Source organism: Aplidium turbinatum, chromosome 2 (genome assembly GCF_918807975.1).
Source record: "Aplidium turbinatum chromosome 2, kaAplTurb1.1, whole genome shotgun sequence".
Lineage (NCBI taxonomy): Eukaryota > Metazoa > Chordata > Ascidiacea > Aplousobranchia > Polyclinidae > Aplidium > Aplidium turbinatum.
The window spans coordinates 24,135,092-24,279,270 of record NC_137473.1 but is presented as its reverse complement, the minus strand read 5'-3'; the positions used below and the strand labels follow the sequence as shown (position 1 = coordinate 24,279,270).

The following is a 144,179-nucleotide window of genomic DNA, read 5'->3' as shown; positions in this document are numbered from 1 at the left end:
TGTGTGTACTTTTGTGATGCTGCTGGCTGGAAGGACTGTCAGTTTTAAGGTAGGTCGTTTTGCCTTTGTAAAAACAATACTTAGTATTCTATTTGAGAAGTAAGTACTGTAAATTTCAACAACGAATTGCAACAGTTGACAAGGGTTGTATGCTTTGCACCTGAAAACACATGCGATTGTATTAATTAGTTGTATAGCAGCTTGATGTAGGCACAGCTGTTTGCTAATATGAACATTTCTTTTCGTTTTTTACATTTAAAGTTACATAACCATTGAAAACCTACCTATTGAAGACAACATCTTTGATGATTTTAATTGTTGCTTCACAACAGTTGTTTGTGTTGCTTCCCCTGGTGATGCAGCTATCTTGACGAAAGGCATGACACCATTGGTCACAGCGGTAAACCATAATCTCTTCGTGGGAAAATTGTAACATAAGATTCCCAAATCCGTTTGTCTGCATGCAATGACCGAACAAGAAACACGCCTTTGAAACGTCTATTCAGAATTGTATTTCTGTAAAAATTAGCCCGCGGCTATCCAAAAATTGGGGCGCAACGCGATACACCACTAAAAACTGTCACTACAGAACAGATTACTTGGATAAAAGACGGAACTTTTGTCCAGCTAGCAAGCACTAAGCCAACAGTTAAATGTGCGGCCAACTTTCAAGCAACCATTTCACGAATGAATCAGAAAAATTTGTGATAACTCAAAGGCACGTCAGCAGTCAGTGTGACGCAATAATGAAAGACAATTATGAAGTCATCCAAACACCTGCTCCAGAGGCTGATGCAATATTTCATATTTAAACAGGTTTCAAACTGAAACAGGTTTAAACAGGTTTGACACAAGTCCATGAACGATGGTGCAACTTTGGCACACTTTTTAGGAATAATTCCATGACGTAATACGCTAAGATTCAGTAGACCTAAACGGTTTTTATACGACGTTTGATTATGTGAACAATTGTCTGGAACATGGCGGCCCCTAGTTATGACAGTCTGACATGGCATAACTAAAAAAGAATTGACGACAATTGTGAGCCAATGAATAAAAACACATGATACACAAATTGTTTGAATTACTCACGTTTAAGTTAATACGCAAATACAAAGGGCGTGCAAAGAATGAACAGCAATAAGAATAATACACGACGATACATGAAATTGGTACCATAGGTACACGCTAAAATGACGCTATATACAATGGTTGCGATAATAACCGACTGTTCCGGGCTCAGACAAGGGTCGGCCACCGCAGACAAAACCAGGCTCAAACCCTAACACTTAGGTGTTCTTTACGGGGGCGAGGCACGAAATATCCCTCAACACGTAGTCTACTTTCACTTTCCCCGTACTCTCATCATAGTTGCAGACGGCAACTTTGGCTCTACGAACCACAGGCTTCCCTTTCCTAATTTGTGGAACTACCTCATGCACCCTCCCAAGTTGATACTTCCCACGTTTACCAATGTCTTGGAGAGAACCCACCACTACAAGTTGACCAGGCTCCAAATTCTCGGCCATTTTCAGCCATTTTTTCCGGCCCTGAAGATCTGGCAAGTAAAAATCGATCCATTTGCTCCAAAACTGCTGAGAAAGTGACAAATTGAACCGATAATCCTTTCTTAGTTGGTCACGATCATGTGGTTGCCCAACAGCACAGTATGGGTCTAAGTATGGGGTCAAAAGTGAGGCAGGGTTGATGACAGTAAAATCCCTAGGCTCGTCTCTCAAAGGTACCAAAGGGCGTTTGTTCACGATCCGAAAGGCACTGCCTGTGTACGTAAGCAGTTCAATAAAATTGGGCTTACGTATTGAAGAGTCTAAAATGTGAAAAAATGCAATTTTAAATTGTTTTACCATTGCTTCCCAAGCGCCACCTTGCGCTGGAGCATACGGAGATATAAACTCCCAGTTTATCTGCTTCTGTCTCAGGGCGTTGTGAAATTCAGTTGATTTTATCAACTCGGGTAACTTCTTAGATGCCGCCTGAAAGGTGCTTCCATTATCGGAATAGATAGCATTAACCTGCCCACGTAAATCTGTAAACCTTGTAAAGGCAAGTAAAAAATCACTCAGCGACAATGACGTAACCAGCTCAACATGAATAGCGCGAGATGCCATACATGTGAATAAGAGTCCCCAAGCTTTTTTGTGACTCCTACCTTCAACAAAGGTCAATGGTCCAAGATAGTCTAAGCCGCAATCAAAAAAGGGGTTTTCTATGCGCAGTTGTGCGAGACAAAGGTAAATCAGACATGAGCTGCCTTATAGGTCGCGCTTTCTCAATCGCGCATACACCACAGTCATTAAGATACCTCTTCACGGAGGCATTACCATTAGCGATCCAAAACTTCTGTCGCGTGGACAACAAAGTGTGCTGTACTCCACAGTGCGCATTTCCATTATGATGCGACAGTACAACAAGCCTAGTGAAGGGGTGTTTCGAAGGCAAAACAATCGGATGCTTTGCTTCAAGAGAGATTTGTTTTTTGTTTGTTTGTTTGTTTGTTTATCTTTATCCTGCATTGCGGGAAAGCGGACTTGAGCGCTATGCATCGGTGTACGCCTTCCGACATACACCTGACCCACGCTGCAGCCGACGGCAATGTCTGTTTTTCGGTTGTCTACTTTACTTATGACTTAAATTTGGTACTAGATCTCAGGAGAATTACTTAAGCGCCCTTCAATGCGGATTACACCAGCATCATCTACACAAGGTCTGTACTTTTTAAGTGAACGCAATTCTTTCAAGCGTTCCTTCTCACGTTGCGAAGCACCAACACTACCCCGCTTTATCACTTCCTCAAGGGCATCCGGCGATCGCTTGGTCATTAAACGCACCACATCGCCATACACGCTCTTTTGAACAAACTTCACAGCCAACTCTAAAGCACTGTTAAGATAAGATGCGTCCAGTTTTGGCTTCACAAAGCTACGCTTTCTCGTTTTACAGCACAAAAATTCAACAAAAGCAACCAAATAAGCGATTCTCTTTTTCATAACATACAAAGAAGGTGCGGCCTCGATCAATCTGTGAAGACCACCCTGTCCAACGTCAAGCGACTCCTCTTCGTCACGAAGATATAGGCTATGGACAGGTACTGGAGTGGCATTTTCTACAGATGGAATTTCCTCACACTGGTAGAGAAGACTAGAACCATTTAACCACAACTCTCGAAATTCTTTCTTTGTAATAAGATTTGGCCTTGTGCCAACATCAGCTGGGTTCATATCGGTAGGGCAAAAACGCCAATCCTGGGCTCCAGACAACAATAAAATATGCTCAACTCGACGCGTAATAAACTTATTCAAACGTAAATCAGGGTTTTTAACCCACTGCAACACAGTCCGAGAATCACACCAAAAATATTTAATGCAGTCGGGCATCTTCAATGCCTCGTAGGCCTGCTTCACGAGTCTTGCTGTATTCAAAGCGGCAACAAGCTCTTTCCTAGCTATCGGCCAAGAAAACTGATTTTTTACAACAATGGTAAATTTACCCAGAACGAAAGACACACTCGGAACTCCGTTAACCAGTCTACGTAAGTAAACAACAGAAGAGAAAGCTTGATTCGAAGCATCACTAAACCCATGCAATTGATATGAAACAATATCATCCGGACTGCACACACCAGAGTTTGCAAAATGCCATCTCGGTAACGAAAAATCCTTAAGCAGGTCCAAAGAGCGAAGCCACGACTCCCACTCTTTAACAAAGCTATCAGGGACCTCGGTGTCCCAATCAAACTTGTCTATCGCCAATTGCTGAAGTATAAGGCGTGCTTTTAGAAAAAATGGCGCTCCAAAGCCTAGCGGATCAAAATTTTGTCCAAGCTGACTGAGCATACTTCGGCGCGTGTGTTTAGCTAAGGGCTTTAAGGAACATGCGATACGCATCTCGTCAGACTCGGTTTGCCACACACAACCCAATGTCTTCGCTGATGGCAAAGTCATATTTTCAGTCTGAAAGTCAATGTCACGAATCAAAGGTGAAAGCATCTCATTATCTAAATTTGACAAGACAATCATAGCCTCCTTGTTAGCACTCCACTTAACAAGTTTAAACCCACGGCTATCAAACAAAGCAATTGATTCATGAGTGATTTGCTGAGCTTCCTCTAAGCCAGCGCTTCTTAACCGGGGGTGCTAGCACCCCTTGGGGGTGCTGGAATAGACTGTAGGGGGTGCTAAATGCATGCAGTATAATACCAAAAAATGCCATTTTACTTTTCTGCATTTTTTCATCTTTCTGCCAGTATCAGCAGTTGTCATATCAATGATTGCTGTTTTGAAGTAGCCAACATGATTTGCTGTTATTGTAGTCATCTCCCAGTCAAGTACGCAAATTGATCCTGAGTAGATTGTGCGAACTTACCTGGTGGGTGCTTTGTTGTAATATTGTTGCTCACCTCTCGCTTCTAAAAACCACCATGGCAAAATACATTCCCACAAATCACTCGTATCCAGAGAATGGATACAGCAGCCCTTCTTGGCAGACATGAGTGATGATAATAGACTAAAACTGATTGACATGCAGGTGAATCAGAGTTGTTGGACAAAATTTCGTCCTTCCGCTTCCTGATTTCTGGTGTGATCAGTTGACAGCATATCCTGCATTGGCACGAGCAACACTAAAATTGATTGTTCCATTTCCGACTACCTACTTGTGTAAAAAGGCGTTTTCCACTATGCTCCAAATAAAAACAAAGGAATCGCCTTCAACATGGGTTGCTCCACGATATGAGAGTGGCTTTGACCAACACGAAGCTTCGAATAGAGAAATTGTTCACACATAAGCAACAACAGAAATCCCATTGATACATGTGTAACTATAGTTACCCAGCTGGATAACTTAAGTATGCTTAAGTTTGTCCATGTTCTTTCACTATTCTCGGGTTTTCCTATTTCTTTTATCACTAATGACGATAGTAGTTTTGAAAAATAAACAAAATGATCAATTTGTACATCGCTTTCTTTTCAATAGTGCAGGCCAAAGTTTAATGGCGGCGCCAAAATTTTGACATGCTTTTTGATCGCTGGCGGTATATTTTGTATTTTTTGTCGCCTAACAAACTGTGCTGTTGTTTTAAGAGGGTTGAATCACTTACATATGATTATAATTGAATTTCTGTTGGTGAATGAAAGTCAAATACCAAATCCTGAGTCAACTTCGTTAAAACAACAGCACAGTTTGTTAAACAACAAGAGACTTCATTACAAAATATATCGTCAGCGATTTGAAGGCATGTCAAAATTTCGGCCTCTACTAAACTTTTGGTCGGCACTGTAGTAGTCGTATGTCAACAATAGTTAGGGGGTGCTAGACTGGTCAGGCCTGTTTACAGGGGTGCTAGAGTCCGAAAAGGTTAAGAAACGCTGCTCTAAGCTATCAGTCGAAAATATAAAATCATCCATGTACATATTATCTGCAATATTGCAGAGAGTTAGTTCACCAGCACTGCTGGGATTTTGCTCGATCATTTTCTTTATAGCCAAGCAAGCGATATATGGGCTACTCTTTATTCCCCAAGGGTGTACACAAAAACGAAAGGGTACCATCCTACCACTTTCAAGGTCATCATCTTCAAACCACAATATACGAAACAAATCCTTTTGCGACTCAGGTAACATTATTTGAAAGAAGCATTTAGTCACATCAGCCATGAGACCTAATCTACCAAGCCGAAATCTAGCCAAGACATCTACCAGAGGGTTTAACAAGTCAGGACCAGAAAACATTACATCATTAACACAAGTTCCTCGAAATTCAGACTTGCCATCGTAAGCAATGCGCTTTTTTAATTGTGACGTAACAAAGTATGGTAAATACCATTCAAATCCCTTGACATTTCCTGCTTCACCAGCACGCTCAATATAGCCATTAGATTTAAGATCTTTCATGGTGTCAGTAAGGAAATCACGAAGTTCAGGTTGTTTTAAAGCTTTCTTTCTTAAAGCAGCAGCTCTATCTGACGCCAACACAAAATTGTTAGGTAGATCAATATCTTCCTTCAACGGAACAGGTATCTCAAATCGACCATCTTTCAACTCAATATTCGGTTCAACAAGTTCTCTAGCCAAAATGTCATTGCGAGACAATTCACAGGTTTCATTTTGCAAAGTCAAATCCTGAATGACTTTATTCAGGTCTGCTATTTCCATATCACGAGACTCAATTTTACGTTGAAAGCTAGAGATGACATCCGACTCTGAAGACGTTTGCACTCTGCACACTTTAGCAACGCTTTCAACTAAGGGTGACTTACCACCACAAGCCAACCAACCGAGAGGAGTGAGTAAAGCATGCGGTTCACTACGATTGTCACCAACACGCTCTTCTTTGGCCCACATCAAATAAGCGTTGTCGTTGCCAATCAGTACATCTACAGTACTGCAATCATTCAAATGAAACATATTCACGTCATGAAAATGACGAAAACCACTTAAATCCTGCTTATGAGGTAAAGTGTTAACATCGTCAGCCCAAGCTGGGTTAACCACCGAAGTTATATCACAAAACAGTTCATTCGTCTCTAACGACTGAATGTTGAGTTTAACAAGTTCAGCACAAGTAGGTTTCTGACCAGCCAGAGTATCCATTTTAAACGACGCTTTGTCATACGGTTTAACGCCAAGCTCGTACACCAAATCACTCGAAACAAAGGTCAACTGCGAACCAGGATCATGCTGACAATACACCAACTTCGATTTGCCAGTCATTGGATTCAAAACACGAGCAGCAGTAATGCGGTTAAAGGCTGCTTTAACATTTCCAATCTTAACATTACGCACAGGAACTCTGGCACCAGCATCATCTTTACCGACCAAATCCAGAGAATCACGTGACGTCACATAAAAATCATGCAGAAGAAAATAGTGTTTCCTATCGTTGTTAGGACCACACTGACGACAGTTGTTTGCATGATTACAGTCCCTAACCATATGCTGGCGCAAACAATTCAAGCATTTGCCAGCTTTCACAATAACATCTCTCCGATCTTTAGGTGTCAAGCGCAAAAATTCTTTACAATTAGACAAAAAATGATATTCAACTTGACCACGTGACGAACAACAAATGCATGCCGGTAGGTTTTTACGTCTGGCTTCACCACCGCGCGGTGCGCCAACAGCAGTCGAGTACTGCGAACTCCCTGACATCACATTATCATGGGGTTTTACCGACGTCTGCCTGACCGCACATGAAGGCAATTTTCCTTTGCCAAACTTTTTAAAATGCTGCGACTCACCAGAATCGCCCATTAGCATAATGCTAAAATCAGTCGACTTGCGCGTTTCCTCCCGTACAACAAAATCGAACAAACTCTGAAAAGTAGGCTCATCAGTACCACCATACTGATCACCTAAAAAGTCAAGATAACGCTGCTTAGCGTCAAACGGGAGTCGCTTAGCCAAATCCAAAACAAAACGTCCTTCTAATTTATCACGCTGACCATAAGCTTGCGCGTAAAGCAGACACTGCGACAATTCATCTTTAAACTCTTTCAGATCACTGGAAGATGTCGAAGTCAATTTGCTACCATAGCGATACTTTCTAATTTCCGGTTCGGCGAAAAGACCTCCACGAACTCCAAAACGCTGGGACAAGCGAGCTAACGACATTTCTATCCTGTCTTCTTCTGACAAGCCAGGAGTGTCGGAAACCAAATTAGCAATCGTTTGCGCAGCTGTTCTAACACAAGCTGCTTGCAACAAAGTTAAACGAGTTCCTTTAAAGGGCGAAGCTGCCATTAAGGCCGTAACACGATTTTTAAAGAAGATAAATGGCATATTATTACCATCGTAACCAATCAAGGCCGCCTTATCGAAAAACGTCCTACTATTTTGGTATTCAAAAAAGCAATCCTGTTGTTGAGAACTCGATTTAGCGGGAAAAGACAAGCTATATCCCTTAAGGGGCTGAGGGGGCTCAGTCACATGCACAGCCCGATCACGATCCTCACAAACGTTAAAATCAGGAGACGCGTTACGCCTCTCACAATCACCCAAATTACGTGTAGCTGGGCGATCAAAAACTAACGGCGCAGAAAACTGTGAAGGGGGCAAAACATTACTGCTAATGGCGGCCCCGTGACCTGCATGCTCTGGGGGAGGAGTTCGGCTATAATTCGCAGGCCTTGGCCCTACAGCCTTCGGAAGACCCTTAGCCGCGGCCCCAAGACCTCCTGAAACGGCTGGAAAACGTGTGGATTGCACTGGTCCACTTACAGATTGAACAAGCGTCTGGAAAAGGTTATGTTAATTAAACTGTGATTGATGTTCACTTCTGCAATGCCTAGAAGATCCCTTCTTAGAGCTACGCCGGGAGCCCACCTCTGATCGATATTCAGCTAAAGCTACCTCCTTACGTTGTTCAGCCCTCAACTGGGCGTCTTTGAGTGCGAACTCAGCAGCTCTCGCTTCGGCTTTCGCGGCAGCCTCAACTCGTATGGCCTCAACTCGTATGGCCTCAGCTCTCGCGGCGGCCTCAGCAGCTCTCGCTTCGGCGTCAGCTTGTATCTGGAGCTCCTCTCGTCTCAGCTGTAGGTTAATTTGTGCAACTATCCGTGACAAGCTCTCAGACATCCTAGTGCTTACATTTGAGGCGCTATCCTCAGGATGTATGTCAGCATCCAACCTATCTGAGAACTCACTTACTTTTTGTTCGAAGTTATTTTTCAACGAGTTAAATTCGGGATCTACCCTATCACGAAGTTCTGCCAAGATTGCAGAGTTAACAATTTTAGTCAAAAGAGCATGGAAATGCCGTAAATCCTCTTCCAAAGTAGAGAACTTAGATTTAAAAATTAACAGTTCCTGCTTATCACTCAAAGAACCTAGGGCTACAGAAAGTTCCCCAATTTGAGTCAAAATGTCCCGTCTAAGATGCCGGGCCTCTCGAACTGACTTAGCCTCATCGTTACTGGGTCCCTCCCCAGAATGGCCTTCCCGACCGCAAAGAACATCATCAGGCCTAAACTCAGTCGAGTCGACGGCGGTCGAGTCCCTGTCGCCACCGAGTGTAGACATATTAAATGTTGGGACTAAATTTAACAATTAAAAAGTTAAATTACACAAACACACAAATTTAAGTTATAAAAAACTTAACTGTAAAGACCGTAAAAAATACAAAAAAGAATTTAAATGCACGATACAGTAGCTGTACGAGTATGAAGTCTTAAAGTCCACAAAACTTGCTTGGATTCTTCCACTTGAATCTTCAAGCACAGATCGATTGCCTTTAATCTTCTTTCTTGCCAATGATTGTCAAGTTATTTTTCTTCAGTACCAAACTGAGAAGAAATGTCTTTACTTTTCTTTGCTTCTGTAAGAGTGTAGACTACCAACCAACAAATCTTCTTTTATTATTTCTTGTACTTCTAAGTAGTTCTTCTGCACTAGCTGACAACAAACATGTCTTTTATTTTTTGTGCCTTCAAGTGCTTCTTGGCCTACCAGCTAACAAAAACGTCTTTTATTTTTTATGTCTTGCCTGTGCTTCCGTACAAACACTAGCCAGAGAATCGTCTTTTATTTTTTATGGTCACAGCGGTAAACCATAATCTCTTCGTGGGAAAATTGTAACATAAGATTCCCAAATCCGTTTGTCTGCATGCAATGACCGAACAAGAAACACGCCTTTGAAACGTCTATTCAGAATTGTATTTCTGTAAAAATTAGCCCGCGGCTATCCAAAAATTGGGGTGCAACGCGATACACCACTAAAAACTGTTACTACAGAACAGATTACTTGGATAAAAGACGGAACTTTTGTCCAGCAAGCAAGCACTAAGCCAACAGTTAAATGTGCGGCCAACTTTCAAACAACCATTTCACGAATGAATCAGAAAAATTTGTGATAACTCAAAGGCACGTCAGCAGTCAGTGTGACGCAATAATGAAAGACAATTATGAAGTCATCCAAACACCTGCTCCAGAGGCTGATGCAATATTTCATGTTTAAACAGGTTTCAAACTGAAACAGGTTTAAGCAGGTTTAAACAGGTTTAAACAGGTTTGACACAAGTCCATGAACGATGGTGCAACTTTGGCACACTTTTTAGGAATAATTCCATGACGTAATACGCTAAGATTCAGTAGACCTGAACGGTTTTTATATGACGTTTGATTATGTGAACAATTGTCTGGAACAACCATTGCTCTCTTCTCATGAACAGATTGGTATCTAAATACCTAAACGAAAAGAAATCACAATTCACAAAGGGGTTGACTGATTGACCCTGAAATTCTTTAAACTAGTAAATTAATGTACCTCTTGAAACCACGGTAGTGAAGACGTGCACATAGTTCCATCAATGCAGAGCATGACTCTGTGTACTGAGTTTGATTGCTGCTGTACAACACCTTTTTGAAACCTGCCATTAAGTCTTGTCGGTGTTCTTTCCCGATGTTATTTTTGCTTGCAAAGAGCCACCGCCAAACAGTCTGTAAAGTAATTTGTGATGTCATGTAATGACTTCACACTTCACAGTGGGTATTTTACAAAACTACAAATGAAAAAGAATCTTGTAATGAAACAAGACAACATGTGATGTCATGAAAATGTATTTGGAAAGAAGTGATATATATGAATTAAGTGCAGTCGAAATTGTTTAATCATTAACAATTAGGTATGCTATTAACAGATTCGAATGCATTATAGTTTGGGTCAAAAAACGTTAGAAACACCTGATATATACAGTCGGCCGACTTTGCATCAACTGAAGATGCATAGACTTTACTTGCCTAAATGAGATGTGGAATCCACAAAAACCATTTCACACGATTGTTGCATTCCATGAACACGTTCCATCAAAGGGGTTCCATCGTTCCATCAAACACGTTCCATCAAACAACCACACAAACAAATGAACCATTCCCAAATTCCTTTAATTGCACTTTTGATTGTAATGTTTCTGCAAAGTCTTTGATGCATTGAAACATTTTCTCGCCTGTGTATGCGCCACATGATTGTTGGCGCCATAACCTCCACCAGTAATACACGGAGTCACGCTTTGGGTTCATGCGGCTGTTAGCTATGTCAGACAAACTTCCTGCTGCAGAAAGCTTTGACTGCTCTACTGACAAAGCTTCAGCAGCAGTAAATCCACTTTGAAAATATCTAAAAAAAGTTGCTTTCGTATCAGGCAGAATTTTAAGTTGCTCTAATGCAGCACATGACTCCAAAGTGTGGTTGTGTTTTTCCTTAAAAGTAACAAAACAAGGAAAAGAGGACACCATTGGATCTTTCTTTTTGGTATCAGTTGTGATGCGTTTGATCTTAACACTCATCTTTGTAGGGCACCTATTAAAACAAACAAAAATGGAGCATATTACACATGAAAAAATGAAATGGAAGCAGGGTATGCTAAATTCCCTTGCAATTATCTTCATCAACTAAATTTTTACATACTTTTTTATTCTAGGCTAATATTGCGAGCTATTCAAATTCAGTGAAGGTTCTATGACCTTTGATTGTGAAAACTCTAAAAACTATTGTAACAAAACTCAACACTAAAAATAGGCAAGGATACACAAGTGATTATAGCCTACAGAACTACATAGGCTAACTGTCAACAACTTACTTTGTGTTGACATTTTGCACTCCTTTGTTGAACGCCTGGTTGTGCTGACATAAGTAGTCTTTTCTAAAGGCAAATCTTTTAACATTAGGGTACGTTGTCCTAACATTCCATGCAGTATTTGAGCTTTTGCTGTACTCCTGCAACCAACTTTTCCACTCCTCTTCCTTTATTGCCTCTACTCGTACCTCCCTCGAATCCTTATTGTCGCTCAAAACTACACAGTTTTCATAGCTAAACGACATATTTCACACAAACCTCACAAGCTGTGGCACTTTCTATTCAGGAGTGCATTCAACCACTGCTTTTGCTTTTCGCGCAGACGACCTTTTACTACTGCCTTCTGATTGGTCAGAGAAACATCATTCTTTCTCGGAAAAATTTTCTCCTCCTGGGAGAAGTGTGAATCGCTTGCTGCTTTCTGATTGGTCAATTTCGCCTTATGGTGCCGTCCAACAGTAGATTTTACAAATACGCACACGGTACACCACTAAAACTTGTCACTACAGAACAGATTACTTGGATAAAAGACAGAATTTTCGTCCAGCTGGCAAGCACTAAGCAAACAGTTAAATATGCCTCCAACTTTCAAGCAACCATTTTACGAATGACTAGAATATTTGCGATATCTCAAACTCACGTAGACAGTAACTGTGACGCAATAATGAAAGACATTGTCACGCAATTCAAACAGGTGTTGAAAGTCGATGATGCAATTTTTCATCAGGTGTTACGAACGATGGTGCAATATTTGGACATTTTCTAGCAATTTCCATGACGTAAGATGCCAGCTAGTGTTACGGACAATTTTCACCAAATCAAACGTCATATAAAAACCGTTATGGTCTACTTAACCTAGCTGGCATCTTACGTCATGGAAATTGCTAGAAAATGTCCAAATATTGCACCATCGTTCGTAACACCTGATGAAAAATTGCATCATCGCCTTTCAACACCTGTTTGAATTGCGTGACAATGTCTTTCATTATTGCGCCACAGTTACTGTCTACGTGCATTTGAGATATCGCAAATTATTCTAGTCATTTGTAAAATGGTTGCTTGAAGTTGAAGGCATATTTAACTGTTTGCTTAGTGCTTGTCAGCTGGACGAAATTCCGTCTTTTAACTAAGTAATTTGTTCTGTAGTGACAAGTTTTAGTGGTGTACGGCGTTGCATCCCATTTTCGACAGCCAGGTGGCTAATTTTACAGAAATACAAATTTGAATAGACGTTTCAAAGAAGTGTTTCTTTTTTGGTCATTACATACAGACGAACGGATTCGGGAATCTTATGTTACAATTTTCCCACGAAGAGATTATGGTTTACCGCTGTGACCATAAAAAATAAAAGACGTGGCTTGTTAGCTGGTAGGCAAAGAAGCACTTAAAGTAAAAAAAAAAAAAGACGTTGCTTGTTAGCTAGCAGGCCAAGAAGAACTTGAAGCAAGAAATAATAAAAGACTTTACTCTGTCTAGTGTTTGGTACTGAACAAAATAATTAAAGAAGATCTTGTTTGTTGGTAGTCTACAGAAGCAAAAGAAAATTAAAGACATTTCTTCTCAGTTGGTGCAGAAGCACTTCAAGTAAAGAATTAAAGGCATTTCTTTGTTGGTTCTGAAGGAAAACAACTTTGACATTAATTGGCAAGAAAAAAGATTAAAGACAATCGATCTGTGCTCGAAGATTCAAGTGAACGAATCCAAGCAAGTTTTGTGGAACTTTAGGACTTCATATACCCGTACAACTACGGTATTGCGCATTTAAATTCTTTTTGTACTTTTATGGTCTTTGGAGTTAAGTTTTTTATAACTTAATTTTGTGTGTTTGTGTAACTTAATTTTTTAATTGGTAAATTTAGCCCCAACATTTAATATGTCTACACTCGGTGGCGACAGGGACTCGACCGCCGTCGACTCGACTGAGTTTAAGCCTAATGATGTTCTTTGCGGTCGGGCAGGCCATTCTGGGGAGGGACCCAGTAGCGATGAGGCTAAGTCAGTTCGAGAGGCCCGGCATCTTAGAAGGGACATTTTGACTCAAATTGGGAACTTTCTGTAGCCCTAGGTTCTTTGAGTGATAAGCAGGAACTGTTAATTTTTCGATCTAACTTATCTACTTTGGAAAAGAATTTACGGCATTTCCATGCTCTTTTGAGTAAAATTTTTAACTCTGCAATCTTAGCAGAACTTCGTGATAGGGTAGATCCCGAATTTAACTCGTTAAAAAATAACTTCGAACAAAAAGTAAGTGAGTTCTCAGATATGTTGGATGCTGACATACATCCTGAGGATAGCGCCTCAAATGTAAGCACTAGGATGTCTAAGAGTTCGTCTCGGATAGTTGCACAAATTAACCTACAGCTAAGACGAGAGGAGCTCCAGATACAAGCTGAGGCCGAGGAAAGAGCTGCTGAGGCCACAGCAAGAGCTGCTGAGTTCGCACTCAAAGACGCCCAGTTGAGGGCTGAACAACGTAAGGAGGTAGCTTTGGCTGAATATCGATCAGATGTGGGCTCCCGGCGTAGTTATAAGAAGGGATCTTCTAGCCATTCCAGAAGTGAACATAAATCACAGTTTAATTTACATAACTATTTTCAGACGCCTGTTCAACCTGTAAGTGGACCAGTACAATCCACACGTTTTCCAGCTGTTTCAGGAGGTCTCGGGGCCGCAGCTAAGGGTGTTCCGAAGGCTGTAGAGCCAAGGCCTGCGAATTATAACCGATCTTCTCCCCCAGAGCGTACAGGTCACGGGGCCGCCATTAGCAGTGATGTTTTGCCCCCTTCACAGTTTTCTGCGCCGTTAGTTTTTGATCGCCCAGCTACACGTAATTTGGGTGATTGTGAGAGGCGTATCGCGTCTCCTGGTTTTAACGTTTGTGAGGATCGTGATCGGGCTGTGCATGTGACTGAGCCCCCTCAACGCAGTGTCGCAGTGTCTTGCTTACGATGGCAAGTCTGAATTTCCAGGAACTTGTGTTAATGATGTAATGTTTTCGTGTCCTGATTTGTTAAACCTTCAGGCAGATCTCTTGGCTAGATTTCGGCTGAGTAGATTTGGTTTCGTGGCCGATATGACCAAGTACTTTTTTCACATTTTGGACTCTTCAATACGTAAGCCCAATTTTATTGAACTGCTTACGTACACAGGCAGTGCCGTTCGGATCGTGAACGAACGCCCTTTGGTACCTTTGAGTGATGACCCTAGGGATTTTACTGTCATCACCCCTGCCTCACTTTTGACCCCACACTTAGACCCATACTGTGCTGTTGGGAAACCACATGCATCTTGTGTTTTTATTCATTGGCTCAAAATTGTCCTTAAATTCTTTTTTTTTTAGTTATGCCATGTCAGACTGTCATAACTAGGGGTCGCTTTGTTACGGACAATTTTCACCAAATCAAACGTCATATAAAAACCGTTATGGTCTACTTAACCTAGCTGGCATCTTACGTCATGGAAATTGCTAGAAAATGTCCAAATATTGCACCATCGTTCGTAACACCTGATGAAAAATTGCATCATCGGCTTTCAACACCTGTTTGAATTGCGTGACAATGTCTTTCATTATTGCGTCACAGTTACTGTCTACGTGCATTTGAGATATCGCAAATTATTCTAGTCATTCGTAAAATGGTTGCTTGAAGTTGGAGGCATATTTAACTGTTTGCTTAGTGCTTGTCAGCTGGACGAAAATTCCGTCTTTCAACTAAGTAATCTGTTCTGTAGTGACAAGTTTTAGTGGTGTACCGTGTTGCATCCCATTTTCGACAGCCAGGTGGCTAATTTTACAAAAATACAAATTTGAATAGACGTTTCAAAGAAGTGTTTCTTTTTCGGTCATTACATACAGACGAACGGATTCGGGAATCTTATGTTACAATTTTCCCACGAAGAGATTATGGTTTACCGCTGTGACCAGCTAGGTTAAGTCGACCATAACGGTTTTTATATGACCTTTGATTTGGTGAAAATTGTCCGTAACAGATATACAGGCGATCTCTTTGTAGGTTAATTCAGTCACTTTCATTCCAACAGCAGACGTCTTTGTAACTAACGTTTGGCAAACTGGTGCTGGTCACAGCGGTAAACCATAACCCCTTTGTGGAAAAATTGTAACATAAGATCCCCGGATCCGTTCGTCTGTATGTAATGACCGAAAGAAACACTCTTCTGGAAACGTCTATTCGAGAATTGTATTTCTGTAAAAATAGCCACTGGCTGTCGAAATTGGGTGCAACGCGATACACCACTAAACTTGTCACTACAATGCAAATTACTTGGATAAAAGACAGAAATTTTGTCCAGCTGGCAAGCAGTAAGCAAAACAGTTAAATTTCATGCGACCAACTTCTTCAAGCAACAATTTTAAAATGACGAGAATAAATTACGATATTTCAAACGCACGTAAGCAGTTACTGTGACGTAATAATGATAAGCAATGATAAGTTATTCAAGCACCTGTTCAAGTTTGGCTTACACCTGTTCAAGTAAATAATGATTTAACGATGATGTAATGTTATGCTGCAGCTGCAATGTTTTACAGGTCTTGCAGCGATTCGGCAATCTGCTCATTTTTTATAAATATTCCATTACGTAATACGCTAAGATTCAGTAGACCTGAACGGTTTTATATGACGTTTGATATGAAAATTGTCCGTAACAACTGGACAGCCATATCAATGACCAGGTTGAATGGATTTGCAAAGATATCAAAGCATGGTGTAGGGTGTTAAACTGTTGGTCACAGCGGTAAACCATAATCTCTTCTTGGGAAAATTTTAACATAAAGTTCCCGAATCCGTTCGTCTGTACATAATGACCGAAGAAACACACACTTGAACTTCTTTTCAAACAGTGTATTTCTGTAAAATTAGCCCGCGGCTACCGAAAACGAGGGGGTGCAACGCCGTACACCACTTAAACTGTCACTACAGAACAGATTACTTGGATAAAAGACGGAACCTTTGTCCAGCTAGCAAGCACTAAGCCAACAGTTAAATGTGCGGCCAACTTTCAAACAATCATTTTACGAATGACCAGAATAGATAGCAATATCTCAAATTCACGTATGCAGCACTGTGACGCAATAATGAAAGACAATTATGAAGTCATTCCAACAGGTGTTTAAAGCTGATGTAATATTTCCTGTTTAAACAGGCCCAAACAGGCCCAAACAGGTTTGACACAATTCTTATGAACGATGGTGCAATTTTGGCACATTTCCTAGCAACTTCCATGACGTAATATTCAGTAGACTTGAACGGTTTTTATATGACGTTTGATTAGGTGAACCATTGTCTGGAACATAGCAGCCCCTAGTTATGACAGTCTGACATGGCATAACTAAAAAAGAATTGACGACAATTGTGAGCCAATGAATAAAAACACATGATACACTAATTGTTTGAATCACTCACGTTTAAGTTAATACGCAAATACAAAGGGCATGCAAAGAATGAACAGCAATAAGAATAAACACGACGATACATGAAATTGGTACCATAGGTACACGCTAAAATGACGCTATATACAATAGTTGCGATAATAACCGACTGTTCCGGGCTCAGACAAGGGTCGGCCACCGCAGACAAAACCAGGCTCAAACCCTAACACTTAGGTGTTCTTTACGGGGGCGAGGCACGAAATATCCCTCAACACGTAGTCTACTTTCACTTTCCACGTACTCTCATCATAGTTGCAGACGGCAACTTTGGCTCTACGAACCACAGGCTTCCCTTTCCTAATTTGTGGAACTACCTCATGCACCCTCCCAAGTTGATACTTCCTACGTTTACCAATGTCTTGGAGAGAACCTACCACTACAAGTTGACCAGGCTCCAAATTCTCGGCCATTTTTAGCCATTTTTTCCGGCCCTGAAGACCTGGCAAGTAAAAATCGATCCATTTACTCCAAAACTGCTGAGAAAGTGACAAATTGAACCGATAATCCCTTCTTAATTGGTCACGATCATGTGGTTGCCCAACAGCACAGTATGGGTCTAAGTATGGGGTCAAAAGTGAGGCAGGGGTGATGACAGTAAAATCTCTAGGCTCGTCACTCAAAGGTACCAAAGGGCGTTCGTTCACGATCCGAACGGCACTGCCTGTGTACGTAAGCAGTTCAATAAAATTGGGCTTACGAATTGAAGAGTCCAAAATGTGAAAAAATGCAATTTTAAATTGTTTAACCATTGCCTCCCAGGCGCCACCTTGCGCCGGAGCATACGGAGGTATAAATTCCCAGTTTATCTCTCTCTGTCTCAGGGCGTTGTGAAATTCAGCTGATTCTATCAACTCGGGTAACTTCTTAGATGCTGCCTGAAAGGTACTTCCATTATCGGAATAGATAGCATTAACCTGCCCACGTAAATCTGTAAACCTTGTAAAGGCAAGTAAAAAATCACTCAGCGACAATGACGTAACCAGCTCAACATGAATAGCGCGAGATGCCATACATGTGAATAAGAGTCCCCAAGCTTTTTTGTGACTCCTACCTTCAACAAAGGTCAATGGTCCAAGATAGTCTAAGCCGCAATCAAAAAAGGGTTTCTTATGGGCAGTTGTGCGAGACAAAGGTAAATCAGACATGAGCTGCCTTATAGGCCGAGCTTTCTCAATCGCACATACACCACAATCATTAAGATACCTCTTCACGGAAGCATTACCATTAGCGATCCAAAACTTCTGTCGCGTAGACAACAAAGTGTGCTGTACTCCACAGTGCGCATTTCGATTATGATGCGACAGTACAACAAGCCTAGTGAAGGGGTGTTTCGAAGGCAAAATAATCGGATGCTTTGCTTCTAGAGAAATCTCGGGAGAATTACTTAAGCGCCCTTCAATGCGGATTACACCAGCATCATCTACACAAGGTCTGTACTTTTTAAGTGAACGCAATTCTTTCAAGCGTTCCTTCTCACGTTGCGAAGCGCCAACACTACCCCGCTTTATCACTTCCTCAAGTGCAACCGGCGATCGTTTGGTCATTAAATGTAACACATCGCCATACACGCTTTTCTGAACAAACTTCACAGTTAAGTCTAAGGCTCTATTAAGATAAGAGGCGTCCAGTTTTGGCTTCATAAAGCTACGCTTTCTCGTTTTACAGCACAAAAATTCAACAAAAGCAACCAAATAAGCAATTCTCTTTTTCATAACATACAAAGAAGGTGCGGCCTCGATCAATCTGTGAAGGCCACCCTGTCCAACGTCAAGCGACCCCTCTTCGTCACGAAGATATAGGCTATGGACAGGTACTGGAGTGGGGTTTTCTACAGATGGAATTTCTTCACACTGATAGAGAAGACTAGAACCATTTAACCACAACTCTCGAAACTCTTTCTTTGTAATAAGATTTGGCCTTGTGCCAACATCAGCTGGGTTCATATCGGTAGGGCAAAAACGCCAATCCTGGGCTCCAGACAACAATAAAATATGCTCAACTCGACGCGTAATAAACTTATTCAAACGTAAATCAGGGTTTTTAACCCACTGCAACACAGTCCGAGAATCACACCAAAAATACTTACTGCAGTCGGGCATCTTCAATGCCTCGTAGGCCTGCTTCACGAGTCTTGCTGTATTTAAAGCGGCAACAAGCTCTTTCCTAGCTATCGACCAAGAAAACTGATTTTTTACAACAATGGTAGATTTACCCAGAACGAAAGACACACTCGGAACTCCGTTAACCAGTCTACGTAAGTAAACAACAGAAGAGAAAGCTTGATTCGAAGCATCACTAAACCCATGCAATTGATATAAAACAATATCATCCGGACTGCACACACCAGAGTTTGCAAAATACCATCTCGGTAACGAAAAATCCTTAAGCAGGTCCAAAGAGCGAAGCCACGACTCCCACTCTTTAACAAAGCTATCAGGGACCTCGGTGTCCCAATCAAACTTGTCTATCGCCAATTGCTGAAGTATAAGGCGTGCTTTTAGAAAAAATGGCGCTCCAAAGCCTAGCGGATCAAAATTTTGTCCAAGCTGACTGAGCATACTTCGGCGCGTGTGTTTAGCTAAGGGCTTTAAGGAACATGCGATACGCATCTCGTCAGACTCGGTTTGCCACACACAACCCAATGTCTTCGCTGATGGCAAAGTCATATTTTCAGTCTGAAAGTCAATGTCACGAATCAAAGGTGAAAGGATCTCATTATCCAAATTTGACAAGACAATCATAGCCTCCTTGTTAGCACTCCACTTAACAAGTTTAAACCCACGGCTATCAAACAAAGCAATTGATTCATGAGTGATTTGCTGAGCTTCCTCTAAGCTATCAGCCGAAAATATAAAATCATCCATGTACATATTATCTGCAATATTGCAGAGAGTTAGTTCACCAGCACCGCTGGGGTTCTGCTCGATCAGTTTCTTTATAGCCAAGCAAGCGATATATGGGCTACTCTTTATTCCCCAAGGGTGTACACAAAAACGAAATGGTACAATCTTTCCACTTTCAAGGTCATCATCTTCAAACCACAATATACGAAACAAATCCCTCTGCGACTCAGGTAACTTTATTTGAAAGAAGCATTTAGTCACATCAGCCATGAGACCTAATCTACCAAGCCGAAATCTAGCCAAGACATCTACCAGAGGGTTTAACAAGTCAGGACCCGAAAACATTACATCATTAACACAAGTTCCTCGAAATTCAGACTTGCCATCGTAAACAATACGCTTTTTTAATTGTGACGTTACAAAGTATGGCAAATACCATTCAAATCCCTTGACATTTCCTGCTTCACCAGCACGCTCAATATAGCCATTAGATTTAAGATCTTTCATGGTGTCAGTAAGGAAATCACGAAGTTCAGGTTGTTTTAAAGCTTTCTTTCTTAAAGCAGCAGCTCTATCTGACGCCAACACAAAATTGTTAGGTAAATCAATATCTTCCTTCAACGGTACAGGTATCTCAAATCGACCATCTTTCAACTCAATATTCGGTGCGACAAGTTCTCTAGCCAAAATATCAGTGCGAGACAATTCACAGGTTTCATTTTGCAAAGTCAAATCCTGAATGACTTTATTCAGGTCTGCTATTTCCATATCGCGAGACTCAATTTTACGCTGAAAGCCAGAGATGACATCCGACTCTGAAGACGTTTGCACTCTGCACACTTTAGCAACGCTTTCAACTAAGGGTGACTTACCACCACAAGCCAACCAACCGAGAGGAGTGAGTAAAGCATGCGGTTTACTGCGATTTTCACCAACACGTTCTTCTTTTGCCCACATCAAATAAGCGTTGTCGTTTCCAATCAGTACATCTACAGTACTACAATCATTCAAATGAAACATATTCACGTCATGAAAATGACGGAAACTACTTAAATCCTGCTTATGAGGTAAAGTCTTAACATCGTCAGCCCAGCTGGGTTAACCACCGAAGTTATATCACAAAACAGTTCATTCGTCTCTAACGACTGAATGTTGAGTTTAACAAGTTCAGCACAAGTAGGTTTCTGACCAGCCAGAGTATCCATTTTAAACGACGCTTTATCATACGGTTTAAGACCAAGTTCGCACACCAAATCACTCGAAACAAACGTCAACTGCGAACCAGGATCATGCTGACAATACACCAACTTCGATTTGCCAGTCATTGGATTCAAAACACGAGCAGCAGTAACGCGGTTAAAGGCTGCTTTAACATTTCCAATCTTAACATTACGCACAGGAACTCTGGCACCAGCCTCATCTTTACCGACCGAATCCAGAGAATTACGTGACGTCACATAAAAATCATGCAGAAGAAAATAGTGTTTCCTATCGTTGGTAGGTCCACACTTACGACAGTTATTTGCATGATTACAGTCTCTAACCATATGCTGGCGCAAACAATTCAAGCATATGCCAGCTTTCACAATGACATCTCTCCGATCTTTAGGTGTCAAGCGCAAAAATTCTTTACAATTAGACAAAAAATGATATTCAACTTGACCACGTGACGAACAACAAATACATGCCGGCAGGTCTTTTCGTCTAGCCTCACCACCGCGCGGTGCGCCAACAGCAGTCGAGTACTGCGAACTTCCTGACATGACATTATCATGGGGTTTTACAGACGTCTGCCTAACCGGACATGAAGGCAATTTTCCTTTGCCAAACTTTTTAAAATGCTGCGACTCACCAGAATCGCCCATTAGCATAATGCTAAAATCAGTCGACTTGCGCGTTTCCTCCCGTACTACAAAATCAAACAAACTCATTGGATTCAAAACACAAGTCAATTTGCTACCATAGCGATACTTTCTAATTTCTGGTTCTACGAAAAGACCTCCACGAACTCCAAAACGTTGGGACAAGCGAGCTAACGACATTTCTATCCTGTCTTCCTCTGACAAGCCAGGAGTGTCCGAAACCAAATTAGCAATCGTTTGTGCAGCTGTTCTAACACAAGCTGCTTGCAACAAAGTCAAACGAGTTCCCTTAAAGGGCGAAGCTGCCATCAAGGCCATAACACGATTTTTAAAGAAGACAAATGGCATATTATTACCATCGTAACCAATCAAGGCCGCCTTATCGAAGAACGTCCTACTATTTTGGTATTCAAAAAAGCAATCCTGCTGTTGAGAACTCGATTTAGCGGGAGAAGACAAGGTATATCCCTTAAGGGGCTGAGTGGGCTCAGTCACATGCACAGCCCGATCACGATCCTCAAACACGTTAAAATCAGGAGACACGATACGCCTCTCACAACCACCCAAATTACGTGTAGCTGGGCGATCAGCAACTAGCGGCGCAGAAAACTTTGAAGGGGGCAAAGCATTACTGCTAATGGCGGCCCCGTGACCTGTACGCTCTGGGGGAGGAGTTCGGTTGTAATTTGCAGACCTTGGCTCTACAGCCTTCGGAAGACCCTTAGCCGCGGCCCCGAGACCTCCTGAAACAGCTGGAAAACATGTGGATTGTACAGGTCCACTTACAGATTGAACAAGCGTCTGGAAAAGGTTAGGTAAATTAAACTGCGATTGATGTTCACTTCTGGAATGCCTAGAAGAGCCCTTCCTAGAGCTACGCCGGGAGCCCAACTCAGAACGATATTCAGCTAAAACTACCTCCTTACGTTGTTCAGCCCTCAACTGTGCGTCTTTGAGTGCGAACTCAGCAGCTCTCGCTTCGGCTTTCGCGGCAGCCTCAGCTCGTACGGCCTCAGCTCTCGCGGCGGCCTCAGCTCGTATGGCCTCAGCTCTCGCTATGGCCTCGGCTTGGATCTGGAGCTCCTCTCGTCTTAGCTGTAGGTTAATTTGTGCAACTATCCGTGACGAGCTCTCAGACATCCTAGTGCTTACATTTGAGGCGCTATCCTCAGGATGTATGTCAGCATCCAACCTATCTGAGAAATCACTTTCTTTTTGTTCGAAGTTATTTTTTAACGAGTTAAATTCGGGATCTACCCTATCACGAAGTTCTGCTAAGATTGCAGAGTTAAAAATTTTACTCAAGAGAGCATGGAAATGCCGTAATTCCTCTTCTAAAGTAGATAAGTTAGATCGAAAAATTAACAGTTCCTGCTTATCACTCAAAGAACCTAGGGCCACAGAAAGTTTCCCAATTTGAGTCAAAATATCCCGTCTAAGATGCCAGGCCTCTCGAACTGACTTAGCCTCATCGTTAATGGGTCCCTCCCCAGAATGGCCTGCCCGACCGCAAAGAACATCATCAGGCCTAAACTCAGTCGAGTCGACGGCGGTCGAGTCCCTGTCACCACCGAGTGTAGACATATTAAATGTTGGGGCTAAATTTTACAATTAAAAAATTAAGTTACACAAACACACAAAATTACAGTAGTTATAAAAAACTTAACTGCAAAGATCGTAAAAATACAAAAAAGAATTTAAATGCACGATACCGTAGCTGTACGAGTATGTGAAGTCCAAACGTCCACAAAACTTGCTTGGATTCTTCCACTTGAATCTTCAAGCACAGATGGATTGCCTTTAATCTTCTTTCTTGCCAATAAATGTCAAAGTTATTTTTCTTCTGTACCAAACTGAGAAGAAATGTCTTTACTTTTTAGCTTAAAGTTCTTCAGTTGCCTACCGAGAAGAAATGTCTTTAATTTTCTTTGCGTCTTTAGACTACCAACCAACAAGATCTTCTTTTATTATTTCTTTGCTTCTAAGTGCTTCTTAGCCTACCAACTACAAACTTCGTCTTTTATTTTTTATGGTCACAGCGGTAAACCATAATCTCTTCTTGGGAAAATTTTAACATAAAGTTCCCGAATCCGTTCGTCTGTACATAATGACCGAAGAAACACACACTTGAACTTCTTTTCAAACAGTGTATTTCTGTAAAATTAGCCCGCGGCTACCGAAAACGAGGGGGTGCAACGCCGTACACCACTTAAACTGTCACTACAGAACAGATTACTTGGATAAAAGACGGAACCTTTGTCCAGCTAGCAAGCACTAAGCCAACAGTTAAATGTGCGGCCAACTTTCAAACAATCATTTTACGAATGACCAGAATAGATAGCAATATCTCAAATTCACGTATGCAGCACTGTGACGCAATAATGAAAGACAATTATGAAGTCATTCCAACAGGTGTTTAAAGCTGATGTAATATTTCCTGTTTAAACAGGCCCAAACAGGCCCAAACAGGTTTGACACAATTCTTATGAACGATGGTGCAATTTTGGCACATTTCCTAGCAACTTCCATGACGTAATATTCAGTAGACTTGAACGGTTTTTATATGACGTTTGATTAGGTGAACCATTGTCTGGAACAACTGTTTTATTCGCATCAACAGCGCACGGGTACAAATAATTGACACGGCGAGAGAGCACAAACAAACATAGCCAGGTCGAAGACTTTCAGAAACCGGCCTGCCACACCCCGCGGCGGCGGGGAGCGGCGTGATTTAGGGGTGACGATGCACCCGGAGGGGTAAGTCCACCAGCTTAGGTCGCGGGGGCCAGGCTGGGGAATCGAGGTACCTGTGGAGGGAGAGTGTGGATCGAAAACGTTACATGACCCGTCCGCATATTTAGAATGGCGGAGCGGGCCAGGGAGACAGGCTCTTTCTGCATTGCCCAGAAAAATGGCCTGCGACGGGCCGGGCGACCCGACGCGTGTGGACGCTGGAACCGGCAGTAATTGACCGCAGGGCGACGCCCACGTCTCCCTCACGCGACCTCGGCGCAGGTGCTTGACTCTTATATCCGGTCTGCCAGTAGGCAGAGCGGACAAAATTGGGGTCTACCACAAGGAAGAGAGTCAACTATTTAAGGATAATTTGGCTCTCGTGGCAAACAAAATTCAAATAAAAATGTGGAGCAGAGGCTCGATTAATCAATAGAAACAAAAAGTATAGGTGGGAATGTAATACATACTCACTGGAGAAGAGTAAGCTGTGATTCGGCGAGCACGGATGTGCACTGGCCATACGTTGAGGCAGGTTCGCCCAGCTGGGTCGGGGAGGCTAGCGATCGAAAACAGAGGCACTGATAGGCTACATTACCAGGAAAAAGTAGAAAATTGGGGTGGAAATTTTGAGGCTGCATCGAGTTGATCAGGGGATCGTGTTGATCAATGCGTTGAAAGCAGAGCGAGGTTGATCCGAGCGGGCAAGAACAGCGTTACAAGGCGAAGGCAGCGTAAGATAATTCGAAACAATTGATTGATTAATACATAGAGATATAGTGATGATTGAAGTTACTTAATTGCTGTTAAACCAGTCTCAATTCACAATGTACATTAGACATTTTATTCCTTTCCTTTGTTCATTTTTGAATGCTTGGGTTTGATGAGACTGGAGCATTATAAAAAAGATGACACTGGTTTATAGACATAAGGTGATGAATTTTAAGACTATTGATATAAGGTTATGACGTCTAAACGGTTTGCTGTCTTGCGCGCTCGGATACTTACTGCAACGTTTCTGTTATTGGGGAATAAGTTTCTGATCGCTGAAGTCGTCTTTTCTATGACGTAGCCCCTCCACAAGTGAGCCCGGCGTTCCAAGCTTTCCAGACTCGGAAGGATCCTTTGATTGAGAGGGAAGCCACTTTTCTAGCCACCTCTGCTACCCCACGAGAAGGAACTCCCAAGGCCGTCAGAGCTCGAGAGCTTGTCGGGGCATAGCTCTCGAGGGAGCCTACGACGAACGGAAGTGACAGGACGTCCCTGCAAGGGCGCTTCCTGTCTTCCTTTATGTTGACACATAACTCGCCGTACTTGTCGTGTTTCCTGTCGGCGGCTTTTCGAAGAGAATCCGCGCCGTTGTCGAACGGACATGTGACGGACATGTGACGTTTTGAGTGCTCAACAATTTGGATTCCGTCAAAATACATCCACTGCAATGGCAATAAGCACGCTGTATGACGATCTGTTAAACAATGTGAACAAAAATTTCTATACCTGTTGCATATTCCTTGACTTGTCAAAGGCATTTGATACAGTTGACCACAACATACTGACAAATAAACTTCAACATTGCTACGGAATACGTGGCACTGCTCTTGAGCTGATGAAAAGTTATCTTACTAATCGATACCAATATACCAAAGTGTCTAATTCTGCTTCAAGCTTGCAAAAAATCCTTTGTGGAGTCCCTCAGGGTTCAACATTGGGACCCCTTCTCTTCCTAATGTATATTAACGATCTTCCTTTAATGTCTAAATTTTCTACCGTGCTTTTTGCGGATGACACATATCTAGCTTTACGTGGTGAAGACTTGGAATCTTTACAAACAGAAACCAATACTGAACTACAAAAAATTGATGCTTGGCTACGAAGAAACAAACTCTCTTTAAACTACTCTAAAACAAGCTACATTTTAATAAACAAAGTACCTAAGCGTACTGTTGAAACTAATTTCAGGCTGTGTATAAACCAAACAGTGATTGAAAGAATGAAAACAGTTAAGTACCTGGGAATCCATGTCGATGAAAATCTAACCTGGTCGTCACACATTAAACATTTGTCGCTGCAGTTGGCTCGATATTCCGGAATTTTTTATCGCCTTCGTAACTATGTGTTAGAGGAAACATTGCTTATGTTATATTATAGTCTAGTATATAGTCGTGTTCAATACGGTATTACTATATGGGGTACTGCAGGTAAAACACTAATCAAGGAAGTTGACGTAAGACACAATAATATTATTCGCGCAATCACTAGAAGTACAAAATTCAGTCACGTCACTAGCTTATACAAATCTTTGAATATTTTACAACGTGAAGATATTTACAAACTCGAAATTGCAAAATTTATGCATAAAGTTTCCAATAATAATCTACCGCCTGTATTGCAAGATCGTTTTATAAAACTTGATAATATTCACTCGCACAACACTCGACAACTAAATAAAATGAAGTATTTTCTTCCACAAATAAACAAATCCGTGGCACACAATCTTCTGACACATCGGGGTACTAAATTGTGGAGTGAATTGGATGAATGTATTAAAAGCAAACACCTTGCTTTGTTTAAAAAACTTTATAAAATTACCTTGTTAAGTTCTTATTAAATCGTTAAAATCGTTCAGTTAAATTATTTTATCTCATGCAACCTCGTATTTGTGTTCTTAAACGATATGATTCATTATATGCTCATGTTTTCCCAGCTGGTCTTGATTCAATATTCTACAAAACCTTAGATATTCAATTCGATTTCGAAGCTACTGTTCCATCCATCATTATGTTTTATTGATACAGTTATAATGTCTGATGCTGCAATGTAAGATGACTGATGACAGGCAGCACCTTGACTGGTTAACCGCAAGGTTGTTCGGTGCTGCCAGACCTTTCTATTGCCATATTTTGATTTGTATGTAATTGTGTTTCTTTATATCGAGTCGTATTAGAAAGGCAAATAAAACAATATCTCTCTCTCTCTCTCTCTCTCTCACATACGACCGTGACACCGTCAAGGCGTTGCAAGACGATGTCAGGACGCAGATCGGCACCGCCCGCTTCCACGTGCTGTGGAACCGTACTATCTATGGAAAGCCCGGGTTGCCATTCGGCAAGCACGTGCCCCACGATCTCCCTCAGTACTGAATTGTGTCGTTCCGTGACGACAGTCATCACGGTAGGGCAGTGATTCAATATGTGGGGGAGAGTCTCTTCCGCTTTCCCCCACGCACGACACATGGCAGGTAGGTAACGGCGGCCATGGCTTGGTTTTGATTTAAGTGGCATTAGATTCAATCTAGCTTTGTACGCAAATACTCGGTCCGCGTGATCCAGGAGCTCCGGGCGCCGGGTCCAGGAATTTGAAAATCCGGACAGGCAGTGGGCACTGACCGTTTTGCCTTGGTCAGGTTTGGATTCCCACTGTCTCTTCCACCACAAGTCATTGTGTTGATGGAGGGTCGGCACCACTTTTTTCCTTATAGGAGGGGTGATTGTGGAGCTCCCCGCGGCCAACTCAAGGCCGCCATCCGAGCGGGCGGACCAACGTACGGTCAGGCGACGGGTGGCCGCCGGGACACGGCCCCACAGGCTCTCGCCTGTAGGGCACGGTCTAGAATGGGCGCCGTCAGGAGGGAGTCACTATTCAGATAACTGGCCAGGTGGTCAGTCGTGGGATCTGGAGTGCCGAACCTCAGACAGGCATGACGCCTAAGCTGCCCGAGAGCTACGGCAGAAACAATGCTGTCAGGTGACGTCAGCATCTTGAAAGCATGAGCTACCGAAAGCGTGTCACTTTCGCGACACAAGTTCGTGATGCCCAAACCTCCCAATGCAGGCTTACAGTAAAAGAACGCGCTGCAGGCCCACTTGGGAAGACGCCACGCCACCTTCAAACACCGCAAAACCAGTCGGTCAAGCTTCAGAAGCTCATACTGTCTAAAGCGCCGCACTCGCAGATGGTATGACGCGGACGGGAGAATTATAGAAGTGAGTGCCAGAAGTTTCTGGCTTAGGGTGAGGAAAGATTGCATTAACGAAGAAATGTGTTTCTCCAGAGTGGAAATGAAGGGTTGGGTTAGGGATGCGTCCGAGGCATAACCGGTTCGAGCGCCGAGGTATTTATACGTCTCGCCTTTGGGGATGACTCAAATTTCCTCCCCGGCAAGGGAGAAAGGTTTTGGGTCGACCCGCAGACGGGACACCGACACTTTCCCATAGGACAGGGTGCCACACTTGCGTGGGTTGAACCGTAGCCCGGACCAGAAAGAGAAGGGTTCAGTAGCAGATAGGAGAGAGATCATCTGCTGGCGATCGGAAGAAACGGGACAGATGTCGTCCGCATAGGCCATACAACGTACTTTAATATCTTCTTTGGCAGGAAGGTTGTAGCCGCAATCCGTTTTGTCACGGAAGCCCCTGAGGAGCACCTCGATGACCAAATTGAATAGCAGCCCCGACAACGGGCAGCCCCGACGGACGCCCAGCCCCACAGGGATACGGTCGGTTTCACCATTGCCGCAGAGGACGGTGCAGGTGTTGTCGACGTATATGTCTGAGATGCACTCAATAAGGTCTGTGGGGGCGTGAAAATGACGCAGGACCTCGGCTATGCATTCGTGCCGGACACTGCCAAAGGCGTTTCGAATGTCCAGAAACGCAACCGACACAGCCTTTTGCGTGACTGTGCATCCGAGAGGATGGTGTCGAGCATGAACACATGCTAGGCTAGTCCTTGCAATTTAGACTACTTTATATTTTTCCAATTTGTGGTTTAAGCTGGTCTCTTCATCAAAGCATTTTCTATCACTCGGACACTGGAAAAATGACAGAATGTTTTTTGTCTCTTTGAAAACTTGAAACCGTTGTAGCTGTATCTGATACATTAGGCTATAAACATTTGAGTTATGAGGCAACAACATGTTTTAAAAAAAGTTTGAATGAGACTGTCCACCAGGCAATTAGTTAAATAAAAAGATACGTCCTTCTGGTGCAAACTGAGCTAAATTATTACAAAATGTGTAACGTGATTATCTGCTTTTATACCGACGTTTCGTCAAGTCAGTTGTGCTTTTTGACGAAACGTCGGAATAAAAGCAGATTATGATGGTCCTGGGTTCTGGGCAGATGGTCCTGGGCATGACAGAAAACTGCATCCGACGACAGGTTTTTCTAAATTGAGGATAGTGGAGCTACCTCTTAACTATCGTATGCTCTCAGGCCACCCTTGGGCAAGGTGTAGCACCTGATAGCCTCCTTATCTGGGTAACGGTCTGGCACGGTAGCAGGGTGTCAGTATTTCAGAGTAGCGGAGGAATATGAGTCGGTAAGAAACTCAATGTCAACGGTGCCTGGAAATGATGGCAAGCGGATGAATCCATTAGGATCAACGGTTGGCGCAATTAACCAACATGGTACTGCTAAGTGCGTTAGTTCTGGGGGGCTGACGTACCTTATTAGCCCCTTTGTAATGTCATGAGTAAACACAAGTTGAATAATCCAGATCTTGGCAAAAGAAGTGCAGAGATACACACGAATCACTTTAATTTAGCCCGGTGGAGCACTTGTGGACAAACAGGCAGGACTTCATCGTCAATCAGTGACTGTTTGAAATTAGGGACTTGGAATGTCAGAGGGCTGAATGAGCCTGGGAAGCCTGAGTGTGTGATACAAGAAAGTGAAGAGTTGGACCTTGATATATTAGGAATTTCCGAAACTTTCTGGTCACAAGCAGGAGAGTTCACAACCAACATACCAACAAAATTAGAAAATTTCAAGGTGATATACTCCGGAGGGATTAAGCGCAGGAAAAGTGTAGGCTTCATAATGAGACAAAATGTAGCAAAATCGATGATATTTTATGATCTAATATGTGAAAAAATAATTTGCATGAAAATAAACACACACCCTTTCAACACATTGTTAATACAAGTATATGCACCAAATGAGGATGCAAGCGAAAAGAACAAAGATACTTTCACGAAAATTGGAATGAAACAATAAGAAAGTATAAAAAATCAACTGATCAACTGGTAGTACTGGGAGATTTTAACGCTAAAGTTGGTGATGTCACATATGAAAAAATCGTGGGCCCATTTGGACTTGGAACACTAAACGACAATGGAAAAAAACTGATAGACTGCTGTGAAAAAAATGATCTGTTTATAGCTGTTACGGACAATTTTCACCAAATCAAACGTCATATAAAAACCGTTATGGTCTACTTAACCTAGCTGGCATTTTACGTCATGGAAATTTCTAAAAAATGTCCAAATATTGCACCATCGTTTGTAAGACCTGATGAAACATTGCATCATCGCCTTTCAACACCTGTTTGAATTGCGTGACAATGGTTTCATTATTGCGTCACAGTTACTGTGTACCTGAGTTTGAGATATCGCAAATTATTCTAGTCATTCGTAAAATGGTTGCTTGAAAGTTGGAGGCATATTTAACTGTTTGCTTAGTGCTTGCCAGCTAGACGAAAATTCTGTCTTTTATCCAAGTAATCTGTTCTGTGGTGACAAGTTTTAGTGGTGTACGGCGCTGCATTCCATTTTCGACAGCCAGGTGGCTAATTTTACAGAAATACAAATTTGAATAGACGTTTCAAAGGAGTGTTTCTTTTTCGGTCATTACATACAGACGAACGGATTCGGGAATCTTATGTTACAATTTTCCCACGAAGAGATTATGGTTTATCTCTGTGACCATAAAAAATAAAAGACGTTGTTGTCAGTTGGAACTTAGAAGCACAAAATAATAAAAGACGTGGCTTGTTAGTTGGTAGGCCAAGAAGCACTTAAAGCACAAAATAATAAAAGACGATTCTCTGGCTAGTGTTTGGTACGGAAGCACAGGCAACACATAAATAATAAAAGACGAAGTTGTTAGTTGGTAGGCTACAGAAGCAAAGAAATAATTAAAGAAGATCTTGTTGGTTGGTAGTCTACAGAAGCAAAAGAAAATTAAAGACATTTCTTCTCAGTTGGTGCAGAAGCACTTCAAGTTAAAAATTAAAGGCATTTCTTTGTTGGTTCTGAAGGAAAACAACTTTGACATTAATTGGCAAGAAAAAAGATTAAAGACAATCGATCTGTGCTTGAAGATTCAAGTGAACGAATCCAAGCAATTTTTGTGGAACTTTAGGACTTCATATACCCGTACAACTACGGTATTGTGCATTTAAATTCTTTTTGTATTTTTATGGTCTTTGGAGTTAAGTTTTTTATGACTTAATTTTGTGTGTTTGTGCAACGTAATTTTTTAGCCCCAACATTTAATATGTCTACACTCGGTGGCGACAGGGACTCGGCCGCCGTCGACTCGACTGAGTTTAAGCCTGATGAAGTTCTTTGCGGTCGGGCAGGCCATTCTGGGGAGGGACCCAGTAACGATGAGGCTAAGTCAGTTCGAGAGACCTGGCATCTTAGAAGGGATATTTTGACTCAAATTGGGAACTTTCTGTAGCCCTAGATTCTTTGAGTGATAAGCAGGAACTGTTAATTTTTCGATCTAAGTTCTCTACTTTGGAAGAGGATTTACGGCATTTCCATGCTCTTTTGAGTAAAATTTTTAACTCTGCAATCTTGGCAGAACTTCGTGATAGGGTAGATCCCGAATTTAACTTGTTAAAAAATAACTTCGAACAAAAAGTAAGTGATTTCTCAGATAGGTTGGATGCTGACATACATCCTGAGGATAGCGCCTCAAATGTAAGCACTAGGATGTCTACAAGTTCGTCTCGGATAGTGGCAGCTACACGTAATTTGCGTGATTGTGAGAGGCGTAACGCGTCTCCTGATTTTAACGTTTGTGAGGATCGTGATCGGGCTGTGCATGTGACTGAGCCCACTCAGCCCCTTAAGGGATATAGCTTGTCTTCTCCCGCTAAATCGAGTTCTCAACAACAGGATTGCTTTTTTGAATACCAAAATAGTAGGACGTTTTTTGATAAGGCGGCCTTGATTGGTTACAATGGTAATAATATGCCATTTATCTTCTTTAAAAGTCGTGTTACGGCCTTGATGGCAGCTTCGCCCTTTAAAGGAACTCGTTTGACTTTGTTACAAGCAGCTTGTGTTAGGACAGCTGCGCAAACGATTGCTAATTTGGTTTCCGACACTCCTGGCTTGTCAGAAGAAGACAGGATAGAAATGTCGTTAGCTCGCTTGTCCCAGCGTTTTGGAGTTCGTGGAGGTCTTTTCGCCGAACCAGAAATTAGAAAGTATCGCTATGGTAGCAAATTGACTTCGATCTTATCCAGTGATTTGAAAGAGTTTAAAGATGAATTGTCGCAGTGTCTGCTTTATGCGCAAGCTTATGGTCAGCGTGACAAATTGGAAGGACGTTTTGTTTTGGATTTGGCTAAGCGACTCCCGTTTGACGCTAAGCAGCGTTATCTTGACTTTTTAGGTGATCAGTATGGTAGCACTGATGAACCTACTTTTCAAAGTTTGTTTGAATTTGTAGTACGGGAGGAAACGCGCAAGTCGACTGATTTTAGCATTATGCTAATGGGCGATTCTGGTGAGTCGCAGCATGTTAAAAAGTTTGGCAAAGGAAAATTGCCTTCATGTCCGGTTAGGCAGACGTCGGTAAAACCCCATGATAATGTGATTTCAGGGAGTCCGCAGTACTCGACTGCTGTTGGTGCACCGCGCGGTGGTGTGACCAGACGTAGTGACATACCGGCATGTTTTTATTGTTCGTCACGTGGTCAAGTTGAATATCATTTTTTGTCTAATTGTAAAGAATTTTTGTGCTTGACACCAACAGATAGGAGAGATGTCATTGTGAAAGCTGGCATATGCTTGAATTGTTTGCGCCAGCATATGGTTAGGGATTGCGTTCATGCAAACAACTGTCGTAAGTGTGGCCGATTTCGGCTGAGTAGATTTGGTTTAGTGGCCGATATGACCAAGTAGGCCTACTTTTTTTCACATTTTGGACTTTTCAATACGTAAGCCCAATTTTATTGAACTGCTTACGTACACAGGCAGTGCCCTTCGGATCGTGAACGAACGCCCTTTGGTACCTTTGAGTGACGACCCTAGGGATTTTACTGTCATCACCCCTGCCTCACTTTTGACCCCATACTTAGACCCATACTGTGCTGTTGGGAAACCACATGATCGTGACCAACTAAGAAAGGATTGTCGGTTCATTTTGTCACTTTCTCAGCAGTTTTGGAGCAAATGGATAGATTTTTACTTGCCAGGTCTTCAGGGCCGGAAAAAATGGCTAAAAATGGCCGAGAATTTGAAGCCTGGTCAACTTGTAGTGGTGGGTTCTCTCCAAGACATTGGTAAACGTAGGAAGTATCAACTTGGGAGGGTGCATGAGGTAGTTCCACAAATTAGGAAAGGGAAGCCTGTGGTTCGTAGAGCTAAAGTTGCCGTCTGCAACTATGATGAGAGTACGGGGAAAGTGAAAGTAGACTACGTGTTGAGGGATATTTCGTGCCTCGCCCCCGTAAAGAACACCTAAGTGTTAGGGTTTGAGCCTGGTTTTGTCTGCGGTTGCCGACACTTGTCTGAGCCAAGAACAGTCGGTTATTATCGCAACAATTGTATATAGCGTCGTTTTAGCGTGTACCTATGGTACCAATTTCATGTATCGTCGCGTATTATTCTTAATGTTGTTCATTCTTTGCATGCCCTTTGTATGTACGTATTAACTTAAACGTGAGTGATTCAAACAATTTGTGTGTCGTGTGTTTTTATTCATTGGCTCAAAATTGTCCTTAAATTCTTTTTTAGTTATGCCATGTTAGACTGTCATAACTAGGGGTCGCTTTGTTACGGACAATTTTCACCAAATCAAACGTCATATAAAAACCGTTATGGTCTACTTAACCTAGCTGGCATCTTACGTCATGGAAATTGCTAGAAAATGTCCAAATATTGCACCATCGTTCGTAACACCTGATGAAACATTGCATCATCGCCTTTCAACACCTGTTTTGAATTGCGTGACAATGTCTTTCATTATTGCGTCACAGTTACTGTGTACGTGAGTTTGAGATATCGCAAATTATTCTAGTCATTCGTAAAATGGTTGCTTGAAAGTTGGAGGTATATTTAACTGTTTGCTTAGTGCTTGCCAGCTGGACGAAAATTCCGTCTTCTATCCAAGTAATCTGTTCTGTAGTGACAAGTTTTAGTGGTGTACGGCGTTGCATTCCATTTTCGACAGCCAGGTGGCTAATTTTACAGAAATACAATTTTGAATAGACGTTTCAAAGGAGTGTTTCTTTTTCGGTCATTACATACAGACGAACGGATTCGGGAATCTTATGTTACAATTTTCTCACGAAGAGATTATGGTTTACCGCTGTGACCAATAGCAAACACATGGTTTGAACAAAAAGTAAACTCAACGCATACGTGAAGATCGCCAAATGGAATCACAAAAAATCAAATAGACTACATTTTAATGAGTAAACGACACAGGAATGGGATGATCAATGCAAAGGTACGAACAAGTGCAGACTGCTATTCTGATCATAACGTGGTGGTGTGCAAAATAAAAAACAAATTGAAAGCATTGATGAAGACAAAGAAACGTTCATTGTGGGATGTCAACAAGCTAAAGGACCACAGACAACGGGAAAATTTTAGAGAAGAACTGGACAATAAACTTGCAAAGAAATGTGTAGAAACGGACTGGAATAAGATGAAAATTTGTATAAAAGAAGTTGCGGAAAACATATGTGGAAGGCATTTGTTAGAGAAAAAGCAACAGTGGATGACGGAAGAAATACTGAATAAAATGAAAGAAAGACGAAATCTGAAAAGAACATTGCTTGTAAAAAATGCACTTCTGTACAAAAAACTAAACAAAAAGATCCGACAAATGTGTAGAAAAGCAAAAGAAGATTACTGGGAAAAAAAGTGCAAAGAGTTGGAGCATTTAGATGACATGAGATTAAAAGAAATGAAAGGTCAAACTCCAGCTGCAAAGATGGGGCTGATCGATAAAGATGGACAAGTAATACAAACTCAAGAAGGAATAACCAACAGATGGCAAGAATATGTGTCAGAACTATATGATGACGAACGAGAAAATATAGAAATTTTACCAGCAACATCTGAAGTTACAAAAATAACGGAACATGAAGTTAGAGATGTCATAGAAAGACTCCCAGATGGAAAATCAACTGGGATAGATGAAATTCCTGCGGAACTTCTAAAACAACTGGGAGAAGCGGGATTGCAGCACATGACGAAACTAATAAACAAGATATACAATAGTGGTGAAATTCCGGATGACTTCACTAAGAGTATCTTGATCCCAATACCAAAAATAACAAAAACAATGAAATGTGAAGAACACAGGACTATAAGTCTGATTTCACACGCCAGCAAAATTCTACTACACATTATCAAAAAAAGGATAACCCCAATAATACAACAACAAATTGATGAAAATCAAATGGGACATAAAAAAGGATACGGAACAAGAAATGCAATCTTCCTTCTAAGAACAATTGGCGAACGGAGAATAGAAAAAGGAAAACACACTTACATTGCATACATAGTTTACAGCAAAGCATTTGACAGGATAAAACATACCAAATTACTGCAATTGCTCGAAAAATTTAATGTCCCGTTCTTAGAAAGAAGACTTATAAAAAACATATATTTTAAACAAACAGCAGCAGTTCGAAGTGGTAGCAGTCTCACAGAATTTTTCCCGATATTCAAAGGAGTTCGGCAGGGATGCATACTCTCACCAATATTATTCAATTTGTACAACGAAGCAATAATCAAGAAAACATTAACAACACTAAACAAAAACGGAGTAAAATTCAATGGTCAAACAGTAAGCAACATACGATACGCAGATGACACTGTCATACTCGCCGACACAGAAGAAAAACTACAAGAAAGCATGGACAAAATCAATGAAATCAGTAAAAAATACGGAATGAAACTCAATTTGAAGAAAACAAAGACAATGCTCATCGAAAAAAGCAATGGAAATAATAAAATAAACATTAAGCTGGAAGGAGAACAATTGGATCAGGTCACCACATACACATACCTAAGGTCAGTGGCGTAGCAGCCACCTGGCGGTTCTGGCTCTGCGCCAGGGGCGGCAGGCTGCAAGGGGGCGGCAAAATGAGGCTGCACAGTGCACACAGCAGGAGAAATGAAGTAAGGCAAAAATAAATAAAGATGACGAGGTGGACTTTTTGGAGTTAGCTGTGAAAATTGACAGATTTAAAAAGCTAGAAGTGCGAAGCAGTGAAACCACGTTTGATCGTAATGCAACAGCGTTTGATGTTTTACAGTGGTTAGCTAAATCACTAAGTGGAAAATCTTTAAGTGGAAAAATAATAGGAAAACGGTCAAGAAGAGCTCAAAGATTTACATTTTTGCACAATTTTCAATCACAAATCAAAAACCCTACTAAAATTTGGCAAGACGCACGAGATCGTTCAAACTGGAACATCATTGTACATCGAGGGCTGTATCAGCCATGATACCTACAGAAAGAGAGCTAAATCACACCTACTTGATTCGACACCATATTTATGCTTGTGTCTGAAACTTTATCTTACCATTGGTGTTTTAATTGCGAGCTGTGAGAGGAGTTTCTCAAAGCTCAAAATGATAAAGTCGTATTTACGTTCTACCATGAATGATGATCGGCTATCAGCTCTATCGATTCCTTCTATAGAAAGAGACTACGTTCAAAAACTTGATTTGAAGATATTATCGCTGATTTTGCTTCGGCGAAAGCTCGAAAAGTTCAATTTTGAGGCGGCTATTGATCTTTCATTTGCCTAACATTTGTTGTCCATTGTTTGTCTTTTATTTTTGGCCTTAACGCTGAGACAGTGAGGCTTCTTTCTCAAGCATTATAGAACTTCTGAGACGCGGCACATTATTTGTAGGCTAATTATTTTTATTGAAAAGATTGCTTGAACATGAAACTATTTCAAAATTTGCTGCAGTCTACTTAGGGCGGCATTTTCAACGAAAGCCAGGGACGGCAGCATATGCTCCTACGCCACTGCCTAAGGTCCCTCATTACACAAGATGGAAGATGCACCAATGATATAAAAAGAAGAATCGGTCAAGCAAAAGCGTCATTTTGGAAATGCAAGGAATTTTTAAGAGGAGAAATAAATTTACAATTAAAACTGAGACTTCTATCTTGTTACATCAAACCAGTCATGTCATATGGAAGTGAAAGTTGGACCGACAGCAAAGAAATTCACAAAAAAATTAATGCTTTTCAACTCTGGTGCTACAGAAGAATATAAAAATATCATATACAAAACACATTACAAACGAAGCAATTAGGAAAAGAATTGGAGTGCAAGATACATGTGGTCACAGCGGTAAACCATAATCTCTTCGTGGGAAAATTGTAACATAAGATTCCCGAATCCGTTCGTCTGTATGTAATGACCGAAAAAGAAACACTCCTTTGAAACGTCTATTCAAAATTGTATTTCTGTAAAATTAGCCACCTGGCTGTCGAAAATGGAATGCAACGCCGTACACCACTAAAACTTGTCACTACAGAACAGATTACTTGGATAAAAGACAGAATTTTCGTCCAGCTGGCAAGCACTAAGAAAACAGTTAAATATGCCTCCAACTTTCAAGCAACCATTTTACGAATGATGAAAATAATTTGCGATATCTCAAACTCAAGTAAACAGTAACTGTGACGCAATAATAAAAGACATTGTCACGCAATTCAAAACAGGTGTTGAAAGGCGATGATGCAATGTTTCATCAGGTCTTACGAACGATGGTGCAATATTTGGACATTTTCTAGCAATTTCCATGACGTAAGATGCCAGCTAGGTTAAGTAGACCATAACGGTTTTTATATGACGTTTGATTTGGTGAAAATTGTCCGTAACAAAGCGACCCCTAGTTATGACAGTCTAACATGGCATAACTAAAAAAGAATTTAAGGACAATTTTGAGCCAATGAATAAAAACACACGATACACAAATTGTTCGAATCACTCACGTTTAAGTTAATACGTAAATACAAAGGGCATGCAAAGAATGAACAACAATAAGAATAATACACGACGATACATGAAATTGGTACCATAGGTACACGCTAAAACGACGCTATATACAATTGTTGCGATAATAACCGACTGTTCTGGGCTCAGACAAGTGTCGGCCACCGCAGACAAAACCAGGCTCAAACCCTAACACTTAGGTGTTCTTTACGGGGGCGAGGCACAAAATATCCCTCAACACGTAGTCTAGTACTTTCACTTTCCCCGTACTCTCATCATAGTTGCAGACGGCAACTTTAGCTCTACGAACCACAGGCTTCCCTTTCCTAATTTGTGGAACTACCTCATGCACCCTCCCAAGTTGATACTTCCCACCAGTGCCGGATTAACCATTAGGCAAAGTAGGCACGTGCCTACAGGCCAGTCAAAAATCCAGGCCACTTTAAAATCAGTAAAAATTTGGTCATGTTTTCAAAATAATTATTTTCTAAACTAATAAGTATTTATCTTAATAGTTCTATTTTTCCAGATGAATTAAAGGTTACAAAAATCGTTAAAAAAAGACGAATTGAAACATGTTGCCACTTCCTTTTTGACGTTTTTAAAAATTCACATTTCCGTTGGGTGACGCAACGAAACAACGACCAATTGAAGAGTGCACTACAGAAACGTATCGATGCATATTGCATGGTGCTGCAGAGGTTTGGGGTTTTGACCGAGTACGACTCTATGTCTGTTACAGACATCGATGTTGCAGGTTTAGTTGGTGTGTATTCAAAGGACCTGTCTTCCGACTTCCCATCAGAATTTCGTCAGTTTATGTGCTGGTATATAAAGAGCAAAGATGCGATGAAACAGCAGCAAGCAACAGGAAGTGCCCAGAAGATGTTTAAAATGCTGCACACTACTGGTGTTTATAATGCATTTCCGAACACTGAAGTAGCACTTAGAACGTATTTGTCTCTAATAGCTACGAATTGCTCGGGGGAACGCTCGTTTTCACAACTCAAACGAATTAAAGACGTTGAACGATCAACAATGTGTCAATAACGTCTTGGTACACTGGCACTTTTGTGTATTGAAAGCGATCTACTCCGTAAGATTGACCTACAAAAACTAGTTAACGCGTTTTCAATCGCAAAAACGCGCAAAGGTGATAATTAGTTAGGCATATGACCAAGTTTTTGCACGGTACCCTGTATTATAGTTGCAACAACGATCTTTGCGGCAATGATTTGACAACACTGATAATTCTAATTTTTAGTTGGCAACCCTGATTTTCGGGCCACTTATAAAATGTGCCTACAGGCCAGCAGACTCTTAATCCGGCACTGCTTCCCACGTTTACCAATGTCTTGGAGAGAACCTGCCACTACAAGTTGACCAGGCTCCAAATTCTCGGCCATTTTTAGCCATTTTTTCCGGCCCTGAAGCCCTGGCAAGTAAAAATCTATCCATTTGCTCCAAAACTGCTGAGAAAGTGACAAATTGAACCGATAATCCCTTCATAATTGGTCACGATCATGTGATTGCCCAACAGCACAGTATGGGTCTAAGTATTGGGTCAAAAGTGAGGCAGGGGTGATGACAGTAAAATCCCTAGGGTCGTCACTCAAAGGTACCAAAGGGCGTTCGTTCACGATCCGAAGGGCACTGCCTGGTACGTAAGCAGTTCAATAAAATTGGGCTTACGTATTGAAGAGTCCAAAATGTGAAAAAAGTACTTGGTCACATCGGCCACTAAACCAAATCTACTCTCGAAATTCAGACTTGCCATCGTAAACAATGCGCTTTTTTAATTGGGACGTCACAAAGTACCATTCAAATCCCTTTACATTTTCTGCTTCACCAGCACGCTCAATATAGCCATTAGATTTAAGATCTTTCATGGTGTCGGTGATAAAATAACGAAGTTCAGGTTCTTTTAAAGCCTTCTTCTTTAAAGCAGCGGCTCTATCTGACGCCAACACAAAATTGTTAGGTAAATCAATATCTTCCTTCAACGGTACAGGTATCTCAAATCGACCATCTTTCAACTCAATATTCGGTTCAACAAGTTCTCTAGCCAAAATGTCATTGCGAGACAATTCACAGGTTTCATTTGCAACGTCAAATCCTGAATGACTTTATTCAGGTGGTAGCCACTTTAACAAGTCGAAATTCTGCCACTAAACTTGACTAGAATGAAACCGCCAACCAATCATAAGCTACGGTTTAAGTGACGTAAAAAATGGCGAAAAGAAGATGATAGAAAGCATATTAAGTGATGTATTTTTTTTCAGCTGGTTGGCTTAGGAGTTAGAGTTAGGGCTAGAAAGTAGTCATTTCTTTGACGCGGGTTCGATTCCCACCACTTTTATTGCTCTTTTTCTTCTGTAATTACCAAATAAAGTTCAAAACAAGCATTAACTCTCTGGATGAGCGCTAGAAGGGTCACAATTGGACGGTAGCCTCTTATAACATGTTCTGATTGGTGGGAGGTTGCATTATAGTCATTCGCAGTGGCAGAATTTGACTTGTCAAAGTGGCTACCTATTCAGGTCTGCTGTTTCCATATCACGAGACTCAATTTTACGCTGAAAGCCAGAGCTGACATCCGACTCTGAAGACGTTTGCATTCTGCACACGTAAGCAACGCTTTCATCTAAGGGTGACTTACCACCACAAGCCAACTAACCGAGAGGAGTGAGCAAAGCATGTGGTTCACTACGATTCTCACCAACACGCTCTTCTTTGGCCCACATCAAATAAGCGTTGTCATTGCCAATCAGTACATCTACAGTACTGCAATAATTCAAATGAAACCTTATCACGTCATGAAAATGACGGAAACTACTTAAATCCTGCTTATGGGGTAAAGTTTTAACATCGTCAGCCCAAGCTGGGTTAACCACCGAAGTTACATCACAAAACAGTTCATTCGTCTCTAGCGACTGGATGTTGAGTTTAACTTGGTTAGCACAAGTAGGTTTCTGACCAGCCAGAGTATCCATTTTAAACGACGCTTTATCATATGGTTTAACGCCAAGTTCGCACACCAAATCACTCGAAACAAAAGTCAACTGCGAACCAGGATCATGCTGACAATACACCAACTTCGATTTGCCAGTCATTGGATTTAAAACACGAGCAGCAGTAACGCGGTTAAAAGCTGCTTTAACATTTCCAATCTTCACATTACGCACTGGAACTCTGGCACGAGCATCATCTTTCCCAACCAAATCCAGAGAATCACGTGACGTCACATAAAAATCATGCAGAAGAAAATAGTGTTTCCTATCGTTGTTAGGGCCACACTTACGACAGTTGTTTGCATGAACCCAATCCCTAACCAAATGCTGGCGCAAACAATCCAAGCATTTGCCAGCTTTCACAATGACATCTCTCCGATCTTTAGGTGTCAAGCGCAAAAATTCTTTACAATTAGACAAAAATGATATTCAACTTGACCACGTGACGAACAATAAAAACATGCCGGTATGTCTCTACATCTGGCCACACCGCCGCGCGGTGCGCCAACAGCAGTCGAGTACTGCGGACTCCCTGAAATAACATTATCAGGGGGTTTTACCGACGTCTGCCTAACCGGACATGAAGGCAATTTTCCTTTGCCAAACTTTTTAAAATGCTGCGACACCAGAATCGCCCATTAGCATAATGCTAAAATCAGTAGACTTGCGCGTTTCCTCCCGTACTACAAATTCAAATAAACTCTGAAAAGTAGGCTCATCAGTGCCACCATACTGATCACCTAAAAAGTTAACGTCAAACGGGAGTCGCTTAGCCAAATCCAAAACAAAACGTCCTTCCAATTTGTCACGCTGACCATAAGCTTGCGCGTAAAGCAGACACTGCGACAATTCATCTTTAAACTCTTTCAAATCACTGGAAGAGATCGAAGTCAATTTGCTACCATAGGGATACTTTCTAATTTCTGGTTCGGCGAAAAGACCTCCACGAACCCCAAAACGCTGGGACAAGCGATCTAACGACATTTCTATCCTGTCTTCTTCTGACAAGCCAGGAGTGTCGGAAACCAAATTAGCAATCGTTTGCGCAGCTGTTCTAACACAAGCTGCTTGTAACAAAGTCAAACGAGTTCCCTTAAAGGGCGAAGCTGCCATCAAGGCCGTAACACAATTTTTAAAGAAGATAAATGGCATATTATTACCATCGTAACCAATCAAGGCCGCCTTATCGAAAAATGTCCTACTATTTTGGTATTCAAAAAAGCAATCCTGTTGTTGAGAACTCGATTTAGCGGGAGAAGACAAGCTATATCCCTTAAGGGGCTGAGGGGGCTCAGTCACATGCACAGCCCGATCACGATCCTCACAAACGTTAAAATCAGGAGACGCGATACGCCTCTCACAACCACCCAAATTACGTGTAGCTGGGCGATCAAAAACTAACGGCCCGGAAAACTGTGAAGGGGGCAAAACGTTACTGCTAATGGTGGCCCCGTGACCTGTACGCTCTGGGGGAGAAGATCAGTTATAATTCGCATACCTTGGCTCTACAGTAGGGTGAATCGTTTTTCTACTTTTTTTCTTAATCGCTTGGTAAGAGCGCGGAAAAGCTGTGCACTGACATTTTAAGCACAACACAAAAATAAAATTTCAAAATTTTTAATATCTTGGGCTGCCCCAAAGAAGTTGAGATATTAGAAAAAGTGGAAAATTTCCAAAAAAATTATCATTTGTTTTAATTTTTACTCGCTTATTAAGAACGCGGAAAAGTTGTGCACTGACATTGTAAGCACAACGCAAAAATAAATTTCCGAAAAAATTGGTATTTTGGTGTGTCCCAACAAAGTTTAAAATTCAAAAAGAAATTGCAAATTTTTAAAAATTTCATTTTTACACATTTGCAACTGCGAGGGCAACCCGCGAATCATTGTGTTTACGCAGAAAATCAATATTTACTGTCGTGTAATTTGCGTTGTATGCTACAGTAGAAACTCCTGCCGCGTTCCACGCATAATGCCTTTGGCCAACGCAACTGTTCAGTTGGCGCTCCCACTCTGTTTACTTGCTTGTTATGTTGAGGTGCGGTTCAGGTTGATAATCTTATTGTCTGAAGTACTAAGCTTAATTCATTTGTTTATATTTATTTAGATGTTCCATTTAGTTTGTTAAAGCTAATATAAGCTTGTGTAATAAAGTATGTATTAGTTCACGACATTTACAAGTAGAATTACAAGTACATATAGGATACGCAAACCTTTTAAGAACATAATCTAAAATCTTGTTTTGTATTGAGACGCGGCATGTCTTTCCTGGATTGTAGCCGACTTCTGATGAATCCATCGTGCTGGTTAGCGGCACCACATACCGCAATAGAGGCCTCCGCTTCCGTGACAACCTTAACACCTCGCTCGACTGCTTGCGTGTGGCAAGGGAAATTAAGAAAATGTCTTGTGTTGATGTTTTTGACCAACCAAAGTTCTCTGTTGTCATTTTTGTCGTTATCGGTTTGCCAGCATATCATTATCAACATAACTGACAGCAGTAAAATTAAATTTTGGCAGTTTGAAGCGCCGGATGTGCAAACGGGAGTTTCTCGTGCAAACAGTAGGATACGGCGTATTCCCAGCTCACGCATCTGTGATTCTTTGTCAAACAGCATTGATCAAAGTATGTTTTCGCTGTGGCCAGAAAATCCACTTTTTTGAATGACAGGATCGACAATGGCCTTTACTTTATCCGACAGGTAGCCTAGTGAGATTTGCTGATGGTTTGACATAGATGAACAGCACCACTGATACAGAGTGAATCGCACTTTGTTTCGAACCACATAGGAGCATATACCTTCATGACAAAGGTAGCCAACGTTTTTCAATTATCAAAGGGTTCTGTGGTCCCTAAGCTATATACAGTGCAAGTGTAGGCTTACAACCGTAGAATGCGATTCTCTGCAGTTAGCCAGCGTGAGTGATTAAGCTTACCTGGACTTCTTGTGGCGAGTGAACTGGAAATTTCTCCTGTACAAACGCAATGACAAACGTCCCAGAGGTATCTTTGGTCCGTGCTTAAATCGGTCACACACATATGAGGAAAATTACTTGGTATTGACTCAAATTGTCGGATAGGCATTTTATCACATGTAAAGCCTTTCCAATCTGTCCGGAATAACCACGAGGACCAGTTGCACTGCCATCCAAAAACTCAAAAAGATGCCGCAGGGGTAATTTGTTTGCGTGAAGTTGATATAATAACCATTGCAACAGTTTTTGAAACTCTAATTCCAACAGTCGGATAACATCGCCTGCATGACCCGTATTTACCACAGTACCATCACACCCCACGGCTGTTATTAAGCTGGTGTCTGCTCCTCTATCATGAACTGCTGATATTATGGAGTCGGCAATGCTTCTGGCTGTTCCTGCGGCTGGACTTAAATACTGAGATCCAGGTTCGGCGATAATACACATATGCTCTTTAACAACAGATCTTCTGTGAGACACCCCATGATCGTCTACGTCAATCGTTAGTGTCTTGTCTTTTCTGCCATCAAAATACAAATCGAGTAAAACGTCCGACCTGGACTCTTGCAATTCTTCTCGATTTCTACTTTTTGATCTCCGAACTTTGTTTCTATCAATAATAGCCTACCAGTTTCATCAGCACTAACCATTACCATACCTACGTCGTGCAATGCAGCAGACGCTACAGGTCAGGTGGTTTAGTATGGTGGGACGAAATTAGAGTCATGGTCGTCGTCATGAGATCGATTTGCGATCCGTGTAGCTGCGTGAGAGAGATACAGCTTGAAACCTGCAGTAGTGCAGTAAGTCAAGTGTGTGCTGTGTTACCTCCACATAACACAAAAAAGGCCCGCACTAAGCGGAAGGCAGCAAACGTTGGTGAATATTCATGTTATTAAATAAGATACAGACAATCATGAGATCAGCAATGCTAAAGAAATATTGATTTTCGAAAATTTTCTGAAGCGATTAAAAACTAAAACAAAAAATAAAATTTTGGAAATTTTCCTCTTTTTCTAATACTTCAACTTCTTTGGGGCAACCCAAAATATTGAAAATTTTTTAATTTTTTTTTGTGTTGAGTTTACAATGTCAGTGCACAGCTTTTCCGCGCTCTTAACAAGCGATTAAAACTTAAAGCAAAAAATAAAATTTTTGGAAATTTTCCAATATTTCAACTTCTTTGGGGCAACCCAAGATATTAAAATTTTTGAAAATTTTTTTTTTGTTGTGCTTACAATGTCAGTGCACAACTTTTCCGCACTATTAATAAGCGATTAGGAAAAAAAGTCGAAAAACGATCCACCCTACTCTACAGCCTTCGGAACACCCTTAGCTGCGGCCCCAAGACCTCCTGAAACAGCTGGAAAACGTGTGGATTGTACTGGTCCACTTACAGATTAAACAGGCGTCTGGAAAAGGTTATGTAAATTAAACTGTGATTGATGTTCACTTCTTGAATGGCTAGAAGAGCCCTTCTTAGAACTGCGCCGGGAGCCCAACTCTGAACGATATTCAGCTAAAACTACTTCTTTAAGTTGTTCAGCCCTCAACTGAGCGTCTTTGAGTGCAAACTCAGCAGCTCTCGCGGCGGCCTCAGCAACTCTCACTTCGGCCTCAGCTTTCGCGGCGGCCTCAGCAACTTTTGCTTTGGCCTCAGCTCGTATGGCCTCAGCTCTCGCTGTGGCCTCAGCAGCTCTTGCTTCGGCCTCAGCTTGTATCTGGAGCTCCTCTCGTCTTAGCTGTAGGTTAATTTGTGCAACTATCCGAGACGAACTCTTAGACATCCTAGTGCTTACATTTGAGGCGCTATCCTCAGGATGTATGTCAGCATCCAACATATCTGAGAACTCACTTACTTTTTGTTCGAAGTTATTTTTCAACGAGTTAAATTCGGGATCTACCCTATCACGAAGTTCTGCCAAAATTGCAGAGTTAAAAATTTTACTCAAAAGAGCATGGAAATGCCGTAAATCCTCTTCTAAAGTAGATAACTTAGATTTAAAAATTAACAATTCTTGCTTATCACCCAAAGAACCTAGGGGTACAGAAAGTTTCCCAATTTGAGTCAAAATATCCCTTCTAAGATGCCAGGCCTCTCGAACTGACTTAGCCTCATCGCTACTGGGTCCCTCCCCAGAATGGCCTGCCCGACCGCAAAGAACATCATTAGGCTTAAACTCAGTCGAGTCGACGGCGGCCGAGTCCCTGTCGCCACCGAGTGTAGACATATTAAATATTGGGGCTAAATTTAACAATTAAAAAATTAAGTTACACAAACACACAAAATTAAGTTATAAAAGTCCTAATTTAAGTTATGAAGTCCTAAAGTTCCACAAAACTTGCTTGGATTCGTTCACTTGAATCTTCAAGCACAGATCGATTGTCTTTAATCTTTTATCTTGCCAATTAATGTCAAAGTTGTTTTCCTTCAGAACGAACAAAAAAATGACTTTAATTTTTAACTTGAAGTTCTTCAGCACCAACTGAGAAGAAATGTCTTTAATTTTCTTTTGCTTCTGTAGACTACCAACCAACAAGATCGTCTTTTATTATTTTGTTCAGTACTAAACACTAGACAGAGTAACGTCTTTTATTATTTATGTGTTGCCTGTGCTTCCGTACAAACACTAGCCAGAGAATTGTCTTTTATTATTTCTTGCTTCAAAGTCTTCTTGGCCTACCAGCTAACAAGCCACGTCTTTTATTATTTTGTGCTTCTAAGTTCCAACTGACAACAACGTCTTTTATTATTTATGTCTTGCTTGTGCTTCCGTACAAACACTAGCCAGAGAATCGTCTTTTATTATTTTGCTTCTTAAGTGCTTCTTCTTGCACCAGTTAACAAAAACGTCATTTATTATTTATGGTCACAGCGGTAAACCATAATCTCTTCGTGGGAAAATTGTAACATAAGATTCCCGAATCCGTTCGTCTGTATGTAATGACCGAAAAAAACACTCCTTTGAAACCGTCTATTCAAAATTGTATTTCTGTAAAATTAGCCACCTGGCTGTCGAAATTGGGATGCAACGCCGTACACCACTAAAACTTGTCACTACAGAACTGATTACTTGGATAAAAGACGGAATTTTCGTCCAGCTGGCAAGCACTAAGCAAACAGTCAAATATGCCTCCAACTTTCAAGCAACCATTTTACGAATGACGAAAATAATTTGCGATATCTCAAACTCAAGTAAACAGTAACTGTGACGCAATAATGAAAGACATTGTCACGCAATTCAAAAGAGGTGTTGAAAGGCGATGATGCAATGTTTCATCAGGTCTTACGAACGATGGTGCAATATTTGGACATTTTCTAGCAATTTCCATGACGTAAGATGCCAGCTAGGTTAAGTAGACCATAACGGTTTTTATATGACGTTTGATTTGGTGAAAATTGTCCGTAACAACATGGGCAAACGACTTGGCAAAACAAAAGATGAAATTCGCGGGACATATTTTAAAAGGATCGGCAGGACAGCTACATCAATTGGTTATTGAAGGTATGGTCGAAGGAAAGACAGTGCCGGATTAAGAGTCTGCTGGCATGTAGGCACATTTTATAAGTGGCCCGAAAATCAGGGTTGCCAACTAAAAATTAGAATTATCAGTGTTGTCAAATCATCGCCGCAAAGATCGTTGTTGCAACTACAACACAGGGTATCGTGCAAAAACTTGGTCATATGCCTAACTAAATATCACCTTTGCGCGTTTTTGCGATTGAAAACGCGTTAACTAGTTTTTGTAGGTCAATCTTACGGAGTAGATCGCTTTCAATACACAAAAGTGCCAGTGTACCAAGACGTTATTGACACATTGTTGATCGTTCAACGTCTTTAATTCGTTTGAGTTGTGAAAACGAGCGTTCCCCCGAGCAATTCGTAGCTATTAGAGACAAATACGTTCTAAGTGCTACTTCAGTGTTCGGAAATGCATTATAAACACCAGTAGTGTGCAGCATTTTAAACATCTTCTGGGCACTTCCTGTTGCTTGCTGCTGTTTCATCGCATCTTTGCTCTTTATATACCAGCACATAAACTGACGAAATTCTGATGGGAAGTCGGAAGACAGGTCCTTTGAATACACACCAACTAAACCTGCAACATCGATGTCTGTAACAGACATAGAGTCGTACTCGGTCAAAACCCCAAACCTCTGCAGCACCATGCAATATGCATCGATACGTTTCTGTAGTGCACTCTTCAGTTGGTCGTTGTTTCGTTGCGTCACCCAACGGAAATGTGAATTTTTAAAAACGTCAAAAAGGAAGTGGCAACATGTTTCAATTCGTCTTTTTTTAACGATTTTTGTAACCTTTAATTCATCTGGAAAAATAGAACTATTAAGATAAATAGGCTACTTATTAGTTTAAAAAATAATTATTTTGAAAACATGACCAAATTTTTACTGATTTTAAAGTGGCCTGGATTTTTGACTGGCCTTTAGGCACGTGCCTACTTTGCCTAATGGTTAATCCGGCACTGAGGAAAGAGGTGCAGGGGAAGAAGGAGACGAATATGGGGGGATGACGTGATACAGTGGGCTGATTTGTCAAAAACAAAAAGAATAGCGGAAGAACGTGACAGCCAACCTCCGGATCGGAGACGGCACGTGATGATATAACTCACATATATGATCATTTACTCAAAAACTTAAATAACAATAACTATACGTGCTCCATTTTTCTTGACTTGAGTAAAGCATTTGACACTGTTGATCATGGAGTTTTATTGAACAAATTGTATTGTTATGGTTTGCGTGGAAAAATATGGAACTTGATGAAGTCTTATTTAACCAACAGACAACAATGCACCAAACTTAACTCATTATCATCAAACTTTTCGACGGTCAAATGCGGCATCCCCCAAGAGTCAGTCCTTGGTCCTTTGTTATTTTTATTATATGTAAACGATCTACCTACTGCGTCCTCTTTCATGACCACTCTTTTTGCGGATGACACCAGCCTAAACATGACACACCATAATTTGACTTGCCTAGAACAACAAGCCAATGAAGAAATAAAAAAGATTGATGTATGGATGAGAACTAATAAATTATCGATTAATTACACTAAAACTAATTTTATGATCATTTGTAGAAATCCTCCTGTTGCAAAATCGTTCTCTCTCACCTTAAACGGCCAAAGCATTAACAAAACTGATCAAGTAAAATATCTTGGAGTAACGATGGACCACAGATTGAACTGGAACGCCCATATATCTGACCTTTGCACAAAATTGAGTAAAGTATGTGGCATTGCTTACAAAATCAGATACTATGTCCCAATATCCACATTACGGTTAATTTACTTTTCATTATTTCAATCAAATCTTCAATATTCAATAATTAATTGGGGTAGGGCCAACAAAACGTTAATACACAAGGTAGAAGTGATTCAGAACAAATTTATTAGAGCCTGTTTGTTTGGTGACAGGAAAACCTCGACGACCTACATGTACAGCAAATTTCAGGTATTAAAAGTGTGTGACCTTGCAAAGCTGGCATATGCACAGTTCATGTTCAAGTACGAAAATAATTTTTTGCCAGCATGTTTCTCTGGCTACTTTGTTAAACTAGACGACATACATCAACATGATACAAGACATAAGGCTAAAACCAGATTTTTTCTTCCCAGGTTTGAAACAAACTTTGGCAAAAAAACACTCCATTTCTTGTGTGTGCAAGTGTGGAGTGAAATTTCACACGATATAAAAGATTTACCGTTCCAATGCTTTAAAAAAAATGTCAAAAACCAACTGTTACATGAATATACATGCGTACCTTAAGTGCTCAATACAAAGGATAACTTACCTTTACAGTATATCATCATATCGTACTTATTAATCTTTGTTCTCTATAGTTAGTATCAAATTGCCCTGTTTTTGTATGCTTTACATAAAAATTGTTGCAATTCGGTGGTGGTATTCACGTTTTTCCCCGTTATTTCAAGAAAACTTTCGCAAGTGCTGTAGCCTATTATAGCACACAATCACTTATTGGTCGTTGGTTAATTCTTGGTCGCTGGTTTGAATCTTCATCCTCGGCTTACTCAGTTTGAGGATGCAGATTCAAACCAACAGCAGTTGTTTTTCAATCTCAGTGGCGAACCTTTTTATTCAATGAAGTAGTGTGCCTGCCTCTGCACACTATTGTGTATGAATGTGTAGTTAGATTTACTGTGATGGGGTGGTGGCTGACTAGATGACTGCTTATGGTCTTTCGCTACCATCCTGATTGCGCCATAATCTAACCAACAGTTGTACAATGCATTGTTTTGACAACTACATTTTACTCTGATTGTTTGTTAATATATGGCGCTGTTAAAACAAAATAAATTGACTTGACATGATGATGATTTTGTGATAGTTTAGCTCAGTTTGCACCAGAAAAACGTATTATTTCACACTTTTTCTCAATTTGGGATAGCCTATTACTATTCAGCTAGAAGAAGAGCCACACAAAACATGTCGGCAAGCCGCAGTTTGCCCACCATTGCCGCCACATACTTTCACATGCTTTCTTCTTTTTAAACGATAATTTTGGCGCTAAAAAGTTTATGATCTCATGCATGGTTGAGTTTTTTCTTCATGATGAGCGGGAAGTATTGAAACCTGACCATCGAATCACAGTCTCTGATCGAATCAACAAGGAAGAAATTTTAGTTTCCAGTTTTTTAAACCCAAACTTTATCTCTTGCAAGTCATGCTCCATTTCTTCCTGAATAATTTTGTAATGGTTTACCTTTTCAAAACTCACACTTTTTTCTTACAGCTCATGCGTTACTTTCATCCTTGTTGATTCTATGGTGAGGTTCTAGCTCTAGTGTTTGCCAAGTTAAGTTAAGCTAATTATTAATTATGTCAGTGTTGCCACATTGACGATTTTAATTACCAAATTCGAAACATTTGGCACTTTTTGAATACGTTTTGCAGGCAATTCTTGGTTTGGTGTTTTTTTTTTTTTTTTATGTCATTTGAAATTGACGCTAAAAAACCTTGTTTATCTATTTGTACTGTAGCACTATATTTATAACAAATTACGGTAAGTTTGAAATGGCAATTCTTTTTTTCCAAATCCTATTACATTTTAGGCTGATTAATTAACAGCAACAGCAAAGATACATGCCAATTGCCAAGTACAATAATTGATTGCTAATACTATACCAGCAAAAAGTTTAAAAATAGTATGTTTGATATGTGGGGTCAGTAATGTAAACAAAAAGCAACCGATATTGGATTAGGCTATATTTACCATCGTGAAAGCTCAGGTGAAAATGCTGATGAACGGAAGCTTTTGTTAACTTTTTTTGAAATACCATGAATGCAATGTATCAATAGCATTCCTTTTTTGAAGATGGCACCTATATTTTGCTGGCCTAGTTTTATTTGAAGTCAATGGCTTTGATCTTTCTTTCAAAGCAGCACTTTTCCAGCTGTTTTAACTTTTAAACTGAACCCTCATTTATCAAATTATATATACTCTTCACAACCCTGGACACACTTTTTTAACGTCTGCAAGAGAGGGAGAGAAAACTTTTATTTCGTCTGTTGCGAGAATAGTAATTAGCAGTCTTCTTCTTCGTTTGAACCTTCTTCGCCACTCCAAGGGTCGAGTGGCTCTGCCTTTAACCACCCTTGGGCAGTGGCGGCGACGCGGTCTAGATGTTTGGGCAGGTGTCGAGCAGCCATTCAATTGATTTGTCATCCAGTTCACGCAGATCGCGCACACCATTTGGCGCATGGTAGATGGCGCAATTATGTAATTAGCAGTCTTCGGAATTAACTTATTTTTACTTTGGCAAAAACGTTGCTGAAGGCAAACAGCAGAAGTTGAAATTGCCTCGGCAATTGTTGTAAACATTTATTACAAAAAAATTGTACCAAAACATGTCAAACGAGAAGCGAAAAATATGCTAGAGTAGGCTAGTCTATCACAACTGCATTGTTTGATTTGTTGTGATGTAATAATACTAGGCAGTGGCTATTTGACCGGCGCCGGTCTTTGAATCTGAAACACTATTTAACCAGTCATGACGTCCAGTGGCGGCTGGTGAGTCCTAGAAATGGGGGTGCTGCGGCAGGACTTCGCCCGTCCGCCGAAGGCAAATACAACAGCGGGAGGGGGGTCTCCTTCAGAAAATTACACTTGATTTGGTGCATTCTGAGCATATTTTAGCTCTAAATTGTGATAAAAGTTTAATGTAAAACTAGGCTTATAAGTTTTGCAAATGTGTAATATTTTGAAGGGGACGATCAACAAACATATGTGAATAACACGTTCTTAATGATTAAAAGAGAAACGGTTGTTTTTTTTTCATTACCTACTCGACAAAAAATTCTCCCGTGGCCTATGTCACTTTACATTTTGGATGTGGCTACGTTGCTTGTTTGACATATTAAATTTAAGCAGTTTTTTCCAAGGATGGGAAGTAGACATATCCTAAAAAGTATCAGTTTTTCTAGTGCCTCCGTATTTGGGTTCTTCTTTAACTAAAACTACTCTAATACTAATCAGCAAAAATGTGAACGACTAATTGGTTTATTGCGTAATATTTAACAATGTGTAATTTCACAGCTTAAGGTGGATTCACACTGGTGTCGCTATTGCGTCTTACACTACTTTTGACGTTACCACGAAGCCAGACACAGTGCATCGCCTTTCCACTCTGTGCCTTTTTTTCTTTTTTTTTCGTTCTGCCAGTGTGCTGCTCCGAAGACAGCACATCGCTTTGCGATTCGTTTGTACAGGCAAATCAATGAAACACGCGGCCCTACGACGTCACGATCGACGCCTCTACGATGTTCTGCTTGTGTGCTGTTTCAAAACAGCACATATTTCCTAGCACGCAGAGTTTCCAAATATAATTTACACGTATAACAGTCAGCAATTCTGTGAACAGAGAACATAAAATACATTTTGGGCAGAAGAAACGCTAAGATATTTGAGAAACTTTTTGTGAAAACTTTTATGGGAGTGCTGCAGCACCGCAGCACACACTAGCGAGCCGCCCCTGATGACGTCACTATATAGGCATACAGCCCAATTTTTTATGTCTTTTCAACTATGAGTAATAAAGTTAGAGTTTTTAAATTTTCTTGAATTTAAGAATTTCTCTGGATAATTTTCCGTTCGTCATAGAAAATGTGACCGTGTTTGCCGAATGACTTAAAAATGTACCGTAATGCGTTGTTCGGCAAACACGGTCACATCCTCTTATGACAAACGGAAAATTACCCAGAGAAATTCTCAAATTCCAGAAAATTAAAAACTCTAACTTTATTACTCATAGTTGAAAAGACATAAAAAATTGGGCTGTAGGCTTCTCAAATTAAAAATTAACCACAAAAATGCAGGCTCAGCCTAACGATTGAGTCAATTCGGGTCAAAATTTAGTTAAAAATTAAAAATAAAAGAACGCTTCCGCATAGTATCGAACTCATTCCCTCTGGAGCACCAGCCGGAGACTTATCCTACGCGCCACCAAATCAGTTGAACATAACTGCCGAATTTAGAATTTATATAGGCACTCTTCTTGTCTTTTGCTTTGAAAGAGAAAAAAAAAAAATGCCTACATAGTGACGTCATGACCGGTCAAATAGTGTTTCAGGTTCAAAGACCGGCGCCGGTCAAACAGCCACTGCCATAATACTAAAAGTAAAGGTTTATCGTACCGTACATTGCGTAACAACAATGCCCAATAAAAAATTTACGTTTGTTTTACATTAATTTTACATCTATAGCGACGCTAAATTATCATAAAATAACGTTACTGCTCAACCAGGTACCGGTAACAAATTAATTGCTCCCTGCGAGAAGATTGCCTTGGTTTACGTATAAGCTAACATAATTTCAGCACAATTGGGATAATACTGCGAGCAACACAAAGTCTGTTTGATAAAGAACTAGTCAGAATCGGTATCATAAGATGCTGTAGGCCTATCAGCTGGTGAAGATAGCGGAAAGCGAGGTGCAATAAGGAGTAGATGATTACAATAATTTGACGTCTACTGGCGTTAAATCAATGCAAATAGTGTGAGATTTCTATAAAAGATTCAATTCTCCCAGTTAGGGACGTGTCTAAGCGCCGGCGAAGTAGAAAGTAACCCAAATAAAACATCCAGCAATAGGGATGCAACCTAATTCGTACCATGAACAATTTGTACCGTCAGTTCGTACCTTGAAAACATCGAGAGAAAAAATTGAAAAGAGCCGTAGACGCTGATCGCAGTTTCTGCAAACATTTAAAAAATTTTCACAAACAAAAACTCTTAGATCACTACCAGAAATTTTAAAATGTTTGCGGAAACTCCGATCAGCCCTAACCCTTTTAAAATGTTTGCAGAAACTGCAATCAGCGACTTCGGCAAACTGTTAGGATCATTACCGGAAATTAAAAAATGTTTGCAAAAACTGCGGAAAAACGGAAACTGCAATCAGCGACTTCGGCTTTGTTCTATTTTTTTTTCTCGATCTTTTCAGTTTGTTTATTTGTGGAAACACCCTAACCTTTTTAAAATGTTTGCGGAAACTCCGATCAACCCTCAAGTGCAACTGCACGATAACTTTGACTGCACTTTATCTGAAAGAGCATGTTTCAATCTATAAATACCAACTTCGCCCTTACATTTTAAGGCTATATTTATCTCAATAAAATTTATCAAAACTATGATTTTCCACGCGCTTGTATTTTTGGCCACGTTTCTGCCATGGCGGATTGCATTGCGCAACACGCGGATTATGACATCACTTGTAGTCAGATCTCGCAGCGACTATCGGTTTTGCAAGTTCTTTCGTTGTATTTGCCCTGTAGACCAGGAGCCAGGTCGATTTATTTGACTGTCTGAGTCAGTAAGGTTTGACAAGTGTTTCTAGACTGAAGTTTTATATAGATTTCAATAATAAACTTCTTACTTGCACTGGTCTGACCGTTTTTGTTGTATTAAGCATGGCAATATCGCTATATTCGTCTGTTATGTGTCTGAATGCTTATCAAGATGGTATAGGCCTACTTCAGGGGTGTGCGGCCCGCAAGGACGTGCCAATTTTAAATTGTGTGGGGCCCGCGAAACGTGTTTATAATTTAGTTTAGTCTGGTACTTGTGAACAATTCATTGTGGAGTGGATTACTATAGATTTCACACCTTCTCTTAACCATTTTAGCAATCTCCCACCGGCCACCGCTAATCCATTGTGTTTAATTATTTGGAACGTAAAAATGCATAGTCACATAAAAGGCTTTATGAACAAATTACGACTTTGGAAAGCTTACATACAGATAGGAAATCTTTTTCATTTTCTAACTTTGAGACACTATAATATGGAATGCATCCTGAGAAGAAAACTAAATTTGAAAAATTGTTGTATAATATGAACTTTTGGCTCGTTTCAAGGACTTTAAATCTTATGAATATTTGTTTGGTATATTCTCTTCGCCATTCGACACAGACATTGACAAAGCACCAGTTGATATCCAACTTGAAAAGATTGATCTTCAAGAGAAAACGGATTTGAAAGCAAAGTATTTAGAAATGAATTTTGGCGATTTTTACCGAAAACATCTCAACCAAGATGACTTTCCACATTTGAAAAAATCCATTGCTTCAAAAATGGCTCTTTTTGGCTCAACGTATTTGTGCGAACAAATTTTTTTTTCTAAAATGAGCGTCATAAAATCTCCCTATCGATCGGTTCTGAGTTCTGACAGACAAATAGCCTACCTGGAAAATAGACTTCGAATTGCGAGCACTTCCATTAAAGTAAATTTGGAAAAGGCCGTCGGGAAAAGAAGCCAGCTGCAAACTTCTCACTGAACTCGTTTAAAAACGGTGTGACAATAAATTTGAATAGCAGTTTTCTTCAGAAATTTATGCGTCTTAACTTATTATTTCTGCAAGGAAATCCCTAATAATGCCATAAGAATAACATGAATAACAAAAAAACTACTTTTTTGTGCCTGCAACTACTAGAAATCATATGTTAAATGAACGTGCGGCCGCGGTTTCACACAGTTATTTATATCTGGCCCTCCTGTTATAAAGGTTGCATACCCCTGGCCTACCTCACAGGAAATAGTAAGAGGCAATAAAAGGTGATTTTAATGAAAGGTAAATTATAAACTAAAGATATAGGAACAAAATGACTTGATATTATGATCAAAATGAACGCTTTTTGTTTGATTATACGAAACATGGTAACATGCAAAAAATTTCAATCACCAGATAAAATCATTTTTACATAGGATACCAGATAGCCTATCTAGTACATCCAGTAACTACGAAAGGTAAATATAAAGTTTATATTGTATATATATCTTAGATAGAACATACGAACATGTTAATGTTAGCAAAGTTCCAAGTGCTGAAGCAAAACAACCCCATCTGCCCCAATGAATGTTGAAGCGTTATTAGCTCATTATTGTACAATTACAAAATCTTTTCGATATAACCAAGTTTGTCTGTTCCAATCTAAGAAACTAGCCCTCGGCGATGGGCATCGTAGACCACCCCTGGCACACAGGCATCAACAACTAAATTTGTATAGGATGCTGGCTGAAAGATGCGTTTTCATTATAGATGCCTTATACAGCCCTCGAAATTAGCTTCCATCTACGACGGCAAAAACATTGCCGTCGCCAAATCAGCAAACCTTGGATTGCGGCGGCAATTGCCGTATGCTTTAAAGTTTAAACAAACGAAATTTTAATCGTTTATACTTCGTGTTTCATACGACGGTAGCAAAGAGCATCACGCAAGCTATTTTACGCGCTGACAATGCTCTTGTAAACTGTAAAAAGTTTGCAACCTTGTAAATACTGGCTTAATTGTTACGAAAAAGTTATTGTTACATCGAATGCTTATTGTTTACCGGTGTCGTTGCGAATATAAATCATGGTGAAGGATACAGTTGAAAAGTAGAATTTACCTGCTATAGGTTATCAAACAGAGGGAACAGAAGGAAAAGTTAGTGTGGTATTTTACAAAATTTATAAAGAATTTTATGACGGAAACAAATCGGAATTAGAAAAGCTACGGGGTCAAGTTAAAAAAGTAGAACAAAATTGGATAAATGGTTCTTCGGCAGTAAAATAATGCTTCCGATCATATGGCATTGCGCGTTCACAAACGGGCAGTTTTGCGTCTTCAAGTATTCCAGTGACGACGCGACAACCTCATCCTCCGATACAGCATCTGATGATTCCGATTTATATATGATATCCGACTAGTTCTTTATCCAACAGACTTTGTGTTGCTCGCACGCAGTATCCCAATTGTGCCGAAATTATGTTAGGATAAACATAAATCGAGCCAATCTTCTCGCAGGGAGCTATTAATTTGTTACCGGTACCTGTTTGAGCAATTAACGTTATTTTACGATGGTTCAACGTCGCTAGATGTCGAAAAACAAACGTAAATTTCTTATTGGGCATTGTTGTTACCCAGGCAGCATAATTCGTTATTTTTGCATTGATTTTGCGTCTGTAGACGTTGAATCGATGTAGAAATGATGGTTTTGCTGTCTGGGTGCGCAATATAACCCGCCGGGAACATTGTAAATCGATTTGTGCTGACTCGAACGTTGAATCAACCCAAAATTAACTTACTTTTCCCCTGAGCTATTTTACGTGAATTAACGTAACAGCGTGCGTATTGCGTTGCTCGCTTTATCGCTACTTTAAGTATTATTACATCACAACAAATCAAACGATGCGGTCGTGATAGACTACTCTAGTATACTTTTTCCTTCTCGTTTCACATGTTTTGGTACAATTGTTTCGTAATAAACGTTCAGAGCAATTGCCGACGCAATTTCAACTTTTGCCGTTTGGCCTCGGCAAAGTACTTGCCAAGTAAAAATATACTATAAAATATAATATTTTCGAAGACTGCGTGAGTGTTCACAGCAACTAAAATAGTCCGAGGTGAGGTCTTGGTGCGATGTTTCTGCTGATTAAACTCCCGCTGCGAGTAAATAACACAGGAAGAAATTTTGAACAAGTTTTGTTCTAATTAAGTGCTCATTTTGCGGCGGCATTTTTATTGCCGTAGCAGAATGGCCATTATGACGTTTACGGCGGCATTTACCACGGCAATTGCCGAGTGCCGCCGCTAATTTCGAGAACTGCTTATACATTTGCGCATTCACTAGCAACCAAGCCTATCTCGTCTAGTTTAGTCTCCACTAAGTTCGACTACAGGTGACATCATATCACTAGGTGGTGTAGACAAGTTTTCCATTTTCAGGTAGTATGAGAGAAGCGCTAGAGCGTGGGAAAAAGGTCGGTTTCTTGGCTGTGGGCCTCAATTGTGAGGAAGTGAGTTTTTCAATCCGTATCGGATGTCTTGGCAATGGATTCTAGCCAACTTGTAAATTCAATCGTGCAGTTGCACTTTAAACCTTTTAAAATATTTGCGGAAACTGCGATCAGCGACTTTGGCAAACTTTAGGATCGTTACCGGAAATTTTAAAATGTTTGTGAAAACTGCGAAAAAACGGAAACTGCAATCAGCAATGTTCTATTTTTTTTCGATCTTTACAGTAGGTTTGTTTGCGGATACCGCTAACCAATACTCCGATACCCTAACCCTTTTAAAATGTTTGCGGAAACTGCATTGATCAGCAACTTCAGCTTTTTTTTATTTTTTCTCTCAATCTTTTTAAGGTACGAACTGATGGTACGAATTGTTCATGGTACGAATTAGGTTGCACCCCAGCAATAGTAAGATTGAATCAACATCCTAGTATGGTGTAGTTTACGAAAATTAATTTTGTTTTTGTAATCTTGTGGTCCTTACAAGCGCTCGTGTGGCTTCGGCATTTTTATTGCCGATGCTAAAGCGCCATTCATGCAATCATGCATCTGCGTCGGTAATCACCTCGGCAATTGCCCATTGCTGACGATAATTTCGAAAACTGAGTTAGTATAGGGAACATTTTACACAGTATGAATAAAATAGCACCAAAACAGTCTAGATTCCACAACAGTCAGATCAGTCATCGAGTCAGCTGCTTCTTATGTTCTTAATGCGACAAATGTCAAGCATCAGAAAATTACATTGGGACAAGATTGGCTGATGTTCAGTGAGAATGGATGCGACATATTTCGTCCCGTCAAAAGATTAAGAAAAAAATACAACCGAGCCGAAGTCGCTAATAGGAGTTGCCGCAAACATTTCAAAATTTTTTCTTTGAAAATATCAAAAGAAAAAACACATAAGTGCCGGAATGGCCAATCGGAGTTGCCGAAACAGTTGACCAAGCTAAGTATCGCACTTTCGGTTTAGAGTTATCAAATTAAGGTTAGAGTTAGGGTTAGTCACACTTATTTTGTGCTGGCCAAAAAAAATTCAATGATTAATTCAAAAGGAAAATTCTGAAATATTTGCGGCAACTCCGATCAACGACTTCGGCTCTGTTGTATTTTTTCTCGATCTTTTCAGGGTACGAAATGGGGTAGGCTATAAAAACACCTTAATATTAATGTTAAGCAACAGAAAATAAGTTTGTTAAAACTAACTTTTATATTGGGTGATCGCTGATCATTCATTTCTCTATTGTAAGCTACACACTAGTACTAGTAATTGTTAAGTAGTGTGTAGTACTACACACTAGTACTACACACTACTACACTAGTATAGTTAATTAATGTTGTTAATTAAGTAACTTAATTAAGTTGCTCCAATTATTTTCAGAATATTCAACCTTTAATCAGTTGAAGTATCAAAACTGACACATCAGCCATGAGTAATGATGACTATCATGCACCGAACAACAGCACAATTCATGAACTAAACAACATTGCAAATCGAATTAGAATTAACAGCATTTTGTCAACTTCAAAATGTAATTCTGGGTAAGTCAGTAATTTTTTGTTTTTAACAGTGTTAATTTGTAAGCAAACTTCTGCTGAACATTATTGTGTAAATTTTTGCATAACAAAGAAATTAAAAAAAACCATTAAGTTTGGTTTCTCTTGCTATTATAGGTATTTTGTTGTTGATAATTTGATTACCGTATTTATGGACCATAAAGCGCACCCGATTATAAGGAGCACTGTCAATAAATTGCTTTGATTAGTTTTTTGTTCATACATAAGGCGCTACAATGAGCAAAATGGGTGAGCCTAGTGAATATCACAGTTTACTTGCTGCGTAATAAATGTAAGTAGGGATGGGCAATTCAGAATACCGAATCCAGAAGGATTCGGATCCTAAACTATCCGAATCCAAAATGGCAATAAAACCTGGTAATAAGATTCGGTTTTAAAGATATGCATAAGTCTTGTGCAAGCTGTCAGCTTGAGACAGTGAACTGAAAAAAGTGTGGTTTACTCTCTTTTTTCTTTGCATTGACACCATTCGCACTTTCAAAAACATTTTGCACGTGGTTGTGCGCGCACGCCCTAGGGTGGTCCTTATTTGGGGGTAAAGTTTTTTTGTAAAAGTTTCAGGTCTGACCATGCCAAAATGTTCTCATCGGCTTAAAAACACTCTCTGTAAAATATGAAAAAAATATACATATATCTAGAGGTTGCCCAGAGCCGTTGAAATTTCGAATTTATAGCGAAAAATGTGCATATACTAGATGTCAAAGAAATAGAGCACAACTGTTTTTTACATCATTCCATGATTGTATAGCAGTCATCAGTCCATGCTATTTGTGCTAACGATGAACGGCAAGTAGCAAATTCTGGAAAATGAGTATGCCTGGCTAGTCACATCGGGTCTGCTACTATTCGGTGAATCCGATTCGGTGAGTTCCTAACCTCTAACCCCTAACCCTAAAACGGCAATGATAATTAGGCTACAGTACCCGATAATTTAAAAAAAATTGAAAAAATCCCCCTATAAGGGATCAGACTCACCGAAACGGGCCATTCCGAGTCACATCACCTGTTCTGCTTCAACATTTTGAACTTTAGCATCTCTTTATTTACTGGGAAGGGGCCAAGCTAACTGCTTGGCGAAGGACCAGTAATAAATTGATGCTTTAAAGTCCTAGCATCATAGATTTTCATCAGAAGAACATCAACCATCATAGAGTAACACAAAATATTTATTGATTGACTATACAGTGTTCAACAAGTTTTTGTTCAGTTTAGAAATCGCACTGATAACACAGCAAATACTAGCTGGCTGGTTTTTTTTTTCGCTGAGACTTTTCGGTCATTTGTCCGAAATGACTTGAAAAAATTCGGTCATTTTTTATTTATTTTGTTCATTTTTTCTGATGGATATACTTCCTTTCAAGTAGCTAATACAAAAAAAAATGCACTTCCTGACTAGCTACAACATTAAGTTTTGCTGAGAAACGTTGTCGTGTTTTATCTGAGAAAAGTTAGAACAGACAAACGTTTCTTCAACGTTCATCAGCGAAACTCAACCTTGCAACACCCGGCCGCAGACATCTTTTATTGCACACTAACACACGTTCAAAAATAACGCAAAACAAAAATACAGTAGCCTACAACGGAAAGGAATAAAAACAAGTAAGAATGACCAAATAAAAAAACTCGTTACGCTCTAATGGTTCGCAATTACAAAGTGAATTAACTCCTCAACAATTTCACCGCTCACGTTGTAGCGTGCTGGCTTCGCGTTACTGTGCCAGTGCGCGTATGCCACGTCATAATTGAATGTTTTGTATGATGCAGCATTTAACCTCAAGCACATAAGTTTACTGGTATCTGCAGTTGAACAACGCAAGCGATTTCTTGGTGGAGTTCGCAACCGAGAAAGCAAACTGAATCCACGTTCTACGGTTGCGTTCTCTGCATTAAAAGTCAGCAAAGCATTAGCAATAGCTGCCAAACTTGGCCAATCTATGCCACGCTTCGTAGCTATTGTTAAAACTTTCCGCCAATGGTCACCTGGTTCGCAATCAATAATGTTAACAATTCAAGCATAGACACTAGACAGTGTGTATTGTGATTTATCGGGTGCTTTGACTGCTTTCTAATCCTTTTTGATTATAAGTGGCAAAGTACTTTATTCACAAGACCGCTTGTGTAAAGTTTTCTCGGAACTTCATGGCGGACAAATGCGGCCGACGGAAGTGCGGGACCTAGCGGACAAATGTCGGTTTTTGTAGGTTAATTGCGGCCATGTTCGCGATGGCCGCCTTCAGTGTCGAGGCCTGAGTTGGAAGCTGTTTTAATTCGTATTCAGGTTAAGAAATTGCGAAATTGTTTTACTGAAAAATATCATCTTCTCTTTTTTCAATTTTGACAGGGTTTGAGGCTTCCCTTGCTTCCGTTGAGGATACGCCCCTGAGTAGGGTGCATCAAACCCCCCAATGTCGATGAATTGTCATGTAGATCGGTACCAATGTTCCATTTAGGCCTAAAACAAAGTTTGTGAAATTTGGTTGGAATCCGCACCTGCCTATGTGGGCAACCATCAATTTTTCTTTTCAGGGTTGCCATTTTGTAAATACTATATGTAATTAAATGAAGTTTCGCATTTAACTTTAATAAAATTTATGATTTCAGGGGGAAAGTGCACCATAGCATACCTTATTTATTATTACAGCGTTTCCTACATTTTCAGGTTTGGAATCCAGCAATTAGGCTTTGGTTTCACTTTCTCTTTTACAAATTTTTGCAAATAAACGTAATTTTGGGCAAAATTCTATCTTTTCAGATTTCTGATTGTAGTCGTACGTTAACATGACAACTACTAGAAACAAAATATTTGGCTTAGGTGATGCTGTCACTAAATGCGATGGCGAAATAACAGGAAGCCGTCTTCCAACTGCGCTACAGATTTTGAGATCTATTATCTTTCACTTAGAGGACGAATATAGTGAAAATCGCACAAAATATGAGGCTGCCAAGATCATCATCATCATCCGTTCAGTTGTTTACGACTCTCGGTCACTCTATACGTCATCTTTCTCCACATCTCTCGATCCCACGCAGCCTCCTTCAATTCATGCACTCCCATGCCACTGTCATTTACAATCGTGTCAAGCCATCTTGTTTTCGGGCGCCCCCTTCCTCTTCCTCCGCTCACCAAACCAAGCATGATGTCTTTTTCCATTGATTTGCTTCTCATTATGTGGCCAAAATATGAAAGTTTCTGCCTGACGATTCTAGCTTCTAGGGATATGTCCGGTTTAATTTGTTCAAGAATTTTCTCGTTTGTTATTTTGGCTGTCCAAGGCTGCCAAGATAGTGTACATGAAAACTATTCCATTTTTTGAAAAAGGAGGTATACCCATGTTAGCTGAGCAGACATGTTGTCAAAAAATCATAAAACTGTTACAGGGGAATGAGAAACTGAGGAGAATACTGCAGGCACGAAGAACAACTCCTGCTGTAATTGGTAAGGTTGAACACTGAACAGTACCAAAATGACCTGTCAAAAACATTCCCCTTATGGACTCCAAATTCCGAGCAAATAATACAAAACCCAGAAGACATAAAATTTCTAAAATCGATGAAGACTGATAGAATAGCTACTATAGCTGGTTTCGACGTGAAATCATTTTCAAAACTGAAAAGGAAACAGGAGAGAATTGTAAGTGCAGAGAAACGGCATGAGAAGTCTGCTAGAGAAACTGAAACTTTATTTTCTACTGTTGGATTCGAAAGCAGCTCTAGCGAGGATGAAACGCCGCTATCATGATTTATACCACAACAAGCTCCAAAATCTCACAAAAGGACTGTGCGCACAGGGACTGAAGCTTTCATTCCACATGACATTGTCAAATCTCCAAAATTAGTAGCATCAGCTACTAGAATAAAAATGACAGCAGCACAACAAGCTGCGTTCACGGAGGCTTTCGTAGAAGAAGCTGGAGGAGATGCTTCAAAAATTACAAAATCCTACTCACAAGCTGACAAGGCCAGGCGTCAAGTTAACCAAGAAATAGCACAGGAATGTAGAGAACTGTGGATGCCACCGAAGTTTATGTCGCTACATTGGGATGGCAAAGGGCTCCCAACCCTCGTCAATAAGTACGAACACGAAGAGAGATTGGCGGTTGCCGTAGGTGACTCGAAAGAACTGAAATTACTAGGAATCCCAGCTTACAAAACAGGAACTGATCAACGGGCTGGACAGTGGACATATCATCTCAAACTTAAGTTGTGGATTGTTGCATAGCTGGCAGTGCTCGAAGAGTGTAGTCAATATGGTATTTGATACTACATCGACTAATACAGGTCAAATGACAGCAGCATGTATATTGTATAAGTATTCAGCAACAACTTGATCGAGCGTTGCTATGGTCAGCATGTCAACACCACATCGGCGAAATCATAGTGTCTCATGTGTTTGAAGACTTGAACATTGAGTCATCAAAGTCTCCGGAGATAATAATAATAATAATGTTAGTTTTAATATAGCGCTGTATCCATCGCAGAATGCGGTGCTCCTCAGCGCTTTACAAAGCAGACAGTGTCAATGCAGCCGTATAGAGGCGCAACTGAGTACATTATTACCCGAATCCACTCCATTACTCAGTGCCAAGCAGAAATTAGATTCAGTACGATTTTTAAAAAGTCTTTGGTATGACCCGACAAGGTATCGAACCCATGCCTACCGATTCTTCCCCACGATGGGGATCAAGGACTGAGCCACTTGGATTTACAAAGCTTTTCTGTAGAGGCATGTCCTCTTATTCAAGAATGGATAGATGAAGTCCTCGAACTTGCAAGAACTCAGCTAGAGTATAGGCGTGACGACTACAAAGAAATGATGAGTTTATGCGCAGCCTATTTAAGTTCTGATACTGTGAATTTTAGCTTCAAACAACCAGGTGCCATCCACAAGGCCCGATGGATGGCCAAGATCATATATGCCGTAAAGATTGTACTGCTAGAAAGGCAAATATCTGAGCTGCCAAAGGGGACAATAACTACCAGTTCTCAAATACAGAAGCTAAAACGATTCGTGACATTCATTTCTCTGGTGTATTGTCAATGGTGGTTTTGTTGCACAGTAGCTGTCGAGTGTCGACGCCCCATGGAACAGCTTAACTTTATATCACAAGATTCTAAAATACAGAACAGTGAACAAACTGATATCAAACAGTGCAGCGAAGAGTTTCAAACGACATCTATGGTATCTTTCTGCTGATATGGTACCATTGGCTCTCTTTAGTTCAAAAGTTCCGAATGCTGAAAAGAGACGAATAGCCTATAAGCTCATCAATATGAAGCCAGCAAATCCACTTGTATCACCGCTAGATCGCACTGGCTCCGGAAAGCCCAATTTCCCAAATGAAATTACTCTCGTATCATGTCTGACAGATTTCATCAAAGTTGACTCGTGGTTTTTCTTCCATATCTTGGAAATAGACGATAGTTTTCTCGCTTTGCCTGTGGGCGAATGGTCGCAATCTGCTGCTTATCAGTCAGCGCTTCTCTACGTTGGTTCAGTAAATGTAGTCAACGATGTCGCTGAGCGTGGTGTACAACTGGGTACCGATTACTTACGCAGCGCTAGGCGTGAGAAACATTTTCAAAACACTATTCAAGTTGTTGAAAGTAACAGGAAGCACATTTCAAACTTACGCAAGAGAAAATCTGTGCCTGCAGCAACCTTACCCAAGTGATATTAAATGACTATTGCTTTTTCAAGACTGAGAGTACCGGTACGTTTAAGCATATTGGAAGACATGCTACACAATTTTACACGGTCGGATTTTCCACTAGCATGATCTTGAATAAAGTTATGTTCAAATACTTGTGAGTTTATATCAATATCACTTCATGCCATTCAAAATGTGCTTAGACTAATATTATAGCATTTATCTCATTTTTTGTTTTTTTGAGAGATTTTCAAGCTGCCGGTTGCCCACATAAACGCTATCCAATTTCAATGATCTTTGAACACAGTAACTAACTTGGTTAGTCTAACAACATGTGGGATCTACAAATTAATTTCTCAAAAAACATTAAAATGTTGGGGAGACGATGCGCCCTACCCCTGAGGTTACTCAATACTTACCGAAAACGAGAAAATTCCAGCTAAATTGAAATGATTTCCCACCTGTTTATTAAAAAGTTACAAACAGTTATATTTTTGTAGGGTTTTTTGCGTCTACCCAAAGGAGTACGACGTTGCAAAAACCATCACACAAAATCACTATCTATCGATGTGGAGTCAAACATTTCACAGAGGTTATCACCAGCCCCAAAGTTAACAACATTATGCAATATGCTGGGATAATTTCCCGACTGACAATTCAATTTTTTTCCACGACTCGAAGGAAAGATTTGAAAACACAGTGGCATTTTTAGAAAGTTGAAGTCTTTGAGTGTGTTATTTTCATGTTTGCGTTTATCACAAGCAATGAGACATTGGATCAACGTACAAAGGGATTCTTCATTGTTTATCGAGGTCTGGTCAATAACATTTCGAAAGAGTTGACCACCAGCTCAAAAATTGATAATATATGCAACATGCTGAGAAAATGTCCCGACTGACAGAACAGACCGATCAATCTCTACCAAGCGGTTTGACCTTTCCAAGGCAACGCAACATTTCGTCACACTTGAAAGCACCACATCAGCCACGTTTGGGAAATGTTACTTCTGTATTTACGTTATCACATACAATAAGACATTGGATCAACGTTCAAACACTAAGTCTACATCTTGTATTTCCAATTGACAAAAATCGTAGAGTGGCGCAAGAAGCTTCTTTGCAATCACTGAAATCGATTTGCATGCGTACATGTTTTTTCTGACATTTTGACCGAATTGACTATATTTTTTTCGGACATTTTGCTAAAAAATCGGTCAATGACCGATAAATGACCGAAAAAAAACCCAGCTAGCTGGGATTTTATTTTTAAAAGTGACCCATTTCAAGCGTGTGCCCTCCGAAAAGGGGACGATGTTTCGAAAAAATAAAAATAGGAAAATGACCTTCCGGAATCAAGGTATCATGTCAGAACTGATGATGCAGATCAGAACTGACGATGTACTAGCAAGTGCGAAATATATTTTCTGTTACATCTACTGACTACTGATCCCTGTTACCTTAGCAATTGAGGTTTTAGCTTTCGAGATATGGAACAGGGATCGTGTCAGAACAAGACTAGGTCAGAAAGCGAGGGAGACTCCGACTCAGCTCAGCAGTAGCCTAGAGCAGTTAGCTACCAGCAAATACTATATATTATATATGTTATATACTGATATTCTATATTTCTAATACCCTTAATTTAGGATATTATACTGTATAATACAATGTCCATGTCCTTAGTTAGACAATATATTCAATATGCCAACCAAGAGTGCCATGGTGACCAACCAATCATTGTTACATTAAGGTCTTTTTGAGGGTTTGTGGATATTTCTTGCGGTGATCACAAACGACTTAGAGGAGGAATTGTAATTGTTCTTCATCTTTTGTTCAATGCCCAGAGAAATCTTACACAAGAGCAACTCCTCTTTCAGCATGTTTGTTTGTAACAGCCAGAGACTTTACAGTTGCTTTAGCGGTTTGAAAATTACCATCTTTCTCCCACTCTGTTGCTGGATGTTGAAAGAAAGAGTCTGGAATGTTCAGTTTCTTGAAGAGTATGCAATTGATTGAGTTTCGCTTTTAGCAGCATGATCGTTGCTTACTTCACAAGGTAGATTTAAACGATCTCTCTTAGCCTGATGCTGCGAGTTTGCTGTGGCAATAGTAAGTTGCGCTAGCTTTCGGAAGTTTCTTGAAGAGTACTGACCATATGTTACATTGTGTTAGTTGTGAAGAATGACCATAACATTTTTCCTTGAAGATTACCCAATATTAATGTAACCTGTTTTACCAGGCCTTCTCCTGCATTGCTGGACATTGCTTGCACCATCTCATCTTTCAGATCTGTTGGAATGTCATCATCAAACAGGGAAAGACCCACTAACTCTTCCTATAAATACCGCAAATGGGAAGCCATCTTCTTAGCCGTCACCATTGAAATGGCTTTCATCATCATCTATGACATCTTTGATACAAGGTTTGTTTCTGATGACTTCACAAAAAAAAACTTGTATCAAAGATGTCATAGAAATGCCTTTATTGATGCACTTATAATCAACCAAGCTCTTCAAAATACACAGGTTGGGAGCTTCAACGGCAAGTGGAGCAAGAATCCAGGCTTTTACGTAGATTCTTCATTCTTACAGTAGCTCATCCATTCTTACAATAGTTTTTGACTTTTTGTAAACCTGCATCTCGCTCAGCGGCTTCAATAAGTTCACCATGGATGCGAGATGAGGCAACACACTTGACGATTGATGAGATTGACGAAACTATGTTATAACTTATGAGCTATATGTTGGCACTATAATGTTATCAGCTATATGTTAAGTTAAACATTGAACAACAATCCGCTGTTTCAAAAGATTTAAGTAGGAGATAGCCAACATAGCCTGATTAAAAGGTTTAAGTCATTGATATGATATTTTTTAGTTAAGAAACCAAATCTTTGTGCAATGTCCTTTGCAACTTCAAATGACGCACCAGTGCGTTGCAACTTACAGTTGAAGAATCACTGTAGGCTAATACAGAAACAAAGCACAAACAATTTTTTAATTTTGCAATTTATCAATTATGCTGAAAACTGGGAACCTTTCACGTACCCCTTGAAATCGTTTCACGGACCCCTGGTTGAGAACCACTGATCTAGAAGGTACACCTTTTTTCGACTTTTAGACACACTTGCCATTATTTTCTACTTAGCTTAACAATCTGTTTAGAAAATAAGAAAGCATTGTTAGAAATTCATTTATGAAAAGTAATGGTGTAAATTAAATATGATGAACCGAACAACATTTTAGCACTGTCAGACATTGAACTTTCCAAAAGTGAAAAATTAGGACCACCCTAGGCCGCACGGCGCATGCATGCCTACGTCACTCGCCCGCATGAGCAATCAAAGAAACAAAGCGCGCAATTTTCTTCACGCTTTGTACACATGCACAATTGTGCAATGCTTTTTTTCAATTCACGTGCGTATGCGACTCTGCGATAGTTTGACTTGTGGCGTAAAATTGAGCAAATGTCCCTGCTAAAGGAGTTGGCTCTGAAATATCTCAGCATACTTGCCAATCAGCTTCTTTCGAGCGATGCTTTGCCAGTGCGGGCTTGACGGCAACTAAGCTGCGCTTCCGTTCAGTGTTGCCAGATGGGAAAGTAGGTTACCAAATTAAAAAATTCTGGTGAAATTTAGAGGTCTTGGGTGTCAAGCTTTTTGACCTTGGAACCAGACAACTTTTTGGTGAAATTTTCCCCACTCAATTTTTTCAAAAAAGTTTTTTCAATTTTTCAAACTTTTTAGCGAATAATCCCTGCTCGTATAGAAAACGTTTTGCAAGAGGATTGCGTATGCGTGATGGCAGTGTCTTATGTCTTAAAAACTATGTGTATTTTAGGCAAAATCGATTTATTTGGGGTGTTTTAAATAGCTGGTGAAATTTTAGTTACTTTTTGGTGTCAAGCAGCTTCCAGCATCTGGCAACACGGCTCTCGTTTGTCTGGCAGTCATTTGGAATGCCAAAGCCCTTGATGTGTTGCACTACAATAAACATCTACTTTGATTGAATGATTGTGTTGCTTATGTGTCTAAATTTGCAAAAAAACATTGCATGAAATTTTTACTTTTTGCGTTGCTGGAGCCTAGAAGTTAATAGGATTCGGTATTCTGGATTCGATTTCAAGGGCGCGGGAAGTAGGGGTGCTCAAGGGGCTGCAGCCCCCCCTAGAGCAAATTCAGCCCCCCTGGAATTTTCAATAATTGCTTCAGCCCCCCCTAGAAAATTCTTACAATTTAAGGTAGCCTACATAACATATTTTTAGAAAAATTTTCGAATAATAATTGCTACGATGAATCGAGTTCCTGTTATGTGTGGTCGCGCTCATCATTCGCAATGAAGAGTCGTCAATCACAGGAAGCTATAGCCTACCTCGCAGTAACGGTACTAGTCACCCTCCCTACTAACACGGCGGTCCATCGTTTATTGGACATCATTCTGCAATATTCACATTTCACGCGTACTTCTGAACATTACAATAATACATGATATTGCTTTGTCATATCTGACCGACATGACAGAAGATAGTGCAATGATGAGGAGACGCGCGTGCAAACATATTCTGCTTGGTAAAACAAGCACGCACGATGCGGCTTTATTTTGCGATTAGGCTACTTGCAGCGGCGAAGTTTTTCAGCCTGCAGAAGCCGTCGCAAGACAGCTCCAAAACAAGACGATCTCTGCTTCTTCAGCTTCGCAATCAATCAGCATTTTCCGCGAATGGATCAAAAATCTCAGAAAAGATGAATTTTCGTTTCTAAGCTTGTGAAAGTAGCCAACGTCTTTGCGTCTGTCAATAACCTAAAGACGCCAAAGGATCCCCAAGTGAGCAAAACTCAATTTCAAAACACAGAGGAATCAGATGCTTTGTCGTCTGCGGTAGGGTGGAGTGAAAAAATTTTTTTTTTCCAAATCAAAAAACATGGGGTCTGTATACAGGCCAAATGACCCAAAACGGCTTTTCAAAACATTTTTTGGGGGTAGCTGTCAATATTGGCAGCGCTACCGCCACCTGGTGGCTATGAGCGAGCAAAAATTCTTAAATACTCCATAACTTTTGATACACACATGCTAGAAGGTTGGTTTTGGTGTCTATAGATGCAAAATACATATGTTTATATCTGCTCTAAGAGACATGTTTTCTTTAAAATGCTTCTAAATTAAGTTATTTGCAAAAAACTGATTTTTGCATTAAAATTTAACAAAAATAACATTTAATGTTATACTTTTTCCTTTGCAGAAATACAATTTATCATAAGTTACTTGTAACTTTGTTTAAAGCTATTTATTATTCATTATGATGAGAACAAGAAGTCAATTACAAGTTAAAAAAGTATTGCACAAAGACTATGTTTTCAGAAGTAAGAGTTTATTTCCTGATGGGAAGCTACCCACTGCAAAAGATGTTTTACAACGAGTACTACACGAAGATAATTGGACAAAAGAAAAAACAGCCAGTAAAATTGCACTAGAATTGGTTAATCATTGGATCTATTGCAATGTTTATACTCTACATCACACCACAGTTGCACACAAAATATTTGACCTTGTAAAACAGTTCTGTCGTCTAAACAGATACCCGAAAAAAAAAGAGGAGCAAAATATGAGAAAGATATAGAAGACTTCATGGAAAAGGCAAACCAACTTTTCGATATCTTTTGTTATGATATTGTGCGACGTAAAGAACATGAAAAGCAACATCAACTGAGAATGTCAGACGATGACTATGCATTCTTCAATGACCAAAAAGGACCAAGGCTTGCCAAAACATCATCTTCTGTTGAAATATTAACACCGTCTGATGTTCTTTTTGCTAGAAAAGCACATGCTAGTATTGTATCTACTGGTACTTCAGTGTCAGATGATCAACCTTCTTTGTCATTGGAATCCCTTAGTGGTGAATCACAATCTGAAGATGATGATGATGTTTCATCTTCTTCATCATTCATTGGTCCACAAGTTCCTGCTATTGGCTTTCAAAATAGGACATCCTATCACAATTTGGCTATGGCATGTGACAGGTACGGTGTGTCTGACAGAGTTGCCTCTGTAATAGCAACCGCCGCTCTGAAAGACCATGGCATTATAACAAATGAAGAAACCACGTTTGTTATAGACCGTTGCAAGTTGCGAAGAGAACGAGCTAAATACAGAGAAGAAATGCGTAAGAACGATGATGAGTTATATTCAAACGTCGATGGAATATACGTAGATGGAAGGAAAGATTCAACTCAAAGTGTTACCCAAATTAACGGCAAATATTATCGCAATTCTGTGCTTGAAGAGCATTATGTAATAGTAGGGGAACCTGGCGAGTTCTACTTGTCTCATGTAATTCCTGAAGATGGAAAGGGCATCAGTATTGCAAAAGTGCTTCATAACGAATTGGAAGGAACTGTTCTCTTGGATCATCTTTGTGTGATAGGTAGCGATGGCACAGCATCCATGACGGGAGCCCATCGAGGGGCAATTCACTGCTTGGAACAACTAATAGGTAGGCCTTTACAATGGGCTATTTGTTTGCTCCATTGCAATGAGCTTCCTTTGCGCCATGTTTTTATGGAAATTGATGGCTCAACCAAGGGGCCTGATTCCTTTTCTGGAAATATTGGGAAATGCTTATCTGGATCTGTTTCTGACTGGGATATAGTCCCATTTAAAGCAATCTCCAGTGTTAATTTTCCAGAATTACCAAATGCTATTGTGGATGATCTCAGTTCGGATCAGTATTATTCGTACAGAATATGTTGGGCGGTAATTCTTGGTGATGTGGATGCAGATCTTGCATTATTAGAAGTCGGTGGGCTGTGTCACTCAAGATGGCTAACTTTGGCATGTAGGATCTTAAGGTTTTATGTTTCTGTATCAACGCCATCTCCAAAGCTTGTCATTATTGTAGAATATTGCATAAAGGTTTATTTCCCCTCTTGGTTTGAAATTAAACGCAAACATTCAATATCTGATGGTGCCAAAAATTTCTACAACATGATTAGAAGAGTAATGACCTTTCCAAACTTAAAAGTACAGAAGATTGCTCTGAAAACTCTGCAACGAAATGCTTTCTTCGCAAACCCTGAAAATATATTACTTGGCATGCTTGGAGATGAAGATGAGGATACCAGAAGAATAGCCGTCAATAAAATACATGCTTTGCGTGGTAATGCAACAACATCAGCTGTAATCTTTGATTCAGACAACTTTGATGGTGGGGCATTGGAGCAATCAGATAGTGAGGAGGATGAACAATCAGAGACGCCTGCTTCTACAGCCACTGTCAGGAAGTTCATTATTCCCAAGTTAAACTTTGGTGCAAAATGTTATTACAAACTAGTAAACATGAATGTGTTGGAGCTGACAGAACCACCCATTCTAAGAAGCTTATCAAATAGCGACATTGATGAAATTAGGAGAACACCCCTTCGTATGAATCATCCTTGCCATAACCAAGCCGTGGAAAGGCATATTAAAGTTGTTACCGAAGCAAGTGCATCTGTTTGTGGTTTTGCTCGACGTGATGGAATGATTCGTCAAAAACTGAAATCAAGAAAACTAATGAAAAGATATGACACGAAACAACAATTTTGCTGTTGACGAAAGTAATGAATATTTTGAATTTGATTATGAATGATAATACAAACATGAACAACACGATTGATGTAAATTAAATAATTGATAGTAAATTGCTTTTTGTAACTTGGTAAGCTAATGTTAAGAATATTGCTATCACAGTAAATTAGTAAACTATATTGTGACAATCTAAAATGTCATTGATTTAAATAATTTGAATTTGCCAAAATTTAAAACATCATTAATTGCCAATTGGGTTTATGATTAAATATAATGTGATACTGATTACAAAAAGAATGGTGAATTGAAAAAGTTGTAATTCATTATAATATATAAAATACTACATGTAAATTACTTTTCCTACACATACAACATTATTATATACAGTACCAGCATACCAGGGCCTTACACTACAGTACATAGTAAATTCCACTTATAAATGATCAGTCAAATTCAGTCAAAATCATTTTTTGCTAATAACTCAATTTACAAGTGTTTTAGAGAAAACATGTCTCTTAGAGTAGATATAAACATGTGTATTACGCATCTATAGACACCAAAACCAACCTTCTAGCATGTGTGTATCAAAAGTTATGGAGTATTTAAGAATTTTTGCTTACTCGTGGCCACCAGGTGGTGGTAGCACTGCCAATATTGACAGCTACCCCCAAAAAATGTTTTGAAAAGCCGTTTTGGGTCATTTGGCCTGTATACAGACCCCATGTTTTTTGATTTGGAAAAAAAAAATTTTTTCACTCCACCCTAGTCTGCGGGAGAAGGAGCGTGGAAATGGCGATATATCGAAGCCCTTGATTTGGTTCAAGCTGAGCTTGATCGAAGATTCGACCAGGCGGATCTGCTTACAGCAGCCAACAGAGAGAAGGCCCTTCTGAGCTGTGCAAACGGTGAAGAAAGATCTGATTCTGAGCTCAGCTTACCCGATGCCATCAGAAAAGATCGCCTACAAACGGAACTTACTTTGCTCAGCGATGTTGTACGTGGAAAAACCGCAAACTCCATTAAAAAGGTTGCTGAGATACTATCGAAACTAAAGCCTCAAACACTAGATCTTTTCAAAGAAACGCGAAAATTCGTGGAGCTCTGCCTTTGCCTCCTGGTTTCAGCTGCATCATCAGAACGTTCTTTTTCTGCTCTAAGACGCCTGAAAACGTGGTTGAGAAGCTCAATGACACAATAAAGACTTACTCACCTTGCATTGATGCATGTCCACCAAAACATTTTGGACACTGTCGATGTCAAAGAACTCATGACACAGTTTATAGAGAAAACACCTGAGCGAAAAGCAATCTTCGGAAGCGTGTGCATTTCCACAAACCGTCGTTTTTATATGACTTTCTAATTTGTTCGTTTTCATTTTAATTTCCTGAACAGCTGCTTTGTTTGTTGCTGCTCCTCATTTGTCAGCTCTCCCACATAAGGGGGGTCTGGGGGGCGAAGCCCCCCAGAAGCTGACAACACAACGGCAGCTTCAGCCCCCCCTAGAGAAAAATAGTTCCCGCGCCACTGTTCGATTTAGTATTTCGGAATAATTCTGGAATAGTGAATTATTCTGAATTGCCCATCCCTAAATGTAAGCAAGTCACAATAGTACAATGAGCATACGTGTCGACTTCCAGGGGGACTGAGGGGTGATGCCCCTGTAAGTTTGTGGTTGAGTGGCAACAAAAAGGGTTTTTACAAGTGGTGTTTCAAAGATATAATACTCCGCGAAAAAGATTTAGATAATTTAAACGGACTTAAACAATGCTGAAAGCGAAAAACAGCCTATGACCTACGTTGCTCTTGCTCGCAAAACAGCAGCTGACCGCATTGCTTTCTCTGGAACGTGACTTACTACTGAGATGCGCACGGCACGTACGCTCACAGTCACACGCTGCTTATCTTCTCTCACGTGAGGAGCAACTTAAAAGTCAAAACGCGTGGCAGCGAAAAAGCAAATGCAAATGATTGAATGTTTATTCTCAATTGAAGAGTTATCCAAACGTCCGTTAGATTTTTTGTGACTTCAAACATGAAATTGATTTTACCAAACTTTATCGAGTTGAAACTATGACACAACGAACAATTATGTAAATACCGTTTAAAGAAAACATTTTTCAAAACCGTCATCCGTGTTTTGCTTCAATAAGCTAGACATCGCACTACAAAGAACCAACTTTCGCTCAGCTGGGCTTCATTAAAACATAAGAGCACACAAAAGGAATAATCACACTAAAGAAGTTTAAATGCTTTTGATGTCATCCGTCGGCGACTGGCCTTCCAAGGAATGGACATGGACAAATTATTTCGGCTTAAGAGGGAAGTGTTGGAAAGCATGTCCAAAAGTTTTTACCAGAAAACTTTGGAGAATTTTTTTTAAATTGCTGAAAAAAAGTAGCCTACTGTTGTGAAATGCAGTGCATAATTTCATTTGTGCAGTTTCGTTCAGTTGAAGAACATTGCAGATTAATTATTTTACCAGACAGCGCAAAAGATTTGAAAAAAAAACTTCGCGATTTCAAAACAATCTGTGTAAGCCGTGTTTTTCTACCATACCACTATTTTCGTAGGCCACGTTCCATACTCAAAACTACACAGCTGGTACGAGCTAAAAATAGCACGCTTGAATCAAAAACGTCAACGTCAAAGTTCGCGTTGTGACGTCACAGAGATCGGTGAGATTAAAAGAAGTCCGATTGCCGCAGTTTGCAGAAAAATGCTTTGATCATACCTGCTCAGCCAAGTCAGCAAAGTTGGTCTTTTTTACAATGTTTCAACGTCTGCAGATGATAAATCAATGTAAAAAGGACCAGTTTTGCTGGCTGGAACATACAGCATAGTGTTATGTAACAGAGAACTAGTAAACTCTGTAAAGTTTAACCAGAATTGTAAACATCTGTAGGAAGCATCAGTTGTAATGTGCGTTGCAGCCTAGACAGCACAGACATCTTCCCAACAATTACGCCCATTCACAATAAACCTTTTTTTTAGTAAATTGGTTAAACGAATCAATCGTATAATCGTATCAAAACGTCTGGCAAATAGGTGATTCGATTAACCGATTTCGTCTGTACCATCCATTGCACAATGCACATGCAGCAGTATGGATCATATCAATATGTGTGTTGATATTTTCTTGACAATGATTTCATGGCAGATCACAGTCTACCCATCACCAATTACGTCTACCAATTACAGTATATGCTGTTGTATATGTCATGTTTTATGCATCTACAGTTTGAACAGGTGTCCAGTTAGTAACCCCCCGGTCATGCAGTAAAGTTTTTATTTGCAAGTGTGTGTATAGCACTGGTGCCGACTTACGGGGTGGCCACGCCACCCCGTAACCGCTGTGGTGGGGTGGCAGCCACCCCGTTTAGACAGAGGTGGGCAAAAAGTAGCGCCGCTACCGCTACTTTGGAAAAAAGTAGCGCCGCTACTGCAGACCTTGCTTCAACTAAAAAGTAGCGCTGCTACCGCTACTTTCACCAAAAAAGTAGCGGCGCTATTGCTAGGGATGGGCAATATAGAATTTCGAATAGTTGCAATCCGAATATCTAATTATTCGAATTGAAATGACATTTCGAATCGGATTTTCCGAACCGAAATGAAAATATCCACTTTTCAGATTACCAAAATTTTTTATTGATTTTTTGCCGATCAATTCCATTCAGCTCAGCGATAGCTAGTCGGCTAGCCAGCTCCCTTTATCAATTACCAGTGTGGTTTGCAGACGTCGGAAGACCATTGTGCTGTGGATTTGCATCTATTTTCATCAACCGAAACATGGAACACAATTCAACTCTGGGTGAGACTACCGTTACACCTAGTGTCGTAAGTTCCGCAACAATGCAGCAATCCAATGAAAGGGATGATCTATTGAGCTCCGGTGTTGAGGTGACAAATACTTCAACATCAAGTAACCATGACAACGAACAGCTTTTAGTTGCCGAAGAAAACCGTCCTACCTTAAGGCAAAAGTGCCATACAGCAATGCAATTGAATTGAGGAACAAAAATCAAAAAAAGTTGTCGCTGTTGTTTGATCTTGCGAGGAAGTATTTAACTATTTAGCCACTTCTGCATCCTCAGAAAGATCCTTCTCGGGTGCTAGATTAACAGCATCAAAACTGCAATTGCGGCTCACTGGAGAGCATTTAGAAGCTTTAAACATTCTTCACTGCCACAAAGACTTGCTCTCCTAGGCAGTTACTGTTGTTTTTTGTTTTGTTGCCACTTTTCCATGATGTGTCTTCAATAAAACCAGAATCAAAACAAAGCTTTTCGACATTTTTCTGACATTAAAAAAAAATATTCTAGAATAAGTATATATTCGAAATTCTAAATTCTAAAAATTATTCTAGAATAATTCTAGAATAGCTTATTCTTCTATTTTGCCCATCCCTAGCTATTGCCCACTTCTGTGTTCAGGTTACATTACTTACTGCGAATAAATGTAATTTGAACGGACGTTTAAATATTTTTTTTGATCATTGGTTTTCGCTTCAAGTCAACGTAAAGCAAGAGGTGAGCCAATACAGTATTGCGAAGAAAATGATTGTTTTTGTCACATGCATGATACTCGTGTAACATCAAGCAAGCTATGTGAAGATTACGCAACACGTGGCTACGAGTTTTTTCCTTGTTGTTGCAATTGTTTTATTTGTTACTTGTCATAAGTCATTGTTACATTTGTTAGGTTTACAATGGAATTTATTAATCAATAAAATACGATCTTTCCATTGCCTCCTTCAAAAACCATTTTTGAAAAATTTTAAACTGCTCATAATATCGCTATAAATTATGACAGCTCTATAAAATAATTGGAAATGAGTTTTATTTAAAAAGTGCACTTAGTATAGTAGCAGTTTTAACGTTCTGCAAATTTATTATACATGTTTACTTGATTCTATTCAAGGAAAGCTACACCCCCTGCCAATTCCCAATAATAAAAGCAACCTTTTTCGATTACTCAAGATTTTGCATTTTGAATTATTTTCCAATTTTAATTGGAGTGTAGGCTACTGTCATCTATTTCGTGCTTTAATTTCTACTTTGTTATCTACTTCATGCAGTAATATTGCGTGTCAATGCGTGACAAACTGTGAGGCGGGAATTTATTGGTCTGACATAGAGTTGCTTGTTGCATCATAGAAAAAATTACGAAAAGTTGTCCAGGAAAAGTTTTCGCCAACATTCCAGTTTTATTCAGCTTAAAGATGCCACCGAAAAAGCGTTCAAAATTTTAGCCCTTCATTGAGTCATTTTTTGTTGCGTCTAGTCAGGATTTTAGCCAGCATGAAAGTGACTAAACGCCTGAACGAAATGAAAGTGTGCCACTGCCAAAAGGCGTTAGCATGATCAGGGAGGTGGAAGGACCGAGTATGAGCTTCTGCGTCTGGAATTGCAACGGCTGGAAAGTTTTCAACAGCAAAAACAGATTTTTTTTTCAACTATGTAGCAACTGCTTGATCTATTTGCAAGCAATGAAACAATTTCATTAATGCTTCCAAACGTGGTCTGCATTGTGAAAATATACTTATCGTTGCCTTCCACCACCTGCGAGGCGGAGCGATCGTTTAGTGCACTCAGGCGCATAAAAACCTACTTGCGATCTACCATGACGCAACAGCGATTGAACCACGTCCTAATTTTAAATGTTTATCAAGCTGAAGCTTCACGGTTACAACTTGACCAGTTGATTAACAGTTGGATTGACAGAGCTGCTGTTCGCAAAAATACTTTTGCCAAATGTTAAGTGTCAGAGCAGCAACGTAACAATAAAATTCTGGACATACCTCCTGTGCTTTGTTTTAAAGTTGCTTTGTAAATTATTGAGCTACAAATCAGGTGTGAAAAGACATTTGCATCAACGAAACACGCTGAGTAAAAATCAAACAAAAACATGCAGTTTGAAAGTTTTTAATTTGCCATATTGTGCTATCCGCCACTCCGTACAAAAACAAAAGTCTGCGTCTTTGGTGTACAGTAACTCCTCAGCTTACGAACAAGTTGCGTTCCGAACGGCCGTTCGTATCTTGGATTGTTCGTAAGTTCAAACTGTACTGTTGGTTGGTGTAGCCTACAGAACTGCTTTGGCCTATGTCTACTAGACATTCGTCCATCACATACGCAACATAGGCCTACACCTAAGTTCTTTCTAATATTACACGCACAGAAATAAAGTAAAACACAGCAGACATTGTCTCAAATCATTGCATTGTATTTACATAAATATACAGTGTAGTGTGCAAAGTAGCCTACGTACACTGTTTTATGGATTTACGCTGTCCATTGACGTTGGAATAGAAGGGGGGAACGTATGACAAAAAAGGCAGCTTATTCAAAACACATTAGTTGTTGACTTTGAATGCAGTTATCATATTCTACGTTTTCTTGAAGACTTTCCACAGATTCGACGTTCTCTTGCGGGTAATCACGCTTCCTGAAGAATTGGTTCAAGGAAGATTGCACTGTCTTTCATTTCTTTTCATTGTAGATGATGCGATAACACTGGAACGAATCGCGGACACTGGCTGCTACCCTTGAGAATCGCTCTACATTCGGATCCTGATTCTCAAAAACACTGAGAGCTTTCTCAATCAAACTAAACCCATCGGCCATCAACTTTGTTTCAAACTTCTTTGTAGGAACAACCTCTTCATCATCTTCATCTTCTTGTCTTTGCATGGCTTCCAATTCCATTAGTTCCTCATTAGTCAGTTCCTGTGTGTGTGACTCAAAAAGCTCTTAAAAGTCATTTTCGTTTAGGTCAATATCGAGCTTTTTAAATATTTCAATGAGATTTTCAAGAATCTCCTTCTCCTCTTGCTGAAATCCTTGAAAGTTGTTTGCAAACTGTGGGCACAAAGCCTTCCAGACACCATTCATTGTGGTTTGGGACACTTCATGCCATGCTGCATCAATGTGCTCTATACACGTTCGAATGTTAAATGTTTTCCAAAAGTCGGTTAAGGTCATATTAGGATCACCCTCTACTGCGTTCAATGCTTGTTTGTATGCACGACGTGTGTAATATTTCAAGAAATGCTATGCTTTGGTTGTTTTCAACTTCTTTAGTGAATTGGATGGAGTCTGATATGGCGTTTAAGTGTTGATGAAATTGATCTACTGCGTGGTTTTGTAGCATAACATAAGTGTCATGTACATATCGATGGAGCTCGACCGATATCACTTTTTCAGGCCGATATCGATATTTACGAAATTTTTTTATGAAATGATTTTTCCATTACAGCAACTAATGCATAAACTTTCTTGGACTGGTTTGTTGCTTAATAACTTCGTTGGTAACAAATTTTTCGTAGCTGATGTATATCGGTATCGGCCTATATATATCAGCTACGAAAAATTTGTTACCAACAAAGTTATTAAGCAACAAACCAGTCCAAGAAAGTTTATGCATTAGTTGCTGTAATGGAAAAATCATTCTTAACACTAATCACAAAAAAGAAACAACCCAGGCCTCAACATTCGTTTTTGCTGACGGCGGACAAACGTGTCGACTGTCCGGTCTGAATTCTTCGCCATTTAAGAGCTATGGCTACAGTTTGGAAGGCTTTTTAAAATTTCAGTGAAGGCTTTCATCAGACCAACGAGGTGCGCTTGGAGAGTCAAAGCGCCGTGTAGCTGCAATACGCCGCATAACTGATTAACTTCCACCGAACGAGGTCGTGTGGCTTCTTGCGTCACAATACTCTGGGCACGAGTCGGAAAATTTCTACAATGACGCTACTATTTTCTTCTGTGCGAAGTTCCACTAGGCTTTTTTCTTTGGGTTTATTTTTGCATGTCATGTGAGCGAATGTTAGTTTTCCCTGGGCCTTTTCTTTCTTACTGTAATACCAAAACTTGACAAATTTTGCTGCAATTTGCTGTGATAGCCTTACTCGTATGATCTAATTTTATAACGAATCTTGCCTTATCAATATCACTCGGAGATCAAAGCCAGACATCATGACGTAAGACTTGAAATAACTTGCGCGTGGTTAGTGTAGAAGTACATCGGTACTTCCATCGATTCTTATCGACAAATTCACCTTTGTTACACTGATTCAATGTCATCAATCGTTGAAGCAACTTAAAACTCTAAAGTTTTCCTGCTTGAATGGAAGGTAAGGGATACAGTAACTTATTAACATTTTCTAGATGCGAGCACTAGAATGGGCGGGAAATCACATTCTCGCAACAAATGTCGTGCTATGCAAGCATGTTTGAGCAGCTTGTGTTTCTTCTAATCTAAAGGCATGTATGGCTGGTTTTGAGTTTGCTTTTGCTGGCCGATGTTTATCAGCGAAAAATAGCCGATACAATATATCGGCTACATCTGATATATATCGGCCGATATATCGGTCGAGCTCTACATATCGAAGCCAAATTTTGGGTGGTGATGAAAAAGTGTTGAGAGCTAATTCTTCGATGTGTTCCATGACTAAATTGGCCAAAACCGGCGAAAGTGGCGACCCCATTGGTGTTCCAAAAACTTGCCTGTAAATTGTCGTTTTGTAGGTAAAAAACGATGCATTAAGGCAAATCTGTAGAGCACGTTCAATATCCGGAATTGTCCAATCAGTTTTGTCTGAAAGAGTGCAATCTTGGGAGAGTTTAACTAAAGCGATACCGTACTACTGGCCATGTCGACAGGTACGGAGGTAAACAAAGTGATTACATCAAAGGAAATTTGAACTTCATTGGGATTTATTTTATAATCGGCTATAATATCACAGTAACTGTTTTGAATTTTTAATCGAGAAATCGGTGCACCCAACCAAAGGATTGAAAATATTGGCCAAGTGTTTTGCCAAATAATGAGTAGGCAAACCGACAAACGAAACAATTGGTCGAAGAGGAACTTCCGGTTTGTGTATTTTAGGTAAACCGTAAAATTTTGGAGCAATGCCGTCTGAACTTCTTAACTGTTTATAAGTAAAAAAATCAATTTTATTTTCCGTTTTTAATTTCCAAATAAATTTATTGAGATTAAGGGCGGAATTCAGAAACCAGACTTAAGGCGGCTTAAGTCTGTCTGGACAAAAGTCTGCGTTAAGCGTCGATTTTGCGATTCAGAAAGCAGACTTACGCTTTTGCAAGGCTTATACTCGGCTTAAAATCCGAAAGATATAAGCCACCTGCGGAGGTGGTTTAAGCCTCTGTTGAAGGAAAAAGTGTTTGGCTAATACTGGAGGTATCGAAAGTAGGAGGTTTGTTACAGCATTTTTTTTTAAATAGACCGTCTGGTGCAAAGGCCACGAGACTTTTTTGATAGTTTTTAATGTGAAGCAGGTGTGCCTGTTATCTTAGCTTGGTTGCAGGCACAGTTTTGGTCTGACAGTTGGCTTGATTGTTGAATAACTAGACTTCTTTCAGACGCTGACAATAGTAGGTTACTAGTGTTATTGCTGGTTGTGTAAATTTTAAAATGCCTATTTTGTGTTGTTGAATAACCAGACGCTGACACGCAGTTTAGTAATACTGCTTGTAACATCATTTTTGCAAACATACAATTGTGATTGGTCATACTTTTTCCTTTGTCTGCAATGCCATGAAGAAACAAGTCTATTAATAGGGGTGGGCAAATAAAGGCATTTTGTTAATAGTATTTCCAGGACCCAATTTTTTCATGGCCATTTTTCTCTCTGAATAAGAACCCGATGAGTTCTTTTGTCTATGACGTCATTTTAGGTTGGTTCAGCGGCCATTTTCAAAATGGCAGCTGAAAAATTGATATTTTCAATCAATCAGATGAAGATTTGATTATATGGGTCATGTAATATGTCTAAATATAGGTTGTTTGGGGCGTAGATTCTAAACATTAACTCAGTTTTGCGATTCACTGCATTGCTGTGGCGATATCATCTGAAAGTACGAAAAAAAAACGCTTTTTACATGAAAAATTAAATTTTTTTAGTGTGTTTCACCATCTAACAGAAAATGATCATACGAATATCTCATTGACAATCATTTCCGCATAATTACACATGCCATTTCACATAATTCTGCTCAAAAGAGAGTCCAGAGTCATCGTAATGTTGGATACTGGCTTTAGTACATTTTTAATGGAGAACTTCAGTTCTTCTGTACCAAATTTTTCAACCCAGTATCGTCCGTCAGCCGCCTTAACTCGTCTCATTTGTCGAATTTCGGGTGCTATAGTTAGTCGAAGATGGCTGACTTCGGCTAAAAGTTGTTTTCCACTCAAACATTCCAATAAATCAAGCGATGTACTTGTAACTGGACCGCCATGCAACTTGCACAAGTCGATCTGACGTAAGGTCTTCTGTGTCTTCTTGTTCTTTAGATCTGCTTTTTTAATCAGTGGAAGTTTTTTTTTTGCCTCGACAGTAGCCAGAAAGTCCGATTCCAGTTTTTTCACGCTGTTGACTTCTTCTGAGCATCTTGCCCATTTCCAGCGTGCTTTCTTTTCCAATACAGATTTTTGTTCAAAGCTGGAGTCCATCAGTTAGCCATTTGTGAAAACCACATTTTTCCGCGAGTGTGTAGTAACAGACGTACTCCCACTTGTAAGTTGCCTCTCCACAGAATCAATAACTTCCCCCATCACTGCAGCTTCCAACTTATCCAGACCACTTGGTTCGCCTTCTCGCTTGGCCTCCATCACTTCTTTCATCATATTCAATTTTTGATAAAAAAAACCTTCACTCCATTCCAATTTCTGTCGTCATGCCGCACCTTGTTGTCAGTCTCATCACTGCCCAAAAGTTGCATCAGAGGGAATATGATTTCATTTCCCATTTTGGTGTAGATTTCTGAGCATCGAGTGAACCATTCATTCTGAACGTATGCGGCAACTGCAAGCACCAACTTATTGCTGTTGATGTCGACCACTTGGTTAAAGAACGCATCTATGTGCACACGATGTTGCAAATACAACCGCGCTAAATCTGCAATACGCCCAAATCGGTTAGATACAAATCCTCTGAATCCTCAGTGATCAATATTATTATCTTCCATCCACTGTGTATAGTCATTGTAAAGCGAAACACTGTGAGACGCATGACTTGGCGAAAACAACTTAACGAGTGCTATGAGTCCTAAGGTATGAACTGATGTGCCAAGGGAGCCGAAGACTTTCTCACCAACAGTTAGTGGTAAGAGATTTTGCAATCCAATTTTCTGCTCAGCATTTTTGTACACTATATCTATGCCGTGGTCAACACACAGTATTACGTGAGCACAACATTTTAATCGCTTGTTGGTGTCTATGTCCAGTATAACATTACAATCAGCCGCGCGGTCAGACATCCAAAAGTCAATTTGACTCTTGATATCCTCCACAGTGCAGTTCGCGAGGACAGCTAAGGTTTTCAATTTGAAACTGTACGCTTTCGCTCTGTCTTCACCGGAATGACTCAAATCTTTTTAAATACAAGTTTTTTTCTCAAACTCAAGTTTTTTTCAGCTCAAGATACCGGTAACTTCCAATAAAGGTGGAGATCTACCTCTTCGACTCTGTTGCTCATTTTGTTTCACACAGAAAGAAAAAAGCTTGCAAACAAAAAGGGAAAACATTATCGTTCTGGCTAAACCACCACAGTGTCAAAAAAATCTGAACGGCAGAATTTGCGGCACTAAAAGCCAACACCCAAGGGATAAGCCGCTAACCTTAAAACTCTCAATAGCCTAGCCTAAGAACCTGGACCCAGCAAAACAAAAAATCGGGATGTAAGTTTTCTTGAGCTGACGGAAGTTTGCGCGCCATTTTCGCTTCATGTATGAAGTTCAGTGAACGAAGTTCGCGGAAGTTGACAACAGCCACGAGCTAAAAGTACAAAAACGAATATCCGTGAACTTTCATGCAGTTTGAAAGTGCCTTCTCAATCTTCCTGGTAACATGGTTGCATATAACAAGAAGCTTAAACGATCATTGGCGTAATAAATAAACAAATAATAACCTAAAAGTGATTTTTCTGCAAAAAAATACACGAATGTGTCATGCCAGGTAGCTAAAAGTGCTTTTATTGTAATCTTTGACCCTCAAAACATATGTTTAGACATATCGCACAGGTATATTCGTCTCACTCGTATGTCCTGAGAGCAAAATAGCCATTTTTGGCCGCCATTTTGAAAATGGCCACTGAACCAACCTATTATGACGTCATAGAGCAAAAAAATCAACGGATTCATATTTACCAGCCCAAATGGCATTAGAAAAAATGGGTCCTGAAAAATCGACCTAAATTTGCCCAACCCTACTATTAACTATCTTACATTTGACAGTTTTCAGACTAAAGGGAGTATATGCGCCTGCCCTTTTAGTCATAAACTGGCAACAGTATTCCTGCAATTGTACTATTTTTAACTTTCAAGGCATCAAAAATAACCTGAGTTATCTGATTCTTTCAAATTGATGAATTATTGCAAACGAAAACCATGTGCGTATTGGCATAACGTTGTCTTAACGTTGTTTCAGTGCTTAATGAGTATTACTTGCTTGTGAAGGAAAGTTTTGTGCCAGATCTGTTGTGTCATGGATTACTTGGCATCTACGTTAACGAACGACTTACTGATGCAACTACAACGTTTCTATTTCAACATCACAAAAAACGACTTTTTTCTAGTTGTAGGTTTAAATAGCGCAACATTGCATTATTTGTTGATTTAGCATGAATATAGCTCAGCTATACGCAAACACTTCTTCGCGTCAGTTAACTATCGCTAAGATATGAACTACTGCTTTAAATTCAGTGAGCAACTTGATGAGCGAGTTTACTGCGCTTTTAGATAAACATAGTTTATACAAATTCCCGTAACCCTTTAATGTAAATTGCATTGTCATTTCTTATTTCAATAAAAATACCAAGAGGATTTAATTACAACGATTCTGGACGCCAACTGCTTATTGACCTCATCAAAGACTTTCCAGTGGTGGAAAATAAATAAAAAAAATGATAAAAAAGCCTTTCCAAAATAATCAAGCGAGGAATGATTTAACTAAAGTTTTTAACACGAACAGCTCTACTGAAAGGACCACCCAGAGAGCAAAACCCGTTATATTTACATTGATTCAACGTCTGCAGGCGTTGAATCAATGTAAAAATGACGAATCTTGCTGTCTGGGCACAGATCAGATGAAAAAGTTAGGGTTAGTTAGTCCATCTGAAACATGGCGTTATTGACACAGATTTTGGTTTGATACTTAGGTCACAGTATATTATTGCATATAATTGTATTTTCGTTTTCTCACAAATTTGCAAACCATTGCTTTTAGGCAACTCTTCGATGAAGAGTATGCAAATATTCACATTGAAAGGCCTGTTCGCGATCATGCAGATCCTTTTAATCAACTTAGCGACAAGCAGTTTCGTCAACGTTTCCGTCTTAGCAAAACTGCAACTATGGAACTCTTTGAATTGTTTAAAAATGACGAAACGTTAACAGCCCGATCGCATGCAATACCGCCCATACTGCAGCTATTGATAAGCCTTCGATTTTTTGCAACTGGCCATTTCCAGAGGAGCGATGGCGACTTGGCCGGGGTTAGCAAAGTTCTGTTTGCAGAATTGTAGCGCGTATTTCTCGGTGCATACCCATTGTCACCCAATAGGATTCCATCAATTTCTCCATTCTCAAATTTATCTCGAATGATGCTGTTGTCAAAAATCCGCGCATCATGTGTCAATCCTGGCCATGATTGTGCAAGCAAAGTCAAAACTTTCCTATTTAGGCATCAAAAATAACTTGAGTAACCTGATTCTTTCAAATGTATGAATTATTGTAAACGAAAGCCATGTGCATATTGGCATAACGTTCTTTTACGTTGTTTCATTGTTAAATGAGTATTCCTTGCTTGTGAATGAACTTTTTGTGCTAGATCTGTTGCGTCATGGATTACTTGGCATCTACTTTAGTTAACGAACGACTTACAATGCAACTATAACGTATTTCAACATCATAAAAAAGTGCTTTTTTCTAGTTGTGAGTTTAAAGCACAACATTGCCTTATTTGGTGCTTCAGCAGGAATGTAGCTCAGTTTACAGCCTTCAGTTTCACGCTTCATTACCTCAACCAAAGAGTTGCTATAGCAATTTCTCTTTCGCGCGAAAACAAAGAGGCTTAATACAGTCTTATATAAGTCGCGTGTAAGTCGAGTTTCTGCATCGCAAATAAGCTTCTCGTATAAGCCTGGCCTATATAAGTCTGACTTACGCATAACACTGACTTATTTTGAGACGCAAATCTGAATTCCGCCCTAAGTTCGGTTGCCGGAAGAGGGTTCTTTTTATTTTGTATGTTATTTGCTCTGAGGATGCGCATTGTCATGGTGCGCGAAACGTCAGTGAAGCAATAAACCATCTTGTTTGTTGTTAATTTTACTTTCAATTTCATCAGATGAACGTAGCAACTAGTGCTAGAAACTTTTTTTCTAGTGAGATTAAGGCAAAAAGTCCTCTTAGAGCAGATAGAAACATTATGATTCTGCATCATTTGATACCAAACTCATGTTCTTAGCACCAGCAGTTCCAAATTTACAGCCGATTTGAGAATTTTGGGGGTTTTTCCCCATAAAATGGGGGGTAGCACGGCCAATAGGGGGTGCAACTCCCCGAAACCAGTTTTGTTGTTGTTTTTTGCCAATTTGTCAGGGATGAAATTTTTTTAAATTTCAAAAAAAAGTTTTTTACACTCCACTTTTTTACCTAATACTACCCATAGGTGTCGAAATAGGGTGGGCCGGGTGGGCGGCACCCACACTGCCGTAAAACGAGGGTGGGCAAAATATGTTTCACCCACCCTGTTTTCATGACACTTAAGTGGTTGTTACAATTATTTCCGTCTTTGTTAAATGCTGAATTATCCAACCAACTGCAGCGCAACTTCTTGTTTTATGCTATGTCTCTCGCTAGGTATCCGATAGGACAAAGCAATTGCGCAACAACGCTGCGTTGAAAAAAGGCGGTATTCACTGCATTGTTGTTGCTACGGCTTTTGTTATCGCCTTTCTCTGAATGGTCTCACTTTCGTTACGTCACAATCAAACTTCAGTTCCGGGTCAGCCTAAGGGAATATGAATATGACATCATAATGAACATGGCAATAAAATAACCGATGCAAACTAAAGACGTATATACTAAAACCAGGAATTCATACTATAGGGATCGCCAACTCGGTTGGAAATCCGACAATCGGAGTGTAAAAGTGTTGCCAGATAGATTTTATATTTTTAGAAAAAAATATTATTTTGGCGTTTTTAAAGTAGTAGTTGCCCAAAACTTGCCTGTAAATAAATATTTTAAAACCAATCTAAAGCAATTTTATTATTAATTTATCAAACTATCATATTTTTGGCAAATTTAACCTCTCTTGTACATAAAACATATTACTTGAAAAATAATTACCGGCTTTAACACTTAAAACATGAAGCTCTTTATTTTTGAGGTGTATTTTTAAGTTTCTCAATTTTTTTTGTTTTTAACTGGTTAATATATATTTTTTTAAACCTGCAAGTTTTATTTAAGTTTTGCACATAAATTCAGCACATTCTTATTGTAAAGTAACACAACTACAAACTACTTTAATAACTTAATCTTGTGCAACTTTAAACTTCAGGTTAGTTTTAAACGGACAAGCTTTGGGCGACCACTACTCTTTAAAAATTTATGCCAAAATAACATTTTTTCTAAAAATATAAAAAATATCTGGCAACACTTTTACACTCCGATTGTCGGATTTCCAGCCGAGTTGGCGATCCCTATACTATGAATCCCTGACTAAAACAATCGCTTTTTACAAATTTTTCCTCACAAACTTGTTGCTGGGCATAAATTGGGGCACCGCACGATGTTGTCATTTCATTATTAAAAAGTTAAACATGAAGCAAAGTCAAACATCTATTTGCGCATTCTTAAAACCAGCTTTCAAAAGGCGTCGAGATGATAATGCTGAAGAAGCCACGTCCAGCACGAATGAACGTGGAGATGACATTGATGAAAAACGCAATGATTCAAGGATGGACATTGGACAGTGGTGAAGTCAATGTCTCAAGCAATGCACCGGTAGTTGTAGAAGACAGCATGAGCCATGGATCTCTACCTGCTCCATTTGACGTTAGCATGCTGCCAGATCAGCTTCCGGCTCGGGAAGGTTGTGTGTTGCAAATAAAGCTTTTTTCCGAATTTTAGTGGATGCGTCTGATGATAGCCTACATGTTACTGAAGCTGCTGTTTGTGGGCCTCTGAAAACAATCGGTTATCTGCCGCAGACCAACGGAAGTTATACAGAAGCAATATCAGCAGTCACCGGTCCGAAAATTTTGTGGCAAATCCGAAAGCGCCACTTTAAAGATAACAGGTCACGAGTCATGCACTTTTTAGGTCGCAAAGAAAAACATAAAAGAAGTTTGTTTAGTTTAGCAGCGCTCATAAGATCGGAAGGCGCAAGAAAGAAACATCAAACCTATAAAAGCTTAATTGCTGCCATGACGCTAAACGCAATCTTTGTGAGAAATACTAACCATTGCGAATTTGCGAACATACACATTCACTGAAATCTATTTGAAAACTCTCGCCCACCCATAATTCCTCTCTTCTAAGAAAAAATTGACGCCTATGCTAATACCTATACATTTATTCATGCATGTTTTAAACTCTTCAGTCTTCATTGACATGTTTGTTTTAATCTTGGATACATTTGTGATAAAAACAACATGATAAATGAACTTTTGCTTTAGTTTAATGCTCTTATCAGATCTTGCATTGCAGCCACCCTACATCGTCATCCAGCTGTGCTGAAGTATTAGCAGTGCTTTTTTTTCGTGTTATGAAGTACAGAGTTGATGTTCCTCGTGATATTTCAGCTGACAGATTTGTAATGTCCAAGGTAACTATAAATTTTATTTCTCGGCAATATAAAACACAAGCCTCATTAAAATGATTTGCCATAAGGCATTCCATGTCATAAGTAATTCCATATCAACAGTTTTTTTTGTACAGTGTTGTACGTTGACGCTTACTCGCTGAGGCTAGCACCGTCAGTTTATTTTTTAGTTAAATGTCAGTTATTTTGTTTGTCACTTCTTTGTGAAATATTTGTTGCTGCTTCATTGATAAAATTCGCTCAAACGATAGCTCAATTTTACTCAAGCCAACACGTAAATCATCTACCAGTTGCAGACGATTTTTGCGTCAAAAAGCCACTTTCACAGTAAAGTTGTTGAGAAGAGAATTAACACTGTCATGGCTTCCATAGCAAGACTTGGGAAATGGGAAGGCTTCATAGCAACTCACCAAAAATCTTCTAAGTTTGATTTGTCAAATAGCAGTTATTTGCAATTTGATCAAGACATAAGGAAAATTAGCAAGGTTTTCATTTTTAGCAGCAGCAAGTAAAAAAACATATTGTTATGAAGCTTCTTAGCCTACTAAATAAAAACAAGTATTTGTAGATAATTGTTTTTTAAAGCAAAGATCGTAATGGCATAATATCATTTGCAATTCCAAAATAAAACTGTATTGCGAAATCTGTTTGAAAAGCTGCTCTGGGGCACAAGGATCTTCGTACCCCTTGATGTTTAATCTCGTACCCCCGGTTGGGAACCCCTGCTATACAGTATATTACAAATTGTTTTGATTTTAGGGTCATGCATGTCCAGCTTTGTATGCTGCTTGGGTTGAAACTGGTCACATGACTAAAGATCAACTGATGACTCTTCGCCAGATTGATAGCATCTATGAAGGCCATCCTACTCCAGTAAGTGTCTTAACGAGTTGTTTAATCATGCAGTAAAATTTTGTTCAGGATTTCCTTTATGATATCAAAGTTGTGGAGTTTAAGATGTACATGTCATCACACAAAAGTCAATCCACTCCTGTCTGCTGAGGTTTTTACCTTTAGCTGTTTCACTGGTAAAGCACCAGATAACATGAATGGCGTAATAGGCCTACTGTTTGGTATAGTGTGGTGTTGCTGAGTATGGTAGACTAATGTTATACAATATTATTTGCTGGTGGTTATAATTAGCAAATGAGTGTTTTTTAAATTCGTTTCCAATTCGAAAAGCATTTTAAGAAAGTCCTGCGTATGCCACTGTCTGCAGTATTACGATAAAGCACCTAATGTAATAAACTTTACTGGGAGTAGCACCTAAATGACTGGGCACCACCGGAATGGCCCATTTCGGTGAGTCCGATCCCTTAAGGGGGAATTTTTTCAATTTTTTTTTAAATTATTGGGGTACCGTAGCCTAATTATCATTGCCGTTTTAGGGTTAGGGGTTAGAGGTTAGGAACTCACCGAATCAGACTCACCGAATAGTAGCAGACCCGGGCACCACAGTGCGTTGCTCCTAAATATCCTGATTCCACAGTGTGTGCAGTGTGCACCTATTTGGCAGTCACCTAACTGTCTGCACCTAAAAGACATGCTCCGTAATTTTAGAATTCTTTAGTAGCACCAGAGTTTTTAAGCCTAAACGCCACTTTTAAGGGGTCTGCTACTATTCGGTGAGTCCGATTTGGTGAGTTCAATTCGGTGAGTTCCTAACCCCAAACCCCTAACCCTAAAACGGCAATGATACTTAGGCTACGGTAGGGGAGATGTGGGACCAATGAGCAGGGTGGGACCAATGACCATAGGCTCGATTTCGCCATCCTGTAGGCGTTTTGTTCATTTATTTGTTGTTTTAGTGTCGAGATTTCTTCTTTGTCAAGCACAATGTGTTTTGGTCAACTCAGACTTGCTAGTTTGATTTTAAGAGGCAGAAGTTGTTTTTAGAGGAAAAAATAAGTTTTTTCTGTCGCATTCAATTTTTGTTTTCGAATAGGAAGAGAACATTTTTAAATACTTTTTTTAGTTCAGGCTATGCATCATGGATTGGGTGATAAAACTGCATTGGTTTCCTGTAAAAATTTACACCAGTTTTTTAACCATTGTATAAATGCCGAGATAGAGCAGATGTGGGACCTTTGACCCATGCTTGCCATGAGGTGGGTCAAAGGTCCCCCAATGTTTTTTTTTTTTTTTAGCTTTAATATGCCTACTTTTAAGTTATGCAAAAATAAATATGCCTTGTTTACACTAGAAGTGTTGAACAATTCTTTGAAGGAAGTATTAGAACATGATGTCAGTTTAAGAAAGACTGCCAAAGAAAACAATATTGATAGAAACACTTTGTGCTGTTAGTCAGTAAAGTGTTACGTCATGACACGGCGACTTCGCCAAAGTAGATTGATGAAGCTGGTTTCTATGCGCTTGTGAAAGTGTATTCCAGTGAAGGAAGATGTAAGAGGTTTGCTGGCCTGTTGCTGAATGGTCCTGATGAGTGATTAGGATGGAGATTTTGAGATTTCTTTTTTGAAGGGGAGCGTCAAAATTAAAAATGCTTTTGTATTTCCTGATAATGAGGACTTTGTGAAGTGCTCAGAAATTGTGTGCATTTTTGACAAACCTACACAGGTAGCACGTACCAAAAGGCTTTCTAGAGTTATGCGGTTCAGCGAAGATTCATCTCGCCATGACATTTAATGGTGCATTGTAACTTTGTTTTGACAGTGCATAAACGAACACTTTTCTGATGCTAGACTTGAAATTTCACTTTTCGTATTGTTTTGATTGTATTTTTTTTTGTGCAAAATCAAAAATAAAAACATGAAACCTGAAAGTATTGTGTAGTTTTCGACTCGATTGTAAGGGTGGGTCAAAGGTCCCACGAGGATGGGTCATTGGTCCCACATGTGTGTGGGACCAATGACCCACTTTTTCATTTTTTTATAATTTCAGTTTTGGAAAATAAAACTTCGAGATATTCATTTAGTTTTTGGCATGTAGGTAGATGGGTTTGCTGACACCTTTTCTGGAGATTTTGGTGATTCTGAGAGTCAAGCTTTGAAAAATTTTGGCCAAAGTGTGCAAAAAGGGTCATTGGTCCCACATCTCCCCTACCCAATAATTAAAAAAAAAATTGAAAAAATCCCCCATTGATCGGACTCACCGAAACGGGCCATTCCGACTTTTAAGACATCTGTTTTTTTGATATTTTTTTTTAACTTTTACACTAGTGCTGATGTACTTAGATAAGCCTGATGTGTATACTTAGTAAAATTAGTTCGAAAGTTAGCCTTGCTCTGCTAATTGATAAGAACATGATAGGACAGGGGTGTGCAACCTTTATTACAGGAGGGCCAGATATAAATATGTGGGTGAAACCGCGGGCCGCTTGTTTACTTAACATATGCTTTCTACTAGTAGTTGCAGGCACAAAAAATTAGTTTTTCTGTTATTCTGATGGCATTATTAGGGGACCTTATCTCTTTGAAGAAATAATAAGTTAAGACGCATAAATTTCTGAAGAAAACTGCTATTCAAATTTATTGTCACACTGACTTTAAACGGGTTCAGTAAGAAATTTGCAGCTGGATTCTTTTCCGGGCGACTTCTTCTGTTTTAGAAAAAAATTGTTCGCACAAATACGTTGAGCCAAAAAGAGCCATTTTTGAAGCCATGAATTTTTTCAAATGTGGAATGTCATCTTGGTTGAGAAGTTTTCGGTAAGAATCGCCAAGACTCATTTTTTAAATACTTTGCTTTCAAATCCGTTTTCTCTTGAAGATCAATCAGTTCGTTGGATACCAGCTGGTGCTTTGTCAATGTCTGTGTTGAATGGCGAAGAGAATAAGATTTGAAGTCCTTGAAACAAGCCAAAAATTCATACAATAATTTTTCAAATTGGTCCGCAAGTTCAGTTTTCTCCTCAGGATGCATTCCATAATCTCTCAAAGTTGGAAAGAGGAAAAGATTACATGTCTGTATATGGGCTTTCCAAAGTCGTAATTTGTTTATAAAGCCTTTTATGTGACCATACATTTGATTTGCATACACTGATTTTTTCGCTGCAGTCTTGTGTTGAGATCATTCAGTTGCGTAGTTATGTCAACCAAGAAAGCTAGATTGCATATCCACTTTTTGTCTTCCATTTCAGCTATTGGGTACCCTTTAAGTTTCAAAAAATTCACGACTTCTTTCCACAGTTTGTCAAATCGTCGCAACATGCATCCCTTTCTTAACCAACGCAACTCGAAAAAGTACAGTAGCCTACATCTTTATGTGTCGTGTTGAGACCATCCAGAAACTTTTGAAACTGACGATGGTTGAACTCTCGTGCTCGAATGAAATTACTGCCTTAATAGCCTAACCGTGGGCTCAAGACGTGTTTAAACTTCAAGGATTTTGCTCACAAATTTTGCTGGTGAATAATACAATGAAAAATTGCTATGTTATCGATTTTTCTCTCCTTCAAGGCAGACTTTAAGAGACCTATGAATTCAATGCCAGTTCCGGACATGGATCAAGCACCATCAGTTCCGATTCCGTATAAGCTGGACAAGTCCAGTTCTAGCTTCTCAAAAGCATCAATTATTTCAGTAAAGATGTCAGCACCAGTTGTCGTGCGCTTCATTGACTGTAGTGACAGAAGCTCTTTTGTTTTGTTCAAGTCTTTGTCCACTCCTTTTTACATATATGGCCATCTGTGTTGTGTCCTTCTGGTCTGTACTTTCATCGATCGCAAAACTCCATGAAACAAAGTTCTTCACCTTATCCCTGAGAGCGTCACTAATATCACAAGCAAGATCATCGATACGCCTCGCTATCGTCCACCGTAACAGACTTATTTTCTCGAACTCACTCTTCATTTGAGGGCACATTTCTTCTGCGACATCGATAAGACAGTAAGACACTGCTTCACAAAATTACCGTCAGAATACGGTTTTATAGTTTGAGCTGTTCCCTGTGCAATTCTGTGCCTCTGATCTACTGACGTTCCAAATAATTAAATACAATCAGATTAGCGATGGCTGGTGGGAGATTTCTAAAATGGTTAACAGAAGGTGCGAAATGTAACCTGCAATAATCCACTCTAATGAATTGTTCGCATGTAGACTATCAGACTAAACTAAATTATAAACACGTTTCGCGGGCCGCACACAATTCAAAATTGCCACACCTTTGCGGGCCGCACAATTTTTCTTTGCGGGCCGCATTTGGCTCGCGGGCCGCACACAATTCAAAATTGGCACATCTTCGCGGGCTGCACAATTTTTCTTTGCGGGCCGCATTTGGCTCGCGGGCCGCACATTGCGCACTCCTGTGATAGGAGATTAGGAGAGGTGCTACAGCACATGAAACATAGAAAATATCCAGGTCGAGATGATTAAAGCTGGTGCGGTACCGGTAGTGATCGTACAGCAGAATTAATACTCTGAGTTTGGAACTGCTATTATTCGAGAAGAACTAGAACTTTCCTAATGAATCATAGCCATATGAATTAGGGTTGCAAAATTCCCGGGAATTTTCAGAGCCAAAACTTTCCATGGAACTTTTGGGAATTAACGGGAATTTTGTGGATTTTTTGGGAAACTTTTAAAACAACCTTAATTTGATGTTGAAACAGGAAAATAATGGCCTTATACTGTTTAGAATAAAAGTACTATGTATATTGTATAACTAACATGGTACTTAAGAACATACAAACACATGGTTTAGTTTAATAACTCCAAAAATGAATCAGCACCAATCTGTTTTTGTACAAAGAAAAACAATACTGAGTCAGTTACAAAGTCGTTGTTCAAGTTCATGCCGGTTAGCATCTCCTCCTGCTTGGCTTCTTCAGATGATGTTTTAATGACTGTTCTGGCAGCGTCATCGACTTCAGAGTCAACTTCAACTTGAGTTGACTTGTCTTCACTCGGCTCAAACAATGCCGTTTGTGGAGCAAGTCTTTTAGGCGCTGACAGTTAGGCGCTGGTCTAATAGGCGCGCACACTGTGGCGTCTGGATATTTAGGTGCGGAGCAATTTGGCGCCCGGTCATTTAAGTGCTATTCCTAGTAAAGTCTGTAGATTGTATCAGCTTGGCAGAAAATTATATCATGGCTGCCGTGTGTGAAGCTGCTTAAACCGGCAATGCTTTTCACACAAAATGTTATATTGAACAGAAAAATATATTGTTGTTTTATTGATTTATTATTGTTTTGTTTGTTTTTAGTCCAAGTTTGCACTGGTGAAAGCTTTATCAATAAATTATTCAAGCTTCCGAACATTATTGAGTTCATTTTTAGTTAACTCTTTCGCGACCACGGACGTATACTAGGATGCCACAGGCGCCCCTCAAAAATTAAAATTGCGTCTGATACACTTGAACTTTTTTTTATATGTGACACTTGGTAAAAAAAGCATATGTGAAAAATTTCAATAAGTTTTGATAAAATTTGGACGTCATCAAAACTCAGACATTTCTTCTCAGTTACAGAGTATTTGAACTTCGAACACTTTCTGGTGAACTTACTTACTAATTTACAATCGTACAGACCATGTGTCAATTGTATATGTTCAACAATTTATGAAAAATGCTTAAAAATATGAGGTTTCATGCATTATAAAAAAGGATCCATGTAAAGAAAATGCCTATTGAGATGAAATTACTACAGCATTTGAAGAATCAAAAGTAAAATCATTAACTAATTGTTTTTGTTTATTGAAAACTTTTTGGTCTTTGAAGATCAACTTGGACTCAAAATCAAAAATTTGGATCTTTACGCACTACACATAGTCAGTAAAAACGTAACACAGAAAGATAAACACAAAGCACAATGCTTAGAGTCCAGACATCCACTACTTAACAACAAAATCACAATAGCGTAAAATTGATGGAGGGATTGGAGGCCTACATTTATTTTAACGCTTGCAATAATAGTGAAATGGAAAGATAAAATGGCAATTAATAACACACAACTATCTAGTATCTAATTACAAAGTAAAATGCAGCATAATAGGCTACTGGTATGCTATTACAGGCTGCAAATAATGCTGATTGCAACGTTGTGTAAGCTGACAATACTTTATGGAGTGTTACAGTCTGTACTTTGACAATTGCATGGTTAAAAACCATGTGCCCTCAGACTGTAGTTGTCGAGTACGTTGATTAAGTAATACCTTCTTCGCATTTTCGACTACTTGGAGAATGTTTTGGTAGCGTTCTTCAAGGTTTGAAGTAGACAAAAAGTCATGGGCCAACTTGATGCCACGCTAGCGGCATCATTAACGACTCTGAAAGCATCAACTTTCTTTTTCGCCTCAACATATGATTGTTCTTCATGCCACTCATCAGATGACTTAGAAAGGAATGAGGAGTTTATCTTCATGAGATGAAAAAAGTTCCACGAATCGGGACCGACAAAATCAGGCAGGGAAGCATTTTCACTAAGTTCAGTGACATCTGGAAAAATTGGCTTTCCAAATCCAATTCCAAATCTTTTCAGGAAAATCCCACTATTGTTCTGTTGTTGTTGCAATTTCTGAGAAATTGCATCCTTGTCAGCATTAGAAATATTGGCACTAAACACTTAAACAGTGATAATGAAATCATTTCCTCTGTTAAATACCACAAATGTTTCTTAAAAGCTTTGAGTGCGCATTGAGAAACTGTTGAATCAATTTCTTTGTATGCAGACAATGCTTGTAATAATTGTAGGTCATTCAGCGGAGCATCACAGCTAATGGAGGATGTAAACCACCATGATACATAGAAATAAACTGTAAATTGTAGAAACCTCTTTAACTTTTCGAGTTGAGATGCTTTCATGATGGCATTTTTTTGTGGCAATTTATGAATTTCGTCTTGTAAGAGCACAATTTTCAGTGAATATATAAGTTTGCTCATCCACCTGGCTCTGTGTAATGCATCAGATCTTTGGAGAGACATATCCTTACTGGTAGGTGGCTCAATGTTCAAGTACAATTGACACAAATTCAAAAGTTCTAAGTAGTCGCTTCTTAAAAATTTGGATGATTCTGGATGGAGCTTCATCTGATTTATCAGCTCAGACAATTCTTCCCGCTTGCTGGCAAGCAGATCAATTTCCTCGTACGATTTTGATGTATGAAAACAACCTGATGCGCTATCAGAAAGAGTTTGAAAATTGCTTTTAAAGCGTTGAAATATGGAAATGTTGGGTCCACTGCTGCTTTCTATTTTGAGTTCTTCCCAAACATGCGTCATTATTATCTCCCCAATATGATGCCTGCATGCTGCCCTAAGTAAGCCTTTTCCAAGATGATCTTGTATTTGGATACAGGCCGCAGTTTTGTGGCCCGTATTGCTACTTGTGGTGTCAAACACCATTGCAGCAAGACACAGTACAGTTCCAATTGTTTAACAATTCCATGCTTGCATTGGCTATTTGCTTTCCTTTTGGATCGGATGTTTGTGCAGGCAAATAAGGAACACCAAGCAGTTTTGAGCCTCCAATACCTGATAGTAATATCGGAAGCCTATCAACTTGCTTATTAGGGTTTGTTAGTGACTCCATCATTTTACCATCCCAATGAATGGTTCCAACTTCAGGAGGTACCCAACCTTTTTTAACCGCTTCAGAAATATTGAAAATCGTTTCAACTCTATACCTTTGAGCCGTCATGTGGTTTAAGTTTACGCGAATAGTTTCACCAGAACAACTCTTAATTAACGAGTGTAATGTTGCAGATAATGCAGTTGGTGTTATTCTGTTTTGTAAACTTGTGGCCACTAAACCAGGTGATCGTAAAATGTCGTGTGGTACAAATATTGTGGTACCGGTTTTTACAACTCGACGGTGACTCCTTTTACTTCTTGTGGATGTAGAAGGCTCGGCAGTGTTAACTGCAGTCACTTCATCATTGGTGTCATCGCTAGAAGAAAGTGAAATGTTACTTTTGCTGTTGGATTCAGCCTCTTGACGTTTTATTTCTTTTTCTTTCCTTTGCACTTCTGCTTCTTTTCTAGAATGTTTTTGTTTCAACGTACCTTACGCAAAGCATTGTCTCTCCCTGCCATTGACGCCTCTCTGGTACTTTGCATGCTCCACAAAAATTCTTTATCTTCCTCAATTGACCATCTTCTTCATTACATCGCGAGGCCAGAAAGGAAAAATACCGTACTAAAGCCATTATTCCAAGACCCTGAGTGAGGTCAAGCCAGCTATGTTGATTCAATGTTGCAAGATGGTGAATCGATGTAACAGGCGCGGAGCTGTCATGCTTGACCTCAATTGAGATCTTGACATACTGGCACTGGTCTCCTAACCTAATTCTTGAATTAATCTTGTTTCAATGTTGAGAAAAAGATGAGAAATAGCAAAAAAACTGATGTTCAAACTAGGGAAATCCCCTAGTTTTACTGTATTTCAGTTTAGACCAGTGGTTCTCAAACTTTTTCAGCTTGTGGCACATTAGAAAAAATATAAAACGCACACGGCACACTTGCAAAAGAAGAAAAGTTGCTTTAAAAACATTTATTTTCACGTGTCAATGCGATGGATGTGCTTGTTTATACCAATATAAGCTTCGACTGAAGTTGACAAACATATACCCGAATTTCATCGTCAATTTCAAGCAGTCTCTCTCGTTTACAGCTTTTAATTTCAGTCAAAACAGAAAAGCCATGTTCACATAGCCATGAAGATGCAATGGCAATATAATTTTGGCAATAGGCAATATAATGGCAATATAATTTTGCACGGGATCATGAAATAGAATTTGGAAGTAGACAGCCAAAACGCATCCAAGTTTTTTTGTGGAAACAGCGTTTGAAAAATGGGTCGTTTCGTAAATCAAATGAGCTGTTCTTCTGCAGAAAGATTGCTTGATTCATTGCTTCCAAATGGTGGGAAGTAATGTTAGCAATAGCTAACACAGCAGCCCAATAGTGACGTGGCAATTACCCTGCTGTATCGGCAATGCCATAATAGGTTTCATCGTCACATGTGCTTATTTATCAGCTATTGAAGGAGTTAAAGCGCTTTTAAGTCGCATGCTTGTTTGAATGGCTTATTTTAAATATTTATACAGTTCTTTTCCAAAATTTCAAAAAGATTCGCGGCACACTTGAGAATCTGTTGCGGCACACAGTTTGAGAATCACTGGTTTAGACTTTCGTTTTCAATCTGCACATCCAATTTTTGTCCAATCTCAATCAAACTTTGCAAAATGCCTTAATATGTGAAATGTCACACCAGAAAAAAAGTTCAGGTGATTTCGGCCACATGAGGGCGCCTGTGGCACCCTAACGTATACACACGCCTTGGGATTTTTGCCATGATGACCAAGGAAGTATCCCTACGTCCAAGGTTAAAAGGTAGCTTATTTCAAGCAAAAAAATGTAAATGATGGCAGATCTATAGTCTTTGCCTGTCCTTTTTTGGCTAATTAAAAAAAAAACATTTTGGCGGTGCAGTTATCAGATGAGGACTTCTTAACCCTTTGCTTTTCAACGTTTTTTTGGAAGTTAACTGCTCAAGGGGGGGCCGTTTTTGGATCAAATTCAATCAGCTGTTACGTGTTATCCGCTGATGCTTCTTCAACAGAAGTTGCACTGGTGTGAAAGCAAATCATTTGTCTATAAGTTTGAAAAGTCATTATTTTAAAATTTTATATGTTAAACTTGATATTTCAATTTTTGCAAAGGTACCCAAAAACGACAATTTTGATTTAACTTGCCGCTATTTAATTACCGTGCTAATCCGATTTCATGCAAACTTCTAAATAACAAAGAGCTCGATCGAACGCACGAAGTGTGTGTGCGGTGTGCCGAATCATTGCATTGATTAGAATTTACGACTTGCGACCAAATCTTATTGTAAGCTACTCACTGATTCTAAAATAGTTACAATCAGAGTAACATTGTTACACGAATTTGAAAAAAAATCAAAACTGCGTTTGTTGTCTTACATTTTTATCCTAAACTAATGCATTCCGAAACTCATGGCTAGCTTCTAGTTTTATGGAACCAAATTTTTCATAAGTAACAGCTTAGCCTGCTTGAATAGCTGTTTACATCTTCGTTTGTGTATTTTAGGTCTACAATTGAGTTTGTAGTATGAATATTTTTAGTAGAGAGAAGACAATTGAACATGTTGTTGAAATTATCTGAAATTTCTAAGTTCAAATTAGGTGCTTTTGAAATTGTGGATTTGTGTCAAGTCGCATCACAAATATCATGCAGGCCACATCATAAGTCATTTCGCTTACGGGTGTTTATAAACATGACTCATAAATTACATCAACAAAAAATACAGCATTTACATCAACAAAGCTAAGTTCGAAGCTCACTTTTTATTGAAGATTGTGTCAATCAATTTGAAAATACATTTTTAGTCCGCCAGCGTCGAAATAATGCAACAGCGAATTGAGGAACATGCGTAAACAAAGGAAATGTGAAATTACCCACAGTCAGCAAATCTACATAAATTTAACGTTTACAAATGTTGAATCAATGTAAAAGGACTGGATTGCTGACTGGGTCCTTATTGTTTGAAGCACTAAAAATACGCGTAAAAGCGACAACATCAGCAAGGCAGTGATTATGTTTCTGGCCAAAAAAAAAAAAATAACTTTTGACTTCAAAGATAAAAATGATTATAATGAAGCTTCAAAGTTTGTCGTAAAAAATTTTACAGAGATACAATAAACATAATCATTTTGTGCCAGATTGTGAGAAAATTTCCTAGATTCTTTCCAACCATTTGCAGGATTGCAAATTATTTTCCATAACTTTATATTACTAAAAAATGGCTTCTTTGTTGAAACGACCGGCTACAATTCTATAAAAAATTCTTAGGCCTACTACATTGAAGTAATGAAATTTTTTTTGTGATTTTGCTGATGACGTTTTACAATATCCGAGAAGTAAAAAATAATAATGATGAATTATTTTACAAAACCGTGGTTTGCAAGTGCTTCACAAAAAATTGTTGGGGGAAAATTTACTATTAGACGTAAAACGTTTGTAAAAGAAAATTGTCGATTTACGTATTTATAATGTTTATTGCGCTGTTATCGAATTATAAACTGCCTGTAGGCTATTGTCTACCTTTGTAGTTGCCGGCCAGCTTAGAGCAGCATGCAAACTAAGCGTTTATGGTATTTGCATCGTGTTATGATTCTCGAAAATTTCCCACAAGGTCTTTATTTTTATCGTGATATTTTCTGCCTCTTCTGTCCTAAACTTGAAGTTATTGTGCAGCACAATCCACATCGGTTTTTAGACTCAGTCTTCATTGAAAATCTTTTGTGTGGTGCATCATTTCAAGTAGTGTCTTCCCCTAAACTGTTACACAAATTGCCCAGAACCAGGTTGATTATTATGTATCTTACAGCAGTTGAGAGCCCGTTTATTGTATGTGTGGAATTATTACTGTAGATGTCTGACTAAATTCATGCCAAAGTCGAGCAAATTCTGCTTTCGGGATCCTTGCCGTTATTTACGGTATTTTTTGTTGATAAGTTTAGGCAGCATTTTTCCAAGATAAATGAAGACATCGGTATTGTTCGTCACTTAGATTTAGTTTTCTCAGCATTGTTTATTCATTCTTTGATCCACTAGTTTCTCCCACTTTTGGTATAATTGGATCGTTTATAAATGGCGGGTCTTCACAATAGCCGGCCTCTTATATATTGGCGCAACGTATTCAGATGTTGAATCAATGATGAAAAAAGCTGATTTGTTGTTTGTCTTATGTGACGCCTAACTTTATGCCTCGTCTACAGTACAAAATATTTTGTAATGTACGTTGTGTACATTGTACATTTTGTTTGTAGGCCTACATTACAAAATATTTTGTAATGTAGATGAGGCATTATCATCTTTATTTTGCGCTTTTTGGAACAAAACACAGTGCACTGTGAAACAAAAATACAGGACATAACAACAAGTAGGCGACATAAAGCATTGAAGGGACGCCATCGAGTTAGCTGATATGTGTAAATGGAGCCTATCTCATACTTTTGAGTGTATCTCACAATTACTGTTTGCAAAAACGCCATTTCTCCGGCTTCTCCCAAAAGCATTTGCAGTGATACATTTCCTCAATTGCAAGTTTTGTCAATGAGAGCATTTCCATAGAACGTTTATTTCGAAACCAGGTTTTCGTGTCTTTATCCAAGAGAAGATTTCTTATTGTAACGTTTTTTATTCGTCAATGAATATTATCTGCTTGAAACAACTGTTTTGAATAGTTTGTGGCCTCCATAGCCTACTATTTTGATCGTGGATTGCTATTCTTCTTTGTAGAGCTGATAACGCAAAAAACGTTTGCTATTATTGTTTCTAATTAACAGCTTTGCGATCACTGGCTTTTCTTTGTAGCATAAGAAATAACGCGCTTTGTATTATTGAGGTCAAACCAAACAAAAGAAAGCAAGAGGATGCTTCTCTCTGCTCGCGCATATCGATGCACGAAGCAATTATGAGCTTATGGCTTGTCATCGCAATGTAATCCATTTCACGCTTTGCTGGAAGTGAGCTAGAAATAGCAAAAATTCACCAAAATCTTGAATTTACAAGAAAACTACACAACTTTTAGCATCAAATTTAATATCATCAGATCCGCCTGGCAATTTTAGGAAAAGTCAAGAAAAACCAAGTGCATGGCGTTACTGTGCTTCAAATAATTAAAGGAAATATGAGGGGGGGGCCAAATCTGGCCTCCCTTTGAGGAGCAAAGTGTTAAAGATGGGGACACAGTGGATTTTTTTTCTTTTACTCATTGGAATTGGCAGTCAAAACTGACTAGGCAACCCCTTACTTTGGAATTTCTCGATGAAAAAGACTGTAGGCTAAATTACGTAAACTTTTTGCTTAAAATTATAATATAACGTTTTGTGTGAAAAAGCATTGCCGGTGTAAGCAGCTTCACTCACTGAAGCCATGACCAACAACGCACACGCATTAGCAAAACAATATATTTTCCTGTTCAATATAATATTTTGTGTGAAAAGCATTGCCCTACGCCCCTCCCTGCCAAGCTGATACAATCTACAGACTTCACTAGGAATAGCACTTAAATGACCGGGCGCCACAGTGCTCCGCACCTAAATATCCAGACGCCACAGTGTGCGCGCCTATTAGACCAGCGCCTAACTGTCAGCGCCTAAAAGACGTGGACCCGCCGTTTGACCTGACTGATACTAGTTTTTCCGCCTTTTCATTTGCGAGCCTATTGCGGACCTTGGTGTGAGTGTTCCCGAATATGATCAGTATTTTTTTTAATATTGAAAAAGTATGCATAAGCCTCATTCTTAATTAACACCAAATTAGTCTTTATAATAGTTAAAAAAAAAAAAGAAATGCTTAAGATAGGTTTTTGAAATTTTTTTCTAATTGATGAAATATTTAGCAGATGTTTTAAACATAATAAATGCCAAATGAAAATTCCCAATATTCCCAATATTTTCGGGTCCTTCAAAATTCCTGGAAAGTTTCCAGGAAAGTTTCCGAAATTCCCGGAAACTTTCCACCCCTTTACAACCCTAAAATGAATGGAACTTTTCTTACACCATCACTTGTTATAAAGGCAAAAGTGGTGCTTTTAAGTCTTAACAGATTAAATTACAGAGGTCTCGAGTTAAATGATCAAGTTCTTAAACTTATTGAGAGGGTGTTTGAGCCTATCATTCGTGAGCAAGCCGGTATTTTTTCAATGCAGTTTGTTTTTATGCCATGACGTGGAATCACTGATAATGCAATTTTTATTCTGCGTCAGTTGCAAGAGATCTATTTTTGTTGACCTGGAAAAGGTTTTAGATCGAGTGCTAGCTGCTAATAAGAGTGCTATGGTGGCCGGTGGGCTATGTGATATGTCGATAGTTGGTACTAAAAAGCAGTTAATTAAAGTTGTTGGAGCCATGGCCAGGGGCCATGGCCCATGGACGAGTGCTCAAAATCTAGTGTTTGAGTTAATGAGTTATTGAAAAGTTCAGTTCAGAATTTCAAGTATCGGTGTGGGTTCATCAAGGGTCAGTATCAGTACTGAGTCAGTTTCAGTTGTAGTTTGTTGTTGTGATGGGGGCACTCTCCAGTGATTTCTGTTGTAGTTGCCCTTAAGATATGTTGTATGCAGATGACCTTGTCATTGCTGCTGAGCATCTTGCTGGGTAGTGGGTTGGATCACTGGACCAGAAGTTCTCAGTGTGGAAACCTAGGTTTGAATCCTATGGTCTTAACATGAATGTCAAGAAGACTATGATCAGTTGATCACACTCCTCAAGTTGTAAGAACTATGATACCAGTTTAAGGAAAGAGGGAAATATCCATGTGTGTGTCGGTGAAGCCTTGACAGGAACTCTATTTACCGTGCTCATTGTAAGAAATGGATTCACAAATGTTCAGGGGGAGTGGCTCTCTCAAGGAAGATTATAACTTTAAATGCAAAAACTACCTTGATGAAGCATCGGTAGTTTCGGAGCCAACTGCTGACGTTCTGACAAGCTTACAATTGATGGTGCAAAAATTGACATCGTATCTGCCTTTTGCTATCTTGGTGACATGATTGGGCAATCAGGAAGCTGATATGGATGCCACTGCAGTGAGGATGCAATTGGCATGGAAGAATTTTTGTGAGCTCATCGCTATCCTTACAGACAAGGATATTCCCTTCAGTAGTCGCGTTCATGTGTGTAATATGTGTGTGAGGAGTGTTCTATTATATGCAAGTGATGTCTGGCCATCACTGTTAAAGACCAAAATTAGCTATGTCTCATGTGACCGAAGAAATTCCAGTTTTTTTACGTTAACGGGAATAACCATTAAGAACGTCCAAAGAAACGTTGGCTCGACAACATTCGAAAAGATCTGCGACTAGAAGATTTTGTTTCGGTTGACCCTCTGAACCGGGCGGCATGGAGAAATACCGTCAAACAATGTAGACATTTGTTAGCGTCTGACCTTCGCAATATGCAAACAAGAGATTTTAATCGTATAAGTTGATACATAGGTTAAAAAAAAGGCTGCCAAAATAAATTTGAGAAAAATCTAATCTACTAAAAAATTGTGGCACTCTAAAATTTAACCACTTGGTAGAATGGTAGTGTTTTTAAAAAGTATGCACAACGGAAAAATGGATATAAATGCTATGGCTTATTTAAAAATGGGTGTAATTCTACAAAGTCTACGTAATAAAACTACAAATTCTATGTAATGAATCTAATGTTATATGTTTCCTAATATTTTTAGGGTCAAAAATACATTTTTAAAAGGTATAGAGACCTAAAACAGTAAAACAGCACTTCTTGAAAGAAACTTTGTTCGTGATTGGAGTAAGTTTGTAAGATTCTGCAAACATTTCAAAATACATTTTTATTTCATTTCATTACAAGTACTTTCAAGTAAGCCTAAATTTGATAATTAGACAGTTTGTAAAATAAATTTATATATATATGCAACATGTTATAGCCTACATAGTAGGGTGATAACCGAAAGCATTTTTAAGGTTGCTACCGACTTTGAAAGCTGCACATAATACACACATGGGTTATTTTCCCTGTCAACTCAACAGGGTGTGCAAGCTCGACCCTCTTAGATTTTCTTGAAATTCACACTAAAGTTTCATATTGATGTATAATGAACACAAAAAAAATTTCAGCTCATTGTCTCAAGACGTTTAGAAATTACAGCCCTTCAAAGTCACCAAGGTCCCTCAAAATGCGTTCGCATGTACATTTTCCTCTATATTTGGGTCTTCATAACTTTTAATCTAAAGCATTTACAAAGCTGAAATTTGGTATTTTGATTAAGAAGCAGCCCTAGTTTTCATATCTACCACCAAAATTGCTAATTTCAAATTAGTTTTAGATATAGAACCTTTCAGTAATGAAGCCCGAACCATTTTTACACCCTCCAAACTTCAATAATTTCACATTTGTTTGGTGTCAGTCTCATGGGGGTTAATTATCAACTAGTATAAATTAATGATATGCAAAATGGTAGTTCTATGACTATTGGTTTGGGAGAAAGCGGACATCAAAAATTAATAAAAATTTTCAAATGTAAAAAATTTCAATTTTTGAAAGGTTCTATATCTAAAACTAATTTGAAATTAGCAATTTTGGTGGTAGATATGAAAACTAGGGCTGCTTCTTAATCAGAATACCAAATTTCAGCTTTGTAAATGCTTTAGATTAAAAGTTATGAAGACCCAAACGTGGAAGAAAATTTACATGCGAACGCATTTTGAGGGACCTTGATGACTTTGAAGGGCTGTAATTTCAAAACGTCTTGAGATAATGAGCTGAAATTTTTTTTGTGTTCATTATACATCAATATGAAACTTTAGCGTAAATTTCAAGAAAATCTAAGAGGGTCGAGCTTGCACACCCCGTTGACGTTAAGTTGATATGGAATTGACCCATTTGTGTATTACGTGCAGCTTTCAAAGTCGGTAGCAACCTTAAAAATGCTTTTGATTGCTCTAAAAATTTGACAGGATTATTTTTTCAGGTATTGACACGATACAAGACGGTGCCCCATCGAATTAAAAAAAAATTCAATTTATGAATCACCCTACTACATAGCCTACTGTTTTTACATTTATTTTTACTTAAGCTAGAGCATTCTTATGCATTTTTCAATTTTGCAGTCCTCGAAAACTCCACCAAATGGTCGAATTTAAAAGTTCCATAACTTTTTAGTAAATTAAAGATTTGTCCAAATTTTTGTACTCTTTTTTTGACTGCTATATTTTACATATTTTACTTATATTCTATAATTATAATTATATATTATATTTTACATGAACTCAAAGTCACAAATTTCTGAGACTATTGGCTACAAGGGTTTGATGATACTGAATAATAACCCTTTCCAGACCTTTTCTCTTGTGTCATGAAAAATATTCACATGGGTCATTAAATACGATATTATAACTTTCTATTAACATGCCTTATTAGGTTTGGAGACAGTAAGGGGTTCAGTTAAGGTAGTTGTTTAGGATTAAGGTTGGACATTATCACATTTGTTTTCTTCACTGTAGAATGTAGAATTGTAGATGCTCTCAAAAACCAGCCACTGGCAGATGGGTCATTGCATCAATGCCTTCTGTTGATCGACTGTTGTATAAAGCTATCAATGTTTTTATTTCAATTTCAGAGAATCGATTTTATTGATGTAGCAACTGGCTCACTGGGCCAAGGCATCAGCATGGCGGTTGGGATGGCTTATGCAGGGAAATATGTTGACAAAGCTAGGTACTTTATTGCGTAATGTAGACTGGTGGTTTTCAAAATTTTTTGGACTACAGTACACCAAAGAATTTCGAAATGCACCTCACTACCTCAGCCCATTGACTTAAAAAGTTAATAGTTTTTTTTGTTATTGTTTTTTACTAACTGCTAGATCAAAGCTGCAACGTTAAAAAAACTATACAGTAACATGATAGAAGTTACTTGTTAGCTTTAGTTTAATTGTTGTATTATATACCAGTCAACAAAGGTGTAGCGTGCTACATTTTTGTTTGAGTAGCATCACTAATATTTTTTAAATGTATCGGAGAAGCGCTACACCACTTTCAGTCGCACTCCTACTACTTGTTACTTTCCAATTTAAACTGAAACAAATGATTCGTTTTTTGAATCTTTTTCATGGAAACAATGAGTGAAAAAATCAAAGCAGAAATCATTCGACTATTGCTCTATCTATTAAGGGGTCTGCTACTATTCGGAGAATCCGATTCGGAGAGTCCGATTCGGAGAATTCCCTATTCGGAGACAGCCTTTTTCGGAGGAACCCTTTTCGGAGAATTTTGTAAAATCACAGCGAAATATATATTGTATATTGAAAGGAATTAGCTTACAATAGAATCGATATTGTTTCATCCACCTTTGCGTCATGTTTATGTCATTTGTCATGTCATTTATTTTTAAATAAGCTATTTGTTGATTTCATATTATGATATTTCAAATATATCTCATCCAGTGTCTGCTTTTGAGTGCCTTCAGCCTGTAAGTTAGTATTTTGGGGAGCAAGTTTTTTAGGCGCAGACAGTTAGGCGCCGGTCAAATAGGTGCGCACACTGTGGCGTCTGGATATTTAGGTGCGGAGCACTGTGGCACCCGTTCATTTAGGTGCTATTCCCAGTTAAGTCTGCAGATTGTATCAGCTTGGCAGGGAGGGCAATGATTTTCACACAAAATGTTGTATTGACCAGAAAAATATGTCATGGCTTCCGTGAGTGAAGCTGCTTAAACCGGGAATGCTTTTCACACAAAATGTTATATTGAACAGAAAAATATATTGTATTTTAATGCGCTTGTTCGGCATTTATTTGTTGTTAGTCCAGGTTTGCGTCGGCGAAAGCTTTATCAATAAATTATTCAAGTTTCCGAACATGACTGAGTTCACTTTTAGTGAGTCAAATAATAACTACACTAAACATCAGTAAAAGATATACCGTAGCCTATATTCAAGCAGGTGGTAGGCTTGAGTGAAGAGTAACTTAGTTTTAAAACCCCGACTAGGTTTAATAACGAGCAAAGTCGCACCATTATGCTTGCAACTTGTAGCCAGGGTTCATACGCCCTATAGAAATGTATTCATGTAGTAGACCGTCGTTTCATACGTACTCGCCACACGACCAATCCATCCCGAGTAGAAGTAATTGCGAAAGATAACAGATTAAGTAAGGTTCGATCTGGCTGCTACCTGTGTTCAGGATGCATAGCAAATGTCCTGTGGAGATGTGCTGATATCAAGAGTAGTAGAGCGTTGTCTCGCACCTCATTTCCACACGCGCATTAACAAAACAACAAATTTTTCTGTTCAATATAACATTTTGTGTGAAAAGCATTGCCCTACCTGCCAAACTGATACAATCTGCAGACTTTACTGGGAATAGCACCTAAATGAACGGGTGCCACAGTGCTCCGCACCTAAATATCCAGACGCCACAGTGCACGCCTATTTGACCGGCGCCTAACTGTTTGCGCCTAAAAGACGTGGACCTGTATTTTGAACAGACTGTTCAAAATATTTGTTTTACATCAAAACATTCTTTTTCACAAAAAGATGCTGTAACTCAAAACAGTCAAAGAACTTCTGATAACGGCGTCGCAGGATACATGTCAATTTTATGTAAGCAACCATTTAAATTTAATATATAGTTCAAAAATAAATTTAATTCGCTTTTTATTTTTCGCTAAATTTCAATTCAATTTATTTTTCTTTGTCGGAATGCGAAAGAAACGATAATGTGGAATAAAATACAAAATTCTCTAAATAAACAGAAGTCGAACAAGTTGGATTTTCAAAAAATCTCCGAAAAAGGCTGTCTTTAAATCAGAATTTCTCCGAATTGGACTTTCCGAAACGGGCCATTCCATCTACTAGGTACTAAGAGCCTATCATGTAGGACTAGACCAGTTGTGCTCAAGCTTTTTCAACAAATTGTATAATGGTCCCCTTGTGATTTTTTTGCCATAATGATGACGGGAAAATTGCCATAATGAAGATGACGGGAAAAAGCGACTGTCTTGCGCAAGACAAAGAAAAGATGGAGTTAGTTAGTTTGGATATAGCAATCATGTCCAAATGTCTGTTTAAGAAAAACTTGCAGCATTTTTTCAAAACTACTTTGTGGTCCCGGAATATTACTTCACACACCTGTGGCTCGCGACCCCAAGTGGGGTTGCCATAACTCACCATATTCAATTTATTACCAAAAAAAGTCTGATACGTTTTTGTTTTAGTTCGCAACCTTTGCCTTTGTTTTGGAGTACAGCTTGTTACCTCGTGTCACAATAAACCATTGTGGTGCAATAATCAACAACTGAATAGTTGCAACAAGTAGGACAGAGCAAAAGCATTCACAGTGCTAGTTTAGACTAACTTTTTATTATTCAAGGTGACTCCAGAACGAGCAAATAGTTATTTATGCAGGTGTAGTGTGCAGACATTTCACCGGTTGTTTACAGCTTGCTTTGCAGCTAGTAGCCTAATGGTAATTTGTAGTTAGAAAGTATAGCCAAATAATGTAAATATTATACAAAAATGGCAGCAAAAATACCAGAAAAAGATCATATGACAAGGCTTTTTTACAACTTGGTTTCACTGAATTTAATGGCAAACCAAAGTACCGTATGTAATCTGTCTTAAAGTTCTAGCAGAAGAATCGATGAAGAAAAATAAACTTAAACGTCATTTAGAAAAAAAATCATCCAGGCTGTGTGAATAAACCATCTGAGTTTTTGAACATAAATTGCAATCTCTTGCATCACAAGCAACTGTGATGAAAGCATTTACTGCAGTAAATAAAGCTGCTTTGTATTCTTCGTATGTCTTATCAGATTGCAAAGTAAAAGAATGCCCATGCAATTACAACTGGAGAAAGGTTGCTGATGCCAGTAACGAAAGAAGTTGTGAAAATCATGATTGGAGAAAAAGAGAGCAAAAAATTGGATTTAAATTCACTATCAGCTGCATCAGTAAAATGTAGAATTGAAGATATGTCCAATCAGGCCCGTAGCCAGCCGGGGACAAGGGTGGGCCTGTCCTCCCTGGTAAAATCCCAACATTTTCGAGTAACAGCTACAATTACAATGATTTTGCCCATCTTTTCCGTTGCAGAGCTCCGACCTAGGCCCAATTTATCTACAATTGTTTTGTTTAGTTAACAGCTAAGATGATTAAACAATTTCGCCCCCCCCCCCCTTCCCCCCTCCTTTGGCAACCTCAACATGTTCCATTCAACCAAGGCCAACACGTGTTAGGTTGGTAGAAAAATTGTCAAAAACTGCAAAATAAAAATGTTGTGGGAAAGGATGATAACCTAGCAAAGAGGGATAAGTTTTCCAGCAGACCTACAAACTGGTACAAATTAGGCTATTTGATATCAGCTGTCGCTATTTTCGGTACCATACCTAATTCTTAGGGTCAGTGATAACCAATTTGTGCAGTGATAAACGAAATTTGTGCAGTGATAAATCGCTAAATGTGCAGTGGTAAAGCAAGTGGTTTTTGAAGACAACGCATACAAAATATAAACCCGTAATCTTTTAAGCAGTGTTTATTTTTTCTCTTCAATCCAATCAGTGTAAATAAATTTTGTTTCTAGTTTTCTGATCTGTGAAGTGTTCAACCTTGCAGCAAATATTGCTACATTTAGATCTAGCACTGCCTTTGTGAGTGTGGATTCTCAGTGTTAACAAGGGTTGACGCTCCCACTAGACCAGTGGTTTTCAACCTTTTTTCTTTCGTGGCCCATTTTTGTTGCACAAAAATTCTTATGGCCCATTAATTGTTTATGCAAGAAAAAAACTGCAAAATAGATTAAAAACAAAAAAACAGCAGAAAATGTTCTAAAACAGATTATACCGTGCATCAATGAGATGCGTGCTCCACTGCTCCTGAACGTTATTGACCAACTTGTAGTTACAGTGGTTCTCAACATTAATGCCGTATTCCTTCTTTGAAAGACTAGACACAACTATTGTCAATTTCTCCCCACAATTCACAAATAAATACTAAAAACAGATCTGCACAAATTTCAGTAGGCTACTGCTTTCAGTTAGGCTACGACTTGATAGTAATCACAAAGTGGTCTATATTACATCATAAAGTGTTGTAAAAGCTCGACGTTGATATAAAACTTTGTGCTCAGTCATAAATAAATTAACCATTTCAATAGATTATCAAGAAAATGAAGTATCTTCTGACAGGTGTCAAACCCACAACAATGCTTGATATGAACGACTCGGTTACATGTCTTGTAATGCAAACAAACTCATTTTTACACGAGTCAGTTCAATTATATAGCTAAAAATCGATTTCGATCAGCTAGAAGCTAGATCATTTTCAGTTAAGCTTAATTATCCATTTGAATAAGCTTAACTGAAGATGATCTAGCTTCTAGCTGATTGAAATCGATTTTTAGCTATATAGGCCTATGATTGAACTGACTCGTGTGAAAATAAATTTCTTTGCATTTCAATAGATTATTGAGATAAATTTACATTTGATTTACATTTTTTCCCAATTCCTTTCAACACGATTATACCTCCCTTTAAGTTTAAAAATTTCTCCTTAAGGAGCCAAGTGGCTCCCTATAAGAACCACACTGTTGCAGTTGCTTAAAATCAGCGTTCGTATATTATGCAACAGATGGCATTGATCGCACCACTCCACCAAAATTATTATTTCAATAATTATAATGAAAATTACCATTCTGCAGCAAATTACAGCAGCATCAATCGCGATTCCTTGTTGCTACAATCAAAACAACTAAACAAAACACACAAGTGTAAAATTAACAATAGTAACACAAATGAAACTAAATTTTTCACTAACTCTGACAAATTTTTAAATAGGTTTGTGGCCCACCTCAAAATCTTTCCATGGCCCACTAGTGAGCCATGACCCACTAGTGAGCCATGGCCCACGGGTTGAGAACCGCTGCACTAGACGGAGCATGTTACAACCAAGACAGGCAAACTTGGTGCTTATGGCCTTTGAACATTCTGTATCGAAATCTATCGATTTAGACTTGTTTGTGAGATGGTTTGCATCCAGACATCCACGACTGCAATTGCAATAGACTAGCTCACGGGTGTATAGGCGGAATGTAATCATATATATCAAAATCTCTCGGCACTAGCTTCTTCGAGCCAGTTAAAGTTTTTGCTCATAACAAGTACCGCTATTTATACAACAAGTCAATAATTGCTGTGTTATGTTGGTCATTGTAATATGGTTGCCGTGATTTAACTAGCGGATAAAATAAGAGACCAGTGTTGGTCTTAACACTAATCTGATCTATTGCAATTTTTGTGGATACCGGTATTTAAGAGGTTAAAATGCCAAAATCATTTAAATTTTTTCTGACCCCCCTAACAAAAAGTTGCCCCCCCCTGCTCTGCGGTCTGGCTACGGCCCTGTGTCCAATGACGGTCTTAACCACAATGTAATTCAAGTAAATGCTTCTGCATGGTATGCATTATGCAATTCAATTAGATAAGTCTACTGATGTTGCCGGCCTGCCTCAAATTTCTGTATTTGATATACCAATGAAGGAGAAGTATTAGAAGAGCTTCTATTTTACAAATCACTGCAGTTGCATACTATAGGCGAAGAATGAAGATATATTCAAAAGTCTTGATAAGTTTTTTAACGGTAATTCTATATCCTGGGAAAAATGTGCTGGAGTATGTACCGATGGTGTGGCAGCATGTACTGGCATCAATTCGGGAGTGGTAAAAAAAATTCTGGACAAAGCACCAAATGCAAAATGGACGTATTGTTTTTTGCACAGACAAGCACTGGTCGCCAATAATTTATCTGGGGAACTGAATGATAGTTTGAATTCTGTGTTGAAATGTGTAATTTATTTTCTTGTTTGTTTGATGAGATGGGTGCTGATCACACAGGGTTGCTATTGCATGATACAGAAGTGCGTTGGTTGTCACATGGTCGAGTACTCAAGCGCGTTGATGAACTGCAAAATGAAATTGTTATTTTTGTAAACAAACAGGATCATTCGGCCTTGGCTGAACGGTTTGGTCAGGAAAAGTTCATTGCAAATGTGGCTTACTTGGCCGACAATGTTTGAATCAATCCATGCAGGGTTTTGGCTTTACAATTATTGATCACACTGCTAAAATTACCGCTTTCTACAAAAAAACTTACCCTGTGGCAAAGTTATGTGAAACGAAATGAGTTTGACATGTTTCCTTTTCTTAACTACTACAATACCTTGTCGACAGAGATGTGTGTATGCAAAATACCATCAGGCCTCGAAATTCGTTTTTGCCGACGGCGGACATACGTGTCCGGTCTGAGCAGCTATCTCGGCGGACAAATTAAGTCTCACGGCGGACACACCAGTTTTAGCGTCGATCGTCATACTTAATAACTTTATCTTGATAATTCTTCGCCATTTGAGAACTATAGCTATGGTTTAGAAGGCTTTTTAAAATTTTAGCAAAGTCACTCTGAAAGGCTATCATCAGCACAACGACGTGCGCTTGAAGAGTCAAGGCGCCATGTAGCTGCTTAATGTGCGCAGTCGCGCACAACTGAATAACTTCCACCGAACGAGATCGTGTGGCTTCTTGCGTCACAATGCTCTGGGCACGAGTCGGAAAACTTCTACACTAACGCTACTATTTTCTACTGTGCAAAGTTTCACAGGCTTTTTTCTTCAGGTTTATTTTTGCGTGTCATGTGAGCGAAAGTGAATTTTTCCAGGGCCTTTTCTTTCTTACTGTAATACCAAAACTTAACAAATTTTGCTGCATCTTGCAGTAATAGCCTACTAGTAGCCTATAAATCTAATTTTGTAACCGACCTTGCTTTATCTATGTTACTCGGAGATCAAAGCCAGACATTGTGACGTAAGACTTGAAATAAGTTGCGCGTGATTAGTATAGAAGTACCAGTAGGCTACTCCCATCGATTCTTAGCGAAGAATTCACCTTTGTTACGCAAATTCAATGTCAGCAAGAAGAAGAATGTCATCAATAGTTGAAGCAAAATAAAAATCGAAAGTTTTCCTGCTTGAATGGAAGCTAAGGGATACAGTATTCACATTTTCTAGATGCGCGCTAGAATGCACGGGGAATTAAATTCTCGCAACAATTGTTCGTGCTATGCAATGACGATTTGTATCGCTCCTGTGTTATTTTTCGGCGGACAAATATAACCGATCTAGATGGTACTTCCCGCGGACATCACATGCTGTGACGGCGGACATGTCCGCCGTGAATTTCAAGCCCTGTACCATACTTGGACACCTTCAGCAGTTTAGCAAAAAGTTTGAGCACTACTATAGCAACATCCTGGCGCCGTCCAAAGAACAAGACTGGATAATAGATTCTTTTTTGAAATTTACTTGAAGAAACTGCTCCTGCGTGTTACGGAAGAGTTTACAGAAATGATAGCTGATGCGGCAAACCGCACTTCTTAACTTGTTAAAAACGAAACACCCAAAGGTCTCAGCAAATATTCACTTTTGGGTGTCAATGCACTCAACGTACCGACTACGGTATGTCAAATTTTGTTATTCAACTACAGTAGAACTCGGTTAATCCGGATTCGATTTGACCGGCGATTCCGTCCGGATTAGGCGAAGATCCGGATTAACCGATGACGGTTCTGTCAAGCCTGACGTTACCTAGATAGAAGAGTATCGGTAAAAAATTACCGAAATTGAACGCATTAGTGTGGTCATCTGTCAATTCCAAGACGCGCGATCACCATATTAGCGATAGAATTCTTTTGAAATGCAGTATGCATGTAAAACGACTGTATTTGTAGACTCTGCGTCTAACGCAAGAACACACTGGCAAAAGTTATATCTTCAGACATGCGTGTCGGAATAATCTGTAGTCACTCAAAACTTTTGAAAACAGTTACGGAAGACGAGTTTCTTTGGAAAACTTACAAAAAATCAAACAAAGTCTTCTATTGGAAAAACATCACCGACATCCTGCCGAAAATTCCACCGACATCTTTTCAAGTTACAGTACGAGTTTGGGCATTTGCGCTCGAATTTTGCGTTAGGAGGGATTACTGTTCATGAAAAGAAGAAATCCGCAATAATTTATTGCGTCACATTAACGGAACAATAGACAAGAAATTTCTCGCAATAAGCCACGTTACGTTTTAGCATAAAATGGCAAAACTGTCGGGAAAATCCGGATAAAGCGATAGAGAAAGCGCAACTTTTGTCCGGAATAGGCGAAGATCCGGATTAAATAATCCGGATAATCTGAAGCTGTTTCTCAAGAAAAAGATTACAAATCATTTGTACTTCCAGTTTCATCCGGATTAGGCAAAGATCCGGATTAACCGAATCTGGATTAACCGAGTTCTACTGTACTTACCCGTTTTGAACCACACGGCTGTGTGAAGCCAGATTCAGTGCCATGAGTATATTAAAAACGAAACATCGTAATCGATTGGAAGTAGAGCGTGACATGCGGTTAAGCGCAAAGTAAAGTGCAAAGCACCGGCGCCAAGTCCCGGGCGGGCGGGCCGCGAAATTTTTTTCCCACGAGATTTCTGTCTCATTTACATATTTTGGTAAAAGTTTGTATTAAAACCGTGTGAATGCAATTTTTCTCGTTGGCACGGTTGGTTCAGTGGTTTCATCCTCTGCCTAGTGATCGTGAGATCGAGAATTCGACGCCCGTCGAAGTCAAACTTTTTTTCTTTAAATTAATTTTTGCGGTGCACAAGAGCTTTTCAAAAAAATTAGGGTTAGGAAAAGCTGATATTTTATTATTGCAGAATTTCATTGGCAAATAGTTATTTCGCAATCTGAATCAACCAATCTCTCAAAACACTTTCGGAAAATCTTACGTTTAGAGTGACTAGAATCAATGAGACAGAAATCTCGTGGGAAAAAAATTCGCGGGCGAGCCGCGCCCGCCGGACATTTCAGGAATTTAAAAGAAAATGTAATGCAATTTTAAGTCCCAAAATTTCTGTACCCATCTGCCACCTTCTGATACTAGCCTACTTACCTTATTCGCAGGGTTTTGTCGCCATATGATAGGCCCTACTAGACCTACTAATTAAGCGATTAGTTTTCGTCAATTATTGCCATTGTTACATTCATGCAACGTTAAACAACGTTGATTTGCCGATAAACGAGCAAAAGTGTCCACTGTCCAGCCACGCCGTTTGACTCCACTCTGCCACTCGTAGCCCAGTGCTATGAATCAAGTAAATTGCGCAAACCTGCGAGGAACTTCATTCGCGGCAAAAGTCTGACCGCAATTTCCACTGCTTTTACATCGTTTTAACATCGCCAGATGTTAAATCGGTGTAAAAACTGTAGCATTGTTCTTCAAAAGAGTAATTTTCTCTCAAACGGCGTTATCAATCAACTCTGCTGCCAAAATGCTCTATTTTGTCGTCTCAATCGTCACAGTTTCGTCTGTTACGTCACTGATATTAAACTGTGCACACCTGTTGGTTTCGTCCTGTTGCTCAAAACAACAAACAGTGTACCAGCCTCATTTTTTTAATCAAATATCGATTTCGCTTTTAAAGCATCTTCAGTTTGATATTGTCAAGAGCAAAATAATAATAAAAAATTCTTCAAAGGTTAAAAGTTTAGATATTATGACATAACAATGCATGTTGCGCCACCATGGAAACAATGAAACAAATTATATGATCTATTACTACGTAATTACTAATGAAGAAAACGTAACAAGTAAAATTAAATAGCATGAAAACCAAAAGAGTCTACAAGTTTTATCAAATGAAGTAAAAGATAACTAATAAGTTTCTACACTGTCGATTCGATAATCAAGAAATTGACAAAATTAATGGATGTTCTAAAACAATTACGCAGGCAAATAACAATAAAACAATTAACTAATCAATGAAATCAAAAGTAATGACTGTCTATGCATAGTGATATTATTGAGATTTAGCTAATAAACTTAACCAGAGCAATTGCATGAAGTGCACAGCAAACAAATGTGCTATAGTAAGCCTACAAGTGTTTTTCATTTAAATTTAGGCAAAAACATTTTTTGGACATTTATTTTGGCATCTAACAATTGATACCACAATTCTTCTTTGTGGTCAAGTTTGATTGGGTTTGGTTCTTCTACAAACGTGACTTCAAAGCAGTCTGATAATTGAAGATTTCCCAGTGAAGCATCAGTATGTATTTTTTGGTAATGTTGTAACAGTGCCGTTCTGTCGGTTTTGTCGGAGGAGTTGCCACAGTTACCCGAATTCCAAATGGAGCGATGTTTGTTCCAACGTGCAGAAAATGAATTTTTTGTTTGTCCAACATACTGCTCTTTGCAAATTTTGCAGGTAGCTACGTAAATTCCAAAGTTCTTACATGTCAAATTCTGTTTAAGACGAAAAAGTTTTCCTGGTTGCGATGTAAAACTGTGTGTGTCACTGACCATACAAGAAAAGTTTTTTCTACCGCCACACAATGCACAATTTCCGCACCTTTTTGAAGATCCAATGTTTTTAATTTTTTTATTTGAAAAAGCCAAATCCTTGTAAGTCGTGACATAAGATGCAATAGTTGGTGGTCTTTTGAAGACAATACTGGCTGAAGATTTTAATTTCTTTTCTTTGTCTGAAAGCGTCAAAATGTAATTGTAAAAGAGGAAGCCCAAATGATTCTTTTTTTTTTTGTCTGCGTTGGTTTTCTTCTCCGGTGCAAGTCTAGATTTCCAAGTTTTTGCCAAGTCAATAATGCTTTTGGTCATTTTTTTATTAAAGCCCAGAGGCTATGCATTTATTGTACAAGCGAGTTAAACTCTTCAAGTAATATGGTTCAGTTTCATTTAATCGACGCATTCGAATGCATTCTCCATACACAATTGATTTGAACACACTCTGTGGATGATGTGAATTTCCATGAAGAAATTTTGCGTCCACAGCTGTTGGTTTCACAAAATCAGAAGTGAAAAATCCCATGTTGTTTTGACTTGAAATGATGTGAAACACGTCATTTCATTTCATTCTTTAATTCTCTGTTATTCGACCGCTGAATACTGCGCTCCAGTATGGGCTAGGTCAAGCCACACCAAAGTAATTGACTCCGAATTAAACCAAGCATGTAGAATCATAACTGGCACACTCCGTCCAACACCAATCGCCGACCTTTATAACTTAGCAACTATAGCTCCACCTCATATCCGAAGAGAAGTCACTACAAAAAAGGAAAGAGTAAAACAAATATCCGACCAACGCCACCCTCTCTATGAACACAAACTTATTCCAGCAAGACTCAAGTCACGCAAAAGCTTCATCAAAGTCGGCCCATTGGAACACACAAGCGCGACAGCTGCACGACTAGAAATGTGGACCTCTGAGCCCGATAGGACACAACATCCTGCCATCCCAAGTCCTTCCGAAAGTCTACAACAAACTCCCACCCTTGAGAGAAGAGAGTGGTGCTGCCTAAACAGAGCCCGCTGCGGAGTCGGGAGAAATAAAAGCAATCTTTTCCGATGGAAGATGACTCCTGACCCAATGTGTGATTGCGGCCTAGACAATCAGACGATGAAGCACATCCTCACCAACTGCCCCCTTAGCCCTTCATGTGATGACAACGACCTCAAAAACATCACAAACAATGCTCTTATCTGGCTCCGACACTGGCGTGACAAGCTATGAATGAATTCTTTAATTTCATATTTTATTTTTTAATTAATTAAATTTTTTAATTATTTTATTTTTTTAAGTTTTGATTTCATTGATTAGTTAATTGTTTTATTGTTATTTGTCTGCGTAATTGTTTTAGAACATCCATTAATTTTGTCAATTTCTTGGTTATCGAATCGACAGTGTAGAAACTTATTAGTTATCTTTTACTTCATTTGATAAAACTTGTAGACTCTTTTGGTTTTCATGCTATTTAATTTTACTTGTTACGTTTTCTTCATTAGTAATTACGTAGTAATAGATCATATAATTTGTTTTATTGTTTCCATGGTGGCGCAACATGCATTGTTATGTCATAATATCTAAACTTTTAACCTTTGAAGAATTTTTTATTATTATTTTGCTCTTGACAATATCAAACTGAAGATGCTTTAAAAGCGAAATCGATATTTGATTAAAAAAATGAGGCTGGTACACTGTTTGTTGTGTTGAGCAACAGGACGAGACTAAAGATAAGAGACAGTCAACCGCTTCAAGTGGACAGTTTGCTGGGTGGTTCACTAAAAACAGAAAAGTTTTATTAGTCAATTTGATAATCAACTGTAGAACCCTCAGTCATGCAAATTGAAAGCTATTCCATCAAGAACGTCAAGCTGCAGGAAAAGGTAAAATTTCTTCAAAGGTGTATAAAATGTAATGTACTGCTCCCATCTCTGAATAGGTTCGGCATTGACTTTGATTTACTTTTACTCCAACAAAAAAGAACTCTCAAACTTCAGATTAAAGATTTGCAAGCTAAGATTAACAATTTCTTCAAAGTCACTTGGCCGAAAATCAATGTCAATGAGAAAAGAAGTCTACAGAAATACAGAACAGCACAGAAAAATAACTTTATTAAAAAATTTAACTGGCTTAGGAATAAACAAGAACAAACCCGGATAAATATGCAATGTCAAAGCAACTACCATTATCGTAAAAACAAAAAAAGCACATCTCGATATCGCCAAAGAAAAATCCAAACAAAGAAACAGAACAAGGTTAGAGACGCAGGCGCTATAATTCTAAATAAATCCAACTACGCACTTACTGAGGATGAAAAGATAGTATTAACTTATGGTTTGAAGATTGCGCCAACACCTAAATGGAATGAAACAATCAAACAATCAGAATGGTACAACATGCAACAACACATCCGTAGAATTGAGTGGGAAAATATTTTTAAATCTGATAACGATGACAACGAAAGCTTTAAAAATGGACTACCAGACAAACTAAAAATTCCTAAAACATCTAGACCCAACCGAGAAGTTTTGGATGAAGAAACCACCACCTACACTGAAATGGTCACGTCTAAACTACGAAATGCAGAAAAACAAATTCAAAAAAGCTATTTCACTAAAAATAATATAACGCAGTCACAAAGAAATGCCCTATGCCACCTTAAAACTTTAGTCAGAGACAGAGAAATTGTCATTTGTCGTGCAGACAAAGACGGAAAAACAATCATCGTTAACTATTTGGATTATGACCAAATCATGGAAAAGGAGCTACAGAAATTTCACGAGGTAAAAACGTTGAATAAAAGCAACATCAATTTAAGCATATGAATGAAGTTAGAGAAGATGGTGAAAATTTGATGAAGAAATTACATGCAGCAGGTATTTTGGATGACAAACTTTTATTGCATACCGTAGGGATTCAACATTCACCATCAGGATACCATAGAAAATCTGGACCTACAGCTAAATACTTTTGCAATAACTCCGCAGCTTATGCATACCCTTTGTTTAAAACTCACAAACTAAACGAAGAAGTCTTAAAAACAACAACAATCTCTGATATTCCGACCAGATTATTACAATCTGCCGGCAACATCACCACTTCCAGAATTACTGCTTTCCTCGAACATATGCTCCAACCCATTAGTGTTAAATTCTGTAAGACAGAAATTGATGAATACTGCAGGGACAGCAAGGATTACATTACAAAACTCATCAATTCGAAGTCAAGTCCAAAAACATTTCTCAACAACAACGATAACAAACTGCACCTCGTAGCAGCTGATGTAGAAGGACTCTATCCTAACCTGAACCGTCGACTAGTACAAACAGCAATGGCATTTGCTTTGAATCAACAAACGACATGGAGCAAAACAACACAAACTTTGTTTATTAATTTAGTCATGCTTTGCTTGGACAATGTAATTATTCAATACTAGGACAAATTTTATAAACAAAAGCAAGGTTTGGTAACCGGTGACAACAACTCCGTATCGATTGCCAACATTTCCATGCATTATGTTGTTCGAAGCATATCGCATGTATTACAGAAAACGGAACTATTCAAAAGATTCATCGATGACATCATGTGGCTATCATTTGGGTCCCAAAACACAGAAAACATACAATTGCACTTGATCGAAACATTTGCATCTTGGGATCTAAAACTAAAATTTAGAAATATTTCTACCGAAGATGAAGGAAAAAGAGTTGAGTTTCTTGACGTGTTTCACATCATTTCAAGCCAAAACAACATGGGATTTTTCACTTCTGATTTTGTGAAACCAACAGCTTTGGACGCAAAATTTCTTCATGGAAATTCACATCATCCACAGAGTGTGTTCAAATCAATTGTGTATGGAGAATGCATTCGAATGTGTCGATTAAATGAAACTGAACCATATTACTTGAAGAGTTTAACTCGCTTGTACAATAAATGCATAGCCTCTGGCTTTAATAAAAAAATGACCAAAAGCATTATTGACTTGGCAAAAACTTGGAAATCTAGACTTGCACCGGAGAAGAAAACCAACGCAGACAAAAAAAAAAAAGAATCATTTGGGCTTCCTCTTTTACAAACATTTTGACGCTTTCAGACAAAGAAAAGAAATTAAAATCTTCAGCCAGTATTGTCTTCAAAAGACCACCAACTATTGCATCTTATGTCACGACTTACAAGGATTTGGCTTTTTCAAATAAAAAAATTAAAAACATTGGATCTTCAAAAAGGTGCGGAAATTGTGCATTGTGTGGCGGTAGAAAAAACTTTTCTTGTATGGTCAGTGACACACACAGTTTTACATCGCAATCAGGAAAACTTTTTCGTCTTAAACAGAATTTGACATGTAAAAACTTTGGATTTTACGTAGCTACCTGCAAAATTTGCAAAGAGCAGTATGTTGGACAAACAAAAAATTCATTTTCTGCACGTTGGAACAAACATCGCTCCATTTGGAATTCGGGTAACTGTGGCAACTCCTCCGACAAAACCGACAGAACGGCACTGTTACAACATTACCAAAAAATACATACTGATGCTTCACTGGGAAATCTTCAATTATCAGACTGCTTTGAAGTCACGTTTGTAGAAGAACCAAACCCAATCAAACTTGACCACAAAGAAGAATTGTGGTATCAATTGTTAGATGCCAAAATAAATGTCCAAAAAATGTTTTTGCCTAAATTTAAATGAAAAACACTTGTAGGCTTACTATAGCACATTTGTTTGCTGTGCACTTCATGCAATTGCTCTGGTTAAGTTTTTTAGCTAAATCTCAATAATATCACTATGCATAGACAGTCATTACTTTTGATTTCATTGATTAGTTAATTGTTTTATTGTTATTTGCCTGCGTAATTGTTTTAGAACATCCATTAATTTTGTCAATTTCTTGATTATCGAATCGACAGTGTAGAAACTTATTAGTTATCTTTTACTTCATTTGATAAAACTTGTAGACTCTTTTGGTTTTCATGCTATTTAATTTTACTTGTTACGTTTTCTTCATTAGTAATTACGTAGTAATAGATCATATAATTTGTTTCATTGTTTCCATGGTGGCGCAACATGCATTGTTATGTCATAATATCTAAACTTTTAACCTTTGAAGAATTTTTTATTATTATTTTGCTCTTGACAATATCAAACTGAAGATGCTTTAACTCTTTCATATCTGGGCTTTTTGAGACGATGTTTTTCTGGGCAGGGGCACAAAGTGCCTTAAAGTTTAACCGCTTATAACTTCTTTCAGTTATGAACTAGAATCTTTTACCGCTGGAAAAACAATCGCAAGGCCTTTGAGCGTTGAATGATATTAACATGTTTGTAATACATATTATTAAAGTTTGTTAATAAACGTGTTTATGAACGCGGGTCAAATTTGAAAGCTGCCTGATTTTTATAATAAAGAAACAAACCTTTCGTTTTTCCCACTCTCGTGTCATTTGCCTTTTTCTAGACCTCTTTTTCGCTGTGATGGTCAGAAATAAAAACAAAACTCAACTGAACTGTGAAGACGTATTGTCGCCTGATTAGTTACGCTTGGCCGGCCAACAAACAAACTATGACAATTCGATGATTACGACGTTCTTGTGTGTGTTCGAACAATGCCCTTAGAATTGCGACTGCTTTCCACATTTCGCTGCTTTCCAGATAGAGTAAACAAGTTTTATTCCGTTACAGAAAGTCTGTCCCTGATGTTTCGTCGATGCATTTCTACGTTGAATCAACGTAAAATGCTTGATCATTATTGTAACAATATGTTGCTTACTTTGATTGTAGCCTATCGCACAAACTACAAATCAAACATTACGATTTTTTCTTTTTATGTGCTCTACCCTTGTTCGACGACATTGCCGAAGTCGTAAATACGCTTGTTTCTTAGAAGATGCTGAAGCCCAAATTTAATTATTTTTGATTTGATTCTATTTGATGCATGTTGTATTCCCATAATAATCACAAAATTGCTCGATTATTGATTTCACAACGCCTTATCGTACCTTAGATTCTTGCAAGTATATTCACTTGTATTTATCTCGTAGAGCGTCGATACAATATAATATAACACCTGTCATGCTACATACATAACGTGTTTTGTCAGCACCACGGTGTAATGAATTCTAGGTCATTGATTTTCGTGATGAGTTCATAGCGTCCCTACAATGAAGAATGAGAGGTACTTCAAGCGGTCCCATCATTGCTAAAAATCATTATACGTTTCACATATTTGTGTAATCGGTTGTAACAGTCAAATTATGCTAATTTACTGTCATTCAACCTATTTAGACAAATATAGATGAGTTTATATCGGACAGAAAACAAAGTATCCTGGCTCATTTTAATTTCTTTGCGCAAAACTTATAAACTTTACAGCTATTCTACGTCATTTTGATGTTTCATGGCACTTTGTTATTTACGAGATGAAGAATACTTTGAATAAGACACAAAGCATTCCTGATTATTGCGGCAAACTCTTGAATTATGTAAAATCGTACTGATGAATTCCTCTAAAGGTGCGATATAGATTATCTGCAACAGGTTTGCAGTATATTTAGCTCTGGGAGTACTATGAGCAACTGTCCAAATAAAACGACATCTACGATATGTTAGTATGCTAAAGACCAACGTTGCGTACAGGAGTAATGTAGAAATGCACATAATACCATGGCGATATTACAAGTCAGGTTACATCATTAGGCTGTATGAAGAAATATGTTTTATGGGCCAATTAATTTGATATTGAAAAGGCCAGAAGTAAAGTAATAAACTTCGGAGCATAACCGTAGGATTTAGAGGAAATTCGGACTATGAATATCAAAGCTAACACATTAGCGAACATATTATTCAAACGTTTCGATAACTGCTGTTTTCATCGTCAGTCAAAAGTAAGAATGAAGCTATGTTTTACAATGGCAAAATCGAGCGAAAAATGCGATACAGTAGTTGAGTCACCTCGGCTATCAAAATCAGTCACTCAACAACGATTCAACATCTGCCAACGTTGAATCAATGCAAATGGCTGACTCTGCCAGCAAGGGATAGTATAGCGTCTGAATAATAATTGTAACGAATGTCTGCTCTTTCCTCCAATTATTGTATTATTAAATTTAACTTCTTAATTGCTCAAAACACGAACAGTTGAAGAAAAAAATCTTCTCACACCCTATATTGGATTTATTTTTCTTGCAAAATGAAGTCATTTTGTTTCACCAAGTGGCCCGTGTGTACCTTATACCACAGTTCAAAATTATGGTTTCGAATGTGTATTATGATGCAAAGCAAACGGCAAATTTATTAGCAACCGAAGATGAAAGAGATGCAAATTTTTCGGATAGTGATGTTGATTTGCCTTTATCTGATGGTGAAGGTGGTCCGCTAACATCTGACAAGAGTAACGAAAATGAGGTCGTGACCGTCAGACATAGGCAGTCCCAATGTCGTAGGAGCCATGACGTCAAATCATTAGATAGCGCCTTGGATGAGGAAAATTACCATACATTGCCTGACCAGGAAGAGGAGCGAATGTCGGTGGTTGTTGACTAAAGAAGTAAAGTGAAAGTTGTTTGGAGTACCAAGCAACCATCAATAAGAGGAAGACAAAACTCTGCTAATGTGGTGCACAGTTTACCAGGAGTAAAGCGCGATTATCAATATGCAACGACGTCGTATGATGCATGGCGTTTCTTATTTACTGCAGAGAGGATCTACATCATTGTTTCAAGCACCAGCACATGTATACGAGAGAGGCTATCGCGAATATCGGAGGCTCAACGAACACCTTGGCATGCTTCACATTTTCAGCAAACTGATGCCATGGAACTAGAAGCATTCATTGTATTGTGGTGTATTAGAGGACTACTCAAGCGAACATTTCACCGAATTAAGATTGCTTTTCCCATTTATATGGACATCCTATATTTAGTGCGACAATGTCGTTGAACCGATTCAAATTTCTGTCTGCAAATATTCGTTTTGATGATAAAAGCACTAGGGCCAATCGCTGGCAAAGTGACCGATTTACAACAATCAGAGAACTTTTCCAATATTTTACTGGAAATTGTGAAAAGATTTTAATACCAGAAGACTTCCTTTCACTGGATGAGACTTTGTTTCCATCCCGCGTTGGTGTGTCCTTCAGGCAATAAGCTTCAGGCAAAAAATAAGCCTGCTAAATATGATTTTTTGCTAAGAAGCATAAATAGTGCGCGTATGTCATTCACCTATACCGCCATAGCTTATGCGGGTAAGCCAGTAGGTGTACCAGGACCACACTATCTGACTTCCACTATGGAATATGTGGAAACGTTGGTACACAATTTGGACAGAGTTTCTTCGCTTCAAGGACGAAACATATCCCTTCATCGCTTTTACACTTCACTTGATTAGGCAGAATGGCTTTGGAACAAAAACATAACTTTAGTTGGAAAATGGCAAAGCAATAGAAAAGGGGTTAGCGAGTTAAAATCTCTCACTGATTGGGAAGCCTTCAGTACCAAAATTTACTGGGAGGAGTCGAGAAACCACATTACCGTTACGTCGTACGCAGTCAAACCAAAATCTACCGGTAAACGCAATGTTCTGGCCTTATCAACTATGCAGCCAATCCTTGGAGTAACCAAAGATGACGGAAAGGAAAAACCTGCAATAATCAAGCTCTACGATTTTACCAAGGGTGGGACTGATGTCGTCGACCAGAAGATGGCATATTATAGCGTCAAGCCGAAATGAGCAAAATGGACTGTGTCTGCATTTTCTTACATTTTAGACGTTGCGCGGGTCAATGCGATGACCATTAGTTACTTGAACCGCGAGTTGTCCTTTTCACAAGCCAAGGGAGACAAAAGTTTTGTGGAGGGGTGGCAGCTAGCCATGTCATTAGTCAAACCACACATGTCTAGACGATCGGATGATGTACCTATTCTACGTGGGTCACTCCGCCATGCAATGTCAACATTTTTGGGACGAAACCATGGATTAATAGCAAACTCAAATTTGCTATTACCAGTGGTTTTCATAATGAAATAGCGGGCTATCATAAGATTTGTTCTCATCATGTTATCGTTGATTATGAGATTAGATATTTTAATCACAGTATTTGGTCATTTCTGCTATATGGCTGTGAATCCTGGACTGTATGCCCGAAGATAGTAAAGAAGATCAACAGTGCTGAAATTTGGTTCATTCGTAGAATGATGGGAATTAACTGGATGGATAAAATCACTAACGAAGAAGTGTGGAGACGCTCTGGGTGCACCCCTGGCGTCCTCATCACAACTATCAAAAAAAGGCAAATGACATTTATCGGGGATGTTGTCTACCGCAAACGCGGAATTGAACACTCGGCAATGATGGGGCGATTTCCTGGTCAGAGACACCAGGGGCGGCCACGTTTGGAAATCTTCAAAAATCTTTCAACGTGGACAAACCAAAATTTTGAAAATCTAATTAGAAGTATGGACAATCGATCGTTGTGGAGACTCACGGTAGCCGACGCCTTATTCAGGCATGGCCGATGATGATGATGATTTGGTCATCACCGTTTTATTCAAAAGCGGGGTATTTTTCTATCTATTAATTGATCGAAATATTACTTATAAAGCTGTGCGGTTCAATTTCATTACCATTATACTTGACGATGCTAATTTACTACACTTGCAATACGGTCTGTTTTGTAGCCTACAATATTTCGCACTAGTCATATTTTTTTTGTGACTGGAATTTCTTGTCTTCGAAAAATTTTGATAAGTCAGTTTTTCTCAATGCAATGACGAGCTGCATGTCTTCATTTTCAATAAACAGTGCCTGGATGACATTATGTGTTTCCATTTTCGCTGATAGACATTACTTTCACAGATCAAATGTTTGTACTGTTTCAACGTCTGACGATGGTGAACCGCTGTAAAGCGGCCGATATTTCCTGCGAAAGTTTTGCGTAACAAAAAACCATTCATTCAAGAGGAATGCAATGTGAAACAAACTCATGATTTTCTTAGGTTGTATCGCAACACCGCTGAACGTTGTATCGACATAAGCAAAGTATCTATAAGCTGTTAGCACTCGCAATGACACGATAGGACATATCAAGCTGTGCTTATTTCTCTACAATGAGAATTAGGTCAGGGCAAGAACGGCAAACCAGAGTTGACCTTTCGCTGCTTGATATTTGAGCAAACAAATTATATGGTAGATTATATTATGGTAGAGTAGATTACTTACATACGTTTGACGTCTGTTGATGTTGTGTATGTCTTGTAAAAGCAGCGCGATCATTTCGGTTACAGCTGCACAAGCTAACACAAGGCGAGGCACGAAAGTAGATGCTCATAATAATTTGACGTCTACTGGCGTTGAATCAATGCAAATAGGGTGATGTTTCTATAAAAGATTCAATTTTGCAAGTTGGGCACGTGTTATGCGCCGGCGCGTATCACCAGTGAATAAAGAAACAACAGGAGAAAATTTCTGCTCCTAAAAAGAGCAAACTGCAAAATTGTTTGTGACAAGGTGTCATAAACCACGTTGTATTTCAAATAGTATCTGAGATACAAATTTTTGAGTAGCATCTCCAATATGCGTATGAACTTTGTGACAAAGTCATGAAATTTCAGCTTTTTAGAATAGTTTTATCGTATGGTTTTCAGCGTTTAAAAATTCGTAAGGCATGAGATGCCCTAGCCCAGGCATGAAAGTGTTAAAAGCGAAATCGATATTTGATTAAAAAAATGAGGCTGGTACACTGTTTGTTGTGTTGAGCAACAGGACGAGACTAAAGATAAGAGACAGTCAACCGCTTCAAGTGGACAGTTTGCTGAGTGGTTCACTAAAAACAGAAAAGTTTTATTAGTCACCTGTTGGTTTGGCCGGATGAAACCGTTGGTTGTCATTAGATGCAATTCAGCTCCTTCGTTATAACTGTTCTACTTGTAGATTCGCAGTTTATCGCTAGATGGCTTTTCGGGAGCTGAATTGCCGTGAAATCGCTTCTGCGTTGCATTACAGCATCTTGTATCTTATCTATGCGCCCGCTAGGAGCGACTTATCGTATGAGCCCACCGATGTATTGTGTGTGTGTTATCGTGTTGTATCAACAATAGTAATGTAATTATGGAACTAGTACAGTATTGCAGTTTTCGTCCCGCAACCCGCACATACCAATCACAAAAACATGCGGAACTGAATTACCAGGACCAGACGTTGTTGCGTACCAATTATATTTATTACTTGTTTCCAAATCGTGTTAGAGGAGACATAGACTTAAATGTAAAACTAGGCTAGCCCAACAACCGATCAAAATCGCCCTTTTGAAAAACGCACAAAATAACCTTTATGACGTGACAGTGTGTGTTCGCCCGCCCAGCTATTTTGGAAACTCGGCGCCTATGGTGCAAAGTCAAGCGCGCCTTCAAAAACTCGTGGACAGTATGCAGGCGCAACCATACAAATTGACAATTTTGTGTTCTTGAAATCAAGTTCTTGTGTTATTTGTAAGTGCTTAAAAACAGTCATTTTGGAATACTTTTGTGTAGCCACATTTCTCTGTAATTGTGCATACTATTTAGTTTCAGCATTACTTGAAATATTTTTCTCCGTATCGGAAAACAAAATGGAGTCGCATGGAAATGCTGATTTCATTTAAATTGGGGTCGCTTCTTAAAAAGGTTGGAGACCACTGCTCTAAAGGACCGCTACCCCACTTTGAGAAACACCGGTCTAGACTAAAAATTCCCTAAAGCTAAATTTTCATGTCAAGTTAAACATTTTTGCTTCTGAAGTGATCCCCTCTCGAATCAAATAAGTCACGCTATGCCACTGTGTCTACTCTAGTGTGTCTTTCTGTACAAGAGTGATCGTAATTTTTACTTTTCAGTAAATACAAATAATGAAACATTTTTCAACATCAAGCGTCAAGGTCCCTGTGCTAAATCCTTAATTGTCACCCATTCGGGCAACTTTATTTTTTCTCACAATGTTTACTTCGCTTCGACCAAGTTTTTCAACCCTTTTGTTATAAGATGACATAATCATTTAACTTAATACTGTGCAATTGCTGACGTAACAATTTGATGTTGAAAAAATATTGCCATTTTCACATCCCTGGTTCACATTTTTTTCCTTTTTAAAAAACATTTCATATGTGATTATTGCTCTCTTGTGTGCTGTACCTGTATGCATAACATGTTACGATATTGTGACATTGTTCAGCTATCGAGTCTTCTGCTTGATGGGAGATGGAGAGATGGCCGAGGGCGGTGTTTGGGAGGCAATGGCGTTTAGCAGCTATTACAAGTGAGTACACAACAGGTCTCTTACTCTTCAGCCTTCTCAAAAATTGTTTCTTTCAATTATATGCTATTTCCTTTTAGTTTTTGTAACAATAAATAAACTCTCTGAATATCTCAACTAAATCTAGTAAGTACCGTACTACAATAAATGCAATATCAAACATCATGTTGCCATCTTTAGTTTTTAAGCTACATCGGTTTTAATAAATCGATTTTAGGGTGTACGGAGATGATAGTCGGCATTTCGCTGACCGTCATATTTTTTTGGTTGAATCTTACCTGAAATAGTCACTATTTTTAATAGCAAAAGTTGAAGTCTGCCTTAATACCTGAAGTGGTTAAACCCCCAACTATATGCACAAGAAAACTTCAAAATCAAACAGTACTGGTTTTGCACTCTAGCTGTTAAACCGCTTGAGCAGCGTGTTTGATGACTGCTCTTCATTCAGCAGCATCTAGTAGAAGTAGATGGATAATTCATGGCCAACAGCAATTGGACAGTCGGAAACTTCACTCTGCCAATCTTCATGATTGGGCCCATGTTAGTTCAAAGAACAGTCTACAAGTATGGGAAACTGCCAGGAGTATGTACTCGAAGCTTTCTCAGTCTGAAGATGAAGATTCCCACAATCAATATCTAAAATGAGGAAAAATGATGCACCTTGACCTACCGTAATTTAATTTATTGGATTGTTTTGTAAATTTAGAACGAATACGTCGGCACTATCCACGTCACCTGAAAAAATTAATGTCTGCATTTTTATGAAACGTAGGTTGGATAACTTAGTGATGATTATTGATGTGAATCGTCTCGGCCAATCAGAGGCTACCGCTTTAGGTCACGACATCGAAACCTACAAACGTCGCGCAATGGCTTTTGGGTGAGTGGTTGGCTAACTTTGCTTTTCATTCAAGCATTTATAGGCCAGAAGATGTTGCGCCAAAAGTTCTTTCGTGGCAATCTGATCCCAGCCAATATCAACTTGTCTGCATTAATTTGACGAGTGAACTGCTGACGACGATTATAGCTGCACTCTTGCAAGTAATTCTGACTTCGATATTCTTATTGCGAAACGTTGCGTTTCTGTTTTGTACTACTGTACCAAGACACACTAAACTGCTTTGGTGAACAAAGCTATACTTCGTCTGCGATAAAAAGACTTTGGTATGCACTACAGTAGTGGCCACAATATATTATTGGTGTCATCAATGCAGTTGTTGTGACAAAAGCTATGAATTGTATTGTCTAAACAAGGTGGAACGCGTTAAGTGTAGATGGTCATAACATCACTGAGATTGCGAAGGGCCTGTATTTGGCCGAAACTTGCAAAGGAATGCCGACTTGCATTGTTGCGAAGACGCTAAAGGGAAAGAACATGCTGGGTAAGAATAGTTTCTAGTGGTTTGTTATGATCCGCACAGTGCACACGAGACACGAATTCAACGAGCATTTGTTTGCTTGGCTGGGTCATCTTGCCAAATCGCTTTTCAAGAGGATAGTTGGTTTTGTAAGAAAAAACAACAACAAAACATTTAGCGACATGACCTTTGTATAAATAATTTCATTACACGGAGTTAGTTTATTTTTTAATCGAAGCTTTACAGGTTTTACGTTAGCAGTTGTTTAAACTTTCCTCTAGGCCAAGAAAATCTCCATGGCTTCCACGGCAAGCCGGTTGCTCCAACAGATAAAGAAAAAATCCTCACCGAGCTTCGTAAGATGGTTGCTGAACCATCAGGTATCAGTCTAACTCCGCCTCTCCCTGACAACGATTGCAAGCCAACTAACATCAGCAACATCAGGCTGGCAGAAGCCCCAGATTATAAACTGGGTGAAAAGGCATGTTTGATTGTTTGTACAAGTTTTGTATATGTATTTGTGAAAATTTTGACCAATTATTATTTAAAAGTCTGACCATTAGTAAAACTATCTTTCTGACCAAGTTTCCCTCAAATCTATAGACATTTACTCTTATCTCTAGCAGGTTAAACTTTAGCCGCTCCTTTAGCAGCTACAATATACATTACACGTACTTGTTGTAGTGAAAGTAGCCATTAGGTTGTTAACTTTAAATCTTCTTTGTAATTTTTGAAACAACTAGCTTACCCTCCTTTCAGTCTCATGTGGATGTAACAAACGCTTAAAGAATTTCTTGCACTTTTTCGATGTTTAAGGAATCCCCCAGTCCTTTGTTCTCAATCTTTTTTGAAGTAACCCAAAAACATAAAGTTTCAAAAATGTTGCAACCCAATTATAAGTTGTGTTTTTTGCCATTTCATATTATAAAAACAGCTACTTTTTGCCGAACATTTTGTTTGGCACCTTTGGATTGTGGCCATATATTTTAATCGTTGGAAATAAACCGAACATCGTTGGAATAAGTCTTAGCCGACTCAATGTTGAGGGAATACATGCGCTCTAAGAGATAAGTATGAATGAACATTCGGCGGTCTCACTCGGCATAAAATCATAAAAAACAATAAGATTTCAATATTGTCATTAGTAGTATAAAATATCCCTTGGCAAAAAATTTCATCAGCACATCCTCTGAATAAACAGATGCCGCTGTGAAATTTTAGTGATCTCCAAAAACGGCTGTCTCTGAATTGGGATTTCTCCGAATTGGATCTCCGAATAGTAGCAGACCGGTGTTTTTATGTACCAGTTTGTTCCACATTTTTATCAATCTCGTCTCTCCATCTCATTTTTGGCCTTTGTTTGTTTACGTTTGTTTTCACAAGGTCCAAGTTATTAATTTGTTAGTCCATCTGATGTCTTGCTATAAGTTATGACCTGCCCATGACCATTGTATTGTTTGGATCGTTTTCACAATATCCCGTAATTTTGTTTCATTTCGAATCCATTCTGGAGTTTTTTTATGTAGGTATGTAAACCCATCATAATTCGTTCATGTGCTCTTTGCATTGATCTTAGTTTAAGAGTTAACTTTTTGTAAGGTTTCAATGTTTCACGTCATATGCGACAGTTGGAAGAATGCGTTGGTCATAGACTTGCTTTTTCAAAGGGTAAATTTTGACTTAAATATTGAACTTGCTTTGCCAAAGGCTTGCCAACCAAGTTATATTCTTTTTGCCTGGTGAACAGTCTCTCTCTGTTTTTATATTCTTTTTGTTATTTCATTTTCTTTACTGGATTTAGTTGTAATTTTTTGACCAAGGTAAATATATTAAGCAAGTCTTTCGATTTTTGTTCCATCTTAATAATACATTGGCTAAATCATATATACAGTACATGTTTTTGCCAATGTTTTACACACGACTTTTGTTCAATTTCATTAGAAGAAGATTTTATTTATTTATTTTTAATAATATGACCAATTGGGAGCAGCTGTCTGGATGACCAAGTGGTCTTCTGCTGCTCCTGGCTAATCAGATTAAATTATTCAACACTTGAGCGTATGAAACTTGTTTCCAACGCGATCAGATGTCACAGGGTCAACATTTCTTGCTTCTCACCAACAGATAGCAACCAGGGCTGGGTATGGGAAAGCACTCATTAAAATTGGACAGAGCTGCGACCGTGTTTACTCACTCGATGGGGACATGAAGAACTCAACTTTTGCTCAAGATTTTAAGAAAAGATTCCCTGAGCGATTTGTGGAATGCTTCATTGCTGAACAAAACATGGTGAGGTTCAATGTGTAAACACTTTTCAAAAAAGTTTTAAATTTTTTAACTTTTCAAAATGTATAAGTTTTAAAGTACCGTGCACAATTTAGGGTGTCCCCTTTTTGGGTCAATGTTTCAATTTTTTGTTTCCACCTTTTATGTGGTGTCTATTGATGAGAAAACTGCAGGTGTACAATTTTAGCTCAATATCTTAATTTTTAAAGGGTTCTCATTTGATCTAAATTTTAGACATTTTTGCCAAAAAAACTTTATGAGCTACTTGAGAATCCCTCTACATTTAATTTGTTCATTTAACTTTTTATCAATCTTTTCTATCCTTTTTTGTCATATTTTAATTGAGAACAGTCATCAAATTTTGTGCTGCACAACTAGTAAAAAGGCAAAGACAGCCTGTTTAATAAAAAACAGTGTTGCTATTTACTTTTTCAATTAGATCAATTTTTGAGCATTTGCACTAAGTTAGTATCAAATTTGAGTATTTAACAAACAAATAATAGCTGCATATTTGTGCATAAGTTAATTCCACGAAATGAAGTGTCGCAATAAACTTAAACCGATCATATCGATTTGCAGTATTATCATGATATCGCACTGACTAAAACCTGGTAAATGTCAGCAGTTTATCTTTCATTGCCTTGTTGTCTTGCTAACATGCTTTCAATGAGATAAAATTGTCAGGAATAGTTCCTACCTTAAGCTTTCATCTTGGCTACTTTTTACAAAATTGTGGAGCATCTCAATACTTCTCATCTCTGTCATAACCGGAACGTCCTTAATGAAATCACGAAATTATTTTATCACGTTATCATTTCGTATGTGAGCAAGTTAGCAGTTGCTCAATACATAGATAAGACCAAAGTTTTGTTGAAGTTATATTGTATGTTTCTCGAATATTTTTCATACATATAAAACTGTTTTTTTTTTTAAAAACGTTCGCTATTTTAATTTATTTTTGTTTTGTTATAAACGTAAATGTTGCAGTGTTACCAAACATTGTTTGTTTATAATTTACGTTAGGTTTTGACTAATTTTGAGTCAACTTACGTTAGTTTGATGCTTCTCGACCAGGTTGGAGTAGCCATGGGCATGGCTTGCCGTGACCGAACCGTGAGTTTCGTCAGCACTTTTGCCGCATTTCTGTGCAGGGCATACGATCACATCCGCATGGGGGCAGTCTCTCACACTAACTGCAACTTCTTCGGTTCACATTGTGGAATATCCATTGGTAGGTCGCGTTGTCTGTGCTTGCACTATGCAGCGCTCATTTGATTACAAAAGTAAGGAACATCTACTAGATGTTTGCCGAATATGCTCGATGGCAAGCTATATCTTTAAACAAAATGATTTTGGTGTGTTAAAGTATTTTACAATATGACGGCTTTGTTACAATGTCAAAACTTTGTGTGAATGAGTCTTCACTTGGGCATGGGCACCAATTAAAAATGTCGGGTATTTTTGGTCCTACTCCAATTTTTCTTTTAGGCATATCTAATTATCTAATATCTATACTCTTCTTTTGAAAGCAACACTACCCATGTCTTGTAAACTTGAGAAAGAGTTTGGTAACCCAAATTTCCCAGCTTCTGTAATGTAATCAATAATACATTTAGTGGGTAAAACTGTCAGTACTCCAGAACTTTTTTTTATTCAACCGTTACCTGTCTGGTTGGCGTGATTGGCATTTTCAGGTTTGATAAAATTTCCCTTCCAGTCTCCACCTCCCTGCTACCACTTTATTGATGACGCATATTATTTCATCAACGCTCACTGTACAGTTGCTCAATACGACAAGAATGCTTTGCCATAATAGAAATGTCTAAATAGTTTTTTTTTCAATCTAAACTAAGCGAAAAAAGCTACGATATTAAGCTCTTTGAATATTGATGTTTTTATGTCATTTTTTTTGTGAGACGTTGCGATAGAGTGCTAACGACAGTTTTTGAAATAAGGTGCTGACGGCCCATCCCAAATGGCGCTAGAAGACTTGGCTATGTTCAGGGCCGTTCAAGGATCCACAGTGTTTTACCCATCGGACGCAGTGTCCGTGGAAAGAGCTGTGGAACTCGCTGCCAATACGAAAGGAATATGCTACATCCGGGGCGCCAGGACGGCCACTCCCATTGTATACGGCAACGATTTCCAATTAAAGATTGGCGTCGCTAACGTAAGTTCTGCTCCAATGTTTCCTCTTAAGATAACATTCTTTCATCACAACTTGATCTTGTATCAGACATTGATTTGTTTTGAAATGCAATCAGACCTCTGCAAACAAATCACCCACCCTCTTGTGCAGATCCTCCGCAGGACAGACAACGACAAAGTGACGGTGATTGGAGGCGGAGTTACTCTATCGGAGGCTCTGATAGCTTACGACGTTCTCAAAGGTAAACGGGTTGTTTTTTGAACTTTTTAACGAACTGTCGGACTTGGCAATTGTGAATTATCTTCCCTATTATTTGGATCTAGATTTACAGAATGATCGACAGAACGGATATGATGATGATTGTTTGGAATATTGTGTGTACTGCTTATAAATCACAAGCATTGGGCTTGCAGCTGCGTGCGTCGCGTCAAGCTGCAAACAATATATTTCGTTGCCTGTTAATCCGCGTTGCATTTTATCCGTTAGCCACACGATAGGTGCATGTTTTGGCTATGGCTATTCTCACCATGCTGCCATTCACTTGTGGCTTTAGCGGGTCTGAAATTTTATACACAATCCAAGAACTAGATGGATTTCAGGGGAAGATATTGGAATCACAGTGATCGACCTATTTACCATCAAGCCGATTGATAAGGTCACCATTCTGAAGTGTGTTAAAGCCACTGGAGGGCGCCTCATCACCGTTGAAGACCACTACCCCGAGGGAGGGATTGGTGGAGCGGTTGCTGAGGCCTTATCTGAGGAAATAGGTGAGTAACAAAAAACTAATTTTTTTAAAAGTTGCGCTAACGTTTCTTGCAAAATTTCAGTAAACTGGTTTTTACATTATTATGACGTTCATCTTCTGTAATTTGTGTTTCTGCAACGTATCATTCCAGGCACTTGGCCTGCGTGATACATTTCAGTCTTCTCTCAAGGCTACGGAAAATATATTCTCCTTTGCTTTAAACTACTCCCACCGACCTTAAGAATATGATGGCAAGTGGCATGTCAGCATTTGTTTGCTTTAAACTACTCTCACCGACCTTAAGAATATGATGGCAAGTGGCATGTCAGCATTTGTTTGCTTTAAACTACTCTCACCGACCTTAAGAATATGATGGCAAGTGGCATGTCAGCATTTGTTTGCTTTAAACTACTCCCACCGACCTTAAGAATATGATAGCAAGTGGCATGTCAGCATTTGTTTGCTTTAAACTACTCCCACCGACCTTAAGAATATGATGGCAAGTGGCATGTCAGCATTTGTTTGCTTTAAACTACTCTCACCGACCTTAAGAATATGATGGCAAGTGGCATGTCAGCATTTGTTTGCTTTAAACTACTCCCACCGACCTTAAGAATATGATGGCAAGTGGCATGTCAGCATTTGTTTGCTTTAAACTACTCCCACCGACCTTAAGAATATGATGGCAAGTGGCATGTCAGCATTTGTTTGCTTTAAACTACTCTCACCGACCTTAAGCATATGATGGCAAGTGGCATGTCAGCATTTGTTTGCTTTAAACTACTCTCACCGACCTTAAGAATATGATGGCAAGTGGCATGTCAGCATTTGTTTGCTTTAAACTACTCTCACCGACCTTAAGAATATGATGGCAAGTGGCATGTCAGCATTTGTTTGCTTTAAACTACTCTCACCGACCTTAAGAATATGATGGCAAGTGGCATGTCAGCATTTGTTTGCTTTAAACTACTCTCACCGACCTTAAGAATATGATGGCAAGTGGCATGTCAGCTTTTGTTTGCTTTAAACTACTCTCACCGACCTTAAGAATATGATGGCAAGTGGCATGTCAGCATTTGTTTGCTTTAAACTACTCTCACCGACCTTAAGAATATGATGGCAAGTGGCATGTCAGCATTTGTTTGCTTTAAACTACTCCCACCGACCTTAAGAATATGATAGCAAGTGGCATGTCAGCATTTGTTTGCTTTAAACTACTCCCACCGACCTTAAGAATATGATGGCAAGTGGCATGTCAGCATTTGTTTGCTTTAAACTACTCTCACCGACCTTAAGAATATGATGGCAAGTGGCATGTCAGCATTTGTTTGCTTTAAACTACTCTCACCGACCTTAAGAATATGATGGCAAGTGGCATGTCAGCATTTGTTTGCTTTAAACTACTCCCACCGACCTTAAGAATATGATGGCAAGTGGCATGTCAGCATTTGTTTGCTTTAAACTACTCCCACCGACCTTAAGAATATGATGGCAAGTGGCATGTCAGCATTTGTTTGCTTTAAACTACTCTCACCGACCTTAAGCATATGATGGCAAGTGGCATGTCAGCATTTGTTTGCTTTAAACTACTCTCACCGACCTTAAGAATATGATGGCAAGTGGCATGTCAGCATTTGTTTGCTTTAAACTACTCTCACCGACCTTAAGAATATGATGGCAAGTGGCATGTCAGCATTTGTTTGCTTTAAACTACTCTCACCGACCTTAAGAATATGATGGCAAGTGGCATGTCAGCATTTGTTTGCTTTAAACTACTCTCACCGACCTTAAGAATATGATGGCAAGTGGCATGTCAGCTTTTGTTTGCTTTAAACTACTCTCACCGACCTTAAGAATATGATGGCAAGTGGCATGTCAGCATTTGTTTGCTTTAAACTACTCTCACCGACCTTAAGAATATGATAGCAAGTGGCATGTCAGCATTTGTTGATAACGTTCGAGCGTCACTAGTGGCTGCACTACTACCGCTGAACAAAGTTCGGACAACGTTACTTTAAATAATATACTCTTAAGTTAAATTAATAAAATACAAAATGTTCGTTGTCCTTTGAGCCTTTGGGTCGCGACTCTTTTACCACCTCATGCTAGCGATGAGTAACGATCAACTGTTTGGATTTATTTTATATGGAAATGCTAATTGAGCGCATCGTGGGGTGGAAGGGATATTCCCACCTCATGATGGGATGTCGCTTTTTAACATTTTATTATGTAATGTCCAGACGTAGTTTGTTGACTTTAGAAACAAGAGCAGGTAATTGTGACGTGAGTCTTTCGCTTTGAACAAATAAAAAACCGTCGCTTTTGAACAGACAATATTGCAATAAAAACTTTGCAAAATTACCTCTAAAACTTGTTCCTGTATAGTTTACACCAGGGCTACTCAACTAATGTTAGCAAAGGTCCATTTTGACAAGTTGAATATTTTTGCGGTCCGGTGAATATTTCATATGCAACCACGAAAATTAAATAACCAGCAGTAGCCTACGAGCACCGAAACACTTTTCAGGTAGTATGGAACACGACTTAGATTTTTGTCTGACACAAACAAAGAAATAAAAAACGAAAAATGTAGCCTATTGTGTTTCTTTGTAGTGTAGCTGTGTGGATCGCACATCAGAGAAGACGGCAAAGCGTTGTGGGGTCTTGAGGCGAAGCCCCCAGCTCCTTGGATAATCACAAAAAATTGCTTTTTACTAATAGAAATCTGTTTAAAGAGGCCCTAAAGTGTGGCAATGAGGTTATTCTTTCAGAAGCCCGAGACCCACCTTCAACACCCAGAATGTCCGGATTCGGACCACGGTCCGCCAGTTAAGTAGCCCTGGTTTACACGAATACTCACTGAACAAATGAGCTAGTAATGTCCATTTGCAGAAAAGCGTCATGAATTAGTTGAGTCAAAGCTTTAAAAAGTTACAGCATCACATCTAGGATTGGGAAAACAATGTGATGATCAGGATGACACCAAGAAGTGCGTGTTGTTACACAAAATATTCAAAGCTAACAACTGTGCGAGCCTAAATATCATCCTAATAGCTTTCATTGGTAATTCGCCGATGTTTGCAGAACACCCCAACCAACTTTTTTTGTGTGTTTGCAGGAATTCGTCACAAGCGACTGGCTGTCAATGGCATGCCCTACAGTGGCTCGCCCAACGAGTTGCTGGCCGCTTTTGAAATCGACGCCACTGCCATTATTCGTGCTGTTAAATCAATGTAATTTTAACTAATGTCATTTGAACGCTTTTTACAAAATAGAAAAAACACAATTGTGCTCAATTCCAACGACAAAAATTCAATCAACAATCGATTAGTATTGTTGACCTAATGACGCCTCGTCGGCAGTGCTGCCGTTTGACTCATAATTAGCAATTGGAAAGAGAAGTGTTCAAATATCATATGACGTCATTGGTGGGAGGTGTTTCTCGGAACGATCATCTTATATTGGTTACTGTCAAACGTACGTTTGGTGCCATATCAGAAATGAACAAAGGAAAGCAAGAAAATAACGTCGTATGATATTTTAATAGCCCCATTAGAAACCCTTGCTGACTTTGTGATACAAAGCAAAATATTTTTAAAAGCTTTGAATACAAAATGATTTGTTGAGAAAATGGTTCGTTGAACAAAAGTGATTTAAACTGTTTTTTTTGTTAAATGCTAATTTCAACTTTCTCACTTGCCCAGAATTTGAAAACCGCGCTGTGTTATTCCAAAGCGACATGTAAAACTCGGTGATGCAATTATGTTTTGAGTTTGTTAGTTTGGTGTATTCGGAAAACTTACAGCCTGGAAATATTTGTTAAAACTTGTGGTCTACATAACACGAATATTGTGTGAAACCATAACTAAACTATGCCGAAAAATTACTTCAACTTGTATGTGTAAAAGTAATGATTGGTGAGATATTTGATGAATTTGTAACATCCTACTGCAAGATACCGACGAAGTAAATTTCTAAACACTATTGCATTGAAAAGTTAAAAGGTTCCATGGAAGTTTGAGAAGTTTTTTTATGCTCTCCTTAACAAACAAGAATTAAAATGCGCTTTGGATTGTTGAAATTAATATTTGAGCTGGAAGTGCAAACAGCATCCGGCAACACTTTTATTTGGTGCCGTCCACTCTCGGATGGTAAGTTTTATCCCTTGGTTCTACAAATCTCTGTTTCAATTCAATTTTAGACTGCTTTTAAGGTTTAATTGAAGTTACAATTGCCAGCAATATATACGCTCATGGCTCAACGCACTGATGGATTCTTCGTATTGTGTGTGTGTGTCTCGAAACAAAGTCAGACAGTTTGACAAAGTGGCCAGTCAGTAGGATGAGGATGATATGAATCTTGCCACTCGCAGCTTTTATACCAGGCTCGCTGCTTACCACGTGATCACATAAACAATTTAACATCGAACTTGAAACTCCTACAAGTTGACGAGATTTGTTAAGCATGAAGCAACGACAGCTAGGAAAGAAACTCTTGTCACTTGTGTTGCTTCATTGACATCATTCACTACTCACTAGTGCCTGTTTTTACAAAGCATTCTCAAGCATAGCCGTGGAAGAATAAAACATTTTAAGGGTGGGAACAAAATTGGTCTTACCTTTGTCTTTCCTAATGTATTTTTGAAAACGTAACAGTTTTACAACTTGTCAAGTACGGTACTGGTTACCGGTTTAATAACTGCACAGCTATTTTACAACATTGTACAAAAACACAGGCAACAAAATATTTAACTTTAGGCTTTAGGTAGCTTCAGGTCTACTATGCAGCCTCGGATGAATAACTTAGTTACTATTAGACAAGTGTTTCTATTAGGCTATATGTTGTAGCTATATTAAAATGAGCTAAGTATTGAAGTTACATTTGACACTGCGATTATTTTGCAAAAAATTAAATGATTATGTTTCCCTGCAAAGCCAACTTGTTGGCAATTAGTAGCCTATGTCTAATCAACGTTTGAAAACATTAAAAGTGGCAATGGCGCTTCCGTATAAAAACGAAATTGTCGACATCGGCTGCTGAAATGAGTGGTTGGCTGCAGAACAATTCGCTTCATTGCTTCCATAGAGCGAACAACAGCAAAAATCAGTTACGTTTGACCAGCATTAAATATGGTGGTTTATATAAAGTACCGGTACTGTTGGCAACACAAAAATTGTTAGAAAACCAACGCGTAAAATGTTATAAGGAAATGGTTCTCAACCTTTTTGTCTTGGCGGACCCTCTGCAGTCATGGAATGGAAGACAGATTTTGGAAAGGAATGGAAAATCTTGATAATGGGATGGAAGACAATCTTCCATCCCAATTCCATCATTAAATTTCTAACGCTTTATCAAGACATGCAAAATATTAGGCTACGTTGCTTGCTGAAATAATTCGATTTTCGGTTCGTATTAACTCTCGCAACCACCGAGGTCACGACGTTTTAATCTAAATAACCAGACATTTTTCACAAAATCCTGTTGTATTTACGCTGTAATAATATCTCATGTGATCGACGTAGACGCACAATTTTGACATCAAATGAAAGCATACATCTTCAGCTACCCGAAGATGAAAAGTTTTGCAATAAAATTTAAAACATGCAATGTACAACTAGCAACTTTCCAAACGGTATTTTTCTAATTTCTAAAAAAATTAAAAAAAGTACACTTCATTATAATCTTTACTACTCAAGCATGATACAATAATATGAAAATATATGTACAGTAGAACTCGGTTAATCCGGATCTTTGCCTAACCCGGATGAAACTGGAAGTACAAATGATTTGTAATCTTTTTCTTAAGAAACAGCTTCGGATTATCCGGATTATTTAATCCGGATCTTCGCCTATTCCGGACAAAAGTTGCGCTTTCTCTATCGCTTTATCCGGATTTTCCAGACAGTTTTGCCATTTTATGCAAAAACGTAACGTGGCTTATTGCGAGAAATTTCTTATCTATTGTTCCGTTAATGTGACGCAATAAATTATTGCGGATTTCTTCTTTTCATGAATAGTAATCCCTCCTAATGCAAAATTCGTGCGCAAATGCCCAAACTCGTACTGTTAAACTAGAAAAGATGTCGGTGGAATTTTCGGCAGGATGTCGGTG

At 39.0% G+C, this 144,179-nt stretch overlaps 2 protein-coding genes across 3 annotated transcripts; both read left to right on the top strand.

Annotated features, from left to right (window-relative positions):
* Window positions 1–34,901: 34,901 nt before the first annotated feature.
* On the top strand, window positions 34,902–39,359 carry LOC145788451 (uncharacterized). Its single transcript, XM_082600217.1, has 2 exons — window positions 34,902–35,748; window positions 39,247–39,359. The coding sequence occupies exons 1-2, from the start codon at window positions 34,902–34,904 to the stop codon at window positions 39,357–39,359; spliced, it is 960 nt and encodes a 319-aa protein (XP_082456343.1).
* A 12,118-nt stretch (window positions 39,360–51,477) lies between these two features.
* LOC145764573 (transketolase-like) lies at window positions 51,478–142,341 on the top strand. Of its 2 annotated transcripts, none has more exons than XM_082576200.1 (15): window positions 51,478–51,497; window positions 60,146–60,306; window positions 90,288–90,405; window positions 91,162–91,275; window positions 108,475–108,572; window positions 131,446–131,529; window positions 132,299–132,406; window positions 132,781–132,908; window positions 133,166–133,365; window positions 135,009–135,173; window positions 136,245–136,401; window positions 137,126–137,340; window positions 137,470–137,560; window positions 137,919–138,089; window positions 141,186–142,341. In XM_082576200.1, the coding sequence occupies exons 2-15, from the start codon at window positions 60,194–60,196 to the stop codon at window positions 141,302–141,304; spliced, it is 1,881 nt and encodes a 626-aa protein (XP_082432326.1). In that variant the 5' UTR covers window positions 51,478–51,497; window positions 60,146–60,193; the 3' UTR covers window positions 141,305–142,341. The 2 variants fall into 2 exon arrangements, with proteins under 2 accessions (XP_082432326.1, XP_082432325.1); XM_082576199.1 differs by lacking the exon at window positions 51,478–51,497 and adding an exon at window positions 51,546–51,723.
* The last annotated feature ends 1,838 nt before the right edge of the window (window positions 142,342–144,179 follow it).

What these genes read in the sequence shown, in the direction of transcription:
- LOC145788451 (XM_082600217.1), top strand. Translation starts at nt 34,902, where the DNA reads ATGAGTAAACGACACAGGAATGGGATGATCAATGCAAAGGTACGAACA. An exon ending in TCCGGATGACTTCACTAAGA is followed by an intron (nt 35,749 to 39,246) that starts GTATCTTGATCC and finishes GTGTATTCAAAG; the next exon opens with GACCTGTCTTCCGACTTCCC.
- LOC145764573 (XM_082576200.1), top strand. Translation starts at nt 60,194, where the DNA reads ATGAGTAATGATGACTATCATGCACCGAACAACAGCACAATTCATGAA. An exon ending in ACATTGTGGAATATCCATTG is followed by an intron (nt 136,402 to 137,125) that starts GTAGGTCGCGTT and finishes TTTTGAAATAAG; the next exon opens with GTGCTGACGGCCCATCCCAA. An exon ending in GGCCTTATCTGAGGAAATAG is followed by an intron (nt 138,090 to 141,185) that starts GTGAGTAACAAA and finishes GTGTGTTTGCAG; the next exon opens with GAATTCGTCACAAGCGACTG.